The sequence below is a fragment of the Castor canadensis genome, chromosome X, assembly GCF_047511655.1.
Source record: "Castor canadensis chromosome X, mCasCan1.hap1v2, whole genome shotgun sequence".
Lineage (NCBI taxonomy): Eukaryota > Metazoa > Chordata > Mammalia > Rodentia > Castoridae > Castor > Castor canadensis.
This window is the reverse complement of record NC_133405.1, coordinates 97,722,294-97,850,318: the sequence shown is the minus strand read 5'-3', so window position 1 is coordinate 97,850,318 and position 128,025 is coordinate 97,722,294. Positions and strand designations below refer to the sequence as shown.

The following is a 128,025-nucleotide window of genomic DNA, read 5'->3' as shown; positions in this document are numbered from 1 at the left end:
TTTTTTTTAAATGAAACCTTAGCTGTTATTGGATTGCTTGTGGAATCCAGAGAAAATATATACTACAAAATGAGCATTCCTGTCCCTGGAGTTCTACCACTGAAGCTTCGAATGAATGACTACCATCTACATAGAGATGCCCAGTGAGGAAGGTGCTGGTGATGGATGAGACAGAGAACTCTACATACAGTGTCAGCTGGCCTAAGGCTCACAGGCTAGGGAAGAGACAAACAGCCAATACACAATTACAGATTTGAAAACTGCTAGGAAGAAAAAATAGAAAGAAATTAATAAGGCAATGTAGCCCAAGCTAGACAGGAACTTTGACTTGGCCCATGAATACACCTCTCTGAGGAGATATTTAAGCTGAGACTGAAACACTAAGTTACTAGCAGTTCAAAAACTCCCCCTGGGAGTTGACCAGAGTATTTCGGTGATAGCAGCAATGCCATGAAGAAACATTTCATTTTGTCTGCACTAGGTTTTGAACTTCGGGCCTAAGCAGGTGTTCTGCCACTTGAACCACACCCCCCAGTCCTTTTTGGCTTTAGTTATTTTTCAGGTAGGGTCTCACATTTTCACCTAGGGCTGGCCTCGAACTACAATCCTTTGATTTCTGCTTCCTGAGTAACTGGGATTATAGGCATGAGTTACTGTGCCCTGAGAAAGATTTCTTTTAAAAAGAAGAAAGCACAAATAGAAAGAGGAAGTGGAAGGTTTTATGTCCGCTGAGTCACAGGTTAAATAATGTGATCAATATTACACAGTCAGTCAGTGACAAATGAGAGGATTAATAAGCTCCATCCCAAGACAGAATATTGAACAGAAGGCTTCTGCAGCTTCCAGGGAGCATCTAGCAAAAGATCCGGGCATAAAACAACAGGGATAGGGACCTGGAGAACTTTCTTTTTATAACCGTGTCTATTTATTGATTTATTGTATAAATTTGAGCACAACATGACATTGAGAGCTTTCTAATATTCTGGAAAATTTGCACTATCCAAGTGTTAGTCATTTTTGTTAAGCCCTCTCTGTTTCTCTGATGGGACTTTGACTGAAAATCATGCAAAGCCCTGGATTAGTAGGAATTTCTCATGGGCCATCCCTTGGCTGCTTGTCTTTGGGGGTAGCAAGGAAGGGGAACCCACATGCCTGGGTCCCACACCTTAGTCAATCTTGAGAAAGCTGAAGCTAGAGGCTGAGTGAGGGCCAACAGCTCACAAAGGAGAGAAAAACAAGCTGAAGGCCTGGCTTTCTGGAAGAATCCACATGGGTAATGGTATGGTGGAGAATTATACGGATGAAGAGGGCTTTACAGTTTATCAGAAAGCCACATGGGTCCCCTAAAAAATTACTTAGAGCTTGCTCCAGATCACATAGATAGTGAGTGGCCAAACCAGGAATAGAACCCACATCTGACATGGTCCACGTCTTTTTATTAAATCACTATGTTAGACCTTTCATTGCTGTGACAGATATCTGGGAAAAAACAACTTAAAAGGAGGAACAATTTATTTTGGCTCACAGTTACAGAGGCTTCAGTCCATGGTCACTTGGCCCCATTACTGTGAGCTTGTGGTGAGCAGTGCATCATGGTGGAGAGGGGTAGTGGAGCAGAGCCTCTCCCGTCTTGGTGGCAGGAAGCAAAGAGAGAGAGAAAGGGGCCAGGTGCAACATGCCCTTCCAAGGCCCACCGTAGTTCCCTACTTCCCTCAGCGAGGCCCCACCTCCTAAAGTTTTCACCCCCTCCCCAAATACCACCACCAGCTGGGGAGCAAGCCTTCCATAAAGAGCCTGGAGGGCATTTATATTCAAACTCTAATAATCACCTAACACGATTTTCCCCACAACTGTTTGATGTTATGTTGCTTTAGAATGATTTTTAAAAGTGCGTGTGTGTGCGTGTGTGTGTGACTTTGTGGAGTTGTTAGACAATGTGTTTCTTGCTAGCGAGGTAACCTAATTCCAGAGAACACAGAGAAACTGTACCTGAACAGGAGTACTGAGAACCTCTGGCCGCACCTTTAGACTTTGGGGTCTGTTGAACAAGGGTGGGAAGGGAACACCCAAAGGTGTCTGCGGGACATAATCTCGTAAGCTAAGCCTCCGTGATTGAGCTAATGGGAATAGAAACCTAGAAAGGCAAACAATGACAGAGGCAGAGACACAGTCTGCCAGTGTCAGAGAGACCAGGCAGCAGGAGGTTGCAAGAGCAAAGACAGGACGAGAGGCGTGGGTAGCTGGCCATCTTTTCCTAAGTAATTCTTTTACTGTGTAGATGGGGTCTTTAACAGAAAGTGCTGTCAACTCCCAGCCTTTTGAACATGGCACGGTGACAAGAGGATGAGTTCTGGAAGTCTCTAATAACCTTGGCAAATCATTTAACCTCTCTGAGCCTGGGTTTCCCTACCTGTAAAGTAATACAATGAAAGTGCCCGCCTCGTGGGATTGCGGATGGGATTAAGTATATGGAAAGCAGTGGGACAGCCTGGCACACCGTAGGTCACCAGTGTGTAATAGTTTCTATCATTATTTTATCTCACTGAATGTAAATGCAAATGGCTATTGGACTACCCCGGCCACTGTATACTTCTTTGAAGCCAAATTATAGAACCACTGGGCTGGAAGGAATGTTGGTGTGGTTGCTCTCTCTTAATTTGAAACATGAGTAATCTAAGACCCAGGGAGAAAAGTCCATTTGAAGAAGAGGGAAAAGCCTGTGCGAAAGTAAAAGGTGTGAAAGGGAAGGACAAAGGTTTTACAGTGGATCCGATGCTGGGTGACTTAGCATGCATGGATGCCTGTGTTGGGAGGGTGGGAAGAAAGGAGAAAGATGGGTAGGAGATGAGGTTAGAAAGAAGGAAAGACCAGTACGTAACATGCTTTAGTGTCAAGGTCAGGCATTTGGACTTTACCTAGACCCCCACTGCTTGTTAAGAATATAAGGTGAGCCATGCATGCATCTTAAACCTTTCTAGTAACCACATACAAATAATAAAAGTGGAGGCTGGAGGTGTAGCTCAGAGGTACAACACACGCTTATCTTTTTTATTTTTACCATTTGTTCCGGGTTCCATACCCATTACAAACAGGGTATTACAAACAGAGGAGGGGGAGGGAGGGAGAGAGAGATAGAGAAACAGAGGAAGCGAGGGAGAAACAAAGGCAAATTCAACTTTAATATATTCAAAATATTATCATTTCAACATGTGATCAATATAAACAACCATCAATGACATTCTGAATTTCTTTTGGATGTGAAACCATTGCAATCTGGGGTGCATTTCCAGTGACAACACATCTTAATTTGACGGTGCTGGGGTTTGAACTCAGAGCCTCACACTTGCTAGGCAGGTGCTCTACTACTTGAGTCACCCCACCAGCCCTTAACATATCTTACTTTGTATGAGCCACATTTCAAAGGCTCAGGAGCCACACACGACTAGGCGCTCATGTATTGATATCAGTGCAGACCTAGGCAGTGGGGAACCATCGAAGGGTTTTAAATACGGATGTGCCATGGTGTGATTTGTGCTTTGGAGTGAGAACTCTGGTGGCAATCGGAAGGGTGGATTGGGAGAAGAGCCAGCCAGTCAGTATTGCTACCTGTAGTTGTCTGGTTGTGTGTGGTTCAAGGGCTGCAAATCCGCCCATGTTCTACCTGTCCAGCCAAACACCCTGGCACAATACTGCCAGCACAGGGGGAAAGTAAGCTTGTCTCTAATTGGTCAGTCCAGAGGCAGTGTCTTTTCCCAAATGTTACAAATATGTTCTGTGTTCTGGTACTGGTTCTGAGGAACATTAGAGCAGTGTAGCAGGCACAAACCTCAGTCCACAACTCAGATGAAAATATCACATCTCTTTAGAAATCAGAGTGAATTCCATTTCAAGTCCCTAATCCATTCAGTCTTGAGGGAAAATTGGTCTGTTATTCTTGTGACCCTTCACTCAGAGTTGTCCCTGACTTCTGGGATTTTATATAAAAAAAAGTCCAGGTTATAGTCCTGCAATCATTAAGTCATCCACTCACACTGGCTAATGTTGAGACCTGCACTGGCACGTGGGTAGGGCCTACAGGGCTGGTAGCATTCTGATGACTTTTTAAAAATAAATTTTGCTATTGTCCCAACTTCCCAGATTCCCTGCCTCACCATTTCTGTCTGGAGTGCTGCTGCCTTCCCTGCACACTTCCCAGATGGGCTAGCTAGGATCTGCCACTCTGGAACTTCCATTTCTCCACTTCTATTGAAGAAATCTCTTTTTCAAGCTAAGAAAATTGTTTTCATGTTTCATCCAAGTTTTTTTTTTTTTTTTACCTTTCTCTACTGGCAAATTTTCCTCCCTCTGGGGCTCAAGAGAGTTGTGAACAAAAGCCAGGAAGCATTTTAGGACATTTCAGGAAATGGTATTAATCTTTCAAGATGTTATCCAGTTGTGGAGCAAAGGGGATTCTCATAGACCTCTGGTCGAAGTGTGTAGTAGTAGAATCACTCTGGCAGGGTTTGGTAGGATCTATTAAAGCTGGCTATGTGCAAAGTGGAAGTATTACCATAGATACACAGCCAGTATAAAGACGCGCTTATGACACTGACACATGAAGTGGAAGTATTCACAGCAGCAACCAGGAATGGGAAACTGAAGGAGCCAAAACGTTTTTTCTGTTGCAGCTCTATGAGGGAGGGTCCAAAACCCATGGCTTTATTATTATTACTATTATTATTATTATTATTGGTCTCTCTCTCTCTCTCCCACCCTCAATCTACCCCCTCCCACTAGTCCAGACAGCGCGATCTCAGTAGTCAGTAATTTCTGGCCCAGATGACCAAAAATGGGAGGCCTGGGAACATAACAGAAAACAGGAAGCTCAGGAAAGCAGGCCCCATAAAGCTTTTATGAACTCTAGGGCTTACCCTTGACCTTCGAATGACTTTTATGATCTTGATTAGAAAAACGAAGACTTTGATAACTGAACTAAATTTAAATGGTCCTCGTGAACTCCAGAGTGGGAATTGAGCTAAACTTGTCCTCGCGATCTCAGGACCAGTTGGGCTGGGACCCACAGCTGAGCACAGCTGAGCGTTGAACCGTCTCCTAGTCCTCCTTGTCCTCCTCGCAGTCCCAGGACGCAGAACGGAGCTAAACCGTCCTCCTGGCAGTCCCGCGACCCTCACAACCGAACTAAAGTTTTCAGTCCTCGCGGACCCAACTGAACACTGGGTGGTCACGTGAGACTCAGTACGCTCGGCAAAATCTTTGAAAACTGAAGCTGGGGGTATGGGGGAGAAGGGGGGGAAGCAACCTTCTCCATGGATGGGGGTGCAGCAGAAGGAAATTTTAGAGTCATGGAACGCTTCTGTGTCCTGGTTGTAGTAGTAATTGCATGAGTCTATGCATGTGTTAAAATTCATAGGTATGTAAAGCAAAGGAAGAGCCAATTTTAGGAAAAATGTAATTAACGTGAAGGATCTGGAGCTTCCCTTTTAGGGTGGCCTGGGTTCAAATTCTGGTACCAATACTTACTAGTTGTGTGACACCAAATTAGTCATTTCTCCTCTTGTGCTTCAGTTGTCTCACCCACCTGTATGACCCAACAGGGACAGTCACACTTCCTGCTTCTAGATGGTTTGTTGTGGTGAAAGTTAATGTAGACAGTGCCTGACACATGGTGTATATTCAGTAAATGCCTGTGTCCTGTAGATGGTCAATGACAGGGCATGGTGTGCAGGAGATGAGTGAGGGGACAAAGAAATCACCCAGGAATCACTGCTCAGTATATTGGGGTACTTGTAGCCACAGAAAGAATAGCTGTTGTGACTTATATGCATTTTATTAATGCATTATTAATCTTCAGTTTTGATTGACCCATAATTGCATGTACCTATGCGATACGGTGTGGTGTTTTGATTCACCTATGCATTGGGTAATAATCAATTCAGAGGCATTCTGCAGCATAGCAGGGTGAATACAGTTAACACACGCTGTATCTCAAAATACAAAAATATGAATGTGCCAATCTTCCATTCTTAAGCTAGCTCCATTTTGGCCTTCAGTTCATTGACTGGTCATGACCTCTCCAAAGTACTGATTAAGTGGTTCTCAACCTTGGCTGTGGATCAAAATCTCTCATTCAGCAAAAGTACTGGCTGTGACTCTTAAAAACTGTCATGAAAGACCAGAAAAAAAGGGAGGGGGTAGAGAACTTTTCTAAATTAAAGGAGATTAAAGGGACAATAAATAAATGCAGTACATGACTTTGGAATGGTGTTAGAGAGGAACATCTACGGAGGCCATCATTGAAATTTTTCAGGAAAATGCACAGGAAGTGTTTGCAGAATGGCCTGTTCGTAGGAGATACACATTGGCAGATTTAGGATCGACTATCATGATGTCTGCACTAACTTTCAAATGGTTCAGCAAGATAATAATATTATTAGGAGAGACATGGCGGTACATACCTGTAATCCCAGCACATGGGAGACTGAGGAATGAGATCTGGAGTTCGAGGCCAGCCTGGGCTACATAGCAAGTTCCAGGCCAGCCTGGAAACTTGTGAGATCTTGTCTCAAAAATTACTTTAGCCGGGCACTGGTGGCTCATGCCTGTAATCCTAGCTACTCAGGAGGCAGAGATCAGGAGGATCGTGGTTTGAAGCCAGCCTGGGCAAATACTTTGAGAGACCTTATCTTGAAAAAAACCCATCACAAAAAAAAAAGGGCTGAGGTGGAGTGGCTCAAGGTGCAGGCCCTGAGTTCAAACCCCAGTACCGCAAAAAAAAAATTCTTTTATATAATTATTATTCAAACACTTAATTTTAGTGAGTTGTATTTTAGATAAAGCAAGATGCAAAATATTAACAAGTGATATAGCTGGATGGAGTGTATGGGTATTCATTATACTAGTCTTACAAGCTTTCTGTAGATTTAAATTTCTTCAAAATAAAAAGGGTAATGGAACATTACTTGGAGAAGGTTTTTCAGACTACACATGCCCATGTTGTAGCCCCAAACTAAGAAATCAAGTTTTCCTGTGAGCAAGGCAGGCTGGGAATTTGCTTTTTAAAAGTTTCAGAACCAGGTCTGAAGGGTAACTCAAATGGTAGAGCACTTGCCTAGCAAGCGCAAAGCCCTGAATTCAAACCCCAGTACCATAAAAAAAAAGTTCCTGGACCACAGCAAAGATGCAAAACTGGGAGAGCTCCAACTCACTTCCTTTTGTACCTCCTCTGGTTCTTGCAATCCTCTGGTACCAAAGTCTGGCACTAGTTCTTTTTGGTATGTCCCAGCTGGACCTACTAACAACCCCCTGTAAAGCAGGTGCAGTTAGGGAGTTGGGGGGTATCAAGAAGAGCAGCAAGCTGGAGCCACATCTTGGTGCTCTCCAAAGATACTGAGAAGGAAGGAAGGCCCAGAGAAGTAGGAAGGAAACCACAAGAGTGGACTCAAAGGAGGACGGAGAGAGACAAGTTACCAAGGAGTGCCTGATAAGATGAGGATAAAGGGCAATAAGTTAGTTTGGAAGGGAACTATTTGGTACCAATGATTTTCCAGGCAAGTTCCCTCTTCCTTCAGAAGATAGTCTGTGCCATCGTGCTGGCTGACAAAGTCACCTTAAATCTCTAGCAGGAGAAACTCCTTTTCCAAAACCAAGGTCTCTGGATCCAGATACTATCAAAGCCCCCAGAGCAAGGTTAGCAGGTCAAGGTGTTTGCCTTTGCATTCCTCTTCCTGTAGTGTCCGCAGACAGGATTTATAGTTTCTGGAAGGTGGTGTGTAAAACCACTTCAGGGTCAGAGAAAATATATCCATTTGTCTTCTGGTGGCGGGGGGGAGGGTGGCTAGAATCTGGCATCTGTTCCTGGCAATCTAGTAGGAGATAGTAGGAGAGAGGGTGGCAAATACAGGCCATGAGACAAAGTGTAGCCCGAGGAAAGGAAAGTGAAAACACGTCACCCTCCCTTCCCCAATTGCATCCACCACAGCTGGCGTTTTCGTGTTTCCTTCACCTCCCCCACCTCCCTCACAAGTGATGGGTTGGCTCAGGTGTGGAGAAATCCTTTCAACCCTCAGTAAACTCCAGTGAGGCTTGGAATGATTTTAAGAAGGAGAAAAGAAAGGAAAGAAAAGAAACAGAAATAAACAAATGAAGTAAAGAATAGTGAAGCAGCACACTGTTCCCTTTACTCCCCCCTTTTCCCAGCAGAGCAAGTAAGCACACCAGGGCACACATCTCCCTCTGTCGTTTTGTTTTTTAAAATTCAGTGCTGGGCAGTGAACCCAGGGTCTTGCACATGCTAGGCAAGCATTCTACCACTGAGCTACATCCCCTACCCCACATCTCCCTCTGAAACTGAGGGCTTCAAACACTTCAAGTGTTTTCTCATTGAATTTAGGAACCAGCCTCTTGCAATCTGATGCCACCTGACTTTTCTAGCTTCGTCACACCTCACTTTCCCTTCACACGGCACTTACAGCTACCATGTCTCCCCAGTTCCTAAACGAGCCACGCCCATTCACCTCTGTACTTTCGCACATCCTATGGCCACCCACCAGCTGCTCAAGTCCAGCATGGGAGTTAAGAGTGCAGACTTCAGAATCCTTTTGCATGGGATTAATCCCAGATGGGGGCGAGCTTCTGATGCCCGCTGCCTTCATTTCTTTGGTTGAAAAATGGGGTTACTGATGGGGAGTGCTGTGAAGATCAGATGAGAGAATCTGTACAAAGATCCCAGGGCAGGGCCTGGCACATCAGCACACAGGATGTATTTGCTGTTACTCAACAAACATCCAATGGCTGGCTGCCTGGTAGCTGGGAGGCACTTTTATGTCCATTTATTACCGGCTATTTAACAGTGCAGTGGAAAGACAGGAATAAAACCAGGACTTTGTAAGACATGGAGTTAGGCAGGGATAGAGCTATGTGAGCCAGAACGAACAAGTTGTGGGGTTCCCTTACCTCCATGTGTTCCTCAGTTGGACTCACTCCACGTGTTACCCTGCATGCACACCAGATTCACGTTCTTTGCCAGGCCCCCCAGGCTTGGGGGAAGATAGGAGACAGTAAATAATCTCCAACCTAGGATGGTGTTCAAACTTTAGGCATAGACACCTGCCTTACTAGCTGTTAAAGTGGTGAATTATGTTTGTAGAGTGGCAAATGTCCTGAGTACCCTAAATGTTTTATAACTTCTTCTTCTCCTCCATCTCACACATTTTGGCTCTTGGGTGTGGTGGTCAAATACCACTAAGGACACCCCTTGTTCTCCATCAGGGTGCATGGTGTCAGCATATCTTCAGCTGCTATTTTACTCTGGATCCTCCTTACCCCACCCTCCTTGCCTTGAATCTTGTGAGCAAACGTGAACTCCCTATCTGTTCTGTAAGGCTGCATTTTGAACATGACCTCTGCCTGAACCTGGGGATATTATGTGTTCTGTGAGTCCCAGGAGCTATGGCTGCTGGCTTTTGAGGATGCCTGCTGCCTTGGGGTAGCTTTCAGCCTTCTTCTGGGCCATGGCCTATGCCTGAAATAGCCTTTGAAAACCCGTGTCTGTCCACCAGGCTGGATTCCTTTCAGCCATCCATCCACCCCACTTGGGAGGTTCCCATCACCTCCTACATGTGTCTCTTCCATTTTGTCAGTGTTACCAGCACTATGCCAGGATCTAACTTGACATGTGACATTATAGACAAGTTGGACAAGGTCCTGGCACTTTGTGAAATAGTATAGAGTGGAAGCTTTGGCATCTGACTGTGTTTTTGGATCCCTGCCCTACCACTTCCTAGCTGTGTGACAGTGGGCAGGTTATGCAGCCTTTCTGGGCTTCAGTTACCGTGCCTTCAAGATGGGATAATGATAGCACCTGGAGAGCACTTAGAAGACTGCCTGGCCCAAAGTAAAATCCAGAAGTATTATGTTGAAGCTTTAATGGGCATATTTAGGCATTATTTTCAAATATTTTCACTATGATTGCTTCTTTTGATCTGCATAGAGCTTCCAGAGAAGTAAATATGAAGGATATTGACTAGCATCTGATTTTTTGAGGTAGGGAAGCTAACCCCAAGCTATAGTGAGGTGACTAAGGTTAATGGCAAGTTTTCTGATTCCATATACGGTGCTATTTTCCCCCATCATGGAACATTGATATAGGTGGATCACTATTTATTCAATAAACATTTATTGAATAGCTACTGTGTGCTAGGCACTGAGAGTACAGTAGTGGACAAGACAGATCCCTGTGCTCCTAAACTTACCATTCTAATGGGAGGAGACAGCAAGTAAGCAAGAAATAACAATAAGCAGGATATATCAGTTAGTGTCATAAAAATAAATCGGGGTGATGTGGTTAAAAGTAATATGGGAGATAAGGTAGTGAAGGAAGGCTTTTCTGAGGAGGTTTCCATGACAAGAAGGAGTTGAGTGGGGGACCTTCTTACCTGGGATATGTAGCTGGGATCTGGGAGGGAAGTTCTCATAAAGAGGGACCCTATTCTGGGCCACCACAGATAAGACAGAGGGCTGCAAGGTAAGGGTGGCTCTGAGCTCAAAGTCAGAAAGATGTGAAATCGCACACTTTCTGGGAAGAGGCAAGAGAACCAAGAAGGTCATGAACAGTGGAAGGGGATTCTTTCCCCGCTCCCCATAGGTATTTATTAAGTTTAAATATGTTTTGTGTGTGTGCTAGGGATGGAACCCAGGGCCTTTACCATTGAACTACATCCCCAGTCCTAAGCAGATTTGAAGCGCTCTGTTGAGATGTGGTTTAGGTAGAATGAAATTCACTAGTTTTAAGTGCAGAGGTTGATGACTCTTGAGAAATGTACCTATCTGTGTTAGGCACCAAGCCTGTCAAGATACATACAGTGTATGTGTCCCCTAAAATGTTCCCTTATGGCCTTTGAAGGCAATTCTGGTCAAGTATTGTGTAAAATATCCCTCAATTTTGGTTTGCTACTGGTTTCACGTGATTAGCCTGGAGTTATGGGGCGTTTTTTTGGCACGAATGACACACAGGTGACATGTCCTTCTCATCACATCGTATCAAGAAAGAGATACGTGATTCAATATGTCTTTACTGCTGACGTTAATTTGATCATCTAATTAAGATGGGACTGAAGGGTTTGTCTATTGTAACGTCACTATTTTTACCTTTGCGATTAATAAATATCTTGAGGGATAGACTCTGAGGCTGTGCCATAGAGATTTTAATTGGTGTTACATGAGGCCTATATGCTGAATTAGGGAGTGTTGTTTTAGTCTTACCAATCAGGAGCATGGTTCATTTTTCTACTTACCTATTCACCTGGCTCTGGATTAACAGGGAGGCGGTGTGGTAGAATGGTAAGAGCATAATATTTGACATGAGGTAAACCTGAATTTGATTCCCAACTCTTCTGCTTACTGGCTGTATGACCTTAGAAGGGAATTTAAACCCAAGCCTCTAACTTCTCATTCATAACTAAGAAGCTAATCAGAAAGCCTGCCACAAGGTTTTTTTTGAAATAGTTAAAACACCTAGTAATAGTGTCTGGCACTCCCCTTTCAAAGAGGGGACGCCCCTTTTTCTGGCTGGGTGGCAAGAGGATGTAGGAATTCAATAGATTTGTTTAGATTTATGTTGTGTTCTGACACCGCAGTAACTTTAGTGTGGGGGGATCTGCTGAGTTTTTTTGCATTTCTCTGAGTCACTAGGGAGAAAGCAACTGGGATTGTTTTATTGATAAATTCTTGCAGGTCACCAGTGTCTTCTTGTCTGGTCCCTTTGCAAAACTTGTTCATTGTCTTTGGTATGTGGGGATTTGGTTTTTGTAGATGTACAAATACATCATTTGCAAATGTGGCATTATTTTCACCTCTCATTTCTGTCTTTTTACTTAATTTTCTTCTCTTACTACTACAAAAACTTTAGGGTAATATTTTAACAGGGGAAATCTTGTATGGTTTTTTTTTTTTTTTTTGCAGTACTGGGGTTTGAACTCAGGTCCTACACCTTGAGCCACTCCGCCAGCCTTTTATTGTGATGGGTTATTTCAAGATAACCTATTTGCCTTGGTGGTTCCCATTTTTAACTGGAATTTATCTACAAAAGCATCTGGTAGGAAAGATGAACTCTAACCGTATTAAGAGAGAAAGCTGGACAGCATTCCCCGACCCCTGAATTTTTTAAGGCTTAAATGAAACTTTTCATTCTCTATTTGGTTTTTCCCTTGCTCCAAATTTTATTTCCTCTTTTCTAAACTTGTTTGATTTATTATTTGCTCTCTTCCTAAGTTACTTAGGCAAGGACTCATTGTTTCTTTTTTGTACGGATAGAGGTTTCCAGGACAACACATTCTCCAAATACTGGCTTGACCATCTCCACAAAACCAGGCTTATCGATGTTTCCTTTAGCTCAGTGTTTTCCTTTTGCTCCATATTATGGCTTGGCAGGGAACTGTTACTGATCTTCTGTATTAAAACTTTTGGTATTTTATTCATTGTGGGTTTCGGGCACTAATTTTGATTTTTAAAATATTGTGTTTATATTATTTATTTTGATTGCTGAGATTTTTGGCCCCTGATTTAAGTACCTCCCTTGCCTCACCTCAGTCTAGACCACGGTAACCCGACAAGTTCTGCTCACAATTCTTTTTAGATAGTAAAGAGTAAGTGGACTGGTGGAGTGGCTCAAGTGGTAAAGTGTCTGCCTAGTAAAGAGTGATTTAGGAAAGCAGCATTATGCCTCGAAGTGTCAAGCAGGCAGTTGAAAGTCAGCCACCTGAACGGGGACCGTGCACCTCAAGGGGTGAGGCAGGCAGTTGAGTGAGAGTCAATTGCCTAAACAGAGGCAGTACACCTCAAGGGGTGAGGCCCAGCAGTTGGATAAGGGCCAAAATGTAGAGAAGCTGTCAGGACTTTGGGGGTTGTCCAGTAGGGTGGGGTAACTAAATGTCGTGAAACTAAGGGCCCTGTCCAAGTACTGAGCAGAGGCTGCCCAGTTGTGGGAAGGCATTTGGCTGCACACTTGATTTTCCCTTCCCATTTGAGCCTCTTTGCTCTTCCCGGTTTAACCTTGACATGGGGAGTGGGCCCCATAAGGATATAGGGCTACCAGCTTAATCATTGGCCCAGGTGTGGGCTTTTTTTTGTTGTGGTTGTTGATTCAAACATAGGCCACCTCGGGGTTTAGAATGGAGTCTCGAAGCATTTCCCAGGTCTTGCTCATGTCTTCCTGTCTACATGAGCCAATCTAGTAAATCTTCTTTTGTAATTATATGTTGTATAACTAATCTTCTGTTGGGTCGTTCCCCTAGAGAACCCTGAGTAACCTGGAGTGGTTTTAGAGAAACAGAATTTAAAGGGCAAATTTCCTTGCTTTTGTGGTTTCTGGGGTTGGCTAAATTTTATTAAACCTAAAGTTGTTAAAGACAGCACTGATAGCCCATGTCATGAACTATTTAAAAACATACATGTATATATTTATTTATTTATAAGTTTTGATGGTAGTGTAATTTGAACTCAGGGCTTTGTGTTTGCTAGGTAGGTTCCCTACTTCTTGAGCCAGGACATCATGCTGAGTGAGATATGCCAAGCTCAAAAGGCCAAATATCACGTTCTTGCTCATTTGTGAAACCTAGACCTAAACAACGACAGTGATAATGGGACATAAATGTAAGTGGGGGATTGTGTAAGGGGGGAGTCAGCAGGAGGAGGAGGAAAGGAAAGATATTAAGGGGTGCAGAGGATGGTATAATCGAGGTTGTGAACACTGTATGCATGGAATTATCACAATGAAATTCCCTCATATTGTATGCTAATTCAAAAATTTAAAAATTTAAAACTGTGTCTAGTAGAGCATGTGTCATGTATGATCTAATAAACTTTTTGTTGGATGCACAGGGTGTCATGTAAGTTGCTCAAAACTAAAAAATAGACAATCTCTGATCTGTACATTTCGATGGACAAGTTTTTAGAAATCACTTCCAAGATAAGGTAGAAAATTAAAAATTATTGCTAGGTGCTTTTGCCCTTAATGAGCTTATAGTTACCTGATAAATATAAAAAGTAAAAAAAAAATACACAAATGTAGTTTTTGTGTGTGTCATTTGAACTCAGGGTTTCCTGCTTGTTAGGCAGTCTCTCTACCACGAGTCACTTTTTCAGCCCAAGTAAATGCTTTGGATACTCCTAATTCAGCACTCATGAGAGGCAAAGAATTTAGTGATTCTTAATTTTGTGGAAAACTAAGGAATACTGCGATGTTGGCCGATTGCTCCTAGCATCACTAGACAAAGCGATTAGAGGGAAGGAATGAGCTCAGGGATTTCATTTCCCAGCACCAGATGCGCACAAATAACCTAAAGATGTCTAAGTGTTTCTAAACGAAAATCTCCTGTAGCAATAGGGCTAAAGCTGCTGACAGCTGAACACAGTTGGCTGAATTACAATGGAAATTTCACTTGTAAGGTGTCTACAGTTAAAGTGAGGGCACTGACTGGAAAAGAATGGGATCCTGTAAATTTGGGATGGAGATGTGTGGGAGGACTCTGATGAGCCTGGTAACAATGAGGAGCTTACTTTGCCAGAGGAAGTGACCTCCACTTTCTCAGTGGCAGCAGCATCCTCACCCCCATTCCCCTGCGGTACTGGCCTCTCCACCTCATGTCAGGGGAAACTAATCCTGCTTGGCCTATGGAAACAGTAATGACCTTCCCATAATTTTCTTCTGAAATGGAGGCCTGATGTCAGAGAGAGTGAAACTGCCAAGAGATACCAAGCCAATTGTACTGCCTGCCAGGAGAGGATCGTATTTCCTTCTGTTGCTGCTTCTGTGGTCTCTTTTCCTGCCACATGCAGGACTCTCAGGTCTACACACGTCCTTGTCCATTTCCAACTGCTGGCATTGAGTGTGGCCACATTGCTAACGGGATGCCTGGGATTGCTTCTCATTTACAGAGGTCAAAGGCCAGGGTCTCACTCTCCAGAAATAAACCCCAAGGTCTGTTGAGCTCCTCCAGACCCTTGTCAAGGGTCCTTGTAGCCTAAAGCATTCCTTTCTCTGCTGGAGTCTGTCAGTTAGCTCTGGCAAAAATCACCCTGAACTTACCTCATCCATGTAAGTTTCCCAGAGAAATTATGGAAAAGGAACTTGTTCTTCTAATCCTCAAATGTCAGAACTGAAGGGCCCTTAGAGACCATCTTGCCCCAACCCCTTTCATTTTAACAGAACATGTAACTTCCTTTGCTCTATTTCCACGTTCCAAGGAATCCTCCCAAGGCCATCTCATAATAAAAATCAGGAGCAAGGTAAGAGCCAAGTTAATCAAGGAAGTAAACTACTATGGGACCCAGCTGTGCTCCAGGAAGACTGAGTCATTAGAATTGCAGCCTTGGCCTAGGGATTTGTTTATCAAGGATTTTCTTCAAGGGCAAACAGAGATCTGTGGTGGCTCAACTCCAAATCTTTACACAGGGTGGAGTGAGACTGAAAAAGTTTTTGATTAGCTTTCATCTGGGCTGGAGAATTTGAAAGGTCCTGCTTTGAAGGAGCTTGCCTTTCCTTCTGACTTGTCCAGGCATTATGGGGAGTTGGCAAACTTTGTGTGCCTCTTACTGTCTCTAAAATGTGCCTGAGTCGTCTTCTCTGACAATGTTGCTTTGAATGCTGAAATCAAGAGAACACTTCAAGGATATCAGGACAGCTTCCTTCCTATATTTACACTTGTAACAAGATTCCCCCCATACAAAATGCCATCACATCCATTACTCCAGCTTAAACTCTGACCAATGTGAGAGTCATTTTTTAGCAGCATTTTACAGATGAAGACACAGGCTCCGAGTCTGTTCTAAGGCCATGTGACTGATTAGTAAGAGGCAAGCTATGGCTGTGGAGTCCAGAGGGACTCGGAAGTTCTGTTTCTTCTATTAAATCACAGCACCTCAGGGGTACCAAGGCATGCTATAAGAGCACATAGCAACCAACTAACAGAGGCCACAGTGTTGAAATCACTGCCTTAATCTGATCCACAATGAATTCTAACATCCTGATTGACTCCTGGGAGGCATAGAACATATCTAGGTACTTTTAGTGCTAGTCCCAAAGTGGACTTTGGGATACTGGGATGTTGGGATTCACAAGGAATTTACCATCCTATAGCTTTATGTTCTTAGGGGTTTTTTTTCAGAGTGGTGGAAGATAAGGAAATCCCATAAACTGAAGGAAATTAGTTATAAGGAAGCTTTATTCACACATGGGAAAGGATCAGATCCCATTGTGGTTCTGGGTATTACTTAGCCATGTGCAGTGGACAGAGGTTTGTGTGTGTGTGTGTGTGTGTGTGTGTGTACGTGTATACGTGGAAAGGCAGAGCAATGTCTACAGGTAATATACTTTTTTCAACTTGTTTTTAGCCTAAGATAGCTCATCTGCACTCTTTTTTTTTTTTGTGGCACTGGGGTTTGAACTCGGCCTCATGCTTGCTAGGAAGCACTCTTACCATTTGAGCTACTCCACCAGCCCTTTTTTGTGATGGGTGTTTTTGAGATAGGGTTTCTGGAACTACTTGCCTGGGGCTGGCTTTGAACCGCTATCCTCCCGATCTCTGCCTCCTCAGTAGCTAGAATTACAGATGGGAGCTACCTGCACCGGCTCACCTGCACACTTCCAATGAAGACTAAGAAAGCTGTATCCTTGGGATTGGAATGGGTATTATCAAGTGAAGTGCACAGTTCTGGGAGAAATAGCGAAGCCACAGGTGAAAAAACTCTAATAAATTATCCATGAATTGACATTATTTGGGTAATCCAGATTACTTAAGGGACGTGTTCCTGGGTAATAATACCCTTGTGTCTTGAGTGCTTAGAAAATAACCCAGGGTGAGATCTGGACACAAGTCCAATAGTTTTACAGCCATGGAAGTTTAACCCACTCCCTGTTCCTTGCTTCAGTATATTTAATCAAAAAAGGAGGACAGAATTTTTTTTTTTTTTATTCACGCTCTTGCCCAGCAAGGGCACCCGGTATTAGCAAGTGCAACTGCTCAGATGTATTGGGAAATACAATCATGTATTGTGCAGTTCACCAGGCGGATGTTGAGGGTGGCTCCAGCTGGGATGCAATGCTGCCGGGGGTGGGGAGGAGTGAGATGGAGAGGAGTGAGTTGAAGGAGTTTTCAATTTACAGGTTAGCGAGAAGCCAATCTAACAGTTGCTTTCTAGCCATGTTACCCACAGCTTCATCCAGTTGTCGTTCCTTGGCAAACTTCATGACCTCTTGAAGAAGATCTCCTACACTGTAACTCTTCTCTGCTGCCTTGGCTGAAACCTCAGGGAGCTGTGGAGAGAGCACAGTCACTTTAGTCAGCTAATGCTTTTAGAGGAAGGACCCACTGGACAAAGCAAATTAACACCCCCATCCTCACCACTTCCTACCCACGATTCTAAAATTAATGGGTGTCACAGATCTAGCACTGGCGGCTGCTGACATCCCTTTCCTTTTCCATGGAATCTTCTCGAAAAATATAGATTGCAAACTCTTAAATCAATTGTGTTCACTAACTACCCTTCACTGGGTGCTAGGCCCTTAAAAGTGAGTCTGTGTTGATTGTTAGGTAGAGGTTTGGGGTTACCTTTATTCTGCCCCCCCCTAAAAAATGAAGGACATTAGGGGTAAGGAGGATTGCCTGGGCTCATTTCCTTGGCTGAAAATAACTTGGCTAAGTGTTCATTTTCTCTGGAATCGCTCTAATGCGAGGAAAGCAACTGTGTCGTGTATGCTTGAGGGAGAGCGAATGAGCACAGTTATGAAATGCTGGCCTCCCCACCTCCTCTCCTTCTAGCTCTTTCTTCTTGTACCTTGATATCAGCATTCCTTACCTTCTCCAGTTGTCCGTCGTCGTCTCCCATGAAGTAGAGCATGGGTACGTTAAACTGGGAAGCTGCAATCCACTGTAGGACAGCCTGCAGTTGCTTCTGCGAGTTACTTGTCGAGGATTGATTATTGACAATAACTTCAGGCCCAGGCCCAGGAGCATCCTGGTAGCTCTGCGACATCGCACCTTCATGAGCACATTGGGAGCCAAAATTGGGATTGCTCGCCAAGGCTGCCTGTTCTTCTAACTCAGCAAGGGCTGCCCCGTTGTTGCTGTACTTCGCCATGATCAGACACAGCTTCATCACAGATTCTACCAGTTGATCGATAAATTGGCGGTTCATTTGTTTCATCCCGCTGATGAAATCCACTTCTTGATTGTCCGGGCATTGTTCTTCAGGCTTCTTGGATGAAGAAGCTGCTTTGCATGCAGACTGTTTGTTCTCACCTTCAGGTAGTTCATCACAGCTGAAGGGGCTTTCACTAAGGAGTTTCTGAATCAGCGACAGAACGATGTTTGACATGTCCAGCTTCTGAGAATCCAGTTGATTCTCCTTTACGGAGGCACATGGTCCAGGAGCTCCACGAGTTTCCAGATGCTTCATTGAGAGTGATTTAGCACTTTGGCCACCTCCACATTTTTCATATTGGGCACTCTGGGCCATGTAGCCCACTGATGAACCAGGACACTTTTCCTCACATGCATCTTTACCCTTGGCTTGGTGAGTTAGGTGATACTGAATCAGTATAAGGGCAGATACGATCAGGTCTTTGGCCAATGAATCTGTGGAGGGGCTGATCTTTTCTCTTTTCTCATCTTTATTAGTGCACAATTTAGTGGCCATTTTACATGGGTTTCCTTTTTTCTGATTCCACATGGTTAGACTTTCCTTGAGGATATGTTCGCTGACTCTCTCGGCACTTGTTAACGCCTTGCACTGGTCTTGTTTTGTTTTGCATTTGTCCTTCCCTTTCTTTTCAGCTTTCATAGCTGAGAATTCAAGGCTCTGATTCTTGCACTTTGAATCATGGGTTCCAGTTTTCAAAGTTGCATATGACAGACTCTGAGACTTAGTCTCTTTCTTTTCGCAAAGAAGGGCGCTGACCAAACGCTTCAGCATGGCCTCCATGATGTCTGCAGCGTTTTGTCTTCCATGATTGAACAGATTTCTCTTGACAGCCGAGACAAAGTCAGAGTCTGTCATCAGGACCCCAGTTATGTTATGCAGGTTCTTCATGCAAGAATCAATCAGATCGGACACAATGTCCTTGGTGTGCTTTAACAACACCCTCTTAAGGACTACGCAAGCTGGAATCGGCTTCCCACAGCTGTGCACTTTCAAAGTTTTCATTACGGAGACCATCATGTCCGATGCCACCTGATTTGCATAAACCATGAGCCCTTTACTAATGGAATCTGCAAATTCTTTACTATCTCGCTGGCACATCTGTTTTTCCCCACCCTTGTTCTTGTTGGATAATTCGCTGTACAGAAAGGTTTTCCGGCCACCCTCCCTTCCCTCCTCCCCAGGGCCACGCATTTCAGCAGAAGTGAGTTCCACAGCTTCGTGGGCCATTTCAGAAGTAATCTTGCTGACAGCACTGTGGGGGCTGATTTTCCCTTTGTCACCAGAAGGTGGATAGATTGAATGGTGGAGGCATTTACTTCCACCTTCCAATTTTTCTTTGATTTCCTTTCGGGCCATCTGAATTACTAGAGAGGACAGTCGGTTGACATAAAAAGAAAGGTCATCCATAGAGCATTCCCCATCAGGGGAGATAACTGCCCTCTGATTGCTAGGAGATTTGTTGGCAAGATTTGAGGGACTTTGGTTATTGTTGGTGTTCTTAGTTGCTGCCATTTCTAGACGTACATTTTGAGGTCCATTGGCTAAATAATCCATGTTCAGTTGATCAGCGTACACACTGAAGCAGTTCCCCGAGGGTATTTTGCTATATTCACCCTCTATGTCTCCTACTTTATGTTTACAGCTAGAGGCTGAGGGACTTAGCGCGTGTTGAAAACCCAAGGCATACTTCTGGAGATCATTGAGGAGCCAATTGAGGACACTTAGGGGGTCAGAGGGTGCTTGTTTGAAAAGACATACAGATCCCTCCATCTAAAAAAAGAAGAACACCTATCCATAAGGGTTTGGGTAGGCTACTTCTTTCCTTTATTTTAATTAGAAGATACATCTACTAAACTGCACAAATTAGGAATTTCAATTTTGGGCATTTGCAGGGGGACATAGCACCTACATATATCCATTAACACACATTCGAACACAAGGGGCAGCATGGTATAGAGCCTGCCCAGCAAACGCAAGGCTCTGAGTACAAGCCCCGGTACCACCAAAAAAACCAAAAAACCTTTCCGTTATGAAAAAAAACTCATAGTATAAACACTTGTAGACTTAACTGTTATACAAGTGTTATCAATGTGTTTGTCAATTTCATGTGAGTATGTTTGTCTCAAAGTGTCAAAAGTGTGTCAGTGTGTCTGTTGTGTGTGTATATAAACGTCACTATAGCAATTCATGTGTGTGAACATATCAATAGATGTGACAATATGTCGGTCTGTATTGTTGGTTTGTGAAAGTGTGCCATTGTGTGTATGTGTGTTCATATGTATGACTACATGCAATCATGTGTAATAATGTTTTGAAATTGACTGTTATGTGTGTTTACCATATAAGCCAGTGTATTTACATTAGTGTGTACATGTGTATATGTCTGCAAATATGGTTGTGTATGTCAGTGTCTCTGAATATGTAAATAAGTATCAATTTGAGTCATCGATTCACTGTAACCCATCATGAGGTTATAAACTTATTTCTGTGTTAAGGCATAAAAATCACATATTAATGTATGCATTCATTAATAACATATAACATTAATGAATGTGTGTGAGTATGTATAAACTGGTGATTGATGAATATGTGTCAGTAAATTCATAAGTTATGTCAATGTTTTATAATTTGTGAGTCAGTATTACATATACCCTGGCATCTGAGTATGTGTGTGAATAACATGAATGGGTACGTCATTACACTTGTGTCAATGTGTTTTGTGTCAATTTGTGTATCGATGCATACAAACAAGTGTTAGTGAATGTGTGTCACTTTGTTTAAGTTTGTGTATGTATATGTCGGCATGATTGTGTATGGCATTGTGCAGGTCTTATTGTATAGGTCGTTCCTGGTCATGTATATTTATAAGTGTGTATGACAATACCTGAATTTGTATGGCTGCTGTGTTTTGATCAAGGCTCATATGTGTTGATGTGAGTGTATGTTTATGATTGTGCATATGAGTGTGAATGAATGTTTATGTGTGTCACATGTGGGAATGTCATGCCATCTGACTCTGTATATCTTTATATTATGTGTGTCTTTGTTCATGAACAGGTCACTGTATTTAGATCTGTTATACCAATGCATGTGTGTGTTTAGTGTGTGTGTATATGAATTTAAAAAAATTGTTTTTGAGACAAGGTCTTGCTATGTAGCCCAGACTGGCCTCAAACTTGTAATCCTCCTGCCTCAGCCTCCCAAGTTGCTGGGATTACAGATATGTGCTACCATACTGGGCTAGATTACTTTTAAACATATGTAAATGTATTTATTGATGTGTGTTTCAACTTTGCGTACTTTTATATCTGTGATTTGTAGCTGTATGTTCATATCTGGATACATGTATATGTACTGTGTACACATCTCCGACACATCACTAAGTACTGCTGCCCTCTTTGCCTCTTCAATTACTTCATTTGCTCTCTTCACAGAATTCTGGGAAATGTAATTTTGCAAGTAGGCTTCAATTACAGTCAAGGTGATGTGCATCATAGGAAATATGGGCTGCTTTTTAAAGAAATAAACACCAGGTATAATTTATACCTTTCTTAAGACTTCAAAATGGAGTTGGCCAACCCCAACCAAACCCCAAATTTTTTTTCAGTTCAAATTTTTGAACTCAGGGCCTCACAATTGCCAGGCAGGCGTTCTACTGCTGGGGCCACTGAGCCAGCCCCTAAACCCAAATTTTTTTTAATAAAGTTGTGTAACTTGTGTTTCTTCCTTGGGGTCATTTTCCTCATTTCAAAGGTATCTGGGACCAGAAATGATGTTTTAGCTATAACATATGAGTCTACAGACACAGAACATTTAACTCCTTTGCACAGTAGCCAAATATCCTGTCCCAATACCACCTACTCCAGGCTTGTAGGAATGTGGGGCTAACTTCTTGTGTGTTCTAGTGCCCCCCAAAACAAAAACCCAAAAGATGATTTCAGATAAACAAAAACAAATGGATTTTGGATGTGACGGTGCCATGTAAATCTAATTGCTTCTAAACGAAGCTACTTAACAGTCTGGGCAATCCCTTAGACAACAGGATTGTCAAATTCTCAACTACTCAAATTCTCTAACAACTCAAATTCTGTGTTGTTATATATTCTTTGCTCCATAGCACTTCTTCCTCGAGGGATGCTGGCCAATGTGGGACATGTAAGTCCATCATAAGCCAGCAAAGATCAGAGCAAAGATGTTTCTTATGAGCCCACATCTTCGTTAGGATTAGAATAACACCATTCTATTTGGAGTAGGTACCTGGAAATCAGGAGATGGTATTCTGAGCCTCTGTGATTGATGAATGTCATTTATAAGTAGTGTTGAACTTACCGTGGCCCTGAACTTAGTCCTGTGTTGTCTAGAATGTCATAGTGTAGAAATTGATGACTTATTGGGCAATAGTTTCCTTACTAACTCTGAACCAGAGTCCTCAGACTCAGTATTGGACCCTAGGAATTCTGAGTAGTGAAATTTCAGAGGCTAAGTCTACCTTAGACTGATCTTGCTTTTCAGTATCCTTGATCACGATAATTTCTTTTTCTTCCAGATTCTCCAGGTTTAAGTCACTGTCTGCCCTAGAACCAGAAGCACCCTATGGAATTAAAGGAGATTCTTATGAATAGTTGCTTTTTGAGACTTCTGCAAGTTGCTCCCGTCGGCTACCACTTCAAATCATGACTGCTGTGTCTCCTATCGTCCTTTTTCTTTCTGCAGGAGAAGTAGACTTCTAATGCTAGCTAGTCTTTGAAGAATGAGACAAGATCCTTCCAGAAATTACTACTTCCCCTTCTCAAGACACTCACAAGGCCATCATTCTGAAGAAGCATATTCCATTAGTCACCACCCTTTTGGACAGATTTTTTTAAAAACTTTTCTGACATGCTATCTTCCACGCTTTAATTATTTTGCTTTACCAGCAAAATGAGATTTGGTATCAAGAGAGACAATAAACTCACTATGCTAATAAAAAACAGCAAAAAAAAAGACTAGTTATTAAAAATATATAAGCACTGAGGAAAAAAAACACTGAAAAAAAAGTGACAATAAATTCAGAACGAGGGACCCTGGGCTCAGGAGAATGACAGCCTTCCATCTGAGTCTTCCCTCCCCCCACTTTTCTGCCCTCTGATACAACCTTTTGGTTTTCTCATACTTCACTTGTAACCGTTCTCAGAAGTGTCCCACCTCCACCCAATTTTGATCAGAAAATACCCACCTTGGAATCTTTGTCTTCATCATTCAGGGTGGATACATCCACAAAGCATATCTGCATCAAATTAGGAGGGTGAATTTAGATAAACTCTAGAGAAAAGGCCAGAATTTCTCTTTTGTGGAGGAACTCCACTTACCTTGTGAAGTTCTTGTGAAGATTAACTGATAGTGTATGTACAAGTTTTACCATAAACATCGATACTGTGACTATGACCAGGCAAACAGAATGGTAACATTGCCCAATTTCCTAGATGAGAGCACCAGCCTGTCACAGAGAGTCCCAAAAGACAATATTCACATATACTAATTGAGAAAACCGAGAAGTGAAATGCTGTGCCCAACTGACACATACTCAGCTTGGAATAGAACTTTATTTCCCTGGCTTCTAGTTTAAGGCACTTTCTATAACATCAGTGTTTCTCAATATGTAGTATTATTACTCTTAATTTAAAAGATTTTTGGTAGTACTTATGGATAAACATATCTGTGCTTAATAGGTATACTCTAATAGAACGTCAAACCTGTTATGGATAATATTGCTTAGGGTGACAGTCACTTAAAGTGTAAACCAATTTTAAAAGCATTGAAAAAACACGCGAATAGTATGGGTGGTACTTGAACATGCTAAAAATGTGAGTACTATTGTAAATCACTTGAATTTTGGGAAATGGTGTGAAGCATTTGAAGTATTTTGCCTTCTTCAGAGGTCCTAGTGTAACTTACTGGTAGCTGGGCATTATGACGTAGCAGGTGCTTAGGTAATAGAAGCTGGTTACTAGGCAACCAACAGGCCTCCCTCCCCTCAGGTTCCTCCCTCCTCTCAGGCTCCTCCTCCCCCTCAGGCTCCTCCCTCCCCCCAGGCTCCTCCCTCCCCTCAGGCTCCTCCCTCCCCTCAGGCTCCTCCCTTCCCTCAGGCTCCTCCCTCCCCTCAGGCTCCTCCTTCCCCTCAGGTTCCTCCCCCCCTCAGGCTCCTCCCTCCCCTCAGGCTCCTCCCTCCCCTCAGGCTCCTCCCTCCCCTCAGGCTCCTCCTTCCCATCAGGCTCCTCCCCCCTCAGGTTCCTCCCTCCCCTCAGGCTCCTCCCTCCTCTCAGGCTCCTCCCTCCCCTCAGGCTCCTCCCTCCCCTCAGGCTCCTCCCTCCTCTGAGGTTCCTCCCTCTCAGGTTCCTCCCTCCTCTCAGGTTCCTCCTCAGGCCCCCCTCCCCCAACTCTCTTACATCACTCCTCCCCCTGCCCCTCCCCTATTCATCCCTGTGTGATGTATATGTGTGCTGTTCCCTGAAAGATCTTGCTGAACCTGGTTGCTTGGAGAAGTCACCTCCATAAATTTATCTTGGGCCCCAATATTTCTATAGCCCTACAACAAGTTTTTCTGCTCTTTGGTAGAAGTCGGGTCATATCTTACCACTTTCCGTTCCTGATCTTGTTGTCCTGATGGGCTGTAGAGATCTACTTTGCACACGCCCCTGCGGCTGTGTAACCAGTCGATATCAGACATCTGAAAAGAGAAATAAAAAATCTGAATACTTGTATATACTTACAGAAGTGGGGTCATAAAGCCCTCTTGAGCTGAACCCCATATCTGTTTCATACAGGTTTAGGCTAAGAACAGCAGGGAGAGGTGGGAGCAGTGGGGAAGGACACTCAGACATTTTGAAATTGAGGCACAGGACCATTAACTTTTACCAAAATCTGTGATTTCCTTTCATTTAGACTCACCACACCAAGTATTTGGAACCATGGGAGTATCTCATTGACTTAGGAGAACAGCAGTCAGGAAAAATGTGAAGCAAATTCAAAAGGTGGTCTAGAGACTGCAGATTACATTTAGTGATTTAATTCTACCCAACTCCATAACTAAATCTCATTCTCTACATTTCTTTCCCCACTCTCGGGTACCTTCAAAGGATCAAGGTCACTTCGCCTCCTCCTAATTCTAGCCAACCCCAGTTCAACTAGAGTCTTTCTTATTACAATAAGTGAAATCAGGTAAATAACTGTAACAAATCAGTCCAGCTAAAAGAAAAAGAAAATGGCAGAAGCCAGTGATAATTTTTGCTGTGTAAGACCAATTAAGAACTCAGTAGACTTCAATCCTCTTGTCTAAGTATTAGAAGGTTGTTGAACTTCATTCTCTCAAAATTTAGACCTTTTTAAACTAGCTCTTCAAAAACTCTCACATTCTCTTCTTCCTTCCCCCCTCCCCCTCCCCCTCTCTTCTCTTCTCTCTCTCTCCTTCCCCCTCCTGTCCCTCTCCTCCTCCCTCTTCTTTTCTCCTTCCTTTTCTCCCCTTTCTCCCCTCTCTCCCTCACTTCCCTTCTCCTCTTTCTCTCCCTTCCTCCCTCCTTCCTCTCTTCCCTCTGTTCTCTCCTTTACTTTCCTCCCCCTCCTTTTCTCTGCTCCCTTTCCCTTCCCTCCCTTCCTCCCTTTCCTTGTCTAATTTTCTGCCTGCCCCAAACATTTTTTAGAACCACTATCCTCTAACATGAGACCATATTCCCTTACTATCTTGGCCATCCCCAAGATGTTTTTGGGTTTTCCCTTCAAGAATCTCTGTGAAACCTTGAAAAAGTTACAGAAAAAAGGCTTCCCACAGCCTCAGATGAGGGAGCTCTTTCTTTTTTCAAGAGCTAGTGAACCCTAGCCTAGAAAAAAAAGAGAGGCAGAGAAGTCCGTGATGTGATTTGAATACTGTCCCAATCTAAATCTAAAAAAAAAAAAAAACTCTAAAAAATAAAACGCGTAAATTTATTACCTTGAAAATGAAGTTCTTTTGGACTTTTGGCTGAAATGTGCCACCCAGAAGGAAGATGTGCCCCTTTAGATGGAACTGGGCAGTGCCAAGTTCTTGGGCACCTGCAGCTAGCTGCCCCCACCGTCAGCTGTTGGGCCAGACTGATGAGCCAGACTGTTTCCTACTGGCTTTAACCCTGAGATGTTACAGTGGGGTTTGTTAAGTCACAATGCCTGGTGCTATAGCAACCTGAGAAAAGGTGTGGCACCCTGGCAAACTCAGGACATCAGGCTGCCTGCTGTAGGATACACTTTTTCCATTATATCTTGAAGGGCACACATATTTCACAGAGTTCACAGTCCCTCAAGATCGCCCATCTCTTCCTCACCCTAGTTTTTGTTTTTTTTTTTGGCAGTATTGGGGTTTGAACTCAGGGCCTCCTATTTTCTAGGCAAGGCACTCTACCACTAGTGCCACTCTGTCAGCCCTTTTTATATTGGTTATTTTTGAGATAGGGTCTTGTTTTTTGCCTAGGGGCAGCCTGGACCCAGATCCCTCCAATCTCTGCCTCCAAAGTAGCTAGGATTACAGACATGTGTCACTGCACCTGGTCTCATGTCTTTCCTTTTTATGAGAGACCTCAAGAAGGATCTAATCACCTTAGTTACCCATTTGGTGGAGGGCTATTGTTTTCTCATACAAAATGACCACTAGTCTTTTATGGACAAAACTATTTTCACATTGTAGCTTATTTCTACAATTCTCTTTGAATTTCTCTTTGAATTTCCCACTAGAGCATGAGTGCTACATGACAAGAGATCTTTGAATTTATGTTGAAACAAATGTTGATCAAAGTCTTTTCTGGGTATCCCAAATAAAATGAAAATGGAGGATGCCTTAGCAGCTTCTGTGGTTTCACCTCACCATTAAGACATCCCTTTTTGCAGGATGTGGCTGTGCATGCCTGTAATCCTAGCTACTCAGGAGGCAGAGACAGGATGATTGTGGTTTGTGACCAGCCTGGGCAGAAGTTAGTGACATCCTGTCTCAACAACCAGCTGGGTGTGGTGGTGAGCATCTGTGGTCCCAACTATTTTGGGAGACAGAGGTAGGAGGATCTCAGTCCAAGGCTGGCCCCAGGGGGAAAGTGTGAGACCCTATCTGAAAAAGACTAAAAGTTAAAAGACTGGATCATACATAGTTCAAGTGGTAGAGTGTGAAGCCCTGGGTTCAATCCCCAGTAGTGCCAAAGAAAGATACTCCCTTAATTAATCAAAAAGTGATTAAAAGATGTCCCTACCTTTGTAATATCACAGAAGGAAATCATGTGTAGGAACTTTGGATGATACTTTCTGGTGAATTTGGATGCTGTGATGACTTCTGGTCTGCCTCAAGATGTTCTGTCTTTCCTCAACTCTCCATACTCTCCTAATGCTTTAACTGCCAGCTGGTACTAGATTTTTAACTTGGTGACATCACTGTTTCCATAGAGAATAGTGACAGCACAAAGTCATGAGCTTTATTCTGAGAATTCTTTCCTTATTCTCTAATATACCTATAGTATATCTCTATATATCTCTATCTACCATCTATCTATAGCTTATCTAGCTAGCTATGAATGACAGAGTCAGCCTTTTAAAAACTCTCCAAGTCATGAAAAGACTTAAGCCCTGCTCACTGCTTTCCATTCCAGCCACTGCTTATTGTTGGTTCTGTTTTTTTAGAGAATTATCCATTACACTTTGAGATGCCTTCCATTTAAACCCAGTTTGGAAATGTCAGCCCATACCAGATGGCTCTCATCTGTGCCCAAGTCACACTTTGTCTCTCCTTGTCCTTTTTCCACATCTCCACTTTCACCTCATGCATGTAAATGAATATATCTGAATTCAAAATCATTTGAGGTAACTCCCTAAATAATAGTTTCATTTTCTTGAATCTACGTTTCTTCTTTTCCCTGTTCCCCTGAGATTTCATGTCTTAACCTTGCTATACAGTTTTGATCCTGGTAGTTTATGGTGTCAAAGAGAAACTTGGCAACATGTTTGTTAAAGTTGGCAAGACAGATTTTATTGAGACCACCACACTAAGGGGAGAGAGAGAGAGACTTCAGATGAACAGAGCTCAACATCACTAAAACAGAAGGCAGGGTGAGCTAAAAGGAAAGTACTAGAGGGACCTTGTGGGGTGAGGTTGGTCAAAGTGACTAGAGCATCTGCATTTGCTAACTGGAACTAATCAGTTAGCTCCTACCCTCCCAAAGAGGCTGGGAGACCTGGGTCCTATCTTTCTTAATGATTACACTTCAAAGCGATGGTTTCTAGGTCCTCAAGGAAGACACTTCTGGGTTGTAGAAGATAACATCTCAAAAAGACAGAGAAAGGATTTATAATTCCAACTTTTCTAAAGTACATGTTCTAGGGAAAGGGAGGCAGGACCTGTAGTGAGGTCTTGGCTGGAATAGACAGTAAATTCTTTGGGCAGCACTGAACTTTCTCAGGTAGGCATTTGAAGGCGGCTGGGGTCCTCATTATACTAGGGGTATGGCCTTGACCTTATAAAAACTATGTCAGTATTTGTTCAAATCTTTTAGTGTGTGTATATGTGTATAGGGGGTGGTGGGTGAAAGCATTTGTGCTTAAAGTTGCAGTTCTTATAGACCAACATTGAGGCCTAGTTGAGAAGAGGGCTCAAAAGAACCTGGTTAAAATTTGTCAATGGTCAGCTAAAACCTACAATGGACCTGTTTTTCCTATGCCACCCTTTTTTTTAAGGGCAAATTTTTTTAAAAGCATATTACATACGAATATATTATGTATTTATAGCATATTATTCATATATAACAAGTATATTATACATTGATTCATAAAATATTAGAGTTATACCATTTATGGGGTATCCTGTAGAGTTTCATTGCAATTACACACTGTATAATGTTGAAATCAGGTTAAACGTAACTATCCCCTCAAGGATTTATCTTTTTTTTTTTTTATGGTGAAAACATCCTGAATCTTCTTTTCTAGGTTTTTGGCATATCCAGTACATTATTGTCATCTACAGTTACCCTACTGTTCAATAGCGTACCAGAAGTTCTTGTCCCTAACTAATAGTGACTTAGTATCCCCCTATTAGCCAAACTTTTCCCTAGTCTCCTCAGCCTCTGATAACCATCATTCTGCTCTCAACTTGTATGAGATCATTTATTTAGATTCCACATATGAGTGAGATTATATGTACTTGTCTTTCTGAGCCTGTCTTATTTCACTTAATGTTCTGTAGTCTTACCCATGTTGTCCCAAAAGATTTCATCCTTTTTATGGCTGAATAGTATTCCATTATGTATATGTATCACACTTCTTTATCCATCTACTAGGTTGTTTCCATTTCTTTTAAAAAAATTTTTATTAGCATATAATAGTTGCACAGGGGAATACACTGTGATATTTACATTTATCTTAGTTATATATTACATTTATTTTAGATATTTACAATATATCTTAGTTAGATTTACCCCCTCCATGGTTTTTCCTCTTCCTCCCTCCCCCTTCGTAGAACAATTTCAACAGGTTTCATTCTTCTGTTTTCATATGAGTACAAAATACATGTGTCATATTCACCCTCACCTATCCTTTCCTTATGCCCACCCCCTCCCACTGGTGCCCACCCCTCCCACTGGTACCCACTCCCAGAAAAAACTGGGAGTCTCCTGCCCTTCATTTTTTAGGCGTATGTTGATAGTCCAAGGGGTTTTTGCTGTGGCACTTCAGGCCTGTATATGTCATGCTTTTATCAAATTAACCCACTCCCATCCATTACTTGCTCATTCCCTATCACCACGCTACCCTAATAGTCAACAGCATACTGTACAGTGCATTATATTTTGTTCATATATAGATGGGTTGTTTCAATGTTTTTTATTTTTGTAACATTTTCTTTTTTCTCTACTTCTCACAAAAATTTATTGTGTATTTTCTAATAAAAGCCAGTTCTTCTACAAAACTACAATATGCAGTCATCAAAATTAATAAATTCACATAGGTTAATCCTTAGATACTATTCCATTTTATGGTTGTCTAAACAATGTCTTTTATAGACAAAGGACCTACTTCTTATCACAAGCTGCATTTAGTTATCCTGACTCTGTAGTCTCTTTCATTTGCAATACTTCCTCAGTTATTCCAAATACTGCTGAAACAAATTATCACAAACTGAGTGACTTAAACATTTTTTTCTCTTACATTTCTGAAAGTCGGGATTCTGAAATCAGTTTCAATGGACTAAAATCAATGTTTTGGCAAGGTTGGAGGCTCTAAAGGGAAAAATCTGTTTTACTGACTTTTTTTTAAATTTATTTTTTTATTAGCACATTATTGCTGTACTAGGGGTACATTTATAAAGGTTCTTACAATATATCATAGTTAAATTCATCCTCTTCCATCATTTTCCTTTGTCTCCCTTCCCCCCCATTCCTGGAACAGTTTCAACAGGTCTCATTTTTCCATTTTCATAACGAGTACATATTTCCACCATGTTCACCCTCTCCCCCTTTCCTTATTTCCCCCTCCCACTGGTACCAACCCCCAGACAGGACTTGTTTTACCTCCCTGTTCTCCGTTTTTGAAAAAAAAAAGACATTTTTGTTTGTTTAACATACAGGGAGTTTCATTGTGACATTTCCATGTATATATGTAATATAAACTGATTTGGGTCATCCCCTCTATTTTTCTCCTTTCTACCTTAATCCCCTTCTTATGGTGATTTCAACAGGTTTAACAATTCTATATTCATTCTTGTATAGGAAGTACATCAACCATATTCACTTTCTTAACTTCCTTCTTTTACCCTCCCTCTCCCGATAGTGACCTCCCCTTAGTGCGACCCGTCTTTCATAATACTGCTGTATTTGTATTGTGTCTATCTCCACATAGGAGGGAAAACACCTCTCCTGCCTCCTCTAGTCCCCTCAGACAGACTCACTAATGCAATTTTGTTCTCTTTCTCTCTATATTTGTATGTATGTGTATATATATATACGTGTGTGTGTGATCATATATGTACCTATATATACATTTAACTTATAGGTCTAGCTTCCACATATGAGGGAAAACATGCAACCTTTGACTCTTTGAGCCTGGCTTACTTGGCTTAACATGAAGTGCTCCAGTTCCATCTGTTTACCTGCAGACAACATAATTTCATTCTTCTTTATGGCTGAATAAAACTCCATTGTGCCCAGCACAACAATAATAAAAAGAAAGAAAGAAAGAAAACTCCATTGTGTAAATAGATCAGATTTTCTTTCTTTCTTCTTTTTTTTTTTTTTTTTGCAGGGGAGAGCGCCAACACAGTCCCCCACTACCACAAATTATGCAGTTGAGTTTCCCACATTTGGGGAAATCGCAGGGGTCAGCACATCCAGAGTGCAATGGATAAGCCTCGCTCTGGGAAAACTACCTTCGTGATCATGGTATCTCCCCTGCCAGGTAAGTATAGATCAGATTTTCTTAATGCTGCAGTGAACTTGGGAGTTCGGATGCCTCCTTGACTTACTGATTTCCTTTCTTTCAGATATAAACCAGGAGTGGGATTGCTGGATTATATGGATGGCAGTTCTAGTTTTAATTTTTGAGGGACTTTCATGTGGTTTTCCATAATGACTTACTAATTTGTGTCAGTAAATAGTGTGCAAGTAAAACTGGAATTCTAGGCCCAGGCCCAAACATCAGGGGTTCCACATGTCAGGTCTGGCCACTCAACATGCCAGATAAAGTGACAAGTGATGGTGAAGGGCAGAGAAAGGAGATTTATTATGTGGTTTGTGCCCACCACAGGAACAGGCAAAGCGAACACTTCAGCCCATCTTCAGGGCACAGCCATGAGCTTCTTTTTCATCAGAAAAAGAATTAGGGGTAGAGGCCAAAAGATATGCATAATGACTAAACAATCCAGGTCACAGTGTGTTGTGGTGGATCATATCTCAGTCCTTGTTTTGGGAGGGGTTCCAGAGAAGTTGTTGCTGTTACCACTTGATGGGGAGCAATCTAGTCAGGATAAGCAAGTCGCTGCTGCCTGCTGGGTGGTCTGTCCTGCAAGACTCTGCTGTTCCTTTTCTTGGGGCAGTTTCCTCCATTCCTCCTTGTAAGCATGTTATGAGTCAGTCCTGCCCTTCCTGAATTCCAAGTTGCCTGTAAGGTAAATGGGTTAGAACAAAGGCAGATGCGAAAATGGAGGCAGGGATTCTAAACTTGTCTCCTGTTTTGAGTTAAGGTTCAGGTAAGGAGTCAGTGCTTTTCAGCAAAAGCATGTTGCCTGTTATGCAAGGGCTCCCTTTTCTCCACATTCTCATCACACTTGTTATCTTTTGTCTTTTTAATTTTTGTGGACTGGAGTTTGAACTCAGGACCTACACCTTGAGCCACTGTACCTCAGGCCTTTTTGTTGATGGGTTGTTTTTTTTTTCCGAGATAGGGTCTTGCTAACTATTTGCCCAGGCAAGTCTTGAACCATGATCCTCCTGATCTCTGCCTCCTCAGTAGCTAGGATTACAGGTGTGAGCCATCGGTGCCTGGCTCTTCTGTCTTTCTGATAGTAGCCATTCTTACTGGAGTGAGTGCTATCTCATTGGGGTTTTGATTTGAATTTACCTAATAATCACTTATGTTGAGCAATTTTTTCTTATCGCTGTTGGCCATTTGTATGTCTTCTTTTAAGAAAGAATAATAAAACGTGACACTCTCACCAGTTACAAAAGTCAATTCAAAATAGATTAAAGAATTACATGTAAGACCTGAAAGTGTGAAACTTCTGAAATAAAACAAAATATAAATGTTTCAAGATATTGGAATGGGCAAGGATTTTTTAGACAATACCCTAAAAACACAGGGAAAAAAAGGAAAAATAGACAAATGGGGTTGTGCCAAACTTAAAAGCTTCTGCACACACAGCAAGGGAACAATCAACAGAGTGAAGTGACAACCTACATAATGTGAAAAAATATTTGCAAACTATACACCTCACAAGTGCTTAATATCCAACCATGTAAGGCACTCCAAATGGGGAACTTTCGATGATTAAAGACAAAATTGGGGCTTCTATGTCTGGCTCTTCTCTGTGGAATAAGAAGCAAAGGAGAAACTGTTTATATGTTCTCCAAGCACAGTACACATCTCCTTAAGAGATTTTTAAAAAGCCAACTCTGTGTCTCCCAGGCCAAAAGGGAAAAACTATGGTCTGTGCCTGGAAAATGTCTTATCAAATCCCCAAATGACAAAAGAGAGAAGTATGGGTGATTAGAATGCTGTCCCATGGCACTCCAGTCCTGTCATCCTGGAGGATAACCAGAACAGACAAGAGCAGCATTTGGATGTGAAACCAATAAAGAAAGTGTAAGGAAAGAATCAAAGCAGCTGTGGCTTAGTCATAGGTCACAGTGTATCTACCGCCTCCTCTTTCTCTAAAGCTCTTGAGACTCTCAAACTGGCCTGCACTGAGTATGGGAGACAAAAAGGGTACAAAGAATGTTCAGAGTCAAAATAGGGAATATATTGTGTTAATGAATAAATGTGTGTCAATAGTCTGCACTTAGATTAGCCTTCAAGAGACACATATAGAGATGTTAAACACAAATCCTGTCTGGACATGGTAGTGCATATCTATAATCCCAGCACTTGGGAGGTTGAGGCAGGAGGATCATGAGTTTGAGGCAGACATGAGCTACATAGCAGATTCCAGACCTTCTTGGGCTACATATCGAGATACTTTTGCCAAAAACAAAATAAAATAAAATCCAACAAAAGAAAGTAACAGCAACTATGTGTCCCCACACAAATCCTTCCCTAAACACCATTATACATTTTTCTAATTTTGTTTATTCTACTCAAACATCTCTTCCACACAGACTTTTGAATAATAGTATATATCAATACTTGAAATATGCTTTCAGTTTGCATTTGAAAGTTTGAAAAAGCTATTAAGATAATACAAAGGGGACCTGTGTTTGTAATGCAATTATTCTTAATAATGGCAAAAGGAAATTAAATGAAGTGAACTATCAGCCTTCATGAAATCACTGTGTCTGCCTCTTAGTCCTGCTGAGTATCTTCCAGCCTCAGATTTAGCTTACCTAATTTGATTCATATGATGACCTTGTGACTATTTGATTTTTTTTTTTTTGCGGCACTGGAGCTTGAACTCAGGACCTCCTGCTTGCTTTGTACTCTACCACTTAAGCCACTCTGCCAGCTCAGACACTGTGACTATCTGGAAGGAGGGAAATGATGTCAATGATTATCAGACATTGTTCAAGGGCTTGTGTTCAAGTGGTGGAGTGACTGCCTAGCAAGTACCAGGCCATGAGTTCAAACCCCAATACTGCCCCCTCCCCAAAAAGCTTAGATGTTTTTCATTGTGGTCCAATACAATTGAGAAGGCTACTTTTTCTCCCAAATTGTTTTCCAGACATGAGAATGCAGTGTGATTTGGAGCAGCTTCATGTAACTGTACTAAAGGGAAACAATAGATGGCTATTCTGAACATCTCTGCATAATTACTTATGTCAACTATTTATGTTATGTCTGTATTGTGTCTATCTGTCCTTTCCTATGAGTGATTGAAGGAGCCAAGAGAGAAAACAAAGGACTTTAAAAAGCTATAAACATTCTCATTTTTTAAAAACTTCAAGTGCCAGCTGTTAAAGGTAAATGGAAATTCCTTTATGAGCAGAGGCTTAATTAGGCATTTAACGTCTGTTTTGTTGTCTTGTAGAAAATGACCTACAGCTATTTTTAAGAGGCAGGCTTGGTTTGGCCATGGCCACTTCTGATCAGGCTCCTCTCTGATTTCCCTCCTCTGTGAAATTTCCCTCCTCTGACTTCCTAGGAGATTTGCTTATTGTCAGTATAATTCATCTGACATTTACTAGATCTGGCCTTGTAGAGTTAATTAACTTTCCCCATTTCTGGATCACCTACGTTGCAAGCCTGCAGGGTGTGTGTGTGTAGGTTCTCTGTCTCTTTTTCAGTGTATTCGCCACACTGGGTTCTAGAAATAAATGATAGTTTTGAAATTTTAGGCAGAAAAGATAATTCAGAAACCATGGAGTCATGGGATCTGTAATAATGACAAAAGAGAATGTGGTCATTTATGTGACTGGGCAGGCTTCTTCTCAGAGCAATGCTTTTTTGGGGGGCAGAGAGTGTGTGTGGCTCAAGTTGTAGAATGTCTGCCTTGCAAGCACAAGGCAAAAAAAGAAAAAAGAAAAGAAAAAAAGAAGAAATAGACTTGTGGATTCTCTTATTTCTCATAGTCTTAAGAAATGAGTACTATTTTTAATTTTTATTATTTTTTGCCACCCTCCTATTTTTATTTTTGACATATAATTGTATGTATTTATGGGGTACAGTGGATGCTTCAATACAAGTATACATTGTGCAATGATCAAATCAGGGTTAATTAGTATATCCATTTCCTCAAGTATTTATCATTTCTTTTTTAAATTGTCTTTTTATAATGAACATTAAAATCCTATCTTTAAAACAAAACTAAAAAAATCCTCTCTTTTATTTTGATATAGGAGCATCACTGTTAACAATAGTCAATAGTCATCACATTGGGCAAGGGAACACCAGAAATTATTCCCGCAGACTAGTCCCAACTTCTTCAAGGGAGGTACCACTTTAATTCCAGTCCTATAAAAGGGTAGGCGCCTTCCCCTCCCCCCTCCCCACCCCGCCTCGCTGGAGGTCCGGGCACTTCAGGCGTTGGACACTTCCATTGTCTTTGGAGGTGAGGGGAGTGCGCGAAGCGCGCGCACCATTAGTATGCCCTTTTTTTCTTCCAGGGACTGGGGGGTCCAAAAAAGAAATTCCCTGAGAATAAGAAAAATATAAAGGGTTCTTACTCCAGTGTTCTGACCCCATCTGGTGGTTTTAAATCTGCCTGAGCCAAGAACTGATTCGTTATCTCCCCCTGCTGGTGAGAATGGTGGCGTCAGTCCGGCAGCCTTGGGGTTCAGTTTGAGGCGGTTTTTTCCAGTGCCGGTTGCTCGCCGGCATTTTCCCGGCGCTTCGGTGGCGGTTGTTCTGAGACGGTTTTGCTGAGGCGGTTAGTCTCCTGTTCCTCCGCCCCTCGTCCTTATTTTTTGGCTTGTTTGTTTGGTTTTGTCTTGTTTCCGTTTTATATTTGTGGAGAACTCTTTTCGAGTGTATAGCTTTTAATTTGATGGCTTGGTAAATGTACACGAGCTTTTTGCGTCTTTTATGTGGGAGAACTGGCAGACGCAACTCTTCTGTTAATCGAAACTTTTTTTTTCCTGTGAAGCCAAATGTGTGGAACACCTGACAACATAACATTTTAAAAATACTTAAGGTATTAATTGGTGATAAAGTCTTTTTCTCTCTAGATAGTATAACAGTCATAGTTTGTGAACTTTTAAACCATTACCGAAAGCTTAAAGGGAGATCTGGAAGCTTGAAGCCTTTCGGATTCTCTCATAGCATTTAAGAGTATCCTCCCCCAAACACACACCCTTAAGAACCTCCCCCAACCCCGTCCCCCGTTCTAGGGACATTAAAATAGGGTTTAAGATTAACCTAGTCTGTATTTGACGCCTCGTCGTGCCATGCGCATTTTGCTCCGGTTTAGACGCGGCGTCAAAACCAAGTTGGTGAATTGGGGCAATGAGTATGTGGCCAGTAGGGCCGCCGCAGGTGGAAAACGTGCTCCCGCGAGGTTCCAGATCGCCAGTGGGGTGGCGGAGTAACCCAAGGGCTAGAGCGTCTGCCTGGTTCCCGGAATTCCAACTCAGGGCCGCTGAAAAATAAAAGCCAAGAAAAACCCAGGGGTGTAAAAAACGGCGACTGTTGGGAGAGGGGGGAACAAGCGGGAGGAAGAGGGCAAAAATAAAGGGGGAGTGAATATGATTAAAGCACTTTTTATGCACTCAGGAAAATAGAATAATGAAACCTGTTAAAAGGTTTAAACAGTGGCGAATAGGAAAAATTACAATTGAAAAATCAACATTTTTCTTCATAAAAATTGTTTAAAAAGGGGGAGGGAGGATAAAGCAATAAAGGGGACGAGTTTGATCAAGGTACATTATATGCGTGTATGGAAGTATCACAATGAAACCGCTTTGTACAATTAAAATATGCTAATAGGCAAAAGAAAAATAATAAATTGCATTACAGTAAAAATGTTTTTAAAGGGAGGAGGGGAGATAAAGTAATAGGGGGTCTATGGCCATACCACCCTGAACGCTCCCAATCTCGTCTGGTCTTGGAAGCTAAGGAGGGTCGGGCCTGGTTAGTACTTGGATGGGAGACAGGAATGGGAGTGAGTTTGATCAAAATACATTATATGTATGTGTGGAAATATCACAATGAAATTCCTTTATACGATTAATACATGCTAATAAAAAAGAAAAGCCCATTTTGAGAAGCTATTCCTCAAAAGGGAAATTGGTGATTCCTCCCTAATAGAAGCACTCCCCATTGTAAAAGCTGCATTTTTGTATATGTTGTATTTATTGATACATTTCCTTAATATTTCCATTAAGAAGATAGATGTATGTTGGAGGAAGGCAGTGGTTTTCCAGCTGTCTTTATAGAACCTAGCAGTGCCTTAACTACTTTAGCTACTCAGTAATTACGCTTGTGATGTAGGGATGATGACAATAGTGATGGTACTGACAGTAATAATGGGCTCAACAACATGTGTCCTCAAACAATAGCACTTTTGTATTCACTCTATGAATTTTTAATTCACTTATCACATTCTGCCTTGGGTTGAAGTTATTTCATATTGAGCTTTATCTTTTCAAATACATAACTGTGAGGAGGATGATTGTGCTTTACTTACTTTAATTTACTCTGAAAAGGATAGCAACAAGGTTCATATTATTAGTAAGTGCTTGGACTTCTTTACATAGTTGAAAATGAGTGCTAGTGGTTGTTCAAGAATTGCCATGTCCAGACCATATAGAAGTGTCTATATGGTCTTTTAGCCAAAGACATTGGAGTCACCCTGTACAGACTGCCTGGATTATTGTAATAACTTCTTTCTTTTGGCAGTACAGGGATTTGAACTCAGGGTCTCAGGCAGCTAGGCAGTTCACTTGAAACACACTTCCAACCTGTAATAACTTCTTAATGGGATCCTGTAGGAAATATAGGCCCCAAAAGTGACCACGTGGAGAGGAGTGATCTGGCCAAGAGATTCTTTATTGCTGGGTGGGAGAGTGAGAGAGCAGAGAGCCAAGAGAGAGAGGAAGAGAGGGGCAGGGGCTTAAATACCCCTCAGTAAGACTCAGCATGATCTGATTGGTTAGGATCTTATGGTTCATGCTGATTGGAGGTTGGGGCAGAAGGAGGATTCAAGCTAGACTTGAGGCAGGAATGTGACCCTGAAAAACAGAAGCTTAAGGGTGCAGTAAGAATTGAAACCTATCGGTGCCATTATTGCCAACAGATCCAGTGAGTCTTTCCTTGCTGCTGTTCCACATAATCTTTTTTATTTTATTTTATTTTTTTTATTATTCATATGTGCATACAAGGCTTGGGTCATTTCTCCCCCCTGCCCCCACCCCCTCCCTTACCACCCACTCCGCCCCCTCCCTCTCCTCCCTACCCCCTCAATACCCAGCAGAAACTATTTTGCCCTTATTTCTAATTTTGTTGTAGAAAGAGTATAAGCCATAATAGGAAGGAACAAGGGTTTTTGCTGGTTGAGATAAGGATAGCTATACAGGGAGTTGACTCACATCAATTTCCTGTGCGTGTGTGTTACCTTCTAGGTTAATTCTTTTTGATCTCACCTTTTCTCTAGTTCCTGGTCCCCTTCTCTTATTGGCCTCAGTTGCTTTTAAGGTATTTGCTTTAGTTTCTCTGCGTTAAGGGCAACAAATGCTAACTAATTTTTTAGGTGTCTTACCTATCCTCACCCCTCCCTTGTGTGCTAAAGCTTTTATCATATGCTCAAAGTCCAATCCCCTTGTTGTGTTTGCCCTTGATCTAATGTCCACATATGAGGGAGAACATTCAATTTTTGGTCTTTTGGGCCAGGCTAACCTCACTCAGAATGATGTTCTCCAATTCCATCCATTTACCAGTGAATGATAACATTTCATTCTTCTTCATGGCTGCATAAAATTCCATTGTGTATAGATACCACATTTTCTTAATCCATTCGTCAGTGGTGGGGCATCTTGGCTGTTTCCATAACTTGGCTATTGTGAATAGTGCCGCAATAAACATGGGTGTGCAGGTGCCTCTGGAGTAACCTGTGTCACAGTCTTTTGGGTATATCCCCAGGAGTGGTATTGCTGGATCAAATGGTAGATCAATGTTTAGCTTTTTAAGTAGCCTCCAAATTTTTTTCCACAGTGGTTGTACTAGTTTACATTCCCACCAATGGTGTAAGAGGGTTCCTTTTTCCCCGCATCCTCGCCAAGACCTGTTGTTGGTGGTGTTGCTAATGATGGCTATTCTAACAGGGGTGAGGTGGAATCTTAGTGTGGTTTTGATTTGCATTTCCTTTATTGCTAGAGATGGTGAGCATTTTTTCATGTGTTTTTTGGCCATTTGAATTTCTTCTTTTGAGAAAGTTCTGTTTAGTTCACTTGCCCATTTTTTTATTGGTTCATTAGTTTTGGGAGAATTTAGTTTTTTAAGTTCCCTATATATTCTGGTTATCAGTCCTTTGTCTGATGTATAGTTGGCAAATATTTTCTCCCACTCTGTGGGTGTTCTCTTCAGTTTAGAGACCATTTCTTTTGATGAACAGAAGCTTTTTAGTTTTATGAGGTCCCATTTATCTATGCTATCTGTTAGTTGCTGTGCTGCTGGGGTTCCATTGAGAAAGTTCTTACCTATACCTACTAACTCCAGAGTATTTCCTACTCTTTCCTGTATCAACTTTAGAGTTTGGGGTCTGATATAAAGATCCTTGATCCATTTTGAGTTAATCTTGGTATAGGGTGATATACATGGATCTAGTTTCAGTTTTTTGTAGACTGCTAACCAGTTTTCCCAGCAGTTTTTGTTGAAGAGGCTGCTATTTCTCCATCGTATATTTTTAGCTCCTTTGTCAAAGACAAGTTGGTTATAGTTGTGTGGCTTCATATCTGGGTCCTCTATTCTGTTCCACTGGTCTTCATGTCTGTTTTTGTGCCAGTACCATGCTGTTTTTATTGTTATTGCTTTGTAATATAGTTTGAAGTCAGGTATTGTGATACCTCCTGCATTGTTCTTTGACTGAGTATTGCCTTGGCTATTTGTGGCTTCCTGTGTTTCCATATAAATTTAACGGTAGATTTTTCAATCTCTTTAATGAATGTCATTGGAATTTTGATGGGAATTGTATTAAATATATAAATGACTTTAGGGAGTATCGACATTTTTACTATGTTGATTCTACCAATCCATGAGCATGGGAGATCTCTCCACTTTCTATAGTCTTCCTCAATCTCTTTCTTCAGAAGTGTATAGTTTTCCTTGTAGAGGTCTTTCATATCTTTTGTTAGGTTTACACCTAGGTATTTGATTTTTTTTTGAGGCTATTGTAAATGGAATTGTTTTCATACATTCTTTTTCAGTTTGCTCATTGTTAATGTATAGAAATGCTAATGTTTTTTCTATGTTGATTTTGTATCCTGCTACCTTGCTATAGCTATTGATGATGCCTAGAAACTTCTGAGTAGAGTTTTTTGGGTCTTTAAGGTATAGATAGGATCATGTCATCTGCAAATAGGGATATTTTGACAGTTTCTTTACCTAAACATAATCTTTTTAAAAAAGAACTGATGTATTTCATTAGCTACTGTCTATAGCTAATAAAATAATAGCTTTATTTAAATGTGATTCTTGTGCCATGTAAGTTTCCCATTTAGAGTGTACAATACAGTAATTTTTTTTAGTATATGTAGAGTTATGCAGCCGTCACCATAATCAATTTAGAACTTTTGTATCACTCCAAAAAAAATTCCTGCACACTTTAGCTTTCATACCCCAAACCCCTCACACCCCTGTACCTCCCCCGCCTTATAGATGTGCCTATTCTGGAGGAAGTTAAGTGTTTTTTTTTTTTTTTTTGTGGCACTGGGGTTTGAACTCGGCCTCACACTTGCTAGGCATGCACTCTACCCCTTGAGCCACTCCACCAATCCAGATGTGCTTATTCTGAATATTCAATATAAATGGCATCATACAATATGGAGTCTTTTGTTACTGGCTTCTGTCACTTAACATTACTTTTACCAGCAACAAATTGTTTTGTTTTGCTGTGGTGAATGTCAAACCAAGGGCAAGTACTGTTGTGCGTGATAGGCAAGTACTCTTATCACTGAGCCACAACCATAGCCCTCCGGCAACAAAGTGTGACAACATGTGTACAGTGTTGTCTATGGTGGAATACATTAGAGATTCAGTGACAACAGTTATTTATTTTACTTTATTTTGAGGCAGGATTTCACTACATAGCCCAGGCTCAACTAGTGATCCTTCTGTCTCCACCTTCTAGTGTTGGGATTATAGGCATGCCTCACCACACCCAGCTGTGGCAAAAGATTTTATTGGGGACTATTTATGCAGGTACTCTATGCCTAGCACATACCAATTTCCCAAGAAGAAACCTGATGTTCACCTTAAAATAGGTAAGCTAAGCTTATCAGTTAGGGTGGTAGGAAACCTCCCAAATTTAAGTTCCCAGATGCTAGCCTAGGGCCAACTTTACAATCAAGAGTTTCAAATGATAGCATTTTTAGGCCTGACACATGAACACTTTTTTCTGCACAGATTTCAATAGTTATTCCATTGATTCTGTAAATCAATCTGAGGAGTATTGCTTTCTTTTTTGGGGTGAGGGAGTACTGGTGTTTGAACTCAGGGCTTTGCACTTGCTTGCTAGATACCCTACCTCTTAAGCCACACCTCCAGCCTTACATTAACCCGATTGATGAATATGGGATGGCTTCCTGTTTATATAGGTTTTCAGTGTACAAACCCTGTACTACTTTTGTGAAAGTGTTTTATTTTTTTTTTTTGGTGTTCTGAAGTTAGGGCTTTGAGTTTGCAAAGCAGGCACTGTACCCCTTGAGCCACACCTTCAGCCTAGTGTTTTATTCTTAATGATGATATTGTAAATGGAATTGTTTTATTAATTTCATTTTCAGATTGTTCCCTGCAATGGTACAGACATTCAATTGATTTTATCATTGATCTTATATCCTGAAACCTTGAGCTTGTGTATTAGCACTAAAAATTTTTGTTTTTTGTATGGGATGTGTGTGTATGTGTGTGTGTGTATTCCTTAGCCTGTACATACATGTAGTGGACTACATAGGTTGAGTTTTTTTGAACTAGCCTTGCATGCATGTAATAAGCCCCACTTGTCATGGTATATAATACTTTTGATATATTGTTAATATCTGTTTGCTATTCTCTTGCTAAGGATTTTAAGGATTTTGCTTTGGTATTTATTCATGAAGGGTTTTAACCTGTAGTTTTCTTTTTTGTACTGCCTTTGCATGGTTTTTGTATTACAGTAAAAGTGTTCTCATATAATGAATTGGCATATACCCTCCTATTTTTGGGGGGTTGGGGGAGAAAGACATAGAATTGGTGTTAATTGTTCTCTAATTGTTGGTCCATTTCTCCAGTGATGCCATCTTTAGTGGAGATTACTTTTTTGGAGGAATTTTAAAATTAAAAATTGAATTTCTTTAAAATAATGGGGCTACTCAAATGTCTATTCACATTGGATGTGTTGTGGTCATTTGGTCATTTGTGCTTTCCAAGGAATGGTCTGTTTCATTTAAGTTGACAAGTTGATGTGTATATAAGTATTGGACTGGGGGTATGGCTCATGTGGTAGAGCACTTGCCTAGCAAATGTGAGATCCTGAGTTCAAACTCCAGTGCCACCGAAAAACAAGTGTTTCCTTATTATTCTTTTGATGTCAGTAGGGACTGCAGTGATATCCTTTATTTCTTTTTAAAAAATAGTTTTATTAAGGTATAATTGATATACAAAGGCATGCACAAATTTCATGCATACAATTTGGTGAATTTGGTCATATGTAAATATCAGGATATATTATTACCTCAATCAAGGTAATGCACATATCCAACACTTCCAAAGTTTCCGTGTGTCCCTTTGTTTCAGCTTTTTTTTTTGACATAGGGTCTCATTATGCTTCCCAGTCTGGCCTCAAACTCGTAATGCTCCTGCCTCAGCCTCCCTAGTGCTGGGAGTATAGGCATCCACCACCATATCCAGTGCAGTTGTTGTTACTGTTTTTTTTTTTAAGAACACTTAACATGAGATCTACCCTCTTAAATTTGATGGCCAAAATACCATACTATTAACTATAGTCACTGTGTTGTATAGCAGATCTCTATAATGTATTTATTTGTGTATATCACTAATTCATGTCTTTTTTTCTTTGTCAGTCTTAATAGAGGTTTGTCAAGTGTTTGATCTTTTCAAGTTACCATTTTTGTGTGTGTGGGTGTGTTATACATTGGTTGAAATCTATGCCTTGTGCTTACTAGGCAGGCACTCTACCACTTGAATCATGCCACCAGCCCCTCGAAGTACCAGCTTTTTGTCTTGTTAATTTTTAGTATCGGTTTTTTTTTGTTTTCAATTGCACTGATTTTTGCTCAACAGAAATCAATATCCAGGACATTGATCTAACTCAGAATCAGTAAGAACATCTATTGTATTTATCCATCATTTTTCTCTTTCCTTTGTTCTTTCTTGCTGGTGTTCCACCATTCCTCCTATTTCCACTTTCTTTTTCATATATGGTGAATTACTTTGTGGATACTGGAGTGAACCTCAAGGTCTCATGCTTGTTGCTCAGGCAGTCTACCACTAGAGCCACTCTGCCAGCTCTTTTTGTGTTGATTACTTCTGAAAGTTGGTCTTGCTTTATCCCTGGGCCAGCCTGAACCAAGGTACTCATATTTGTGCTTGTCTGCTTTGCTGGGATGCCCACCACGTCCAGCCATTGCATGGGATGTTGTCTCGGGGATCTCTTTGCCTGGTTTGGCATGGAACCTGCATCTTCAGGATCTCTAGCAGTGGAGCAGATAGAATTATAGGCTTGAGCCACTGGGCCTGGCCTAAACTTTCTATTCTTTTAGGGTAGGTTTGCTGTTGAAAATATTCTCTTAGCTTTCCTTCATCTGAGAATGTCCTGATTTCCCCTTCACTCCTGAAAGATTTATTCTTGGATATATGTTTTTGAGGTGACAGCTCTTTACTTTTAGTTTCTGGCTGCATGGTTATGATGAGAAATCCATTGTCATTCAGTTTTTTTTCCTTCTATTAGAAAGGTGTCATCACTCACTACTTTTGAGATTTTTCTTTGTTATTAATTTTCCTATTATGATGTATTTTTGTGTGAGTTTCTTTACTTTTGTCCTGTTTAAGATTCACTTAACTACTTTCTCTTTTTGCAGTACTGGGGATTAAACCCAGAGCCTTGCTGAGGCTTGGCAAGTACTCTACCGCTTGAGCTACATCCCCAGCCCACACATGACTTCTTTTTCTCCATCTTAATTTTTATTTGCATATAATAGTTGTGGGGGGGTACATTGTGATGTTTACATATATATGCTTACAATGTATCTTAGTTAGATATACCTCCTCCATCTTTCATCCTCTTCCCTCCTCCCCACTTCTTGAACAATTTCAACAGGTTTCATTATTCTATTTTCATATGTGAGTACAAAATATATACATCCTTATTCACCCTTTCCTTATTCCCACCTCCCTCCCACTGGTGCCTGTTTTACTGGAAAATACCTGTTTTACTCTCCTGTCCATTTTTTAAAAAGTGTATATTGATAGTCCAAGGGGGTTTCACCTTGGCACTTTAGGCCTTTATATATTGTGCTTTTATCAAATTAATCCCCTCCCGTCCATTTGCTGTCACCATACTCCCCTAATAGTCAACAACTTACTGTACAGTACATTATATTATATTCATATGTAGATGGGTTGTTTCAATATTTTTCATTCTCTAAATTTTTCTTTATGTCTTCTGCTTCCCATAGTTCCATTATACAGACTCAGTAATACAATTTTGTTCTGTCACTATATATATATATATTTATATGTGTGATCATATATGTATATATACATTTAACTTATAGTTCTAACTTCCACATATGGAGGAAAACATGTGACCTTTGACTTTTTGAGCCAGGCTCATGTTGCTTAACATGATGTTCTCCAATTCTATCTGTTTACCTGCAGACAACATAATTTCATTGTTCTTTATGGCTGAATAAAACCCCATTGTGTATCTGTACCATATTTTCTTCGTCAGTTTGTCAGTCATGGGGCATCTGGGCAGTTTCCAAAGCTTGGCTGTTGTGAATAATGCTGCAATATAAATGGGACACACTTAACTTCTTTAATCTGAAAAAGCCCTTGAATCTGTACATTTGTCTCTTCTAAATTTGGAAACTTTAAACCTCATTTCTTGGAGCAAGTATTTTAGGAAAGAGTACCAGAATTAGAATCTATGGGTTAAAAGATTCAAGCACTTAAAACTTAATATATTTTCAAATAACCCTTCCTCTCAAAGTTAATGGCAGTTTTTTTATTCTCATTAACAGTGAACAAAAGTGTCTGTTTTTCTACCCCTTTACCATCAGAAGTTATCAACCTATTAAACTCTTGTCTATGTCCTAAACAAAAATTCATTGTTGTTTTAATCTGTATTTATTTTTACTGACATTGGATAGTTCTCATTTTTACTATTTGTATTTCTTCTCCAATTGTTCTTTTTCATACCAACCTTTATTTTTGTTCATATTGGGGTTTGAACTCAGGGTCTTGCGCTTGCTAGGCAGGTGCTTTACCACTTGAGCCATGTCCTCAGCAATAACTCTTCTTGATGGGCAGTTTAAATTTTTTTCTTATTGATCATATAGTTCTCATTGTACATTTTAGAAATTTTTTCTTTGTCATTTGTATTGCCATTGTTTTTACTAGCTTGTTATTAAAATTTTAAACCTATTTTGTTTTTATATGTTGTTTTGCCATACAGAAAGTTAAAAATGTTCAGCTACTAAATTTTTTGTCCTATTCAGAAAGAGTTTTTCCTGAGATTGTAAAGGTATTCTTTCATATTTTGTCTAGTTTTTCCATAGTTTCATTTTCACATTTAAATCATGTATTCATCTAGAATACATTTTCATGTAAAAGCAAGATAAATAATTATCTTTTCTATCACATTTTAATATAGGAGTATGAGGAGGGCTAAAGAGAAAGGACAGTTTATGAAATAGTGTATATCTGGGATCAGGGGAATGTTGAATGAAACATAGTAGAGTCCTGTTTCTTGTGTTTTTCTTGGGCTGATATTCATAGGAAAGACTAAGTCAAGCCTTCGTACGAAGCCTTCGTACGAAGGCTGAAGGAAAAGTAAATTTTTCTTGGAAAAAAATCAAAATTTTTACTCAGTAACATTTTTTTAAATGAAAAGCTAGAAAGAAATAGGAAAAGTGAAATTACTTTTGTTATTTTTTTGTTGCTATTGATTTGTGGTGAATGGACCTTTTCATCTCTTGACTAAAGAAGACTTATAGTGAATCATATTAACATTGCATTGCTTTTATAGGGCATCCCAGTGGGATACAGTTGTCCACAGTGATGACCCTTAAAGTAAGATTGTGTTTACTTAGTTGACAAATATTTTCCCACTCTCAAGGAGGCAGTGTGGGGGCCATGGTTGTATGTTTAGTCTCTGGAATCAGACTTCTTTGAGTTTAAATCCCAAACTGATCACTTACTAGCTGTGTGATCTTGTGCAAATTACTAAACTTTTTTATGCTTCATGTTCCTCATCTGCAAAATGTGGTATTAATATCTCTTAAGATTGTTGTATTAGAACAGTGTGAAACATACAGTAAGCAATTGAAAAATGTTTACTATTTTTAGTGCTAATCATTGGAGATAGAACATAATTTACATGGGTCTTGCCTTTATGTACGTCTCATTCCTGAGTAAAGAATTATAAATAGTGACAATACTCTAAAAAGAGTAAAATATTGAGGTAGAGTATCACAATGGAGTGGGAGGAGAATCCTCCTTTAGATGATATTTGGGAAAGGCCTCCTCTGTAGAGGGGACATTTAAGCTGAGACTTGAATCTTGAGAAAAAGGTATTTAAAAAGTGAAGAGAAGAGTGTTCCACAGGAACAGTAGCAGGAACATCATGTACATAGTGCCCAAGGAGAGGGCATTTGGTATATTTAAAGCTTTGAAAGAATACATTATGGCTGAAGTGGAGTGAGTAACAGAGTGGTATGAGATGAGATTGATGTGAGGGACCTTGTAGACCAGGGTAAGGAGATTGGGTTTTAAGTTCTATGGGAAACCATTGAAGCAAAAGAGGGACATGACACTATGTTGTGTTGTATTTTTATTGAAGGAGTAGGATTGAAGAGGGGGAGAACGGTTTGAGGGTTTTGACAGTAAGCCAAATGATAGGCTAGTTGGTGGTAGAGATGGAAAGAAGTGGGTGAATATGAGATAAATTTTGAGGTAGAATCAATAGGACTTGCTGAAGGATTGGGTATTGGAGGGTAATGTGATGGAAAGGAGTTTGAATCAAAGATGATCCCAGGTTTCTGGCTTAAGTAACAAATTTGATGTAGTATCAATTTCTGAAGTGGGGGGTCATGAGAAAGGATCAGGTTTGGGGAGGGGTTGATAATTAAGAGTTCTTTTGTTGAACATGTTGAGTTTGAAGTATCTATTAGCTGTTTAAGTGGAGATGTGGAGTAGTTATTTGCACTTATGAGTCTGGGATTTATGACCTTCTTTTAGATTATATTCAAAGTCATGGATCTGGATAAGATAACCCAGGGAGCTTTTAAGAAGAGAGGACCTGGGATCATATGAATATCTTTAATGTAGAGGTTATAAGACTAAAAGGAGCCTGAGCAAATTAATAAAGGTAGGGATGTGGTACAGTGGTAGAGTACTTGCTTGTATATGCAGTAAGTCCTAGATTTTATTCCTGGCATCTCCATTTTGTCTTTGTTTCTTCAGAGGACAGGACAGGGTTAGTTATAAATTCTGCAAGCTGTTTGTCAATTTCTCCTATATATTTTTTCTAGTTCTCAGCCAAAGCTGGTGCTAATTGAATGTTTGTTAAATAATTGATTTAATATATAAATGAAATTAATGAGACTGGATTGTAGAGCTGCTCTGCCTCAGTGTATCTTTGTGATACTAGACAGTTAGCAAGCTACATTTTCCTCATCTGTAAAATGGAAATAACAAAGTATCTATCTTTTTGGCCAGGATTTAAAGCAATCAGAATTTATATCAATTAGCACGGAGCTAGTGCTGACTTAATCTTAACCTCTATTAGCTCCCTTGCACTTCAGGTGCTCATTCATCAAATAGGGGCAATAACTTCTGCCTTGCTCCCCTAACAAGGCCATTTCTGAAGCCTTGCAGGAGTTAATATTTGAAACTATAAGGGGTTTTTAATATTAATGTTTTAATTGGCTTAATGACATTACAGTATTCACCTGTTTTTTTCTCCCCATCCTCCAGCAGGATTTAGATGAAAATGAGTCTTTAGAGAGACCCATTACTCCCAGCTTGTCATCCTACTCTGCTTCAACCAGTTGTACTCAAAATTGTGCCCCAATGTGAAGTCCGTTATCCAAGGAGTTTAATTTAAAACTACTACCCCCCCACCCACATCTCCCCTCATCCCCCTTCTCACTCCCACTTCCATCTGCTCCACTTTTTGTTAGGGGAGCATCATAACTGTGCCCACTGATTGGGCCCCCTGACAGCCAATCACCACTGTGCTCCCTCCTGGGGTTGTAGTTTTTAAAATCTACTAGGCCTGTTGGAGACAGCACAGGTCAGATTGAGAAGGACTCTGGTCCCATGATACAGATCTCCCTTCTTTTCCCTGGTCTCTCCTGGTCTAGAGGTGCATCTGAGGTCTTGCCTGTTACATCCTCAATCTCGGTGTGAGGTAGGTGCCTTTGGGCTTGTACTGTCAGCCTGTTTGGTTCTTGGGTGTTACTCCACCCCCTTGTTATATGCTATCTTTTCTTGCTGGGATGCGCAAAGTCCCTGCAACGAAGCCTTTATTTCCTCCTGTCAGTAGTCTTCTGTGAATCCTGTACAAGGTTGGGCAGAGAGAGTGTGTTAGGGGGTGCGATGGGAAAGCAGACTGGGTTCCAGAATTTAGGTGTAGTGACCAGTACACATACCTGAATCAGAGTACTTTTATAAAACGTCTTTCACAAGTGAAAGTGTCCAGGATTGATTTCATCCACAAGTGCTGTGGGATCAGATGTATTTTTAAGTCAGATAATGCTACTTCGAAGGATGTCTTTCAAATTACAAATTGAAGAATGGAAACTTGTCCTCTCCCTTGTTATCTCTTTTATCTCTATTGGCTCTCTTCTTCAACTGTCTTCAGCTTTGGCTTTCCTATTGCCTTCTGCTAAGATACTTAAGACTCAAGCCCTGAGGTTGAAAAGACCCCAGAGCAGTGCCTTTTCAATTTTAAAGTGCATTCAAATTACCTGGGGATGTTGTTAATTTGCGTATTCAGATTTGGTAGCCCTAGCTTGGGGCCTGAGATTTTGCATTGCTAACAAGTTCCCAGGTGATGCTAAGGTTGCAGCTCCTTTGGCCACACTTTGAATATGGAGGAGGCTTTGGTCCCATTGCCTCATTTTATTAGGTGGGGGAAGCAAGGCTTAGATTGGCCAGTATCACCCAGCCAGCTGGGAACCAGGCCCTAGGTATCCTTCTTAGTCCATTGCTGCTTTAACACCGTGCTGTGTTCTTTCTCCAGTGCCTTGCTACATGTAACCTGCCTTTATATATAAAATGGAGTTGTTACTCCTTCCTGTAGATTGTTTTGATCAGCTTCTCTCTGGTGCCCCTGTGTGGGTTTGAGCACCACCCTAGGATGCCCAGTGGAGCCTCCAAGCAATTATTAGTGTGTATGCAGGGGAGATAGAAAGTCTAAAGGGGGAAAGGATTCTAATTTTCTTGTCTAATTAAGGCCTGAAGGTTTGTAGGTTGTAGAATTTGAGTGTCCTTTTGTGAAAGAATGTTTTTGGTGGTGTCAGTCTCCTCCCTTCCTCTTCTATCTACCCCAGTGGCAGAGAAATTAGTTACCTAAGTCAGTGTATGTGTCCCTAAAGCAGGTGTTTAGTGTTCTGGATAATGAATGTGGTATATGACCATCATCTGAATAGCTTTATTTTCTCTGAGGTTTAGTTCATGATGTCATCAGCTGGGAGTTTTCTAGCCTGTTGACTCCAGATTTCTTCTTTTGCTTTGAAAGGTAAAGGTTTCCAAACATGAATTTTTGGTCAGCATGGATATGATACGATATGATGCATGGATAATTGTAGTGGTGTAAGCAGTTTTCATATAGTGTAGGTAAGGATAGTTGCACCCAATTTAGCTTTATTGCTGCTTGGCTGAGTTTTGAGGGTTGAGATGAGATGGAAAATAGGTTTAGCCAAAACATGAGAGTGTTTGATGTCCCCATTGCAGAGGAACTTATACAGAAACCTTAAAGCGACAGAGGTCAATATGAGAAGGGGATCAGGAACTAGTGAAAAGATGAGTTTGAGATGAATCAACTTCGGTTGTAACACATTTGTACATGGAAGCAATGCTAGGAATCTTTCTGTATAGCTATCTTTATCTCAACTAGCAAAAACGCTTTGTCTTTCTTATTATTGCTTAGTTCTACTCTCCAACAAAATTAGAGATAAGGGCAGAACTGGTTCTGCCTGGAAGCGAGGGGAGGTGGGGGGGAGAGGGAGAGGGTAAGGGGGAAAAATAGCCCAAACAATGTATGCACATGTGAATAAATGAATAAATAAAAATAACAGAAAATAGGTTTAGATTTGAGGGAAGAGGAGAGTAGGATGTACCATGTATTAAGTGTCTACCATGTGTGCTTTGTACATACAGATTTATATTTGAGCTGCATGACTCCTCTTCAATTGATGTTTGGCAAATTAGGAAACTGAGGCTCAGAGAGATAAGTTAGCTGACTTAGGAACTTAATTGCTCAGATTCTAAAACCTGTGCCCATTTTACTCTCCACATAAGAGCCTTTCATAGTATTTTAGAACGAGTCCTGGAAACAGCTTGGTGATCTATGTTGCTTAATAATTTTGGGGTCGTAAGTCACTTACCTAATCTGCGAACCTCAGTTTTGTTACGAGCCTTAACTGAAGTAATAAATATAAAGGCACATACTTGTACTAGCCTTCCCTTATGTACAGCATGTTTAATATGTCTCTGTCCAAAACAAAACTCAAATCATCCTTTCTCCTTTCATAAGCTTTTTACTCAAGCAACAGTTTTTCTCTCCAAACAGCCTGGCTCCAGCCTAACTTTTCAGCTCTGCTCAAACCGCTTCCAACTATACTCCTTATGTTCCATCCATATTCCAGGCAACTGGAATGTCCCTGAATTCTGCATATTCACACTTCTCTCTAATCTTGGGCTTTTTTTTCCTAGTCTGTTTGTGAACCTCTTTGTCATTTAAGTTCAGATCAGATTTTACCTCTTCTGTGAAGCCTTCATCCTCTCCAGACTTTCTGTTGTTTATAGTACTGTCTTAGTTTGGGCTGATATAACAAAGTGTCACAGATTGGATGGCTTAAACAATAAACATTTCTCATAGTTCTAGAGGCTGAGAAGTCCAAGATCGAAGGGTCAGCAGATTTGGTGTCTTCTAAGGCTCCACTTCCTGGTTCATAGTTGGACATCTTGTTTCTTCATGTGGTAGAAAGGGGCAGGAGAGCTTAGGTCTTTTATAAGGGCACTAATCCCATTCATAAGGGCTCTACCCTTACCACTTAATCACTTTCCATCTCCTAATACCATCACATTGTGCATATAAATAAATCCATGTTTTATTTTTGTCTCTTGCCTAAAGCTTTCATTACACAGAGTTGTTTGTTGCATTGCTTTTAGAGTCTTTCTAAGGGAAACCTATTTGTCAAATGGACTTAAAATTGAATGTGGGTGGGGCTAGAAGGGCAGTAGTATTTGAGTGGAAAGGATCTCCTGTGTATCCAAAGTTATTACTTTTAATAATATATTTTCTTATGAGACATATATGTGTATTTTAACTACTGAGGATTAACACACTAAAAGAATTTTCAGTAATAGACTTTGTTCCCCATTTTTACACTGAGATAGGCAAAAGTAGGTTTCTCCTAAGGGATATAATGGCTCATATCTCCTTCACTCTCTCTTTTCACCCCTCCCACTCCTGCTGGCTCCCACTCCCAAATAGTCTCCCATTTTATACTTGTGTCATTCATGTTTTAGGTCTAGATTCTACATGTGAGAGAAAACATTTGTATGATTGTTAAATTCTTATGACAAATTATTTTTAATAATATAGTTTCTTACTATCTTTTGAATTTTTCCCCTACTAGGTACCCAAAATATGATTACAGTCTCTTCTGATTGAATGCAGCTTTTGAATACTGTCTGGTCTACAATGCATACATGTGTGTGTACAGATATTCTTTTGTATTTTATAATTTCTGTGGCAAGAAATTTAAAGAACATTAACTCTGCCAGGTAGCCTCCATACTATATAAGCTGTCATGTATTTGATTGTTTTCAAGGCAAAACTCTTATGTGATTTGTGTCCAGTGTTGCTAAGCCTAAACCAGAAGCTCAGCCACAGTCCCAGTGACTAGGGAGGATGGCAAGTACTGTGCTGGACTTTTTTTTTTTTTAGATGCAAACACACAGGTCTCTATTTTTTTATTCATATGTGCATACAATGTTTGGGTCATTTACACCCCTCCCCCGACGCACTCCCCTAACACCCACCCACTCCCTCCCCCCCACCCACTCAATACCTGGCAGAAACTATTTTGCCCTTATCTCTAATTTTGTTGAAGAGAGAGTATAAGCAATAATAGGAAGGAACAAGGGTTTTTGCTAGTTGAGATAAGGATAGCTATACAGGGAGTTGACTCACATTGATTTCCTGTGCATGTGTTTTACCTTCCAGGTTAATTCTTCTTGATCTAACCTTTTCTGTAGTTCCTGGTCCCCTTCTCCTATTGGCCTCAGTTGCTTTTAAGGTATCTGCTTTAGTTTCTCTGCATTGAGGGCAACAAATGCTATCTAGTTTTTTTAGGTATCTCACCTATCCTCATATCTCCCTTGTGTGCACTTGCTTTTATCTTGTGATCAAAGTCCAATCCCCTTGTGTTTGCCCTTGATCTAATGTCCGCATATGAGGGAACATACGATTTTTGGTCTTTTGGGACAGGCTAACCTCACTCAGAATGATGTTCTCCAATTCCATCCATTTACCAGCAAGTGATAACATTTCCTTCTTCTTCATGGCTGCATAAAATTCCATTGTGTATAAATACCACATTTTCTTGATCCATTCATCAGTAGTGGGGCATCTTGGCTGTTTCCATAACTTGGCTTTTGTGAATAGTGCTGCAATAAACATGGGTGTGCAGGTGCCTCTGGAGTAATGTGTGTCACAGTCTTTTGGGTATATCCCCAAGAGTGGTATTGCTGGATCATATGGTAGATCAATGTTTAGTTCTTTAAGTAGCCTCCAAATTTTTTTCCAGAGTGGTTGTACTAGTTTACATTCCCACCAACAGTGTAACAGGGTTCCTTTTTCCTGCATCCTCGCCAACACCTGTTGTTGGTGGTGTTGCTAGTGATGGCTATTCTAACAGGGGTGAGGTGGAATCTTAGTGTGGTTTTAATTTGCATTTCCTTTATTGCTAGAGATGGTGAGCATTTTTCATGTGTTTTTTGGCCATTTGAAATTCTTCTTTTGAGAAAGTTCTGTTTAGTTCAGTTGCCCATTTCTTTATTGGTTCATTAGTTTTGGGAGAATTTAGTTTTTTAAGTTCCCTATATATTCTGGTTATCAGTCCTTTGTCTGATGCATAGCTGGCAAATATTTTCTCCCACTCTGTGGGTGTTCTCTTCAGTTTAGAGACCATTTCTTTTGATGAACAGAAGCTTTTTAGTTTTATGAGGTCCCATTTATCTATGCTATCTCTTAATTGCTGTGCTGCTGGGGTTCCATTGAGAAAGTTCTTACCTACACCTACTAATTCCAGAGTATTTCCTACTCTTTCCTGTACCAACTTTAGAGTTTATAATCTGGTATTAAGATCCTTGATTCATTTTCAGTTAATATTGGTATAGGGTGATATACATGGATCTAGTTTCAGTTTTTTGCAGACTGCTAACCAGTTTTCCCAGCAGTTTTTGTTGAAGAGGCTGTCTTTTCTCCATTGTATATTTTTAGCACCTTTGTCAAAGACAAGTTGGTTATAGTTTTGTGGCTTCATATCTGGGTCCTCTATTCTGTTCCACTGGTCTTCATGTCTGTTTTAGTGCCAGTACCATACCATTTTTATTGTTATTGCTTTGTAATATAGTTTGAATTCGGGTATCGTGATACCTCCAGCATTGTTCTTTTGACTGAGTATTGTCTTGGCTATTCGTGGCTTCCTCTGTTTCCATATAAATTTAACAGTAGATTTTTCAATCTCTTTAATGAATGTCATTGGAATTTTGATGGGAATTGCATTAAACATGTAGATTACTTTTGGGAGTATAGACATTTTTACTATGTTGGTTCTACCAATCCATGAGCATGGGAGATCTGTCCACTTTCTATAGTCTTCCACAATCTCTTTCTTCAGAAGTTTATAGTTTTCCTTGTAGAGGTCGTTTACATCCTTTGTTAGGTTTACACCTAGGTATTTATTTTTATTTTTATTATTATTTTATTATTCATATGTGCATACAAGGCTTGGGTCATTTCTCCCCCCTGCCCCCACCTCCTCCCTTACCACCCACTCTGCCTCCTCCCTCTCCCCCCACCCCCTCAATACCCAGCAGAAACTATTTTGCCCTTATTTCCAATTTTTTTGTATCGACAGTATGAGCAATAATAGGAAGGAACAAGGGGTTTTGCTGGTTGAGATAAGGATAGCTATACAGGGAGTTGACTCACATTAATTTCCTGTGCATGTGTGTTACCTTCTAGGTTAATTCTTTTTGATCTAACCTTTTCTCTAGTTCCTGGTCCCCTTTTCCTATTGGCCTCAGTTGCTTTTAAGGTATCTGCTTTAGTTTCTCTGGGTATTTGATTTTTTTTGAGGCTATTGTAAATGGAATTGTTTTCATATATGCTTTTTCAGTTTGTTCATTATTAGTGTATAGAAATGGTAATGATTTTTCTATGTTGATTTTATATCCTGCTACCTTGCTATAGCTATTGATGGTGTCTAGGAGCTTTTGAGTAGAGGTTTTTGGGTCTTTAAGGTATAGGATCATGTTGTCTGCAAATAGGGATATTTTGACACTTTTTTTTACCTATTTGTATTCCTTTCATTCCTTCTTCTTGCCTAATTGCTCTGGGTAAGAATTCCAGTACTATGTTGAATAGGAGTGGAGATAGTGGGCATCCTTCTCTAGTTCCTGATTTTAGAAGGAATGGTTTCAGTTTTTCTCCGTTAAGTATAATGCTGGCTGTAGGTTTGTCATATATAGCTTTTATAATGTTGAGGTACTTTCCTTCTATTCCTAGTTTTCTTAGAGCTTTTATCATGACATGGTGTTGGATCTTATTAAAAGCTTTTTCTGCATCTATTGAGATGATCAAGTGGTTTTTGTCTTTGCTTCTTTTAATGTGGTTTATTACGTTTATTGGTTTTCGTGTGTTGAACCACCCCTGCATTCCTGGGATGAAGCCTACTTGGTCATGGTGAATCATCTTTTTGATGTGTTGTTGAATTCGGTTTGCCATTATTTTGTTGAGGATTTTTGCATCAATGTTCATTAAGGAGATTGGCCTATAGTTCACCCCGCCCCCTCCCTCTTCCCCCCAAGCCCCTTGCTACCCGGCAGAAACTATTTGCCCTTGTCTCTAATTTTGTTGAAGAGAGAGTATAAGCAATAATAGGAAGGAACAATGATTTTTGCTAGTTGAGATAAGGATAGCTATACTGGGAGTTGACTCACATTAATTTCCTGTGCATGTGTGTTACCTTTTTGGTTAATTGTTTTTGATCTAACCTTTTCTCTAGTTCCTGGTCCCCTTCTTCTATTGTCAGCTCTTATTTTTATTATTTCTCTCCTTCTATTTGTTTTGGGATTTGCTTGTTCTTGTTTTTCTAGGAGTTTGAGATGTATCATTAGGTCATTGATTTTGGATCTTTCAGTCTTTTTAATATATGCACTCATGGCTATAAACTTTCCTCTCAGGACTGCCTTTGGTGTGTCCCATGGGTTCCGGTAGGTTGTGTTTTCATTTTCATTGACTTCCAGGAACTTTTTAATTTCCTCTTTTATTTCATCAATGACCCATTGTTCATTAAGTAATGAGTTATTCAATTTCTGTTGTTTGCATGTTTTTTGTCTTTACTTTTGTTGTTGAGTTCTAGTTTTATTGCATTGTGATCAGATAGTATGTATGGTATAATTTCTGTTTTCTTATATTTGCTGAGGCTTGCTTCGTACCCTAGGATATGATCTATTTTGGAGAAGGTTCTATGGACTGCTGAGAAGAATGTATATTGTGTAGAAGTTGGATGAAATGTTCTGTAGACATCAAGTAGGTCCATTTGGTCTATTGTATATTTTACATCTTGAAATTCTTTATTGATTTTTTTGTTTGGATGATCTGTCTATTGATGATATTGGGGTATTAAAGTCTCCCAAAACCACTGTGTTGGAGTTAATATATGCTTTTAGGTCTTTCAGGGTATGTTTGATGTAATTGGTGCATTGACATATGGTTCATATAGGTTGATAATTGTTATTTCCTTTTGGTCTATTTCCCCTTTTATCAGTATGGAATGTCCTTCTTTATCTCATTTGATCAATGTAGGTTTGAAGTCTACTTTGTCAGAGATAAGTATTGCTATTCCTGCCTGTTTTCAGGGGCCATTGGCTTGGTAAATCTTCTTCCAGCCCTTCATCCTAAGCCTGTGCTTATTTCGGTCGGTGAGATGGGTCTCCTGTAAGCAACAAATTGTTGGATCTTCCTTTTTAATTCATTTCGTCAAACGGTGCCTTTTGATGGGTGAATTAAGTCCATTAACATTAAGTGTTAGTACTGATAGGTATATGATGATTCCTGTCATTTAGTTGTCTTAGTTGTTTGAAGGTTTGATTTGTGTACCTAAGTTGAGGTTACTCTCTACTTTCTTGCTTTTCCTTTTCCTGTAGTTTGGTGCTGCCTGTCCTTTCATGGTTATGTTGAGTTTCACTTTCTGTGTGAAGAATCCCTTGAAGAATCTTTTGTAGTGGTGGCTTTGTGGTCACATATTGTTTTAGTGTCTGCTTATCATGGAAGACTTTTATTGCTCCATCTATTTTGAATGATAGTTTTGCTGGGTAGAGTATCCTGGGGTTGAAGTTATCTTCGTTCAGTGCCCGGAAGATCTCTCCCCAAGCTCTTCTTGCTTTTAATGTTTCTGTTGAGAAGTGTGCTGTGATTTTGATGGGTTTACCTTTGTATGTTATTTGTTTTTTCTCTCTTACAGACTTCAATATTCTTTCCCTAGTTTCTGAACTTGTTGTTTTGATGATGATATGTCGTGGGGTAGTTCTATTTTGATCTGGTCTGTTTGGTGTTCTGGAGGCCTCTTGCATCTGTATGGGAATAGCTTTCTCTAGATTTGGAAATTTTCTGTTATTATTTTGTTGAATATATTACGCATTCCCTTTGCTTGCACCTCTTCTCCTTCTTCAATGCCCATGATTCTCAGGTTTGGTCTTTTGATGGAGTCGGTGAGTTCTTGCATTTTCTTTTCACAGGTCTTGAGTTGTTTAATAGTTCTTCGGTTTTTCCTTTAATTACCATTTCGTCTTCGAGTTCTGAGATTCTGTTTTCTGTTTGTTCTGTTGTGCTGGATTGGCCTTCCATTTTGTTTTACCATTCTGTAACATTCTTTTTTCTGAGGTTTTCCATATCCTGGGTCGTTCCTCTTTAATGTTGTCTATTTTTGTCCTGAGTTCATTTATGTCTTTATTAATCGTGTTCTTTTTTTCACTTTGGTGTTTATACAGTGCTTCTATGGTTTCCTTTATTTCTTCTTGTGCTTTTTCAAATTCTCTATTTTTGTTGTCTTGGAATTTCTTGGGTGTCTCCTGTACATTTTGGTTGACCATATGCAGTGCCATCTCTATAAAATTCTCATTGATTACCTGTAGTATTTCTTCTTTTAGAGTATTCTTGTGGGTTTCATTGCGTTCTTTGGCATAGTTTATCTTCATTTTGTTGGAGTCTGGATCTTAGTATCTGTTTTCTTCATTTCCCTCTGGTTCCTGTCCTAATGTTTTGCTGTGGGGAAACTGGTTTCCCTGTTTTTTCTGTCTTCCCGTCATTGCCCTTGATGTTGTTATTTTCCCTGTACTGTGTGCCATTAAGTATTTTCTAGTTTGTAATAATAGCACTGGTGATATTCAGAATGGAAGGGTGAGAGGAGATGGAAAGCAAAGAAGTTAAAGGAAAAGGGAAAAACAAATAAAGAAGTAGAAAAAAACAAAATAAAGAAACAAAAAAAGTTTCAAAGATATAAACAGGGAGAGATAGTGTACTAATCAACCATAAGCTGAACAGGCATTAGAGAGACAGAGAGAGGATTGAAAAAAAAATATATATAAATAAAAAATAAATAAATGAAAAAAATAAAAAATTAAAAAAATAAAAACAAATAAAATAAATAAAAGAAAAAAAAATTCCAAGTTCAAATGCAATAAAGTTTCAGTCTTAATAATTTTGGTGTTCGTCCCTCAGCCTCCATTCTTGGAGATGGTGCCTCAGAAGTAGTTCTGTGGTTCTGTCTTCAAAGGGGAAAAAGACTGGAAAATTCAAAATGAAACAAAACCGCATAAAACAACAAAAAACCCCCCACAAAGTGTCCTAAATTCAAATGCAGTGCAGTTTCAGTAAGTGTTTTAGCACGCAGGTATAGTTTGGTTGTTGTCTCATCAAAGGTAGGGAGAGAAAAAACAAAGAGTCTGGAGACAGTTCTGTGAATGGTATCTGCGGCTGTGGCTTGCCTGCCGGCTGCTGTCAGCCTGCTGTTGCTGGATGCTTTATTTATGCAGATCTCTGGAGTGAGCTTAACACTCACCTGGCCCCACAGGCTTTGTTTACTCAGAGTTCTCCTGTGCGTGAGCCTCTGCTACAAGCTTTCCCCTTTCCAAGCACACTGGGAGAGGTGACACTGCACCTGTTTTCTCAGGCCCGTGTGTTTATTTACAGCTCACGTGGGAAGTGGGTCTTCACCTCTCTCCTCTGGAATTTTCCTCCCACCACCACTTTTACAAGCTTTCTTGCTCCTGGTTGCTGGGCGTGTGCCGCTGCTCCTGCCTTCTGTGGCCCAGGTTGTTTATTTACAGTTCTGGGAGGGATTCCCCTCCCCACCATTTGGCGCTCAGGGCGCCCCACCCTCTTCACTACATGTCTTTTTGTTTTGTTATTGTTTATTATTCAGTTTTTCTTTTTTCCCCGGGTGAGGGTTGGTCTGTCCAGGGGGCTATGCTGATCTGGCCCAGGGTAGTCTGTGGGAGTAACACATACCGCTTAGCTCACCTTGTGGTCCGCGTCTTCCCAAGCTATCTAGGCACTGGCATCTGGCAGCGGCGCAGGAGCCCTGCTGTTTTCTCCCTTTAATGTGAAGTAGAGATGCTCTGCGCAGGCTGGAGGTGTGGAGAAGTCAAAGTTTTGCCTTTTCTCAGTGGTTTTTCCTGTAAGGTGAATCTCCAGTGTCTCTCCAAGATTTTACTTTAGGAGGTACACTTTCTGCTTCCTCCCTCTAGCCGCCATCTTGGAATTTGCACAGGTCTTTCTGTGCTGGACTTTTTACCTAGAGTATCTCATTTAATTTGAACAACACCCTTTAGAGGTAGGTATACTTATTTCTACTTTATAGATGAGGTAACTGAATCCCAGGGAGTTTAAGTCATTTGCCCAAGGTTAATTGTGATAGAACCAAAATTTGAACCCATGTCTACTGAACTTCAAAGTATGTTTTCTCCTAGGAATGCTATAGAGAGACTGAATTTACTCAATAGTTTTCAGAGGATTCTGTGATGTTTCTGGTCAATAGTGTTTAAAAATATTCCTTTCTGATTGCAGCCTTGCTTTGGACAAGACATTGCTGAATCTGTAAGAGATGCCACTGCCACTACCACCCCAAATCTCCAAACCAGAGACTAAGAACTTTCAGTCCAGCAAAATTGTGCCCAGTGATGATGAGCAGTCCAAAAAGGTTAGAGCAATCTGTCTTTCCCAATAGTGTCTTATATAGTTTCTTTCTTCATTGGCTTAGGCACTGTCTGGATTATTAGGCATATGTTTGGATTACTCTGAATAATTTGGAAGGGGTGGCAGCCCTTGTAATTGGATAATACTAGAAACTAAGAACTGGGTGAAGGCCTGGGGATGTGGCTTAATGGTGGAGTGCTTGCCTAACAAGTGCAAGGACCTAGGTTCTATCCCCAGCACTGAATAAAAAAAATGAACCTGGAGAGAAAGTGTGAATTATTCTTTCCCATAAATACATGGCTCAAATGTACACTGCCTTCTACATGTTTCACAATCAAATAATACTCAGTTTTCATTAACTATCATGTCTGTACTCTTTCCAACTCCAAGCATACTACCAGGAGAGTACATTCTGGGGAGAGTGTGAAGATTACATTAGCTAATGTATTATCCTCCTCTTTTTTTTTTAACAAATACAGGTTAAATATCCCTATTTTTGAAATGCTGCAAAGTCTGAAACTTGACCTCACGTGATGGAGTCTTATTCAAAATGCAGACACACTAAAAAGGCTGTATAAAATTATCTTCAGGCTATGCATATAAAGTATATTTGAAATATAAATGAATTTAGTATTTTAAAATAGTTTTATTAATATTTTGAAGTAGTATACATTAATACAAGAGGGTTTTATTGTGGTAATTCCATACGTGTGTACAGTATACTTTTAATAAGTTCACCCCCTTCATTATATTCCTATTTGCCCCCCCCTTTCTCAAACAGTGTTTTGGTGGGTTTCATTATGCTGTCTTCGAATATATACATGTACCCTACTTCAATGATCTTTTCCCCTCAGTACCCTTTCCTTTCCCCTTTCCTCTCTCATTGATCCCTTCCAAATGGTCCTCCTTTCACATTAATGTCCCATTATTTTTTTAATTCAATATTTAAACCTAGATCCCATATCCAAGATATCTCATTATATGTATGTAAATACTCCAAAATCTGAAAAAAGTATGAAACCTAAGACACTTGTAGTCTCAAGCATTTTGGGTAAGTTATACTCACTCAACTTGTATTTAAAGAATGTGAATACATTTTAACTCTGGTGTTTTGACTTTATGGATAGTTTAACATTGTCATCCTGACCCTGAAATGTTCTGTGTTCATCATCATATATATTTTAATCAGAATTATACTAGTAATGATGAATTGTCACCAAGACAGTATTTCCTGGAGCAAACATTAGGCCACTCTAATTTCCTTAATTGGACTGAGCATGTAGCTCAGTGGTATAGTGCTTGCATAGCATGCTTAAGGTCCTTAATTCAATAGCACCCCCCTGCCCCACCCACCTAAAAAAAAACCTTACTGGTTTTCTCTCAGTGCAGATTAACATTTTCTAGTCACTTTCACTTTTGTTTTATTAAAGTGGTTTTCATGGAGGAGTCAGATTTTTTTCCATGTAAATTTATCAGGAAAAATTTAATACCTCGATGAAGGTATTTTTGTCCATATCAAAATTTCTGATTAGAATTCTGACATTGTAAGTTTTGTGCTGCATTTCTTTTTCCAAACCCAACCTTTTTGGAGCAAGTTTTGCAAATAAAAGTTTAATTGAATTCAGTTTCCACTGTTAATTTTATTTTGGGCAGATTGTTTCTACCAGTAATATTAAGTAGGAATTGGATAACAAGTTGACAGTTTCTTAGCTATTTTGTGAGAAAATAATGTTGTATGCTTTGCAGATTATTTCTACTGGATTATTTTTTCATGGACAAGATAAAAGATTAATAACTTATTAGAAGTAATGCTTCTCAGTTCTTTCAGGATTTTCTTATTACGCTGGTATGGTCTTTTATATCATGAGCCTCATTCCCTAAAATTTCTGATCACTATACCATGCACTCCTTGTGGTATACCTAGAGAGTACAGCAAATGGTCAGACCCTACTGTCCTGCTTCACATTGTAAGAATTCTGATATAGGTAAGACTGGGTTTATTTTCAGAATTTCATAAGGGAAGGCTTTCACCAAATAAAAGCTTTAGGGTATAGAAGAGCCCTACAAGTTTGATTTGCCCTAACTTTTAACGCATAGAGATGATGTTACTCATTTGGGAGTGGGGAAAGGCATGCACAGATACCTAGAAAGAAAACTTCACTGCTCTAGAATATTCACCTTCCTCCTCTCTCCTCTCCCTCTTTCTCTTCCACATCCTTCCCTAATAGCAAATATTAATTAGAAATTAATCTGTATTAACAAACTCTGTCCTTAAAATACAAAATTTTCCCTGTGAGTTTTACTTTTGACAGTATGGGGGTTTGAACTCAGGACCTCATACTTGCTAAGCAGGCCCTCTACCACTTGAGTCATAGCCCCTTTTTTGCTTTATTTTTCAGGTAGGGTCTCTCATTTTTGCCTGGGGCTAGCCTCAGACTTCGATCTTCCTACCTATGGCCTTCAGTGTAGCTAGGATCACTGGCATGCACTACGCCACCCAGCTTATTGATTGATATTGGGTCTTTTAACTTTTTTGCCCTGATCTCAAATTGCAGTCCTCCTAGTCTCTGCCTCCTGACCAGTTGAGTCCCTATAAGTCTTATAGTCATGTTAGATACTTTAAAAATGCTATTTCTGAGGTCTGAGGATATGGTTCAAATGGTAGAGTGCCTGTCTAGCAAGTGCAGAGCCCTGAATTCAAAGCCCAGTACTGCTATAAAAAATTACTATTCCTGTTCATTCACAGTTTATACAGACTTTTAAAAAATGTATTCTCTTTTTTAATCTTAAGCACTCTTTAAGATAGTTTATCATTCTGATTTTACTGATAAGAAAATTGAAGCTTAGAGATTAAGTGACTTGTCCAAGGACAACAATTAGTAAAGAGCTGATTCTGGATGAGTATCTAGGTTTGTACATTATTATCCGTATTGGAAATGTCTTAAATAAGCTACTTTAATGTAAGGGACACTTAAATATTTGCTAAATTATTGAATTGATTTACCTAAAATTACCCATGTTAAAAAGAATGCCTAGCTGCAGTAGTGGTGGTTAATCTTGTTTAGGACAACCATAAATATGAGAGGAGGAAGGGAAAAAGTTAGCTTCATCAAGTTATTGTGCTCATTGTGAGAGTTTCACTGAAGGTCATCTTGTCTCTTCATAGTCTTGCCCCATCATCAGTTACTGTCTCCTTTGGGGACTTTATAAGAAGCCCTGAGTGTAAAAATATCCTTTTGTGGTAGCTTATGGGGTTTATTACATGTTTTTCCAGTTACTTGGAGATTGTAGCATTTTCACGAGCCCTGAAGATGACCAGAAATTCCTGAAGGGACTGTTCACAATTGGATATACTTACTTACCTCTTACTTTTTCAGACGGGAGAGAATTACCATGCAGAAATATCTCCACCTTCACCCCAAGGGACAATCAAACAGAGATCAGCTTTTGAAGATCTCACCAATGTGAGTATGCTAGGCCAGTTATTTGCTATGGATTTACATAAGCCTTAGACAGTCTTTTCTTTGAGGGATCTTTCTAGTTTCATGTATCCTGACCCTTTTGGAATGTTGAGAGCGGAATTTATTTGGAATCAATGACCCAATTTTAGAAACTGCAGAGGTTCTTCTGGCCTATACCATTTGTTCAATTGGTAGAGTTCTCTGGTGACAGCAGACAGAATGATCTGTATATATGAAATTGTAGATAGTTATGAAAACTATGGGGCATTATACTTAGCTAAAATCCCGGGTTGTTCAGCTGGTGTCTAGGCTTTGGAGGTAAGTACTTTGTAGTCTAGGAATCATTGTAGTCTAGGGCAGTGTTTATCAATTCAAGCACTATGAACATTTTGGGTAAGACAGTTTTTTTGTTGTATGGGACTGACTTCAGCCAGCATCTCTGTCTCCCAAGCATTAAATTCCACCATCAGCCTAGTCATTAGTGATAATCATAAATACCTCCTGGATCTATATATCCTCCATTCAAAATCTGGTCTTAAATTAATGAAGATCTAGAAGCTTAGTTTTGATTTGAATTAGGTTTTTTTTTGTGGTACTGGGGTTTGAACTCAGAGTCTTAAGCTAGCTAGGCAGGTGTTCTACTACTTGAGCCATGCACCAAGCCCTGATTGAATTCTTAAGTTCACTTATAAGTCACTTACCTTTTAGTATTATTAAACTACCAAGAAAAATCAGAATTGCTGCAGGCATGGTTTAAGTTGTAGAGTGCCTGACTAGCAAGTGCATAAGCCCTGAGTTCAAACCCCAATACCACCAAAAAAAAATCAGAATTAATAGAATGTTGCCGACTGAATATAAAATCAGGCCAAAGGTAGTCTTTGGTATTAGAAAATATTAATAATTGATGCCTACTGAATTAGAGTATGTATTGGCACTAGCCTAAGCACTTTGCCTATATCAACTCACTTGATTTTCAAAAAACTTTATGAAATAGATACCATAATCATTTCTGCTTTCCTCGCAGAGTATTTCTGTGGCTGCCAAAATACTTGTGTCTGTTAGATAATGTTTTACTCCATTGGGCAGGATTGGATAAGCATTGGCAAAGTTCTTTTCTTTGGGTCCCTATTCTTTAGATGCTGAGTGACTACCTTTCTGCTAATTCATTTTCTTCACGCAGATTATAACATAAATGTTAGCTTTCTGCACAATTTCAGATTTACTATTAGTTGGTAGGAAGGGCTTCCTCATTTACACATGCCTGTATGGTAAAGTTCATTTCCTGGCTTATTTATCCATGGATCTAGAAACTTGGCTGAAATAAGGTAGCCACACAAACCAGAAGCAGATGCAGTCCATATTTATATAACCTTCTTTGGCCACCAGAGTCCCTGATAAGAGTACAGTGTTATGAGGCAAGATGTCTTTGTGCATTCAGGCTGCTATAACAAAATACCTTAGAGTGAATAGCTTACAATCAAGGGAAATTTTTTTGCTCACAGTTTTGGAGGCTGGGAATCTAAAAATCAAGACACTGGTGGATTTGGTAGCTGATGAGGAACGATTCCTCATAAATGATGTTTTCTAGCTGTGTCCTCAACATGGTAGAAGAGACAAACCTCTTTTATAAGAGCACGAATCCCATTGATGGGGGCTCTTCCCTCATGACTTAAGTACCTTCCAAAAGGACCCACCTCTTAATACTGTAACATTCAGGATTAGGTTTCAACATATGAATTTTAGAGATACACAGATACTCAGACCATAGTGTCATGGGATATGAGAAACTTAACATTCTTTTTTAAAATAAATTTTTATGAAGATATATTCGCTGTACGGGAGGGGGGATTCATAGTGACAATTCTGATTAGGTTTATATTGTACTTTAATTACATTGCCCCCATTGTCTCTCCCGCTCAACCCCTCCCCACCCCACTTAAAGCAATTGCAAGAGGTTTGTTGTTCTATTTCATATAGGTATAGAGAAACTAACATTCTTGCTACTTCTCACTCTTTTTACCCATGAGGCTTATTTCACCATTCAGAAATAACAGTTGCAAATGAACTATCCAATAATAGGAAGTCCATGCAGAGATCCAGGTCTCTCCTGGTTCTCCAACCAAATTCAGTATCTTTTTGGCTATGCCTCATAAGGAGCAAGGGTGTAGAGTGAGGCATGCCTGGGCAGTATCTTTGCCTCTAGCTTTTTAGCAACTCAAAAAACCCATTTCTCTTTTGCATTCAAGTTCTAAAGATTCACTTTTGTCACCTTGATTGGCCTTTGGTTCTTTCCACAGAAAGCTTCATCATTTTTATGTACCTAAAGCCATTGCTAGGATATAGGGTCTGCAGGTGTCTGTTGTCACCTTTTTAAGGGTTCAGGAGTCCTTACTCTCTGAATTTTAGGGATTCCCTAAATGATTTGCTTCTTCTGGTCAGTATTACTAGGTCTCTGTGTCCTGTCCTGACAAAAAGAGTTAATCTGTTTCAATTAATCTGTTGTGAGTTTTTCTTTTCTTCTCCATTATAATTTCTAGCATGGGAAGGGATTTAGATAATGTAAGGTTGATACTAAGCTCCGAGACAAGGAGATAAGGCCATGAACCTAAATGGTTTCGTGTTCATTGGATTTTCTTCTCTGTCCTCTTATTTCATATTATGGGGAAGTACAGGTAAAGGTCCCCTTGAGCTCAGGCCTGAAAATATAAGTGCTCTGAATCTGCACAAATGGCAAGTAAAGAGTTTCACCAAGGGGATTAGGGTCTCTATTTCTCTCCTGCCGAGAATGCACCTCTTTTTCCATTCCAAATTTTGATTACACAGATACAGAGTTTGTAAAACTTTAAGTGAAGTTAAAATGAAAACTGCAAAGTTCTTTGAAGACTTGAGATCTTAAAAAAGAATTCTCTATTGGGTTATTATAATTATGATCTGATGATTCAAAAAGCACACCCACTTTCTACATTTCATTTAGAAATAAATTCAAATTTGTAAAGTGTTGCAAAATAAAAAGTAGTGCAATGTACACCCTGTACCATTTATCTAGATTACTTATTAATATTTCATCCCATTTGCTTTATCGTTTGTTTACATACATCAAGGTGCTTTACCTGTAAGTATTTCAGTGTATATTTCCTAAGAATAGGGAAATTGTCATATATAACTACAGTTATCAGTTTACATAAATAAAAATACATTGTATACATTATACATTATGTAACAGTATAGTTATAAATTTACATTGATATAGGACTTTATGTAATCATTCATATTCCAGTTTTGTTAGTTGACCTTACTATGTCATGATAGCATTTTCTGTCTCTTACAATGGATCCAGTCTAGGATTATGTATTATGTTTACTTGCCTTGTCCTTTTAACCACTTTATCTGGAACATTTCCATAGCCTTTCATTGTTGTTGTTCTTTGATAGTCTTATCCAGCTTCCCCTCTTTAAAATGGAACAGTTCTCATTTTGTATTTGTCTGATTTTTTTCTCATGATTATTAGATTGATGTTATACATTTCTTCATTAGAATACTATGTATGGGGTGTTCTGTCCTTCTCAAAGTATCACATCTGGAGGCATATGGTATTGATTGGTCCCTCACTGGAAGGGACCAATTTTGATCACCTGGTCAAGATGTTGCCTAGTTTCTCCAGTGTATATTACTATTTATTTTTTCCTTCTTGTATATAATTAGTAGTCTGTAGGACATACTCTTAAGAGCTTGTAAATAACCTCTTCATCAAAATACCACCTAGATTTAGCAACCATTTATGATTTTTGCCTAAATCAATCTTTATTATGATTTTTCCAAGTCTAGCACTCAATCCCCATTTACTAGTCTTCCCTTGCATTCTTCCATAAGCATGAGCTCTCCCTTTCCCCTGCTTGTTTATAATTGGTATTGGATCATTAATTCCTATGTTTTCAGTGGTTCAGTGTTGACAATTATTCTTTATTTTGGTGCTAAAATTGACACAGATTTTTCCAGTAGGTGCCCCTTTTACTTTGTTGTTGTGGCAATGCTCTTATTTTTTTAGTATTTTCTTTCTAAGAGAATGTTTCAGGCTCATACTATATCTACTATGTCCCCATACTATATCTACTATGTCCCAGCCCTGTAGTCAACCATTTCTCCTGAGTGTTCTGGTTTCTTTCAGTGGCAATTGTATTAAGGTCTTAGTGCCAGGTGTGCTACTGGCTCTTTTAGCAGAGATAGGAAATCTTCCCTTCATTTTTCCTCTCTCTCTCTGTCTCTCATCTCTCTCTGTCTCTCTCTCCCTCCCTCCATTCTCCCCTCCCCCCTCTCTTTCTTTCTCTGTGTGTGTATGAACTACCCTCATACATGTGAAATATCTCTGTGTGTGTATATATATATACACACACATGTGTACTTAAGCATGTATATTCACATATATACCTACACACATATATTGAAGAATTCGTGAATTTTCACAGCTTCAGTTCCAATACACAGGATTCTTTCTTGTAATACATCTTTGTTCCTTCTTTTATAATGAGAACCCTGGTCCCCAAGAACATCAAAACATTTAATTAGTACTATAATACAACTAAAAGAGTTTCAGAATTATCTCATCCATACTTCTATCATAAACAAACCTACCAAAAAGAGTTCCAGAGTTACTGTGTTTTTAAGTTACTTATATTGGTTGTTTTTTGTCTTTATCTTTTCTTTTTTTCCTTTAATGTGATTATAGTATTTATTTTAAATGTAATTGGGCTCATTTGTTTCATTTTATATGTATGACTTGTAAATTTATTTTCAGGGACATTATTCATAGTTCCATGATTTCTCCTAGTGTTTAATAGAGTTAGTTAGGATTAAATCTGTGGTAGAATTCCTGAGAGTCCCATGTTAAATAAATACTACTCAATGAGATAGGATAGTTACATAATAGATAAAATGTTACTAGAAGTCTGCCTTGAAAAGCTAGTTGATCTTGGTACACCCAGGCAACATATTACCTTTTCCCCACCCCTGAATGTCTTATGAAATCAAAGTGGAATGTGATGTTAACAAAGCATCTTTTCAGTTATTTGCCAGCCAGTATGCCTGGCTACATTCTTGGAATCACTTAGGGCTGCTATTTTAGCTGGTATGTACCAGTACTTACTGTACTGATAGTTTGCTGCTAGCTTGCACAGAGGTTGGTTGGCTCAGTACCATACTGTTTGTGTGATGTTTGGATTGTCACTCCTGGGAGCACCCAAATAAGCTGTCCAGGGTAGAGATGGGAGTTACAACTTTCTTATAAGAAGCACTGATGGGTAATATTTGGTTCCCTTCATTTTCTTGCCTCCTTTTCCCCTCTTATTTTGTAGGCTTCTCAAAGTCAACCTGTCCAGTCCAAGAAGAAAGCCAATAAGGAGTTTGTAAAATATGTTTCCAAGAGGATAAACGGGAGCACATATGCTCTTGAGTCAGCCAAAAACAATGGGAGGAAAAGAAACAGGTGAGTAAGAGGGGACTCAGATTGTATTATTTTAGATGATAAAGGAGAGTCTGTAACATCATTTTATCCTCATTAAGAATGTATTTAGTGAGCCACAGTGGTGACTACTACATTAACCCTGAGTGCTAAGGTGGGCCCAAAAGTGGTTACTGAAGAATTACAAGGCTCTTCTCTCTCTTTCTTCTTCCTGGTATGTATATGTGTGCATATTGAAAGAGCTGTTGTCATTGAGGAATTTGCCCATAATTTTTATTTTCTTCTTTTTTCTCTTTTAGTAATTCAGTCCTTGTTGAACTACTTCTGTACGTGGGAATATGGAGGCAGCTTAACTTTTCAGGGTCTCAGCAACTGGCTGATAGCATAGGAGTCTGCTTATCCCATTAGACTTTGGGGGTTTGTCCCTTGTTTCTAGAGAGAAATTACTATTTCCATGGGCCAAAAAACTTGTGTCTTCCAGCTGTTATGGGTAAGTGTTCACATGTTCTGTAAGTAGAGCTGAGCATTCCCATCTAGGATTGGAAAAATTTACTCTTAGGAAAACTTTTACTGGAAGAAGACTTAGAAAGTGGAGTAAGACCTTATTCTCTTCATATTCTAATGGGAATTATTTCTTCAGGGATTGACCAATCTGCAGTTGAATAGATTAGATACTTATGGCAGGGATAAGGTAAAAAGATTGGAAACTCCAGAAAATTAATCTGCAGGGTCCACAGATTTCTGCTATTTACCCAGCAGAAAGAAGTCAAACCAGAAGGTTAGCATTTATCTCTTCTTGGTTTCTTTGTTTTTTTTTTTTTTTTTTTTTTTGGTGCTACTGGGGTTTGCAAGGGCTGCACCTTGAGCCACTCCACCAGCCCTTTTTTTTGTGATGGGTTTTTTCGATATAGGGTCTCTTTCTAACTATTTGCCCGGGCTGGCTATGAACCGTGATCCTTCTGATCTCTACCTCCTGAGAAGCTAGGATTACAGGCAGGAGGTACCGGCAAAGGGCATCTCTTCTTGGTTTCTAACCGAAATGGGATCCTGGAGGTTTGCACACATATTTTACCTTAATTTCCTTTGCTATCTCCTTTTGAATTTCTTTTGAATTTCTTTCATTGTTCTGATTTTAGCAGGGAAGCTATCACTAATGCCACAATCATTCTTCCCTTCATTCAGGTTTGTGAAATAGTACTAGAACTAGTAATAGTTACCATTTATTGAGAGTTCACTATAATCACACATCATTCTAAATCTTTTTCATTAACAGTTTTACTGATATACAATTCACACACCATACAATTCAGCCACTAATTGTATATAATTCACAGGTTTTTGTACATTCACAGTTACGCAGCTATCACAATTTTATAATATTTTCTTTTTTTTAATTTTTATTTTATTCATATGTGCATACAGTGTTTGGGTCATGCCTCCCCCCATCCCCACCCTTAAACCCCCTACCCCTCTCCCTTCCTTACCACCCTTTACCCGTTGCTACCCGGCAGAAACTATTTTGCCCTTATCTCTAATTTTGTTTAAGAGAGAATATAAGCAATAATTGGAAGGACCAAGGGTTTTTACCAGTTGAGATAAGGATAGCTATACAGGGAGTTGGCTCACATTGATTTCCTGTGCATGTGTATTACCTTCTAAGTTAATTCTTCTTTTTTTTTTATTCATATTTGCTACAATGTTTGGGTCATTTCTCCCCACTCCTCCCACCCCCTCCCTTACCACCCACCCTACCCCCTCCCTCTCCCCCATCCCCTTGATACCCAGCAGAAACTATTTTGCCCTTATCTCTAATTTTGTTGAAGAGAACATATAAGCAATAATAGGAAGGACCAAGGGTTTTTACCAGTTGAGATAAGGATAGCCATACAGGGAGTTGACTCACATTGATTTCCTGTGCATGTGTTTTACCTTCCAGGTTAATTCTTCTTGATCTAACCTTTTCTGTAGTTCCTGGTCCCCTTCTCCTATTGGCCTCAGTTGCTTTTAAGGTATCTGCTTTAGTTTCTCTGCATTGAGGGCAACAAATGCTAGCTAGATTTTAGGTATCTTACCTATCCTCATATCTCCCTTGTGTGCTCTTGTTTTTATCTTGTGATCAAAGTCCAATCTCCTTGTTGTGTTTGTCCTTGATCTAATGTCCGCATATGAGGGAGAACATATGATTTTTGGTCTTTTGGGACAGGCTAACCTCACTCAGAATGATGTTCTCCAATTCCATCCATTTACCAGCAAGTGATAACATTTTGTTCTTCTTCATGGCTGCATAAAATTCCATTGTGTATAGATACCACATTTTCTTGATCCATTCGTCAGTAGTGGGGCATCTTGGCTGTTTCCATAACTTGGCTATTGTGAATAGTGCTGCAATAAACATGGGTGTGCAGGTGCCTCTGGAGTAACCTGTGTCACAGTCTTTTGGGTATATCCCCAAGAGTGGTATTGCTGGATCATATGGTAGATCAATGTTTAGCTTTTTAAGTAGCCTCCGAATTTTTTTCCAGAGTGGTTGTACTAGTTTACATTCCCACCAACAGTGTAAGAGGGTTCCTTTTCCCCCCGCATCCTCGCCAACACCTGTTGTTGGTGGTGTTGTTGATGATGGCTATTCTAACAGGGGTAAGGTGGAATCTTAGTGTGGTTTTGATTTGCATTTCCTTTATTGCTAGAGATGGTGAGCATTTTTTCATGTGTTTTTTGGCCATTTGAATTTCTTCTTTGGAGAAAGTTCTGTTTAGTTCACTTGCCCATTTCTCTATTGGTTCATTAATTTGGGGAGAATTTAGTTTTTTAAGTTCCCTATATATTCTGGTTATCAGTCCTTTGTCTGATGTGTAGCTGGCAAATATTTTCTCCCACTCTGTGGGTGTTCTCTTCAGTTTAGAGACCATTTCTTTTGTTGAGCAGAAGCTTTTTAGTTTTATGAAGTCCCATGTATCTATGCTGTCTCTTAGTTGCTGTGCTGCTGGGGTTACATTGAGAAATTTCTTGCCTATACCTATTAATTTCAGAGGATTTCCACTCTTTTCTGTACCAACTTTAGAGTTTGGGGTCTGATACTAAGATCCTTGATCCATTTTGAGTTAATATTGATATAGGGTGATATACATGGATCTAGTTTCAGTTTTTTGCAGACTGCTAACCAATTTTCCCAGCACTTTTTGTTGAAGAGGCTATCTTTTCTCCATCGTATATTTTTAGCACCTTTGTCAAAGACAAGTTGGTTATAGTTGTGTGGCTTCATATCTGGGTCCTCTCTTCGGTTCCACTGGTCTTCATGTCTGTTTTTGTGCCAGTACCGTGCTGTTTTTATTGTTATTGCTTTGTAATATAGTTTGAAGTCGGGTATTGTGATACCTCCTGCATTGTTCTTTGACTGAGTATTGCCTTGGCTATTCGTGGCTTCTTGTGTTTCCATATAAATTTAACGGTAGATTTTTCAATCTCTTTAATGAATGTCATTGGAATTTTGATGGGAATTGCATTAAACATGTAGATTACTTTTGGGAGTATCGACATTTTTACTATGTTGATTCTACCAATCCATGAGCATGGGAGATCTCTCCACTTTCTATAGTCTTCCTCAGTCTCTTTCTTCAGACGTTTATAGTTTTCCTTGTAGAGGTCATTCACATGCTTTGTTAGGTTTACACCTAGGTGTTTGATTTTTTTGAGGCTATTGTAAGTGGAATTGTTTTCATATATTCTTTTTCAGTTTGTTCATTATTAGTGTATAGTAATGCTATTGATTTTTCTACGTTGATTTTATATCCTGCTACCTTGCTGTAGCTATTAATGTTGTCTAGGAGCATTTGAGTAGAGTGTTTTGGGTCTTTAAGGTATAGGATCATGTTGTCTGCAAATAGGGATATTTTGACAGTTTCTTTACCTGTTTGTATTCCTTTTATTCCTTCTTCTTGCCTAATTGCTGTGGCTAAGAATTCCAGTACTATATTGAATAGGAGTGGAGGTAGTGAGCGTCCTTGTCTCGTTCCTGATTTTAGAGGGAATGGTTTCAGTTTTTCTCCGTTAAGTATAATGCTGGCTGTAGGTTTGTCATATATAGCTTTTATAATGTTGAGGTACTTTCCTTCCATTCCTAGTTTTCTTAAAGCTTTTATCATGACATTGTGTTTGATCTTATCAAAGGCTTTTTCTGCATCTATTAAAATGATCAAGTGGTTTTTGTCTTTGCTTCTGTTAATGTGGTTTATTACGTTTATTGATTTTCATGTGTTGAACCACCCCTGCATTCCTGGGCTGATGCCTACTTGGTTGTGGTGAATGATATTTTTGATGTGTTGTTGAATTTGGTTTGCCATTATTTTATTGAGGATTTTTGCATCAATGTTCATTAAGGAGATTGGCCTATAGTTCTCCTTTTTGGAGGTGTCTTTGCCTGGTTTTGGGATAAGTGTACTACTGGCTTCAGAAAATGTGTTAGGCAGTTTTCCTTCCCTTTGTATTTCGTGGAACAGTTTAAGGAAGGTTGGTATCAGTTCTTTTTTAAAGGTCTGATATAATTCAGCTGAGAGTCCATCAGGTCCTGGACTTTTCTTTTTGGGGAGACTCTTGATTGCTGCTTCAATTTCATTTTGTGTTATAGATCTATTCAGGTGATTAATATCATTTTGGTTCAGTTTTGGATGATCATATGTATCTATAAATATGTCCAGTTCTTTAAGATTTTCGAATTTATTTGAATGTAGTTTCTTGAAGTAGTCCGATGATTTCCTGCACTTCCATGGTGTTTGTTGTTATCTCCCCTTTTGGATTCCTGATTCTACTAATTTGGGTTTTTTCTCCCCTCATTTTAGTCAGGTTTGCCAGGGGTCTGTCGATCTTGTTTATTTTTTCAAAGAACCAAGTTTTTTGTTTCTTAATTCTTTGTGTGGTTTTTTTGATTTCCATTTCATTGATTTCAGCTCTTATTTTTATTATTTCTCTCCTTCTATTTGTTTTGGGATTTGCTTGTTCTTGTTTTCTAGGAGTTTGAGATGTATCATTAGGTCATTGATTTTGGATCTTTCAGTCTTTTTAATATATGCATTCATGGCTATAAACTTTCCTCTCAGGACTGCCTTTGCTGTGTCCCATAGGTTCCGGTAGATTGTGTTTTCATTTTCATTGATTTCCGGGAACTTTTTAATTTCCTCTTTTATTTCATCAATGACCCATTGTTCATTAAGCAATGCGTCATTCAGTTTCCAGCTGTTTGCATGTTTTTGTCTTTATTTTTGTTGTTGAGTTCTAGTTTTATTGCATTGTGATCAGATAGAATGCATGGTATAATTTCTATTTTCTTATATTTGCTGAGGCTTGCTTTGTGCCCTAGGATATGATCTATTTTGGAGAAGGTTCCGTGGGCTGCTGAGAAGAGAGTATATTGTGTAGAAGTTGGATGAAATGTTCTGTAGATATTAACTAGGTCCTTTTGATCTATGGTATATTTTAGATCTAGGATTTCTTTATTGATTTTTTGTTTGGATGACCTATCTATTTATGATAATGGGGTGTTAAAGTCTCCCACGACCACTGTGTTGGAGTTATTATATGCTTTTAGGTCCTTCAGGGTATGTTTGATGAAATTGGGTGCATTGTCATTGGGTGCTTATTGGTTGATAATTGTTAATTTCCTTTTGGTCTATTTCCCCTTTTATTAGTTTGGAATGTCCTTCTTTATCTTGTTTGATCAATGTAGGTTTGAAGTCTACTTTGTCAAAGATAAGTATTGCTACTCCTGCCTGTTTTCGGAGGCTATTGGCTTGGTAAATCTTCTTCCAGCCTTTCATCCCAAGCCTATGCTTATTTCTGTTGGTGAGATTTCTGTTGGTGAGATGGGTCTCCTGTAAGCAACAAATTGTTGGATCTTCCTTTTTAATCCATTTCGTCAAACAGTGCCTTTTGATGGGGTAATTAAGTCCATTAACATTAAGTGTTAGTACTGATAGGTATGTGGTGATTCCTATTATTTAGTTTTCTTACTTGTTTGAAGGTTTGATTGTGTGTACCTAAATTGAGGTTACTCTCTACTTTCTTGCTTTTTCTTTTCCTGTATTTTGATGCTGCCTGCCCTTTCATGGTTATGTTGGGTTTCACTTTCTGTGTGCAGAATTAGTATTTTTATTAACCCCAAAGAAACCCTGTATGTTTAGCTATCACTTTTCAATCTCCCCATCTTCTCAGCTCTAGGCAACTGGGATCTACTTTTTGTCTCTGTAGATTTCCTTCTGATGGACATTTCATAGAAATTAAATTATGCAATGTGGTTTTTGTGTGTCTTGTTTCTTTGGCTTTGACTTCTCCAAGGTTCATCCATATTGTAGCAGGTATCAGTACTTCATTTTTTTCTATTGCTAAATAATACCATGTATTTATGAATTAATCAGTTGGACATTTGAGTTGTTTTAACCCTTTGGTTGTTGTAGGTAGTGCTAAAACCCTGTTTTTTGTTCTTTTGCATTTATAACTAGGAGCGTGGTTACTGAATCATATGGTAATTCTATATTGAGCATATTGAGGAACTGCCAAGTTCCATTCCACAGTGGCTGCACTGTATCTTCCTTGAAGGAATGTCATTCAGATCATTTGCTTGTTTGACAATTGAGTTACTGGTCTTTTTATTTTTAGGTTGAAAGAGTTTTTGTATATTCTATACAAGTCCTTGATCAGACATGAGTTTCAAATATTTTCATCCATTCTATGGATTATATTTTCACTTTGTTGATGATGTTCTTTGAAGAAAAAAAAGTTTTTAATTTTGACAAAGTCCAACTTATTTACTTTTTGTTGCTTAAGCTTTTTATGTCTTATCTAAGAAACCATTGCCAAAAGGCTATGAGGATTTATACTTGTTTTCTTGTAGAAGTTTTAAATTGTCTGCTCTTAACTTAGGCTTTTAAAAAGTCTACTTTGAGTAATTTTTGTTGTTTGTTGTTCGCTAGGGGTCTAACTTCATTGTTTTGCATGTGAATGTCCAGTTTTCCTAGTATCATTGAGAAGACTAATCTTTCTCTCCTTAATTGTCTTGGTATCCTTGTCAAAAATCAATTAACTATATATGCAGGTTTATTATCTGAACTCTCATTATGCCAGTACTGCACTGTCTTGATTAGTGTAGCTTTGTAATGTGTTTTGAAATTGGGAAGTATGACTACTACAAACCTTCGTATTCTCAAGATTGTTTTAGCTATTTTGGGTTCTTTGTAATTTCATATAAATTTTAGGATCAGTTTGTCAAGTTATACAAATTAAATCAGCTGGGATTTTGTAGAAATTGTCTTGAATCTATAAATCAACTTGGAAAGTATTTCCTACCTAACAATACTAAGTCTTCTAATCCATAAATATGTGATATCTTTCTGTTACTTAAATCTTTAATTTTTTTAAACTTTTTGTTGTTTTCAAAGTGAAGACTTTTTTTTATTTATTTATTTATTGTAGCAGTACTGGGCGTTGAACCCAGGGATCCGTGCTTGCTAGGCAGGTACTTTACCATTTGAGTCATACCCCCAGCCCTTTTTGTTTTAGGTATTTTCTGAATAATGTCTTGTATTTATATCTGGGTTTGCCTGGACAATGACCCTTCTATTTATGCTTCCTACATAGCTGGGATGACAGCTGCATGCCATCACACCCAACTTTTATTGATTGAGACATGGGGTCTTGTTGACCTTTTGCCTGGGCTGGCCTTGAACCATGGTCCTCCTGATCTTTGCCTTCCAAGTAGCTAGGATTACAAGTATGAGCCACTGCACCTGACTTGGAATTGTTTTCTTAATTACATTTTCAGATTGTTTGCTGTAAGCATATAAAAATACATTTGATTTTTGTATATTGATCTTGTATCCTGGAGTCTTTCTCATTCTGTTACTAATCTGTCTCTTTACAGTTTTGTGTGGATTCCATGGGATTTTCTCCTATCAAAATCACGTCATCTGTTGTGTTGGGGGTGTGGCTCACATGTAGAGCACCTGCCTAACATGTGCAAGTCTCTGAGTTCAAACTCCAACACCACAAATACCCAAGATCATGTCACCTGCTAATACAGATAATTTTACTTAACCCTTTCCAATAGGGCTAAATAAAATTTTCTTACCTAATTGCCCTAGCTAGAACCTACAGTTCTGTGTTGAAATGTCAAGAATTGGGTATCCTTTTGTTTTCCCTGATCTTAGGGGACAGGGAGGCATTATTCTGTCACCATTAAGTATGATATTAACGTTGGGTTCTTTTTTTAAAAACATCTTATTTCTGTTCCTAGGTTGTTGGGTGCTTTTTCATCATGAAAGATGATTTTTTGTTATTTTGTCAAATGATTTTTCTGAATTTATCGATAATGGTCACATGGTTTTGTTTTTGTTCTATTGATGTAGGGTAGTATACGAACTGAGTTTTGGAAGTTAAATTAACTTTGTATTTCTGAGATAAATCCCACTTGATTATGGTATATAAACCTTTTATATTTTTCTGGATTTGGTTTGCTAGTATTTTGTTGAGGAATTTTTGCTTCTATATCCATAGAAGTATTGGTTTGTGATTTTCTTGTCAGTGCTGTTTTGGAATCAAAATAGTATAAAGAGTAAGTTGGAAAACGTTCCCATGTTTTCTTTTTCTTGGGAGAGTTCCTAAAGAACTAACATTAATTGTTCTTTAAATATTTGGTAGAATTCACCTGTGAAGAGCCTGGACTTTTGTTTGTGGATAGTTTTTTGATTATTAATCAGTTCCTTTACGTGTTATAGGTCTACTTGGATTTTAATATTTTTCTTGAATGAGTTTTGGTAGTTTGTGTCTTCCTAGAAAGTTGTTTATTTCTTCTAAATCATCTAATTTATTCATGTTATTCCTAACATTTCTTTATTTTTATTGTTAAGCATATTCATTTGTTAAATCCTCACAGCACACTTATGAAGGAGACATTATTTTGATCCTTGTTTTATAAGTAGAAAAACTGAAGTACAGAGTTAACTTGCCCAAGGTTACCTAGGCTGTTAAAGAAGGAATCAGGATTTGAATATAAGCAGGGTAGCTCTAGACAGAGTGCATGTCCTTATCATAATTATACTATCAGAAGACCACCTCTAAAAGTTCTTATCAGGAAGGACCTGTCTTGTCAAGCAAAGCATTTTGAGGTACTTAATTTGAATTTGACTTATTTACTTTTATAACTCTGGTTTTCATTACATTCCTAGAGTCGTATATTCATCACCACTATCAAATTTTAGAATTTTTCAACACCTTCAAAAGAAACTCATATTGCTGAGTGTGGTGGTGCATGCCTATAATCTCAGCACTTGGGAGACTGAGATACATAGTGAGTTCAAGGCCAGCCTGGGATATATAACAATATCCTGTCTCAAAACAAACAAACAAACAAGCAAACAAAAAATAGAAACCCTCATATGTGTTAGGAGTGCCTTTCCTTTCCCAGTTTCTTTCTCCTCCCCCACCCCATTCTGGAGGTTTCATATAAATTGAATCATATGATATCTGGTTTTTGGAGGCACTAAATACTACTGTTCAGTGATTTTATTTGCCTTCATTTCTCTCCTTATTCTGACGTATAGTCTTCCAGTGATCTGGTCACACTAGGTTAGTCACACTAATTGATCTTGAAATACTATTCAAAACAAAGATTTGCATCTGACACACATGACACATTCTGTTTTGGTCTTTTTAGTCCCTTCATTGGAAAAGCATATCATATAGAGCCTTGGTGCAAGGAATATGGTTAGATGCCACCAATTAAGTTAGTGACCAGCTTGCCTATCTTATTAGCTTTCAAATAATATTATTTTCAACCTGAGTTTTTATCCAATTCCTGGTGTTGATAAACAAAGATGAATAAATGCAGCTAGTAAGGGAGATTGATGCATAAGCAGATAACTCATATGATGTGAAAGTATTATAATAGAAACCTTTGTATATAGTAAAGGTAATAGATAATATTGAGAAAACAAAATAGATTTCAGGGGAAATATTGTAGAAGAGTGTAGGGACCTAGGCATAGAATCTATACAGTATACCGTTTGCTTGATTTACCATGCTCTTCCCCCATCCCGTTTTTTTTTTAACCTTTTACTCTGCCTCTTAGGGATGAAGCCCTTTCCCTTTCCATGCCCTTAGTTAGTGTAGCAACAGAATGAGATGGTAGGTGGGGTCTCTAGGAACTACTTTCTTCCTTTTTGTTTTTGGTTTTGTTTTACATTTTTATTAGCATATATTAGTTGTGCAGGGGGGTTTCATTGTGACATTTACATATTTGCTTACAATGTATCTTTACTAGATTCAGCCCCTCCATCATTCTCTCTGTCCACCTCTTAGAACATTTTCAACATGTTTTGTTGTTCTATCGTCATACACATATACAAAGCACATCCACCCTATTCACCTTCCTTCACCCTCTCCTTTTACCCTCCCCTTTTACCCTCCCCCCCACTGGTCCCCACCCCCAGACAGGACCTATTTTACCTTCCTGTCCTTAATTTTTAAAAACATTTTATTAGCATATATGAGTTGTACTGTGAGTTTCATTGTGACATTTCCATATATGCTTACAATGTACCTTGGTTAGGTTCCTCCCATCATCACTCTCCCTCCTTACTTAAAACGATTTCAACAGGTTTCATTTTCATATATGCATACAAAGTACATAGACCATATTCGCCCTCCTTCACCCTCTGCATTTACCCTCCCTCCCCCATTGGCATCCATCCCAGACAGGACCTGTTTTACCTTCCCGTCCTTCATTTTTAAAGTATATATTGGTTGTTCAGGGACGTTTTATCTTGGTATTTCACACATGTATATTTCTTTCTTTAATTAGATTAACCCCCTCTTTTGCTTTTTCTGTATCACTTTGCTCCCCTACGATTCAACAGCTTTCAGGGTGGCATTTTGTTATACTACCTTCATGTATAGATGCAATATATTTCAATTTTATTCATTATTATTCTCTTTTCCTCTCCCACCTCCCTGAAGTCCCCTCAGACAGACAATCATGTTCTCATTCTCTCTCTCTCTCTCTCAATATATATATATGTGTGTGTGTGTGTGTGTGTGTGTGTATATATGTATTATATGTATGTATGTGTATATGTTATATATGCACATACATACATATTGTGTCTCTATACGTATGTGTATATATATACATACATATAATATGTACATATATATAATATGTGTATATAATATATACACATACATACATATTATATATATGCATATGTACATTGTATATATATATAATATGTAATGTATGTTTGTATATAAGATCATATATATACATGATCTTTTTAGGCCATATGTTTATGTATACATTTATCTTTTATGTCTGGCCTCCACATATGAGGAAAACATGTACATGTGACCTTGTCCTTCTGAGCCTGGTTTACTTTGCTTAACATGATGATCGCCAGTTCCATCCATTTACCTGCAATCAGCATAATTTCATTCTTCTTTATGGTTGAATAATACTTCATTGTGTATATATACCACATTATATTAATCCATTCATCAGTTGTAGGGCATCTGGGCTGTTTCCATAGCTTGGTTATTGTGAATAGTACTGTAATAAACATGAGAGTGAAAGTGGCTCTATTGTATCTTGGCTTATATTCCTTCAGGTAAATGCCTAGGAATGGTATCACTGAATCGTATGCTAGCTCTATTTTTAGTTGTTGAAGGAGCCACCATAGTGCTTTTCATAATGGTTGTACTAATTTACATTCCCACAAACATTATATAAGATTCCCTTTTTCCCCATTTCCTTGCCAGTATTTTTGTTGCTTGTGTTATTTATGATAGCCATTCTGATTGGAGTGAGGTTAAATCTCATTGTCATTTTGATTTGCATTTCCTTTATAGTCAAGGATGTTGAGCATTTCTTCATGCATTTATTGGCCACTTGGACTTCTTCTTTGGGGAATTATCTGTTTATTTAATTTGCCCATTTATTCATTGGGTTGTTGATTCTTTTCAGGCTTAGTTTTTTGAGCTCCTTGTATAGTCTACCTATTAATCTCTTGTCAGATGTGTAGCTGGAAAGGATTTTTTTCCCATTCTGTTGGCTGTCTCTTCAGTCTAGTGACTTTCCTTTGCATGCCTGTATGTGGTTTTGAGTCATCTAAAACATATTCCATTTTGCAAACAAAATGACTTATAGAAAATATACAATTATGCAGAAGTATTTTTAAATGGACCTCTCTGCTGTTAAGTCCTTTTCATCCATGGTATTGTTTAGTTCTAGGATATTTTTGTTAATTTTTTGTCTGAATGTTTTGTCTGTTGATGAAAGTGGATTGTTGAGACCTCTCACTATTTTTATTTCTAAACCTATCTGAAACTACATTCTTCTTTTTCTATTGTTGTGCTAGGTGGTGGTGGTGGGGACACTGTGGAATTCACAAAAGTTCTTACAATATATCAAATATATCATACTTGAATTTACTCCCTCCACCACTCTCCTTTATCCCCTCCTTCCCCTCATTCCTGGAATAGTTTCCACTTACACCTCCCCCTTGCAGTACTGTTCTGCCTCCTGTGGAACTACATTCTTCTTAACCAGAAATTGTTTTATTTGCAGGGATAAGTTGGAAGTCTCACCAGTAGTGGTCTCTACCAGCTTGGTGCCAAACATTATGGAGAAACTGCCTGTTCTAGATATTTCCACCAAATCCAAAACACCACCCACTGAGGAAGCATGTATCTTTGAAAAGCTATCAGTTTTAAGAGAAGAACCTGCTGTTCAGGAGACAACCCTCATCAAGAAGGCATTAAAGCAGTGCACAAATCATGGGGAATTGTCCCTATTGGAGAAGTCACTACCCTTGCAGGAGGAGACTGACAATGAAAATGAGTTTGGTATAGAGCCAGTGACTTTTGGGAAGAAGCCTAAAACTGAGGAGTCATCTCTCACTAAGAAGATACTATCTTTAAAGAAGAAGTGTACCCCTCAGGGAAAGAGTTCCTACATGGTGAAGCCACTAGTATTACAGAAGATTACCTCTGAAGAGAAGTCACTTACTAAGGTGCCTTTATCCTTTAAGACAAAGCCTACTGAGGAGTATCCTTTTTGGAAGCCACCTGCATTGCAAGAAAAGTACACCACTGAGCAAGAGGTGTCCGTTTTGAAGAAATCATTGGCCCTGCAGGAGAAGATCAACTTTGAAGAGGATTCTCTCTTTAAGCAATCATTAGCTTTTAAGAAGAAGCCTACCACCAAGGAAGCAACCCTCATCACAAAGCAATTATTTTTAAAGGAGAAATGTACTACTGAGGGGAAAAAGGGCATTACTGAGGTAAAGAGGTACTGCTTGAAGAAGTCACTAGTATTGCAGGAGGTCACCTCTGAAGAGAAGTCCCTCATTACAGAGCCATCGTTCTTTGAAAAGAATCCTACCATTCAGGGGGAGTCTTGGTTCAAAGAGCCATCTTCATTGAAAGAGAAGAATAACATCCAAAGGGAGGAGGTGGGCATCTTGAAGAGGAAATGGGCATCATGGGAGAATATGAACAGTGAAGATAACTTATGCATGGAGCTAGTTACCTGTAAGAAGCAGCATATTACCATGGAGAAGCCATCACTTTTAATAAAGAAGTGTAACACTTTGGGGAAGAGCTCCCACTTTAGGCCACTATTATTGCACACAGTCACCTCTGGAGACAAGTCACTCACTAAGGAGCCACTGTCCTTCAAGAAATCTACCACTGAGAAGGATTTGCTTTTCCAGGGCTCATCTGCATTTCAAGAGAAGTGTACTACTCCAGAGCAAGTGTTCACCTTTAAGAACTTAGTCCTGCAAAAGTCTCCCACTGAGGAGAAGTCACATTTTCAGGATGCTTTGGCTTTTAAGAAGCAGTGTATCATTGAGGAGGCAAGCCCCACCGAGAAGCTTTTGCCTTTAAAAAAGCTGAAGTGTACCACTCAAGGGACAGTGTCCTACTTAAAGCCACCAGTATTGCAGATAGTTGCCTTTGGAGAGAAGTCACCTTCTAAGGAGTCATTGTCCTTTAAAGAAGAAAATGTGTTATTGAAGAAGAAAAAGTATACTACTCAGGCAGTGCCCTTCTGGCAAGAGCTGTCAGACTGTCAGGAAATAAGTGGTGAAGTTAAGGATTCATTTGTTATGGAGCCAGTGCCATTTAGAAAGAAGCCTACAACTGAAGAGGAGTTCCTCTTCCAGGAGCCATCTTCATTGAAAGAGAAGCACAGTACTCTGCAGGGGATGTCCCTCTCAGAGAAGTCATTGGCCTTGCAGGAGAAGACCATCACCAAAGTAGAAACATACAGTAAAGAACCAGGGACTTTGAAGGAGAAGCCTACCATTGAGGAAGAATTCTTCTTTAAGGAACAATTTTCTTTGAGCGAGAAGCTTGCCAGTGATGATGTGTCCCATTTCCTGAAGGACTTAGGCTTGCAAAAGGAGGCTGAAAACAACAATGACACCTCAAAAAAGCTATTGACCTTGCAGGAGAAGAGCACCACCAAAGAGGAGTTCCTTTTCAAAAAGTTCTTAGTTTGCAAGAAAGAGCCCTCCACTGAGGCAGCAACAAACCCAGAGAAACAATTATCTTTAAAGAAGTCCACTTTTCAATGTCTAGATTTCCTTTCAAAGAAGCAGTTGGCTTTGTGTGAGGAAACCACCAATGATGAGTCCCTTATTAAGCAGCCATTGGCCTTGCAGGTGTATCCCAGCATTAAGAACACGGTTACCCTGAAGAACCCTGAAGGTTCTGCAAAGCCTTTGGCCTTGCAGAAGTCCAGCACTAGGAAGAAGCCATTGATCTTGCAGAGGAATTCCACTGTTAAAAAGGAATCTGTCCTCAAGGAACATACCATTAACAAAGAGGCTCACTTCATGAAACTTTTGACCTTGCCAGAGAAGTCCAACACTGAGAAAGAGGGTACCCTGAAGGAGCCCTTGACCTTGCAGAAGAAGCCCAGAATTGAGAAAGAGGCCATTTTCCAAAAGCCATTAGCCTTTCAGAAGAAGACCAACACTGATAAGGCAGCCCTCTCAGATGAACTATTAGTCTTGACTGATGAAGTCACTGGTGGGAAGCAGTTATCCTTTAAATATCCATTGCTTTTGGAACAGAATCCTGCCCATAAGGAGGATACTTTCTTGATCCCTCAAGTTGAGAGCAGCTCACATGTGTTCAGCAATGCTCTTGAATCAGGAACCAGCACATCCAACATTGTCAACATATCCGTTTCAGCCAACCTCAGTACCATCAGAAAGTTTAGGGCATTTGAATCTGGTTCCAGAAATCATTTCTCATCTCAGAAGAGGAGAGCACGGAATCAGGTATTTATCTCTCTTCTTAAATTAGAAGTGTGAATTTCCATTTTTTTTGGTGGTGGTACTGGGATGTGAACTCAGGGCTTTGTACCTCCTGGGCAGGCACTCTTCTACTTGAGCCACTGCTTCAGCCCAGAAGTGTGAATTTCTTTATTGTTTGGAGGTAGCTGCTAGCAGAAATAGTGTTTTTGCTTGTCCATGGGAACCCAGGGCCTTGCACATGCAAAATATACACTACCACTGAGCTGCACCCTCAACCCTGAAGAGATTTTTTGTTTGCTTCCTAAGCAATTGAGCTGCTTGTAGTAAGTTATGGGAGACCCCTATACCCAGTAAGACGGTGATACTTCTTGGGTTTGTTTCTGGTTTCATTTAGTGAGAGATTGATGCAGAATCATCTCTTCTCATCTTTTATAGCCCAGGGTTACCCATAATATGGGATAAAATTACCAGGCTCTTTGTTTTCTCTTATGTCAAACTGGCCTTATAGAGTATCTTGACTTCCTGATTGGCACAAACCTAAGCAGTTAGAAAGTATTTATACCCCTAATGGTCTGGAGCATTGTGCTATATACTTGGGTTTTGCAGTGGTGGTTAGAAAAGGGTATTATCTTTCTTAGTTATTTTAATCAGCATCACAGTGGGCTTCAGTCAAAGACAAAAATTCATAGGAGCGTCTCCTAAGGAAAGTGCTCTTTAAGTTATAAGTTACAAGAATGAAGGGATAAAATTTAACAAACAAGAGGAGAAATATCCCTCTTACAGGTAAAACAACCTGGGTAAATGTGTAGAAGGGAGGAAAAGGCTCCTAAGATGAGCTGGGGCAGAACAAAGCATTGGGACATAATAAGGAACAGAAGACAGGTGACATAGTTGACATAAGAATGTCTTTCTTAGACTTGAGCTTACTTGTAAAAGGGTGCCTTGCTCCTGGGATACGTAGGCACATACTTGGCATTTCTTGATCCCTGAGGATTGCAGCGTTAATAGCCCCAAGATAACGTGAGGCTTGAAGTACTTGGTAGGAGAAGACAGTAGGGAGAAAGGAGTCATTTTTGATATGTATGAACTTTCCTTGTACTCTTTCTTCTGCTAATACGTATTTTTGGTGATTTCTAAGCAGAAAACCATACTGGACGATATTGACAAGGACTACAGTGATCAACTTTTCAACTCAATATATTCTGAGGATATCTTCAGTTATATGAAGGAGAGAGAGGTATGTATGTAGGTAAATGGGAATGGACAATGATTTTTAGTTCTTATTTCTTCATCACTCTATCCTTCAGCATACAGTTTGAAAGGGTACTGATGTAGAAAATAACAATAAAATCACACCCTTTGTTTCAGCTCTTCAACCTGGTGCAATTTTCTTTTTCCTTTGAAATCTTAATCTCCTTTTGCAATAATATTCTTCAGTTCCAAATTTTCGTTTGTCTCTCTCAATGAAACAGATAAGAAGATTGTCTATCAACTAGAATGTTTAGCAGACCATGCATAGGAGGGTGAATGACTATCTCATCCTTGACAAAGAGAGAACAATTTATTAACTACCTGACTTCCAGGCTTATACTTTTTCTAGTTATAAAGACACTCCTTAATTTAAAGAAGGTTATATGCAAGTAAACCTATTGTAAGTTGAAACATTTTAGCTTAGCCACACAGTTCACTATAGAATATAGGCTGTTTCTCCTTGTGATAGTTTGGCTGACGGGGAGCTGTGACTCACTGCTGCTGCCTGGCATTGAGAGAAAGGATTGTACCACATATTGTTAATCCTGGAAAAGATCAAATTAAAAAATCTGAAGTACAGTTTCTACTGAATGTGGATGCTTTTGTACTGTCAGAAAGTTGAAAAATCAGTAAGTTGAACCATTATAAGTTGGGACCGTCTGTACCTTGAAGAACGTAAGAGATAACTCTTTTTCTAAAAGTGTGAGCCTTGGCTCAGCAGTATCAGTTTCACCTAATATCTTGCTAGCATTGCAGAAAACTAGCCACATGCAAGGCTTTCTAAATCAAAATCTGAGGTTTTACAAGAGCTACAAGTAGTGCATACACATATGTTAAATTTTAAGAGGCAATACTCTCTACTTAGCATGGGACTGTGCTTTAAACTGAATTGCAGAACTTTTTTGACATTCATCTATAGCCATAGGTGTGTTTCTGTCATTATTCTCCTTAGATTCCTCACTATCCATTCTGACACATGATCATCATGTGTGTCTACTTCCCAAGTATAACCGGAACTTATCTGGAGAGGTATACTTTGATCTATCCCAGTCTAACCCAATCTGAGTTGAAAATGAGTTAGAATTGTGCAACAGAAGTTAATTGTTAAGTTATAATGTTGAACTACAGGAAGAGTTTATTTAACATTTCTTTCTCATTGATGCTAGGAGAAGTTCATACTTAAAAATTACATGAACAGGCAGATTGACATCACCAGTGAAATGAGGGCCATTCTTGTGGACTGGTTGGTGGAGGTACAGGTAAGCCTGACAACTGCTTCCTTAAGGAGCTATTTTCTTTCTTGTTTAGTCATTCAGCACTACCAGTTAAAGCATGCTAGAAGATGCTTGGATGGATGGATGGATGCATCTATGGATCTACAGAGCTGAAGAATCCATAGTTCCTGCTCTCAAGGAGCTTATTATTTAGAGGGCAAGATAAGACATATAGATAACTGAGTATAATACAAAGTAGAATATACTAAGTAGCCGAAGAATGTTATAAAGAAAATAATGTGAGAACCCAATGAAAGGAAAGTCTATTTCTAGAAAAGGCAGTGATGGTCTGGTAGTTTTTTCATTCTCAAAGTCTTGTAAAAGTGTATGTAGTGATTTGGGTTGGGGTCAGTGAGATGGTCTTTTAAACTTTGGTGAAGTAGATTATAGGAAAGACAGTGTAGCACCAGACATGTCAGGTACCTGTTTGTCCAGGGATGTATATAGAGGAAATACTGCTATGAATATTTAATTACTGTTTTGTACTAAGGAAAGGGAGCTCAGAATAGTGCTTGGCACATAGAAGGGAGTCAATAAACATTTGTTGTATGAATGGAATTAAATGAATTGCTATGTATTACATTTTGTAGCTATTATAAATGGAATTGCTTTCTTGATTTATATGGCAGATAATTCACTTTTGGCATATAGCAATGGTACTGATTATTTTGATAAGTTGATTTTATATCCTACAACTTTGTGGAATTTATTAGGTCTAGGTTTTTTTTTTGTGTGTGTGATACTGGTGTTTGAACTCGGGGCTTCATGCTTGTGAGGTTAGGTGCTCTACCACTTGAGTCATGCCTCCAGCCCCTTTTCCTCTGGTTATTTTTGGAAATAGGGTCTCATGTTTTTTTGCCCATTCCAACCTGGAGTGCGATCCTCCTCTTTTAAGCTTCCTGCCATCACTGGGATGACAGGCATGTGCCACTATGCCTAGCTTTTTTCTGTTGATATGGGGTCTTGAAAACTTTTTTTGCCTGGACTAACCTGGAACTGTGATCCTCCCTATCTCAGCTTCCCAAGTAGCTAGGATTACAGGTGTGAGCCACTGGCTAGCAATAATACTTTTGGTGGAGTTTTTGGGGTTTTTTATATATATAAGATCATGTCATCTGCACATGGTGACAGTTTAACTACTTTTCCAATTTTGATGCCCTTTATCTCTTTCTCTTGCCTGATTGATCTGGTTAGGATTTCTAGCACTAATGTTGAATAAAAGTGGTGAAAGTGAGCATCCTTGTCATCTAGATCTTGAAGAGAAAGTTTCCACCTTTTCTCATTCAGCAAAATATTAATGGTTGGCTTATATAAATAGATTTTATTATGTTGGAGTGTGTTCTTTTTAAACTTAATTTATTCAGTGTTTTTACTATGAAGGAATGTTGCATTTTGGCTACTCTGAGGCGTACAAAAACATCTTTGGATCATTAACAAGCTATTGTAAAATGATAGCTACTTAAGGTGATCATAAAGATAAGAACAGAAGCAAAGAACAAGAGAAAATATACTAATAATAAGACTGAAGTTGCGTTCCATTCCTTCTCATGTTTTTGAATTTTAGATGTCCTTTTTTACACCTTTCTTTATTGCCTGTCTCTTAACATGTTAATGTAGTTATTATTTTAATTGTATTTCAATCTTCATACTAAAGATATGGTTTATGTACCATGCTTACAATATCAGCACATTCTGAATTTGTGAGTTTTACACTTCCTATCTTTTCTTCTTATTCATTAATGTCTCTTTCTTTCAGTTTTAAGAACTTCCTTTAGTATTTCTTATACAACAGGTCTGGTAGAGGTGTAGTCTCTCAGCTTTTGTGTGTCGGGAATATTTTCATTCCTCTTTCATTTCTAAAGGATAGCTTTGCTGCTAACCAGTGTCACCTCCTGAGCCCACAGCCCATCAAGACCAGCATAGCACTGGGGTTGGACCAAGATCCCCATTGCTATGGACTGCCTATTAGTGAGGTGAACTCATGGCCCAAGGCTGCTGCATCACAGGTGATGCTAGCTGGAATGAAAGTCTCATAGCCTGGGGCCATGTGTCTTCCCCTGGCACTAGAGCTGTTCCATAGGATCTGTCTGTAGGCAGGCCTGGTGATGAGGTCCATTAGGATCTTCCCAGTATTAAGTCTCACCAGCCCAGCACTAGGTTTTAGGGCAAAGTCTTGTGCTTACTACCCTATTCTACCCCCAGCAAATGGGGTCTCATACCATTCAATGCTTCCCAAGGTCAGGGTGGTGTTAGGAAAGGCAGTCCCTAGGCTACCTACACTGATGATAAGCTGGGTTGTTGTGCCTGAGTCTCACAGCTGCAAGAACCTGCACAATCTCAAAGTTGCAGTGGGCCCATGCCACAGCTTGTAGTGCTATAGGCTAAAACAGTCCCTCCCACTGGGACACAAGTGTCTATTTGGTGCTGGGGCATTTTTAGAGGTCTGGCAATAGCTGAGCAGCATGATGTTGAGGGATGAGTGGTAGAGAGTCTTGTGGCTACCAAGGTTGATACTAAAGTAGTTTACACCTGAGTCCCACAGCCACAGGGAACTTCAGTCTCTAGAGTTGGAAGGTGTATCCAGGCCCACTATAAGACTGGAACCGGTACTGTAGAAATTCAAGTCTGTCCCATTGATCCATAGGTCTTGGCCTGATGCCAGGACTAGGTAGTGGTTCTGTCTTTAAGCTCTGGCTTTTGTAGCCTTCAGTTTCTACTGCATGCTGGGTCTCACTGTTAGGGGTGTGGCACTGCATTTCAAGACAGTGCCCTGTGCTAGCTTTTATGCTTTGCTCCCCAGCAGGTGGAATCCTGCTGCCTTCTCCCCACCCCCCACTCTGCTGCTGGAGGTTGTGGGAGAGGCAACAAGGCCACCTGCCCAAATGCAGTTCTCCAGCCTCAGTCTGCAGATACTGGCCTGGCGGTAGGGGTTGTAGGGCTTTGTGTAGTCTGCGTTTCACTGGGCTTAATTCTCTTTCCACTTCTCAAGTGGAAAGTGTCTCTCTCAATGCTGAAATAGTTGGAATTAGGAGAGGGATAACACAAACAACTTTCCTTCTGCCTTTTTCATTGAGTCTTTTTGTTTTGTTATACTAAAAGCAGGTACTATGGTCTCTTACCTGATTTTCTTAGATCTTATAAAGGTAGTTTGGTACCTGACTAACTTTCCACCGTGGTGTGTTTGTGGGGAGCAGATCCCAGGAGGATCTTATTCAGCCACCATCTTGCACTGCCTCTGATTCATTCCCTGTCTTCCTTTCTTCCATTCCTTCTCTTTCTTTTCTTCCTTTCCTTCTTTCCCTCCCTCTCTCCTTGGGGTTTGAACTCTGGGCTTCTCACTTGCTAGACAGGTGCTCTACTGCTTGAGCCACACCTTCACCCCTATTTATTTATTTATTAATTTATTTTTGCAGTTCTGGGGATTGACTTTACTCTTAATTGCTGAGTAGTATTCCACAATGTAGATATACTATATGTAACAATTCACCCATTAAAAGACATTTGGATTGTTTCTATTTTGAGGCTACTAAGGATAAAATCACTATGAATGTTTGCATACAGTTTTTTTGTGAACATAGGTTTCATTTTCTGGGGTAAATGTTCAAGAGATTGACAGTTCTATGAATTTTAGCACATGTACAGATCTGTGTAACTGCCGCTATGGTTAGGTGGCACTCTTTAAAAAAAATCCTCATTCTGACCCTTAATAGTCATACCCTCCTCCACACCCCTAACTTCTGGCAGCATTGACCTATTCTCTGTCAGTGTAGTTCTTGTTTTTCAAGAATATTGTATGAACGAATATTATATAAATATTTTTATAAATTATATAACCTTATGAGACTGACTTCTTTCATTCAATGTAGTGACTCTAAGTTGCAGGTATAAATAAATCATTTGTCTTCCCCACATAAATTTTAGAATTAAGTTACTTTTATCTACAAAAAATCTTGCTAGGCATTCGGTTGGAATTTAATTATATCTTCTACAGAAAATAGTTCACACAACAGGCTTGATGCTGCTATCCTTAGAAAGGCCTATTTGCAAGGTTGACCCTTAGCTAATATGTAGAAACGTGGCTGGTAAACCATCTCCTACACTGATATAAAACCCTCCCAAATGATAACTGTTGCTCACTGTGCCTAAACTCTTTGTGCAAACAGTGTACTTTAACCTAAACACTCGCTTTCCTTTTAGAAGTCTGACATTTGAGAAAATGCTAGGCAGAGAGCGTGACCAGCTCCCAGTAAAGTCTTGGGCAATGAGTGACTGGCTTTCCGGGTAGGCAACACTTCACATGTCCCAACTCGTTGCTGGAGGAATTAAGTGCATCCTAACATGACTCTACTGGGACAGGACTCTTGGAAGCTTGCTTATAGTTGTTTTCAGACTTTGCCCCATTCTCCTTTTCCCTTTGCTGATTTTTCTTTTTATCCTTTTGCTATAAAGAATTACAGCCATGAACATGACTATTTAGAAGTCTTGGGAGTCCTTCTAGGAAATCATTGCATCTGGAATGGTCTTAGGGAGCCGAACACACATCTATAGGTGAATTTGGATAGAATTGACATTTTATTGTGTTGAATCTTCCAATACATGGAATATGGAATATCTTTCCAATTATTTACGTTTTCTTTTGATTTTTTTCTTACCACATAGATTCTGTACATGATTTATACCAAAATTTTTGTTGGAACTACAGTAAATAGTATATTTTAAATTAAATTCAAGCTTCTATCTGTACATCTCCAGTATGAATTATGATTGATAATTCTGTGTTGACCTTGTGTTTTATGACATTGTTAAAACTCACTTATTCTTAATGGCTATTTTGTTATTTTTTATAGATTTCTTGAGGTCATCTATGTAGACAATTGTGTCATATTTAAGTGGGAACAATTTTATTTCTTCTTTCTAGTCTGTATTTTAGTTCATTTTTGTACTGCTTAAGACTTCCATTATGATGTCAATACAAGAATAGTAAGAGTACTGGACAGACTTGCATTGTTTCTGACCGTAGGAGGAAACCATTTACTATTATTAGCATGATTTTAACCTGAAGGTTTTTGTAGATATACTAGATAAGATTAAGAAAGTTACTTTCCATTCCTACTTTGTCCATACACTTTTTTTGTTATCATAAATGAATGTTGAATTTTCCCAAATGCTTTTTCCTGTACCTATTGGATATGTTTATTTTTTGCTCTGGACTACTAATATAGTAGGTGACATTGATTCTTAAAGATTGAAGCATATTCCTGGAATAAACCCCACTTTGTCCTGGTATATTGCTCTTTTATGTATTGCTGTATTTAATTGACTACTTTTGGGGTTTTTTTGGCGGTACTTGTGTTTGAACTCAGGGCCTTCACCTTGAGCCATTCCACCAGCCCTATTTTTTTGTAAAGGGTTTTTCAAGATAGGGTCTCACGAACTCTTGTGACTCGCTCGAGTTTGTCCTAGAAACCTTAACTGAGGGGCAATGGGAGATGCCAGAAAAGACAAACAGAAGACCAAACATGCATAAAGCTGGGGCTAGGTAGGCTGGATACTACGATGGAGACACACTAGCACCCTCCACCTCCAGTGAGTTTATTATATATAGTGGCAACATGAGATGGAGAGGCATTTCTTGGGGGAGGGGGTGTGGCATTGTAATCCTCAGGAACTGGAATCCTTGTGACAGCTTCTCTCTGAATGTAAACATCTTAGGAAAAACACCTGTACTGCATCTTGCCCACTTCTGCAGCTGAGGCTATGCCAATCCAAGTGTGCAAATTACTGGGCATAACTATATTTGCTTCCTTCTGTGGTTTGGGACTGTGCCAAACTCAAACATGCAGCCTTATTCAATATACCTGTCGGCTTCCAACATCGAACTATTTGCTCTGGTTGGCTTTGAACCGTAATCCTCCTGATCTCTGCCTTCTGAGTAGCTAGGATTATAGGTGTGAGCCATTGGCGCCTAGCTTGATTGGCTAGTGTTTTGATGAGGATTTTTACACTTATGTTTATGATAGATGTTGGTCTGGAATGTTCCTTTTTGGTACTGTCTTTGTCTAATTTTGGTAGGTTTTGGAATAACATTAACCTTGCAAAATAAGTTAGGAAATATGTTCCCCCGCTCCTAACCTTTTCTGTTTTCTGGAAGAGATGTGTAGAATTGATGTTATTTCTTCTTTAAATGTTTAACAGACTTCACAAATAAAAACATTTACAATTGGACATATTTTCCCAAAAGATTTTTAGCTAAGAATGTAATCTCTTTAACAGTTATAAGATTATTCGTTATCTATTTCATTTTGGGTGACTTTTCATTACTTGTGGTTTTTAAGGAATGGGTCCATCTGGATTTGTGTTTATAGAGTTGTTGATAGTATTCCCTTTCTTTCTTGATATTGGTAATTTGCATCTTCTTTCTCTTTGTTAGTCAGTCTTGCTAGTGGTTTATGAATTTTATTGATCTTTTCAAAGAGGTAGGTTGTGGTTTTATCCATTTTCTCTATTTTTCTGTTTTTAGTTTTATTGGTGTCTGCTCCAATTTGTATGATTTCCTATCGTCTTGTGTTTGTTCATCTAATTTCTTAACGTGTAAGACTAGGTTATTAATCTCAAACCCCTCTTCTTGTCTAAAATAAGCATTTGTTGGTATAAATTTCTCCCTAAACACTGCTTTAGCTGCATGCCAAAACTTTTGGGAGAGTTACTCTTTGATCCTTGGGTTATGTGGGTTTTGTTGTTTAATTTCTAAGTGTTTAAGAGATTTTACTGTTATTTTTTCATTACTGAATTCTAGTTCAATTGTAATTAAAGAAAATATAAAAAATGTTAAAATATTTAAAGGTTTGTTACATGATACCAGAATATAATTTGTGTTGGTGAATTTTCAATATGCACTTGAGAATATGTATTCTGCTGTTGGGCAGAGTAGACTATAATGTCAACTGGATCCATTTGGTTGATGTTTTCATTGCTGATTTTCTGTGTATTTTATTACCAAAAGTACTGAAGTTTTCAACTTAATTGTGAATTTGTCTATTTATCTTTTCATTTTTTTGCTTGGTATTTTAAAGTTCTTTTGTTAGAAACATACAGATTTAGGATTGTTACATCTTTCTAGTTATTTGTGACTTGTTTTTTTCTCATGTAGAAGTGTTCATATAATTGCAAACGTTTTTTGAGTTAAACTTACATATTTATGCATCAATTTCATTGGCTGTATATTATTTTTATTTACCACACCCAGCCTCCTATTAATAGTTTTTTACAAATATTGCCCTTGCCCTTAGAGATCACCCCCAGTAATGAACATAAATAACATGCACGTTTTTCATAATTTTATTACTGTTTCTCTGAAATAAATTACTAGGAATAAAATTATTAGATCAAAACATATGAATGTGGTTTTTTCTATACATTGATTTCAGTCTTTTAGACTCCAAAGCTGTGAGATGATATATTTCTGTTGTTTTAAGCCAAAAATAAGCACATTTAAAATTTTTGTGTATATTGGCAAGCCTCCTCCTGAAATGTATACCCATAACCTTACTAACTCAGAAAGTTACATTTTTTTGCCATCTGATAAATGAAAAATTTTAATGTATTTTAGTTTGATGTACAGGTATGTTGACATTTTAAGTAGTCAAATCTATCAGTTCTTTCCTTTATGCTTTTAAGAGTTGTTTCTTACCAGGTGCAATGGCTCATGGCTGTAATCCCAGCTACTTGAGAGGCAGAGATTGGGAGGATTATAGTTCAAGGCTAGCCTAAGAAAAAGGTTAATGGGACCCTCATCTCAATAACTGGGGCATAGTTGTACACACCTATAATACCAGCTATATAGGAAGCATAGGTAGGAGGATTAAGGTCGGAGGCTGCCCTGGGAAAAAACTAGAGACCCCACCTGAAAAATGACTAAAAGCAAAAAAGGGCTGAGGCGTGGCTTAAGTGGTAGAGAAACCTGCCTACCAAGCATGAGACCCTGAGTTCAAACTTTCTTTAAAAAAAAAAAAGATTTGTTTCTTGCCTAGAAAATTGTACTCAAGGCCAGGCATGGTGGCTCAAGCCATAATTCTAGCTACTTGAGGGACTGAGATTGGGATTATCACACTTTGAGGCCAGTCTTGGCAAAAGAGACCTCATCTCAACCAATGTCTAGGAGCAGGTCGCAACAATGCAGGGAAGCAAATAGGATCCTGGGCCAGACTGGCCTGGGCATAAAGCAAGACCCTACCTCAAAAAAAAAAAAAAAAGAAATAACCAATTCCAAAAAGGCTGGCAGAGTGGTTCAATGGTGAAGCGCCTTTGGTTTTGGGGTGAACATCTAAACATCTTCCCCCTTGGCTCAAGTGGTAGAGCACCTGCTAATCAACCGTGAGGCTCTAAGTTCAAACTGCAGTACTGGAATAAAAAATAAAAAAGCAAACATCTTCCCTCAGTGATTATCCAGTATTAGTTTTCATTATCACTGTTTGAGATGACATATACTTGGGTTTGTTTGTGGTCTTTCCAATTCCATTCATTGATCTGCTGTTTTTACTATTATTCTTTATTCATCATTTACAAAATATTACTGGTTTGTCTTATACATTCTTCCAGGTCAGGTGTAGAATAGTTTTGTCAAATTTTTTAAAACTGTAGAATTCACCAATTTTACAACATGGAAATATCCAAGCCAATTATGTTGTGTCTATTTAGTTGCCATGTCTTCCTTTGCAATTTTGCTTTTTAAAAAAATTGTCTTCGTATTGGTCACATTGACTTAAAATGTTTGTATTGATATTAACCTTATTTAGAATGTTATGAGTGTTACCATTTTCTTTTAGTTTTTTGATTTATTGTTTGCATGTTGGGAAAACAATAGTTTTTCTGTATTTTTTTGTTCTTATCCACTTTGCTGAGCTTAGTCATAATTTTTTAAATTTACTCTTAAACTTGATGTGCTTTTACTTCTTTAAAAGAATTTTTGCATGTCTATTCATAAATAAGATTTCTTTTTAAGTTTGTGGTAAAGGTTGCTATCATTATTAAGTTGTGGTACCAGAATTACTTTTGCTTTTTAATATAATTACAGAGATTTTCCTACTGTACTGAACTTCCACATTATTTTACATCAGTTTTAAAACTAATGATTTTATTTATTTTTTTATTATTGTTGTACTGGGGGTACATTGTGACTTTTACAAAAGTTCTTACAGTATATCATAGTTGAATTCATTGTTGTTGAGTTTATTTCTACTTGAATTTTTTCACCTTTGCCATCCAACCTTAACCTCTTTGCCCCTTATAACACTTTGAAGCTACCAAATTAATACATGCTTATTAATATGTATACATATGTACTCTTACATATTTTTGAATGTATGTTTGTGTATATAAGATCAACAACCTTTTTCTCCTATTTAAAAGAAAATTGACACAAGTTCAGTTTGACAAAGTTTACTTGAGCTAAAGAAAACCTGACACAAATTAAGTTAAAAGTTTACTTGAGCATGAAAATTTTCCTAGAACCTGACAGCATTCCAGATCAGAGGTATTGAGAATACCTTATGCAGTCATATGTGCAGGTTATATTTATAGCCAGAGGAAAGAAGTGACCTACAGAAACAACCTGATCTGCAGCAGTTGGCATTTGCCTTTAGTGAGCATTGATTTGGTAGCTTTCGCCTCTGATTGGCTGGAGGCTCAGATTCTATGATTGGCTGAGTCTTAGTTGCTTGATTACAAAGGTATACTCTTAGGTTAAGTTACAGCCTGCTTGTACATCAAGCCAGATTATAGTTCAGGAAGCACGGAGATCACTTTAGGCTAAATTATTGTTCAAGTAAAGAGGCTAGTTTAGGCCAAATGAAGTTTGCTTCAACACTCCTCCTCTTTTTTTTTTTTTTTGTTTTTCATTTTTCTTTTATTATTCATATGTGCATACAAGGCTTGGTTCATTTCTCCCCCCTGCCCCCACCCCCTCCCTTACCACCCACTCCGCCCCCTCCCTCTCCCCCCCCTCAATACCCAGCAGAAACTATTTTGCCCTTATTTCTAATTTTTTTGTAGAGAGAGTATAAGCAATAATAGGAAGGAACAAGGGTTTTTGCTGGTTGAGATAAGGATAGCTATACATACAGGGCATTGACTCACATTGATTTCCTGTGCGTGGGTGTTACCTTCTAGGTTAATTCTTTTTGATCTAACCTTTTCTCTAGTACCTGTTCCCCTTTTCCTATTGGCCTCAGTTGCTTTAAGGTATCTGCTTTAGTTTCTCTGCGTTAAGGGCAACAAATGCTAGCTAGTTTTTTAGGTGTCTTACCTATCCTCACCCCTCCCTTGTGTGCTCTCGCTTTTATCATGTGCTCATAGTCCAATCCCCTTGTTGTGTTTGCCCTTGATCTAATGTCCACATATGAGGGAGAACATACGATTTTTGGTTTTTTGAGCCAGGCTAACCTCCTCTTACAGTTATAAACAATTTAGAGGGTATCCTTATAGATCCCTTTTGTGTATTTTATCATTGTTAAGTGTTTCACTGTCCTTTCTTTAAAAATTATGTAAGTAATACATTAATGCATTATATGTACATAGAGAAATACATACTTTTAATGGGTGTGGGTTTTATGATATTTTTGTTATATGATTAGGTCATGCTGTACACATCACAGGCTGATCTTGAACTCATTATTTACCCCACCCAGGCTGACCTCACATTCACAATTATCCTGCCTTAGTGTCCTGAGTGCTGGGCTTACAAGCACATATCACCATACCCAGTTTCTTTCCTTTTTAAAGAATAAATCTTAGTAATCTTTCCATATATGTGTAAACCTACTGTATTCTTTAAGACTGTTCCATAATTCTCTTAAGTATAGTCTTTATTTAGTTAACTAGCTCCTTTTATACAACTGATCTATTAATTTCCCCCTCAAATAAAATTAGATAACTTGCATATTTTAGTTCATTTCCTTTCTGCTTTCATTCTTTTTGGGGGACGGGCAGTACTGGGAGTTGAACTCAGGGCCCTGTGCTTGCTCAACAGGTGCTCTATCACTCTTTTCTGCTTTTAACTAAAATAATTAGGTTCTTAGATTCAGATTATTGTTTTAATACATTGTATTCCCTATGAATAATTGTTTTTGACATTTCTATATATGGATCTGTTTTCTTTAACTTTGTGTGGTATATTCTGAGTCCTTTCAATCTAAAGGTTCAATTTTTCTTTAGCTCTGGTGAAAGTTTTGAGTTATTTCTCTAATATTATTAACCTTTTCTCTCCTTTTTACATTGTTGTTTTAAGAAAAACCTTTGTGTAGAGGGCTGTCTTTCAGTAGATCGCAGAAAGGGAGTTGCTATTCAACCTATAAAACTCCCCACCCAGAAGCAGGTTTATTGCAAATGATTTAGCATCAGGTTTCCCAGCAACATACATTGCAAGAACTTGGCTTCCTTTCTAGCTGTGCTCCACTTCCCAGGATGAAGGACTTTCCACACTGGGTCTGGTACTGGCAAGTGGTGGGATTTGCCATGTGTAGGTATGCAGCCAGCAGGAAGGAGGGCACTGGCCATCCCAAGTCAACTCAGGCTCCTTCAGTATTACTGCAGTTTTTCTGGCTGGGATTCTGATTCTTTTCAGAGAGGTGGGGAGAGTAGATACAGGAAAGAAGGGAGGGAGAGAGAAGAGGGGGGAGAGAGAAGGGAATAGGGAGGAGGGAGGGAGAGAGAATGAATATGAATGAAAGAGAATATATGAAAATATCTAGATTTCTTTTTTGAGACTATTATTCCATTGAAATTTTTAAATGCTGAATTTCTGCATTTTAATTAGTTTTGAAACTAATGATTTTATTTGTTATTATTGTTGTAGTTGGGGGTACATTGTGACATTTACAAAAGTTCTTATAATATATCATAGTTGAATTCACCCTCTCCATCATTCTCCTTTATCTCCCTCCCCTCATTCTAGGAATAGTTTCAGCAGGTTCTAGATTTCATTATCTTAACTTTCTTTTACCTCTCAGTTTTGGGAGAATTTCTTGAAGTAGCCTTTGGAATTATTTATTTGGTTTTTGCATTATCTAATATGCTGTCCACTGTCTCTATAACATTAAACTTTTTAAAGTAATTACTTTTCACCAGAAACCAGTCTTTCTGAATCCTGGAGTGTTCTGTTTTCATTGATTTAATGTCCTTTCAGATCTTGTTGATAATGTACTTTTTATGAGTTTATTCCAATTCTTAGGAGTGAAAGGTTTTATAGACACTTGCAGATTCATAAAAATGTTTCTTTTATAAAAATTACTTGTATTTATCTGGTTTATTTTTTTTCTGTTCTTATCCTTATAGAAGAAGATTTTTAAGTTTTAGAATTTGGGTTGGATTTTTACCAGATTTATCTCCTAGTTCAAAACTGAGTATTCTTTATATGTTCTATAGTTTTCTTTATCCTTTCCCTTTTGTTTCTTCTTACTTTTCTCCAGATAAGTAGAACAATTGTGTATGAAGAATTAGAACATTGCTCTAGCCAGAGACAGTTAGGAAGGAGAGAATATTGCTATTGTGCTGAAGGGCTTCTTGTCCACATTTTTTGGAGCTGCATAAAATTACCTGTAGCACTGCCACTCTTCTCAAACTGGCAGAAAAACTGTCATTTGAAGCCTGATGCTGAGGGGAATGAAAACCATGTTATGTAAAGAATAGTTAGAGAGCTGGCAGAGTGGCTCAAGCAGTAAGAGCGTCTGCCTAGTGAGCGTAAGGCCCCAAGTTCAAACTCCAGTGCCACACAAACAAAAGAATAGTTAGAGTAAGTCAAGTTATTTGGTATAGAGTGAAGAAGATTTATAGGAGCTATAGTAACTGCCTTCAGTAGCAGAAGGGCTGTCACATGAAAGATTATATTTGTTCCATGTAGTCCCAAGTAATATAATTATGTTAGAAGGTATTGTCTTGCATTCAAGAGAGAAGAATTGCCATAACTAACACAGATAATTTAAATATTTACTTAGCTACTCAGGAGGTAGAAATCAGGAGGGTCAAAAAGTTGCCTTGTTTTTTTTGTGTGTGTGTGTCTTTTTTTTGTTGTTGTTTTTCTTTTTTTTTTTTCAGTGCTGGGGACCGAACTCAGGGCCTTGCCAGGCAAGCGCTATTCCACTGAGCTAAATCAGAAAGACCCCATCTCAACAAATAAGCCAAGCATGTTGGAGCACAACTATGGTCCCAGCTAAGTGGGAGGCATAGGTAGGGGGATCATGGTCTGAGGCCAGCCCGGGCATAAATGTGACACCCTATCTGAAAAATAACTAAAGCAGAAACAAGGCTGGGGACATGACTCTAGTGGTAAAGTACCTGCTTAGCAAGTGTGAGGCCCTGAGTTCAAACTCCAGTACCACAAAAAAATTTATTGACTCTAGATTTCAACTACTTCTTCATATTTTACCCACACATTTTTATGTTACCATTTGACACTACCATTCATACATGAGCGCCCATGTTCCTATGTGAGGTACTAGAAAAGCTACATGAGTAGTGGCTGTGTCGTTTTCTTATAGAGAACTGCTGTTTCCATTCCTCCCATCTTTTATTTTTATTTTTTGTAATTACCTGACCTGAATTTCTTGCTCCTTCAGGTAGTAGTAGCCATTACCTTTCATCTGCTGAACTCTTCCCATCTCTTCTTTTCTTTGGTGGGACTGGGTTTGAACTCAGGGCTTCACACTTACAAACCAGGTACTCTTCCGCCTCCAGTCAGCTTTGCTCTGGTTATTTTGGAGATGGGGGGTCTCACGAACTGTTTTCCTGGGCTGGTCTCCAACTACGATTCACACAGTCTCAGCCTCCCAAGTAGCTAGATTACAAGCATGAGCCACCAGTGCCCTGCCCATCTTTTCCTCAAGACATCCCTTTGGGCATTGTGGAAAACAAAATGTCCATGTCCTAGCCCCTAGAACCTGTGAAACTGTTGCCTTCTATAGTAAAAGGCTAATTAAAAAGTTACTGATTAGCTGGATTATTTGAATGGGCTCAGTGTAATCACAAGGGCCTTGAGTATGTGGAAGAGAACACAGAGCATGATGTAACGTGAGAAAGACTTGGCTTGCTATTGCTGTGTTTGAAGATAGAATGAGCTGCATACCAAGGAATTGTGAGCTGCTCCCAGGACTCTAGAGAAAGAAAATAGATTCTGTACTACTACTTCCAGAAAGAAGCACGGATTCATTGACACCTTGATTGTTAGCCTAGGGAGACCCATTTTGGACTTCTGACCTCCAGATTTGTCATATAATGAATTTGTGTTGTTTTAAGCCATTAAGTTTGTGGCAATTCATTAAAGCAATAATAGGAAACTGATACAAATTTCTGAAAAGACCTACTGGCAGAACTGCTTCTTGATATTTCTGCATCTCTCTCTCTCTCTCTCTCTCTCTCTCTATATATATATATATATCTGTATATATGTAATAATATATAATATATCACATATACATATTGCTGAATTGGATTCAAGTATCTTCTGATAACATTTGGCTATAAAGATATACATTCATTTCTACATTGCTTCTCATTGACCTTTTTTTGGTCATTTAGGTTCCAGTCAAAAAGAGTGGCCTATATAAGGGCTATGAGTGTGGCTTAAGTGGTAGGTACCTGTCTAATAAGCACAAGGCCCTGAGTTCAAACCCTAGTACCACCAAAAAAAAGTAACCTATACAAAAGAACGCCCAATGAAGGAAAGCTTACCAGGGACGGTGATTTCACTCAAGATGTGGAAGGATTTTCTGTTAAAGCCATTCGAAGAGAGATGGGATTATAGAGGTTTGTAAGGCAAGAGCTGAATAATCATTTTGTGGAAATGTTAAGAGTGTTCACATACCAGTTGAGGTGTTGGATGTTCTCAAACCTAAGAACCTGAGAAGTTATGAAGGAAGAAGCATTAATGAGGATTGGTGGACCTCCTGTGTACAGAAGTGCAAAATGTGTCTACACAAGGCAAAAGCAGCCAGTAGAATCAAGTAGAAACAAACCCAATGGCTTTGTTTTCCAACTATGTATTCTGGTTATCAGGGCTGCTATGCTCTCAGTAGGGGTAAAGATATTTATTGATAAGATGTATGTTTGAAAGGCTGCATTCACCCAGAGAAGGCACCTTTTTATGTTTTTCTAATTTTCACAAATGTACTTTATGGACAAGAATAAAGTCCATAACTGGGACTATTAACTATAGGAAAAGTTTCCTTAGAGCTGATAAAAGCAAGTTAAGTAAGGCAAAACAATAAGAAAAAAAAGGAAAGGGGTTTATACTACTAATGTTTCTGGCTTATCCTATCCCATAGTTATCTTCCAAATTGTGCTATCATTACTTGCTTCCAACTGATATATTTTAATAGCATATCTAATTGGGAAAAGAAACTAATAAATAAACAACTCTCTGTATTTCAGAGCTAAAGAAACCCCTATTTGGGGAGTTTACAAGTTACTAACAAATGGAGAAAGCAGGAATGTGAGTATTAGAGATCAAGGAGAGAGGGTGTGTCTACTGAAGGCACTCACAAAGAAGGCAGAATATCACTGGCTTGTAAGACTGGTCACCTACCCAAATGAGAAAGGACAGATAATGCCAGGATCCCCAAAGGCAGAGGAGATACATGTAGGTACCTCCTTGAAGCAGCTTTCACATTCCTAACAGAGTTCCAGCTGGATAGGACTGTTCTTGATGCTGCTGACAGTACAGTAGCTAAATGTGTCTGGAGATTGATAGGGAGCTGGACAATGTGCAGATTCCTGTCTTGTTTGTGTATTTCTCCAGATTACCTTTGGGATGAGTCATGAGACCCTGTACTTGGCAGTGAAGCTGGTGGATCACTACCTAATGAAGGCATTATGCAATAAGGACAAGCTACAACTCCTTGGTTCTACTGCCTTTCTGATTGCAGCAAAATTTGAGGTGAGCCAAGCCCTAAGCTCTGGAGAGAGCTAATCAGGTATCTATCCAAAATAAAGAATAAATACATACATGTATTTATACATAGAGATATATACACACCTGCATATATAAATGTGTGTATATATTTGTATATATGTGTATCTATGTTTGTGTATCCAATTGCACACACCAAATACTTTTCCTATCAATTTTTTGTCTATTTCCCCAAAGCAGGAAAGCTGGTATTGGTTGGCTTCAGTTGTTTCCTGGCATCAGCAAGGTTGTTTTATTTCCTCTCTGAAGATAAGTTATATGCACATGTGTCTAATTAAATGAGTACTTTTTAAAACTTCCTTCTGGTTCATATTCTTTGCCCCTCCCCCTCTTTTTCTTGTTCCATCAACCCCATCCCCATCTAGTGTAATCTTGATCTGCGTATATAATGATACATGTCTAGCTAAAGGTGCAGGAGAAATTTAAGAGAAAATGGTTTGGTGTAGATGGTAGTGAGTCTAAATGGTTCAGATGAAATAGTTACTTTTGAAGCAGTAGTATAAAAGCGAGTAGCTGGCCTTTTCTTCATGACCATAACCTGTCTATCTAGTAACCTCTTTGATTCTTTTTCCCTTCCTAGATGCTAACGATCTTGTTTAACTCTCATTTTTTCCTTCAGTTATGCTAGTCATATGAAACTCAGGGTTTGGAAGCAGAGAGGTAGCAATTTTTGTTAAGAAGCTCAAAGAACTTTAGAACCATGGATTTGTTTGTTTTGGTGCTGGCTCCTTTCTTCCCTCCCCTTCTCCCTCCCCCAACACCCCCTTGCCTCCCTCTATTCAACTTGCTCTTTCCCTCCTCTGCCTCAGCCTCCTCAAGCCCCTCTCCATGCTCACCCCTAGAGATATCCTATACATTAGCCTCAGGGTTGGCTGTGTCCAATAGAAAGGGAAAGAGGGTAGAGAAGGAAAAGATAGAAGAGAAGCAGGAGCAATTTTTAGCAAATATGGGACCCAGTAGCACCCTTCCTTTGGTGGCCATGACAGAGGGCCCCTACTAAGTCCTATGGAGGAAGGATGTCTTCCCCTCACAGAATTGAAGTACTGAAAGATTTTTTTGTATGCTGAGGTATGGAGATGGGATGAAGAGAGAAGAAAGAAAGTAGTGTATGAACATGGGGTAGATAGTGAATTCCAGGTTGAGAAAGAGTCAGGGATCTTCCCCAAATCAAGGTTCAACCTCCAGACAACTAGGGATGGGAAGGTTCTCCCAAGACAGTGGTTCTTCTACCCCTTAGCCCCTCCCCACATACATTTTTACCCGTCTCTTAACTCCTCCTTCCATGGATTTCTTCCCTTTTTTCCCCCACAGCAAGTCTTAGATATCCTATTCCTGGTTCTCACTCATGAGGAGGGACGATCACTGCTCTCAGCCCCTGTGCTCTGTCACTCTTGGCACTGTAAGAGACTATCTCCGTGGACCCTATCCTTGCCCTGGAGGTGGTACAGTTTGGGGGCAGGCCTTTGCTCTCATTTCTCTGGTTTTGTTTTTCTGTCAGGCTACTCAGGTCAACTAGAAGTTGGCTCTCAGGGCTATCCTGAAGGTCTGTGCCAAGAAATGTGGTTGCCTTCTATCTTTCACCTGTCTCTCCCTCTACCTTTCGTCAATAAGCAGAGAGGAGGAAGCTGTCTGCCTGGTTGTGACTGCCTCTTCTCTCCATCCATAGGAGCCCTGCCCACCTTCTGTGGGTGAGTTTCTGTATATCTGTGAAGACCTTTATCCGCGAAAAGAGATGCTTGCCATGGAAGTCAGCATCCTGAAAACCCTTGAGTTCGACATCAACATTCCCATCGCCTATCATTTTCTACGCCGATATGCTATAGTAAGAGGGAAGGGGCACATCTTTGTTCTTCCACTTCTGGACATGGGTGCCAACCTCCTAGGTCAAATTTTGCAATCCGTATGAAGTAGAGGGGATAGAGGACAAGTTGCAGATTTCTGTGGTGTACCTATAAGGTTTTGAAATAAGGACAGAGAAGGGGGGTACATTCTTTAATCAAAAAGGGATACATGAGAAGCTTAGGGGGGTGCTGGAAATATTTTCTTTCCTTAGTTGAGTATCATTTACAGGGGAGATCATTTGATAATTACTCATTATATCCTACAAGTGTGTGCTGTGCACTTTTATCTATGTATGTGTTATAGGTTATATATTTAAAACAGAAAAGGGAAGGGGGTATGTTGGAGCATGAAAGACCTCCTAGGGAAGAACCAGGTGCAAAGTCACAGTTGGGAAATTTGGCTTATCCAAAGGATGATTCCTATAGAAAGGGGAAGTTGGGGGGGTACACACTTGATAATTTGTTTAAAAACTCTAAAGATGCAAAGTCACAGTTGGGAAATTTGGCTTATCCAAAGGATGATTCCTATAGAAAGGGGAAGTTGGGGGGGTACACACTTGATAATTTGTTTAAAAACTCTAAAGATGGCACATCCCACTGCCAATTTCAGAATCTGTTTTTTTCAGGGTCTGTGTGTTTGCAGACAAAAATCATATGTCACAGTTGGTGTCAGGAGAGGTACATTATTCAAGCAGAGAGCCGTTTGGACTATAGGAAGGATACCTGGAGAAAGGAGTCTTCTTCCTGATATTGGTTTTCTAAATTGATTATTGAACCAGTATTATTTCTTTGTTTAGTGTCTCCAGACCAACATGAAGACACTGACCTTGTCCCGCTTCATCTGTGAGATAACCCTGCAGGAATATGAGTACATCCATGAGAGGGCTTCCAAGCTAGCTGCTGGCTCCTTCCTCCTGGCCCTCTACATGAATAAACTTGGACACTGGGTAAATAGTTATAATGGGGGGGGGGTTGGCCAAGTAGCTCAGTGGTAGAGTGCTTGCCTAGCATATGCAAGGCCCTGGTTCAATCCCAGCACTACAAAAGAAACAAACCAAAAAACCTTATGATGGGGGTTGGGGTAAGGGTGGGGTAAAAATTTATTATGTATCTGGGAAGCTGCCATGTATCCACAGTTATAAATTCTTTGATACCTAGACAACTTATGGGCACAAGTTTCTATAGCAGTGGTTTTGAAATAGTTTATTTCACTCTTCTTAGTCACAGTACTTTTTGTTCCAAAGAAACCTTCCCTGAAGCCCAATCTTGCAAAACATACTAATGTGAAGTTATTCTGTTTATCACAGGGTCTGGGGTGGCCCCATTTTTTATCCCTTACCCTATTTATCCTGTCTCTTTCAGTCCCCTCAACAAAGGTGGCCTCTTAAGGAGTTTGTTGGAACAGGATTTTTGAAAAGCACTGACCCCATAGAATTATAGAGTAGTAAAAACAACTATCTATGTATATTACAGGGTGCTCAGAAACATGCTTATAATGCTATCCTCTAAAGAGGACCTCGACAAGCCTTGTAATCACCTACAAGTAAAACTCATATTTGATGTTTTCTCTATTTTATAAAAAGATATGGATAAAAGAAACTTTAAAGAACTTTGAATCTTAAGAATGTGTAACAACATGTAATTTAAGTAGAGAGAATACACTCACAAATGGAGCCCCTGTCCAGCCACCTCTAAGTTCATCCTATCTAGAACTTCTGAGCTGATGCTAATGAGTAAACCTCTGTATGCTGAGAAAGAACCATATAAACAGTTGTGTGAACCTGGACAAATCTTACTGAAATTTCTTGGGATAGAGGAAGCATTCAATGAATGATAATGATTATGATGGAAAATAATAAAATAACAATAGTGGCTAGCATTTATTGACTTCCTAAGTAGTAATCTATGCACTTTATTTATTAAACTCATTTAATTTTCACATCATCCCCTACAAGATCAGTACTAGTATCCTTATTTTACAGATAAGAAATAACTTCCCATGTTTATCCAGCTAAAGAGAGGTGGGGCTAGGCATGGTTTCAAAAATCTAAATCTAGTGTATAATTTCGAATATGTGTGACCAGCTCTGGAGTTGTGATCTTAGAGGCCCCAAGCTGAAGCAAACTTGGACCCTTGAACCCTGCAGAAGTTTAGTGGGTCCTAAAGGGGACCGATGAGCAGGTCAGGGGAGCAAACTGTGTGCCAACTAGGATAGAAATATTTCAGTGTTTTTAATATTGGTTAAAACAGTAACTATCAGCTAAATGTCAGTCCTAATTTAAGTTCAGGTAGTTCAGCTCCACAGTTCTTTGTAATATGTACACTGCCTTCTCTTGTAGATAAGGAAGATTTTACAGAAGAGTTGATTTTTGAGCAGGGTCTTGAAAATGAGTAGGAACTTGTGAGAGGAGACATTTGAGGTAGAAGGAGTAAAAATTGAAAAGACATGAAGGCACTAAGGAAGGAATGTGATATGTTTATGTCAGAATAAGACATGTCCTATGGATAGAGCAGAGGGTCCATTAATGAGCATTTGACTACAGCCTACCATTGTGGTCTCATTTCTCAAATTGTGAGAGATCTTGTATACCATGCTGAGAGAGCCCACTTCAACTCATTTTTATGGCAATGGAGAAAAGCCCTGTGCTTTATGCATAACAAGCAAACATGCTACCAGTGAGCTAGATCCCCAGCCCAAGATACCCACTTTGTACTAAGGGATTGAAGGTTTTTTTAGGCAGGGAAGTGAGACTAATGTTTGTGTGTTTTGGAAACCATACCAGTATGGCAAAATAGAGGGAATATTAGATGAGGAAGACTAGACAGGTGAGAGCACCAGCAAGAAGGCTATTGGAACAGGTAAGATGAATCATTGAGAGCCTAAACTGATACATTGACAGTGGAGCTGTCTAAACTTATTTAACGTACCCAATATATTGTGTCAGTCCTTAGATCAGCGTTGCTAGTGACTGCCCTTTGTCTGTAGTAGTGGTTTCCAAACTCTATTCGGGGGAACCCTGAGTTTCTTGCAGGAGTATTTCAGGGGTCATGTAAAAAGTAAAGGGTTCATACCCCCACTTGTAGGCAAGATATTTGGGATTCCAGGTCAGGTACTTAGAGAAAAAGGAGTTCAGGAAAAATGAGTTAAGACATAAGAAAACCACTGGCTTATAGATAAAGCCTCTTCCTTTCTCTGCCCATTGATCTCCCTCTTGACTTTCAACACCTATTACAGATGTGCTGTCCTTTGTGAAGCTTTCAGTGATTGTCCCAGACAAAGTTCATGGGTCCTGCTACTCTGTTTCTCCAGTATCCCATGATCCCTTTAATCATAGCACTTAAACACATTTTGTAGCTCTCTGCATGTCTGTCTCCTTCTCTAGACTAGACTCCTCAAAGGTAGGTGCCTTATTCACCTTTGTAATCCTAGCATCCTGTATAGGACTTGGTGATATTATCCTAGCTAGCATTCTTTGGGCCCTTGATATATGCTTGTTCTCTGTTTTTGTTGTTGTTGTTGTTTTGTTTTTTTGTGATGGCTGGAGATGGAACCCAGCATGCTAGGCAAAGTGCTCTACCAGCGAACTACATTCCTAGCTCCAAAACCTTTTAGAGGGCTTTTTTTGTAGTGCTGGAGATCAAACCCAGGGCCTTGTATATGCTAGAAAAGTACATCCCCAACCATATATGTGTATGTGTGTATACAAACATATGTTTTATATATATATACATATATATATGTATATATATATTCAGTCATATATATTAAATATATATATATATGTTTAATCCTGTGGTGTAATTACTTTAATGATTCCCATCTGACAGATTGGCATCCAAGGCACCATGAACCATGAGGCTAAATAACTGGCTCCAGGACATGCTGTTAGTAAAACTGGAAGTTAAACTGAAGCAGTCTTCCTTCAGAGCCTTTGCTTCTAAATATTGCTATACTGCTTAGGCCACGTAATAGGCATTCTTATAATTGAGTGAGAAAATGAGTGTATGGAATGATACTTATTAGAGCCAGAGGTGAAGTATAGTCTTAAGTTCCTTTTGGCTGTTGAGTCAGGACCAGAATTTGTTTTGAGATTTGCTTAGCTGTTGGCTTTAGGCTTGAGAGTGAATAAATGACAAAATCAGACCTCTTCCTTAGGACTTTGGTGGATTTTAGCGTATATGAACACTTGTAACCAGAGCTAGCATCTAACTGGTACACATGAATAGAGCCATCCCAGGATTTTGTGGCTAAAACCTACTCTTCTAGGCAGTACCCTACAATCAGTGGTCAGTGTATACTGTATGAATCTTTGAAATGTTTTGAATATCATCCCTCCCTAAATCATAGATGGGAAGTTTGGACTTAGAACAGCATAGAGAGAGGCAGGGTATGCTTCCTACAGTAGAAGTCACTGTTCATGCTTCTTTTTCCAGGCTCCTATCCTGGAATATTACAGTGGCTACAACACCTCTGAGCTTCACTCCCTGGTCAGGCAACTGAACATCCTGCTGAATTTCCAATCTTATGAGAGGCTCAAAACTGTGTATAACAAATATTCTCACCAGTAAGTACCAAGCTCCATCTGAGGTTGGGTTTGTTCTCATTCATGGGGAAGCTTTAAAACACTAGGCCCAGACAAGTCTCACTTAAGCAAATTCATACACTTTTCTCCTTCCTTTCTACTCCAGGGTTAAAGCAAGATAGGAAACTAAGGGTTCTATATCTCACTTGTTCCATGGACTCTGTTTGGCTTTGGCGTATTGTACACTGAATAGACCCCTTTTCCTTTTGCAGGATTTTCTTTGAAGTCACCAAAATCCCCACCTTGGACATACTGAAGCTGGAGGAGATTTTAAGTTGCCAATTATGAGGCTGAGGACCTTGCATTCTGGCAGCAGCCCCCATGAAAAGAGGCTATATTTATTCTGTGCTAAAATTTATCTTTTGATCACTTTTCTTAATTTCCCTCTTTTTATTCATCTTTTCCCAAGCTAATATTGAAAATATTTAAGTTGTTTTATGAAAGAGAAGAAATTATTGTTATATATATTTAAAAATTTAATAAAAAAAATTAATGGTGGTTGTTAAAATGGCTCACCTCCTTCTTATTGCTCAGGAGCCCCATGCACATGCATAGCCCAAGAAATTCATTTTCCTGCCCAGTAAAGGCTATGTTTCAGGGTTTTTCTAATCCAATTTCCTCTGTTCGTTGGAGGTTTTGTCCTCATGAGAAGAAGAATTCAGGTAAGTGTGAGCTGATAGATGTGTCTATAGAAGGAGGATCCTAGGGATGGTGTCCAGTCCAAGGAGAAAGCCCCTTCGAAGGCAAACCTCAGTGTTCAGAACTGGAGTAGCTGATAGTGTGATAGAGCAAATACTCTTTGGTCCAATCTCAGGTTCCTTGCGTTCTTTGATTCTTCTTTGATAATGAAAAGGTGAGGATAAGGATTTGAACCCATATTTAACCCTTCTTTTGCAGTTAGGCAGCTTTTAAAATTTAGAGTCTAACTTTGAAAAAAAATACTTGGAGTGGTACAGTGAGATCTTTTTTGGCCTTTTTCTTCTTCCAAGAGAAGAAATATCTAGCTGTGAAATCAGCAAGATGTCCCAGGAATGCACCATCAACCACTTGTTCGGTCTTTATTCATAAAAGTTAAGAGTTTCTCTTCTATTTCTCTCTCTGTTCTATCTATGTGCATGGTATGTACCGGGGCAGTTATTTCATTTCTTAGAAGAGGAGTTGAATATCGCTTGTGCCAAGAGCCACTGCCTTAGTCCTACCTCTAGGATCTCTCCACAGTCCAGCAAGTAATGTCTGCCACAGCAGAAAGGTGAGTCCTCTAGGACTCAATTTTTTTTTTGCAGTGCTAGGTATTGAACCCAGGGCCTCACACATGCTAGGCAAATGCTCTACCATTTGAGCTACATCCCAAGACCTTTTTAATTTTTCTTTTGAGACAGGATCTCACTAAATTGCCCAAGGTTGGCCTTGAACTTTTGATCCTTCTGTCTTAGCCTCCCAAGTGGCTGGGATGATAGGTGTATTCTACCATCCCCAGTTGTAAAGACTCTATTCTAGTATTGTGCTTGGCAACTATCTTGATTGGTCTATGGCTGTTGCCACTTGTCAAATATTTTGAATATCAATCCTGGGGTGGACATCAGTGAAAATGATGTGGGGAAAATATCTCCCCAATTCTGACCTGAGACTACATATGCTACTCTGGTCACATCACCTTTTATGATGAATTGAGGATAGGAGGGTAAGGATGAAACTCCTTTAGGTAGTTCAGTCATTTCTTTCCTTTTGAATCAGTTTCCCATTCCCCTTCCTAATTTGCTTTGCCTTGGAGACCAAACATCATTAGGTTCCTTCTTGATCAATTCTACTGTTTTGCAAGATGACAAAGGATATAAGCCAGAAAGGTCCTAGCTGTTTGGCAGTGATTCTGCTGGCATAGCCAACTTTGCATAAATGTCATAAAAGCATACAACTGGAATCTGCCTTGCAAATCTCCTGCCTCACTAAAAATAAGTATTTCTTATGTGTTTTTTAATTCGGAAGCCACATCAGAGAAAAAATTAGTTCATTTTCCCCCTCTTTTCAATTCTGTTATTTAGAAGTGCAAATGAAGCTGTCAGTCATTTTTTTATTATTCATATGTGCATACAATGCTTCCGTCATTTCTCCCCCCAGCCCTCACCCCTCCCTTACCACCCACCCCGCCCCCTCACTCTGCCCCCACCCCCTCGATACCCAGCAGAAACTATTTTGCCCTTATCTCTAATTTTGTTGAAGAGAGAGTATAAGCCATAATAGGAAGGAACAAGGGTTTTTGCTAGTTGAGATAAGGATAGCTATACAGGCAGTTGACTCACATTAATTTCCTGTGCATGTGTGTTACCTTCTAGGTTAATTCTTCTTGATCTAAACTTTTCTCTAGTTCCTGGTCCCCTTCTTCTATTGGCCTCAGTTGCTTTTAAGGTATCTGCTTTAGTTTTTCTGCGTTGAGGGCAACAAATGCTAGCTAATTTTTTAGGTGTCTTACCTATCCTCATATCTCCCTTGTGTGCACTTGCTTTTATCTTGTGATCAAAGTTCAATCCCCTTGTGTTTGCTCTTGATCTAATGTCTGTGTATGAAGGAGAACATACGATTTTTGGTCTTTTGGGCCAGGCTAACCTCACTCAGAATGATGTTCTCCAATTCCATCCATTTACCAGCAAGTAATAACATTTTGTTCTTCTTCATGGCTGTATAAAATTCAATTGTGTATAGATACCACATTTTCTTGATCCATTCGTCAGTAGTGGGGCATCTTGGCTGTTTCCATAACTTGGCTATTGTGAATAGTGCTGCAATAAACATGGGTATGCAGGTGCCTCTGGAGTAACCTGTGTCACAGTCTTTTGGGTATATCCCCAAGAGTGGTATTGCTGGATCAAATGGTAGATCAATGTTTAGCTTTTTAAGTAGCCTCCAAATTTTTTTCCAGAGTGATTGTACTAGTTTACATTCCCACCAACAGTGTAAGAGGGTTCCTTTTTCTCGCATCCTCTCCAAGACCTGTTGTTGGTGGTGTTGCTAATGATGGCTATTCTAATGGGTGAGGTGGAATCTTAGTGTGGTTTTAATTTGCATTTCCTTTATTGCTAGAGATGGTGAGCATTTTTTCATGTGTTTTTTGGCCATTTGAATTTCTTCTTTTGAGAAAGTTCTGTTTAGTTCACTTGCCCATTTTTTTATTGGTTCATTAGTTTTGGAAGAATTTAGTTTTTTAAGTTCCCTGTATATTAGGTTATCAGTCCTTTGTCTGATGTGTAGCTGGCAAATATTTTCTCCCACTCTGTGGGTGTTCTCTTCAGTTTAGAGATCATTTCTTTTGATGAACAGAAGCTTTTTAGTTTATGAGGTCCCATTTATCTATGCTATCTCTTAGTTGCTGTGCTGCTGGGGTTCTGTTGAGAAAGTTCTTACCTATACCTACTAACTCCAGAGTATTTCCTATTCTTTCCTATATCAACTTTAGAGTTTGTGGTCTGATATTAAGATCCTTGATCCATTTTGAGTTAATCTTGGTATAGGGTGATATACATGGATCTAGTTTCAGTTTTTGCAGACTGCTAACCAGATTTCCCAGCAGTTTTTGTTGAAGAGGCTGTCTTTTCTCCATTGTATATTTTTAGTGCCTTTGTCAAAGATAAGTTGGTTAGTTGTGTGGCTTCATATCTGGGTCCTCTCTTCTGTTCCACTGGTCTTCATGTCTGTTTTTGTGCCAGTACCATGCTGTTTTTATTATTATTGCTTTGTAATATAGTTTGAAGTCGGGTATCGAGATACCTCCAGCATTGTTCTTTTGGCTGAGTATTGCCTTGGCTATTCGTGGCCTCTTGTGTTTCCATATAAATTTAACGGTAGATTTTTCAGTCTCTTTAATGAATGTCATTGGAATTTTGATGGGAATTGCATTAAACATGTAGATTACTTTTGGGAGTATAGACATTTTTACTATGTTGATTCTACCAATCCATGAGCATGGGAGATCTCTCCACTTTCTATAGTCTTCCTCAATCTCTTTCTTCAGAAGTGTATAGTTTCCTTGTAGAGGTCTTTCACATCTTTTGTTAGGTTTACACCTAGGTATTTGATTTTTTTTGAGGCTATTGTAAATGGAATTGTTTTCATACATTCTTTTTCAGTTTGCTCATTGTTAGTGTATAGAAATGCTAATGATTTTTCCATGTTGATTTTATATCCTGCTACCTTGCTGTAGCTATTGATGTTGTCTAGGAGCTTTTGAGTAGAGTTTTTTGGGTCTTTAAGGTATAGGATCATGTCGTCTGCAAATAGGGATATGTTGAAAGTTTCTTTACCTATTTGTATTCCTTTCATTCCTCCTTCTTGCCTAATTGCTCTGGCTAGGAATTCCAGTATTATGTTGAATAGGAGTGAAGATAGTGTGCATCTTTGTCTAGTTCCTGATTTTAGAGGGAATGTTTTCAGTTTTTCTCCGATAAGTATAATGCTGGCTGTAGGTTTGTCACATATAGCTTTTATAGAGGTACTTTCCTTCTATTCCTAGTTTTCTTAGAGCTTTTATCATGAAATGGTGTTGGATCTTATCAGAGGCTTTTTCGGCATCTATTGAGAAGATCAAGTGGTTTTTGTCTTTGCTTCTGTTAATGTGGTTTATTGCGTTTATTGATTTTCATATGTTGAACCACCCCTGCATTCCTGGGCTGTCAGTAATTTTTGCTATTGGAAATGCCTCAAAATTTATTCTATGCTCATCACTACTCAAAATTAAGATCACTATTAAACTGGATTTTGTTATTTTTGTGCCTTATTGAAGCACATCTAAAGCTGAGCAAGGTGTAATGCACCTGTAATCTCAGCACTGGGGAGGCTGAGGCAGGAAGATCTTGAGTTTGAGGCCAGCCTGGGTTGCAAAGTCAAGTTCCAGGCCAGCCTGAGATACATAGTAAGACCTGGTCTCAAAAGATAAGCACATCTATTTCTTTATCAAGGATTTATTTTCATTTTTTGATGACTCGAGTTCAATCTAACTATAATCTTATATAACAGTGTCATGGTATATGATATAACTCACATATATAATTCATCCATTTAAAGTATACAGTTCAATGGTTTTTAGTATATGCACAGACTTGTGCATCCATCACCACAGTGTAACTTTGGAACATTTTTATCACCCTAGAAATAAACCCCAAAACCCATGAGCAATTAATCCCTACCTCCTACTCCCAAACCCAGTAAATCTTAGCAATCACCAATTTATTTTCTGTCCCTGTAGATTTGTTTCTCTGGAAATTTCATATAAATTGAGTCATACATTGTGTGGTCTTTTGTGTCTGGTTTCTTTCACTTAGCACAATTTTTAAAGTTCATCTGTTTTTAGCATGTATCAATACTTCATTTCCTCTTACTGCCAACTAATATTCTGGTATATGATATACCACATTTTGTTTATCCAGTCATCAGTTGGTAGACATTGTTTCTACTTCTTGGCTATTGAAAATAATTGTGCCATAAACATTTATGCATATGTATTTGCGTGGACATTTGTTTTTATTTTTCTTGGGTATGTACTTGGGAAAGGATTCATTGGCAACTATATGACTAAGCATTCTAAGACCTGCCAGACTGTTTTCCAAAGTGTCTACAACCATTTACAATCCCACCAGCAATGTATAAGGGCCTCAATTTCTTCACATCCTCTCCAACACTGGTTTTTTTTTTTGTATTTGTGTTCTAGCTAACATATCACATCTAGACTTAGAAAAGGTACAGAAAAATGCAGGATAAAAGACTAAAGGGAGCACTGTATGCTTCCACGCTTGCCGTGAGAGAAGCTCGCAGAACTGGAAACTGCATGGATAAGGCAGTGAGAGTGAGGGTCAAGACAGGACGGGCACCATGTAGACTTCATAAACACTGGATGCTTGGGCTGCATTACATGTACACTTAAAAACTCCTTGCTAGAGGCATCGTTGAAGCAGTGAAGCACTTGTTACTAGCACGAAGCCTTGAGTTCAAACCCCAGCTCTACAAAAAAAATTTTTAATTTCAATAATAACCTTAGTTCACTGTAACTTTTTACTCTATAAACTTTTTTAAATTTTTAATTTTTGTGATTTTTTTTCTTTTATGCAATTTTTTTTGTTTTTGTATTTTTTAAATTTTATTATTCATATGTGCATACAAGGCTTGGGTCATTTCTCCCCCCTGCCCTCACCCCCTCCCTTACCACCCACTCCGCCCCCTCCCTCTCCCCATCTTAGTGGCTGTGAAGTTATTGTGTTTTTGAATTGCATTTCCCTGATGGCTAATGATATTGAACATGTTTTTGTGTGCTTATTGGCCTTTTGTTTTGGAGAAGTATTTATTTAAATTTTTGAGCCATTTGTGTCTTTATTATTGAATGGCATGAGTTCTTTATATATTCTAGATCATATATATTTATAAATACTTTCTCTGATTATATAGATTAGCTTTTCATATTGTTATTTGAAACAAAAGTTTTTATTTGGGGTTAAGTACAATTTTATCTGTTTTTTGATATTTTAACTTTTGGTGTCATAACTAAGAAACCATCACATAATCCAAGGTTATAAAAATGTATGCAAAAGCTGGGCATGGTGGAGCATGCGTGTAGTCCCAGCTGCTTGGGAGGCTGAGGAGGGAGGATCATTTAAGCCCACAAGTTTGAGACCAGTCTGGGCAGCATAGCGAGACCCCGTCTTCAAAAACAGTTTTTTATCCTTATGTTTCCTTCTAAGAATTTTATAGTTTTAGCTGTTATATTTAGTTTCAAATCCATTTTGAGGTAATTTTGTTTTGTTTTTGGCAGTACTGGGGGGAATTGACCTCTGGGCCTTGGCACTTGCTAGGTAGGGACTGTACACTTGAACCACTCTGCCGGCCCCATTTGGAGATGATTTTGATATATGGTATGAGGTAGCAGCCTGACTTCATTCTTTTGCATGTGGATATTCAGTTGTTCATTCCAGCATCATAAGAAAACTATTTTCCCCCACTTACTTGTTTTGGCACCCTTGCTGAAAATTAACTATAAATACAAAGCTTATTTCTGGATTCCTAATTATATTCTGTTTTGCTATTTACCTACATGATGCTGGTCCTTATGCCAGCACCACTTTGTTTTGTTGTTGGTGGTGGTTTTTTTTCCTTTTGTGCTGACACTTGAACTCAGTGCCTTGAACATGCTGGGCAAGCACTCTATCACTGAACCACATTCTCAGCCCTCAGTGTTTTTATTTTTAAAGATTTTTTAAATTGGCATATAAAAATTGTATGACTGTAGCTTTGTAGAAAGTTCTGAAATTGTATGTCAGGTGAGGTGGTACATGCCTATAATTCCAGCACTTGTGAGCATGAGGGAGAATGATCATGAGTTCAAGGCCAGCCTAGGCTACATAGCAAGACCCCCCCGTCAGGGAGTGAGAAGGAGAGAGAGTGATCTGAAATTTGGAAATGTGAGTCTTCCAGTTTTGTTCTTCAAGATTATTTTGGCAGTTTTGGGTCCCTTACGTTTCCATATTAATAATAGTATTGTCAATTTCTGAAAGGCAGTTAATGGTATTTTCATTAAATTTGTAGGTAGTTTGAGGAATATTGTCATCTGAATCATTAAATCTATGAACATAGGATATGTTTCATTCTATTTCGGTCCTCTTTGATTCTTTTCAACAGTGCTTTATAGTTTTCAGAATATGAGTTTTATACTACTTTTGTTATATTTATTCCTAAGTGTTTTGTGTTTTGATGGAGCCATCAGTCTTGGATCACTTTCAGTTTCTTACTTCATTCTTCGTAAACTTATTTATCTCTGTACTATCTTAAGCATCTTTATTTTCTGTCTTATAGGATGGTCTAACTCACCTCTTGCTCAAGGCAATTCATCTACCTTAGGAATTATTTTCTGCTTTTTCTTACCACTATTTTTTGCACCTTCATTCTCTTCTTTTCTAGTCTTCCAGTTTAAAAGCACACTCAAGAATCTCTTGCCACACACAAAATTAAAAAGCAAAACAAAACTCTTTACCTTTATCCACCTCCTACCTTCTGCCCAGCTCATGTCTTCTTAATTTAAAAACATTTTATTAGCATACATTAGTTGTACATAGGGGGTTTCATTGTGACATTTCCATATATGCTTGCAATGTATTTTGGTTATATTTACCCCCTCCCTCATTCTCTCTCATTCCCCTCCCCACTTCTTAAAAAATTTCAACAGGTTTCATTGTTCTATTTTCATACAAGTATATAAGGTACATGGACCATATTAATTCTCCTTCACCCTCTCTGTTCACTCTCCCCCTTCTTTAAGTACCCACCCCCGAAAAGGACCTGCTTTACATTCCTGTCCTTCATTTTAAAGTGTAATTCATCATTTTAAGGGGTTTCACTGTGGCATTTCACACATGAATATATTCTACTTTAATTAGATTAACCCCCCTCTATTACTCTTTCTTTCCCTATCCCCTCAACCATCATATTCAGTGGCTTTCAGTGCATTTTGTTATGCCATCTTTATGCATAGATGTTTCTCTTTTCCTCTCCCACCTCCCCCCAAGCCCCTCAGACAGTTCTAGTACTACAAACATGTTATATATGTGTGTATATATGATCATGTATGCATTTATGTATATGCTTATCTTTTAGGTTTAGCTTCCACATATGAGAGAAAACAAGGAACCTCTGTCTGTCTGAACCTGGCTTACTTTGCTTAGCATGATGATCTTCAGTTCCATCCATTTACCTTAACCAAAATAATTTCATTCTTCTTTATGGCATTCTTCTTCATTGTGTATATATACCATATTTTTAAAATCCATTCATCAGGGCATCTAGGCAGTTGCCATAACTTGGCCATAGTGAATACTGTTGCAGTAAACATGGGTTGTGTGTCTCTGTTGTAGCCTGAGTTACATTTCTTTGTATATATGCCCAGAAGTGGTATCACTGGATTGTATGGTAGGTCGATTTTTAGTTTTTTTGAGGAACCACCATAGTACTTTCCATAGTGATTGCACTAATTTACATTCCTACTAACAGTGTATAAGGGTTCCTTTTGCCCTGCATTCTCACCAGTTTTTATTGTTTGTGTATTCACTTCCTTTAAAAAGTGTACTAACTCACTGTCTCTACTTACTTATACCCCATGTGGTCCTTAACCCACTGTAATCTACCTTTTGCTGAGGACATTGATAATTTTCTGATTGTTAGTAGATAGCTTTTACCTCTTATCTTACTTGGACCTTTTTAGATACCTTTGACAACGATTGTCTTTTTACTCGTTGGTACTCTCTAATCTCTTGCTTTAGAGTCACTGGGTTTTCCTGGCCCTGGCCCTCTCATCTTTCTGACTATCCTTTTCTTTGTAGGCTGTGGGTTTTTTATTTTTTTTACCATCTAACCCTCAAAAGTTGGCATTCCCTTGGTTTCCTGCTTTAACTTTATGATTTTGAATCTCCTTGGGTGATCTCAGCTATTCCATTAACTTCAGTTACCACCAAGATATTGCTTTTTGAGACTTGATCCTCAGCCCAAGCCCTTAGTTCAGACTTGTATTTGTCTTCTGTTGGGTATATTCACCTGGATGTCACATAGTTACCTCAAACTGAATATATCCAAATTGAATTTCTCTTCTTGCTAACCAGGGTCTATCTCATATATTCTCTTATCTCAATTACTGTCCACCAGTTATTTAAACTAGACACCCAGGAGTTCATCTGGACTCTCTTTTCACTTGCTAACAAGCAAGAATCAATAATACTGGTTTTTACCTTCAATGCCTAACTTTAAGTCAGGCCATTCATGTCTCAGACCTACGTGTTTCAGTTATGGCCTTATAAGAGGGTAACCTCATTAAGTCTTACCAATTTTACCTCCCACATATTCCTTTTTTTTTGCAGTTTTATTTATTTTTAATTTTTATTAGCATATAATAGTTGTACAGGGGGATCTATTGTGACATTTACATATGTGCTTACAGTGTATCTTAGATTTACCCCTTCCATCTTTCTCCCTTATCCATTTTCTTTGTTGGAAGGTTCTTTAAAACTGTCTCAATCTCATTACTTGTTATATATATGTTTAATTTGTTAATGTCCTCTTGGTTCAATTTTAGAGGATTATATATGTCAAGAAATTTATTTCTTCTTGATTTTCCAGTTTTCTCTACTAAGGTTTTGAAAATATTCCTGTAGGGTCTTCTGAATTTCATTGGTGTCTTTCATAATGTCCCCTTTTTCATATCTGATTTTATTAATTTGGGTCTTCTCCTTTTCCTTATAGTTAATTTAGAGTTTTGTCAATCTTATTTTTTTCAAAGAACTAACTTTTTGTTTCATTGATTTGTTGTATCATTCTTTTGGTCTCCAATTCATTGATTTCTGCCCGATTTTTATAATCTCTTTCCATCTGTTACTCTTTGGATTGGCTTGTTCTTGTTTTTCTAAGAGTTTGAGGTGCATCAGATTATCTATTTGAGATCTCTCTAATTTTCTGATTGAGCACTCATGGCTATAAACTTCCCTCTTAAGACTGTCTTTGCTGTGTCCTACATGTTCTGGTAAGTTGTGTCTTCATTTTCATTTAAATCTAGGAATGTCTTAATTTCTTTCCAAATTTCTTCAATAACCCTTTGATCATTCAAAAGTTCAATCTCCATGACTTTAAATGTATTTTTTGTGGTTTTCCTTGCAATTGATTTCTAATTTTATTCCATTATGGTCTGTTAGGATAAAGGATATTATTTTGAGTTTTTTTATGTTTGTTGAGCTTTGCTTTATGACCTAGTATGTGATCATTTTCAAGAAAGTTTCATAGGCTGCTGAGAAAATGTGCAATCTGGTGTGTAGGATGGAATACTCTATAAATGTCTGTTAAGTTCATTTATCCATTGTATTGTTTAGTTCTGGGTTAGCTTTGTTAATTTTTTTATCTGGATGTTTTGGCTATTGACGAGGAGATGTTGCAGTCTCCCACTGTTATTGTATCTGGACCTATCTGTTCCTTTAAGCTCAGAAGTGTTTATGAACTTGGGGACACCGATGTTCAGTGAATATGTATTTAGAATTGTTATATCTTCTTGCTGGATTGTTCCTTTTATTAGTATGTAGTGATCTTTATCTTTTCTAGCTGATTTTTGCATAAAATCTGCTCTGTCTGATACCAGAATAGCTAATCCTGCTTGCTTTCGGTTTCTACATGCCTGAAAAATCTTTTTCCAACCTTTCACTTTTAGTTTGTGTGTGTCTTTGGTTTTGAGTGTGTTTCTTGTAGACACCACATTATTGGATGTTGCTTTTTGATACAATCAGACAATCTGTGTCTTTTGATTGGAGAGTTAAGTATGTTTATACTCAGGGTTATGACTGATTCCTGTGTTTCTATTGCTTTTTTTCCAGATTGAGTCTTGTGTTGATTGTTCTTTACTTTTGGCTTTGTTCATCTTTGGGTTTTACTGGTTTGCTGAATTGCTCATGCTTGCTACTTTCCTAGCTTGCATGGGTTCATCATTTCTCCTCTTGAGTTTTATTCTTTCCTGGACTCTCATATTTGTGAATGTTTTTAATCCATATTCCCTTGAGTATCCTTTATAATGCAGGCTTGGTGGACATGAACCGCTTTAGCTTTTCCTTATATTGGAAGGTCCTTATTTCTTCACTGAGATTGAAGGACAGCTTTGTTGGATACAGTATTCTTGGTTGGTAGTTATTCTCTCTCAGAGCTTGAATCATATTGCTCCATGCTTTCCTGGCTTTTAGGGTTTGTGCTGAGAGGTTTGTGGCTATTCTTATGTGTTTACCTTTATATGTAAGCTGGTGTTTTTCTCTTGCAGTTTTCAGTATCTTTTGTTCTCTAGTTTTGGCATTTTAATTATGTGACATGGGGTTGTTCTTTTCTGGTCATGTCGGTTTGGAGTTTGAAATGCCTTCCATACATGGGTGTCTGTATCGTTGAAAAGATTTGGGAAATTTTCTGCTATGATTTCATTGAATAGCTTTCCTATGCCTTTAGTTTGTTTTTCAGGTCCTTATTTCACCCCATGAATTCTTAGGTTTGGTCTTTTGATCATGTCCCAGAGCTCTTGCATATTGTAGTCATGTGCATTAATTTTTTTCTTTGTGATTGTTTGCATGCAATAGCTCCTTGATCTTTGTCCTCCAACTTTGATACTGTTTATTCTGTTTGATCTTGTCTGCTGATAATACTATCCATTGTGGTTTGTATTTGATTTATTGAGGTTTTCATTTCTAATACTTCTACATGGTTATTTTTCGTAATTTCTATTTCCTGAATCTCTCTTCCATGTTGCTGACTTTCTTGTCTAGGCCTTGGATTGACTTCCTAACTTCATTTATCTATTTATTTGAATCCTCTGAGGTCTCTGATTAGTTTTAACAGTAGGCTTCTGAATTCTCTCTTAGACCCATTTTGGCTGATTCATTATCTTTGGATTTAAATTTGAGTTGTTTGGTGGGAGTTTGGAGGTGAGACATTGCCTTGGTTTTTCAAAATGTTTAAATTTCTATGCTGTGATTTGGGCATCTGTTGGTCTAAGTTTCCTTTTACTGCTTTGGGTGAGTGGAGAACCTATGCAGTAACAAGGTTAACAATTCAGCAATAAATCAAGTCTTTGAATGAGTAAGGAACAATTAGAACCCTTATCTGTCTCCCTAGTAAGGTTGTATGGGAATAAAACCATGTTTTCTAGGGGGATGATCTGGGAGCTTGACACTGCTTGAAAGAAGGATTGGAAATTGAGTATTATGGGGGGTGGGGGTAGGGAAGGGAGGGGAGTGGGGTGATGGAAAGAAAGGAGGGGTAGCTGTAGGAGATAGTATTATGACAGAGCTCTATATATTTATAAGGGAAATAGAGAATGGTTTGGGGGATGGGGAGAAAAAAAGAGAAAAAGAAAAACATTTTAACAGAAACCAAGTTAAACCAGAAGAAAATAAATAAAAGGAAAAAGAGAATAAGTACAGAAACAGCCAAATGAGAATAAATTGGATGTAGGAAAACAGACAAAGAGAAATAAAACAAAATGTGGCAAAAACCAAAACAAACAAAAGAATACTTATAATTCTTTTTTTTTCATTAAGTATTTTTAAAATTTTATCATTTTTACATTTACTCACATGTGTATACATTGTTTGGGCCACCTCTCCCCACACACTTATAATTCTTACTGGAAAGAAATGCATTTGTCCAAGTTGCAACCTTCTTGCCATGGTTGTTATGGGAACAGCTTCAGAAGGGCAGAGTTGCAACTCTAGCTTAGATGTGGTGTGGGGCCTTAGAGGGAGGATATCTGGGACCAGGTAGTTGACATCTCCAGTTTGTTGTCCGAGTTGGTTTGGGTCTGAGAGGCCTCTATAGATAGGGGGTTGGGGCTTCCTGCTGAAAAATCTGAGCAGATGGGTGGGCCACTTCTATGAGTAGGTCTGAGGTAGCTTGAAAAGACCGGGCACAGACCTCTGGGCCTTTTGTTGCTTTTCAGATTGCCTCAGTCAAAACTTCACCCTCTCTATGTCTGCCTCTGGTAGCAGTCTCCCACCAGACACTGTGGTTCTGAGACCTATAACTCCCCAGGCTGCAGCCTTTTAAATCCCCAGAGTTGTTTGATTTGAAACTGCTTGTTGAGGGAGGGGTGAGGATAGGTAAGACACCTAAAAAATTAGCTAGCATTTGTTGCCCTCAACGCAGAGAAACTAAAGCAGATACCTTAAAAGCAACTGAGGCCAATAGGAAAAGGGGACCAGGAACTAGAGAAAAAGTTAGATCAAAAAGAATTAACCTAGAAGGTAACATACACGCACAGGAAATTAATGTGAGTCAACTTGTATAGCTATCCTTATCTCAACCAGCAAAAACCCTTGTTCCTCCCTATTATTGTTTATACTCTCTCTTCAACAAAATTAGAGATAAGGGCAAAATAGTTTCTGCAGGGTATTGAGGGGGTGGGGGGAGAGGGAGGGAGCGGAGTGGGTGGTAAGGGAGGGGGTGGGGGCAGGGGGGAGAAATGACCCAAGCCTTGTATGCACATATGAATAATAAAAAAAAAACTGCTTGTTGTTGTTTATAGTCAAGTAGCTGCTGTAACTTAAATTCTTGGTCAGTGCTGCCTCAGGGTTTTGTTTTTTTAAATTGACCTTATTCAAGCTTCTGTGGCAATATTGCCCAGGGCCACCAACCTCTGGGCATTTTTACTGTTTTCCTGCTAGGAACCTTTGAAGTGCCCTGTCAAATTCACCTTCTCACTAAGTTTGCCTCTGGTGGCATAGTGGCTGGAAGTCCTAGAACTCTCTGGACTGTGATTTTTTTAAAATCTCTTGAATTGCGCAGTCTTCAAGTTGGCTTGCCTGCTAGGAGCTTCAGATATCTGAGCTCTCTGCTAGGCTAGGTGCTTTATTTTGGAAATTTTCCACAGGTGGGGTCACCAATTCTCTACCTCAGCTCCCTTACACTTCTCAGCTCACTGCATGTCAAAGCTTCCCTGTGGCCAGGTGTGTCAAGATGCCCTAAGGAATGATTGTTCTTATTTCCAGGATCCCCTGATACCTCAGACTTGATCAGGAGGATCTCTCTCAAGATGGCACCTTGCCACAGCTCTCTGAGGTATGGGGAATGAGGGGGTTCTCTTGTTTGCTGCTGTCCTGTCATGCAGGGGGCAATTACTGTCCTGTGATATCCACACTGGGGTTAGGGTTTGCAGGTGCTGCAGTTATTGTCCCAGAGCTAGGTCTGCCAGTCTGTTGTGGCAGCTGCCTGGCTTACATTGAAGTAGAGCTTCTGCTTTCCTTACCCCCAGGGGGAGCAGGAGCTTGATTCCAGGCTGGCACAAACTATTTCTTAATTTAGTCTGTTGTCTTTTTGATTCACTGTATTTTTCAGATACCCTGTCACTCTTTTGTCTTTCTCTGTGCTCTTCCTTTGGCATTTCTATATGTAGTCTCTTCTTTGTTATCCAAACAGTTATTCACAGGGCCTGATGGAGAAAGCATCTACTCCTCCACCATCTTGCCCCCTTTCTCTCCCACATAGTTCTTGAATTGGCATTCTCAGTAGTAGGATATTCTTTTTCACCCCTGCCCAGGATTCAGATCTCATCTATTGCCTGTGTTACTATGATACTTTCCTAACTGATCTCTCTATCTTTAGTCTTCACACAACCATCAGAATGATTTAAAGTTTTAGAATTACAATTCTGAGTAAGATGGCTAAACATCTACCACACTGTCTCCCACTGAACACTAATGAGACCACATGACCCAGCTACCCAAGAGTCTGAAAAGTAAATAGCAGCAAGTCTGTTGGAAAAGAACCAGAATTTGAAGGAGCAACAAACCAGTGGTGAGTTTCCTATATTTATTTTTTTCTTCTGGGATTCCCTGGGCTGAAAATCCAGTTGGAAAACTGGAAGTGAGTGCTGTGGTATAGACAGAGACCTCCAGGAGAAGCCCTTTAGTTCTGGCTCAAGAAGCGAGAGCAGGAATTCCTAAAGCTCAGCAAAAGAGGGTAATATCCCCATAGCTTTCTTTTTCTGTCTTTTTTCTTTCTTCCTTTCTTCCTTCCTTCCTTCCTTTCTTTTCTTTCATTCTTTTTCTTTCTCTTTCTTCTCTCTCTCTTTCTTCCTTTCTCTCTCTCTCCTTCCTTCTTCCCTCCCTCCTTTCTTTCTTTCTTTCTTTCTTTCTTTCTTTCTTTCTTTCCTTCCTCCCTTCCTTCCTCCCTCCCTCCCTTCCTATCTCCCTTCCTCCTTTCCTTCCTTCCTTCCTTTCTCTCTCTCTCTCTCCCCTCCCTCTCTGTCCCTCCCTTATACATCAACCCCTAGTCAATCATGCAGTGGCAGGAAAAGTGATAGCAATGGGAGCCTTCAGGAACCAATAATTTTGGGAAGGGCACTAATTGATAGAGCTGTTGCCAACAAGGGAGCCAAACTACACTGTTGTACTTCATCTCTCTGTCCTCCCACCACTTGTCTCTAGATGTGGCACAATTGCAGAAGTGATCCATTTCTGACTAGAAGACTGAAGGAGAAACACCAGGAACTAGGTAATACTGGGGAGAATGTGAAGAGGTCAGGAGGGGCTCAGGGAAGTGACCTCATAAATTTTTTACATGTTCCTGAATGTGCATTGTCAACCTGTACATGTGTTGTTTAGATCCTAATTAGCATACCTAGGAATTTGAGAAGTGAGCTAACAGACATCCATATAGGTTCCAGACTGACCACTCAGTCAGAGTGTCTCTCTGTCTCCCTTTGTGTGCATGCATAGGAGGGAGGGAGGGAGGGAGGAAGGGAAGGAGAGAGAGCGCGCTTTATAGTATTACAAAGGTTTTGAGAACTGAACTGACATTGGACCCCAGCCTACAGAAGGTAGGTCAGAACTTATGCCCCAGGGACTAGTGGGATAATAATGAAAAGTCTATTAGGGTGCTATTAGGGTCCTAAAAGAAAAGGAGAAACAGCAGTGCTAAAAAATCTGTGACAAAATGACTGAAAAGTTCTCGGTTTTGGTGAAAAGACACCCATAGATTCAGGAAAGTGAGTGAATTTCAAGCAGGATAAATGAAAACAAACCCATGGATATATAAATGATAGTCAAACTGCTGAAATAGAGGAACAAAATCTTCAAAGCACCCAGAGAGAGAATGCATTATGTATAGGGGAGCAGTGACTCAAATGGCTGCGGATTTCTCATCTTGGAGTAGAAGGAAGCAACACAACATTTCTCACATGTTGAAAGAATTATCAACCCAGAATTCAGTAGCCAGCAAAACATCTTTCAGGAATGAAGGTAAAATTTAAAGCACAATTTCAGATGAAGGAAAACTAAGAACATTCATAGCAAGCAGATCTGCTCTAAAAAAGACTTGCTAAAATAATTCTTCATATAGAAATGAAATGAGGGCTGGAGGCTTGGATCAAATGATACAGTACCTGCCTAGCAAGCATGAAGCCCTGAGTTCAAACCCCAGTACTGCCCTCCCAAAAATAAATGAAATGATACCAGGAGGGAAGTTGGAATATTATAAATTAAGAAAGTACAGCAGAAATGAAAAATATCTGTGTGAACATAATAGAGTATTTATCTCTTGAGTTTTGTAAAACATTTGATGATTAAAAGTAAAAACCACATTTTCTTTTTTTTTAATTTTTATTTTATTCATATGTACATATAATGTTTGGGTTATTTCTCCCCCCTTCCCCCCGCCCCCTCCCTTACCCCCCTCCCTCCCTTACCCCCCACCCCTCGCTACCTGGCAGAAACTATTTTGCCCTTATCTCTAATTTTGTTGAAGAGAGAGTATAAAACAATAATAGGAAGGAACAAGGGTTTTTGCTAGTTGAGATAAGGACAGCTATACAGGGAGTTGACTCACATTAATTTCCTGTGCGTGTGTGTTACCTTCTAGGTTAATTCTTCTTGAACTAACCTTTTCTCTAGTTCCTGGTCCTCTTCTCCTATTGGCCTCTGTTGCTTTAAAGTATCTGCTTTAGTTTCTCTGCGTTGAGGGCAACAAATGCTATCTAATTTTTTAGGTGTCTTACCTATCCTCATATCTCCCTTGTGTGCTCTCGGTTTATCATGTGATCAAAGTCCAATCCTCTTGTTGTGTTTGCCCTTGATCTAATGTCCACATATGAGGGAGAACATATGATTTTTGGTCTTTCGGGCCAGGCTAACCTTACTCAAAATGATGTTCTCCAATTCCATCCATTTACCAGCGAATGATAACATTTCGTTCTTCTTCATGGCTGCATAAAATTCCATTGTGTATAGATACCACATTTTCTTAATCCATTCGTCAGTAGTGGGGCATCTTGGCTGTTTCCATAACTTGGCTATTGTGAATAGTGCCGCAATAAACATGGGTGTGCAGGTGCCTCTGGAGTAACCTGTGTCACAGTCTTTTGGGTATATTCCCAAGAGTGGTATTGCTGGATCAAATGGTAGATCAATGTTTAGCTTTTTAAGTAGCCTCCAAATTTTTTTCCAGAGTGGTTGTACTAGTCTACATTCCCACCAACAGTGTAAGAAGGTTCCTTTTTCCCCAGCATCCTCGCCAACACCTGTTGTTGGTGGTGTTGCTAATGATGGCTATTGTAACAGGGGTGAGGTGGAATCTTAGTGTGGAAAAACCACATTTTCTAATAGAAATTTCAATGTATATAGATATAAGACTGTACTAGCATAAAGAGGGGAGGGTAAAGGAACTAATATACTGGTATGATTTTTTTTACATTGCAATTAAAATGGTAAAATACTGATTCTAAACATGTTATGGGAATATCGAACAGAGACACAGGACACCGAGGCTTTTTCAGGAAGCAATATTTATTACTGTGCCAGCAGTGGCTCAGCAGATTCACATCCAAAAGTTGAGCCCCGAGAACAAAGGAGTCTCACCTTATATACCCTTGCAAGCAGGTTACAGAGGCAAAAGGCAAGGTTTAA

The 128,025-nt window shown here is 39.1% G+C and overlaps 2 protein-coding genes and 1 non-coding gene across 5 annotated transcripts; 1 reads left to right on the top strand and 2 right to left on the bottom strand.

Annotated features, from left to right (window-relative positions):
* Positions 1-17,152: 17,152 nt before the first annotated feature.
* On the bottom strand, positions 17,153-27,464 carry Akap4 (A-kinase anchoring protein 4). The gene is made up of 6 exons (XM_020152401.2): positions 27,438-27,464; positions 24,809-24,901; positions 23,411-23,461; positions 22,685-22,786; positions 17,851-19,965; positions 17,153-17,308 (listed from the first exon to the last, which is right to left on the bottom strand). The coding sequence occupies exons 1-6, from the start codon at positions 27,462-27,464 to the stop codon at positions 17,153-17,155; spliced, it is 2,544 nt and encodes an 847-aa protein (XP_020007990.2).
* A 4,000-nt stretch (positions 27,465-31,464) lies between these two features.
* On the bottom strand, positions 31,465-31,628 carry LOC141419951 (U1 spliceosomal RNA). Its single transcript, XR_012444675.1, has one exon. It is a non-coding gene; the product is annotated as a U1 spliceosomal RNA (small nuclear RNA).
* A 4,530-nt stretch (positions 31,629-36,158) lies between these two features.
* Ccnb3 (cyclin B3) lies at positions 36,159-110,084 on the top strand. Of its 3 annotated transcripts, none has more exons than XM_074062617.1 (12): positions 36,159-36,238; positions 60,332-60,464; positions 63,838-63,924; positions 69,270-69,400; positions 81,984-84,708; positions 85,823-85,921; positions 87,102-87,194; positions 102,997-103,134; positions 104,834-104,989; positions 105,806-105,955; positions 109,443-109,573; positions 109,804-110,084. In XM_074062617.1, the coding sequence occupies exons 2-12, from the start codon at positions 60,369-60,371 to the stop codon at positions 109,877-109,879; spliced, it is 3,882 nt and encodes a 1,293-aa protein (XP_073918718.1). In that variant the 5' UTR covers positions 36,159-36,238; positions 60,332-60,368; the 3' UTR covers positions 109,880-110,084. The 3 variants fall into 3 exon arrangements, with proteins under 3 accessions (XP_073918718.1, XP_073918720.1, XP_073918717.1); XM_074062619.1 differs by having other exon boundaries at positions 36,165-36,502; positions 85,826-85,921; XM_074062616.1 differs by having other exon boundaries at positions 36,165-36,502.
* The last annotated feature ends 17,941 nt before the right edge of the window (positions 110,085-128,025 follow it).

Excerpts from the sequence above, each read along its gene's own strand:
- Ccnb3 (XM_074062617.1), top strand. The coding sequence starts at position 60,369 with ATGCCACTGCCACTACCACCCCAAATCTCCAAACCAGAGACTAAGAAC. Across the intron at positions 85,922-87,101 it reads GTTATATGAAGGAGAGAGAG|GAGAAGTTCATACTTAAAAA; the intron begins GTATGTATGTAG and ends CATTGATGCTAG. Across the intron at positions 87,195-102,996 it reads ACTGGTTGGTGGAGGTACAG|ATTACCTTTGGGATGAGTCA; the intron begins GTAAGCCTGACA and ends GTATTTCTCCAG.
- Akap4 (XM_020152401.2), bottom strand. The coding sequence starts at position 27,464 with ATGATTTCCTTCTGTGATATTACAAAG. Across the intron at positions 24,902-27,437 it reads CCTTCTGTGATATTACAAAG|ATGTCTGATATCGACTGGTT; the intron begins GTAGGGACATCT and ends TTCTCTTTTCAG. Across the intron at positions 23,462-24,808 it reads AAGATCAGGAACGGAAAGTG|ATATGCTTTGTGGATGTATC; the intron begins GTAAGATATGAC and ends AATTTGATGCAG.